The 123,299-nt window shown below is 30.0% G+C and overlaps 9 protein-coding genes across 21 annotated transcripts; 5 read left to right on the forward strand and 4 right to left on the reverse strand.

Annotated features, from left to right (window-relative positions):
* Window positions 1-2,963: 2,963 nt before the first annotated feature.
* Window positions 2,964-6,676, forward strand: LOC109804074 (uncharacterized). Its single transcript, XM_020365839.3, has 2 exons — window positions 2,964-3,489; window positions 6,276-6,676. The coding sequence occupies exons 1-2, from the start codon at window positions 3,217-3,219 to the stop codon at window positions 6,450-6,452; spliced, it is 450 nt and encodes a 149-aa protein (XP_020221428.1). The 5' UTR covers window positions 2,964-3,216; the 3' UTR covers window positions 6,453-6,676.
* A 6,777-nt stretch (window positions 6,677-13,453) lies between these two features.
* On the reverse strand, window positions 13,454-14,889 carry LOC109804191 (uncharacterized). Its single transcript, XM_020365983.3, has one exon. The coding sequence runs from the start codon at window positions 14,611-14,613 to the stop codon at window positions 13,888-13,890; it is 726 nt and encodes a 241-aa protein (XP_020221572.1). The 5' UTR covers window positions 14,614-14,889; the 3' UTR covers window positions 13,454-13,887.
* A 19,764-nt stretch (window positions 14,890-34,653) lies between these two features.
* Window positions 34,654-45,066, forward strand: LOC109803462 (katanin p80 WD40 repeat-containing subunit B1 homolog KTN80.1). 3 transcript variants are annotated; one of them, XM_083066828.1, is made up of 19 exons: window positions 34,654-35,000; window positions 35,581-35,711; window positions 36,135-36,252; window positions 36,581-36,807; window positions 36,916-37,018; window positions 38,434-38,504; window positions 39,402-39,476; window positions 39,568-39,711; window positions 40,184-40,358; window positions 40,913-41,434; window positions 42,060-42,116; window positions 42,198-42,466; window positions 42,789-42,914; window positions 43,168-43,242; window positions 43,355-43,467; window positions 43,671-43,787; window positions 43,881-43,949; window positions 44,062-44,154; window positions 44,467-45,066. In XM_083066828.1, exons 1-18 carry the CDS (start codon window positions 34,976-34,978, stop codon window positions 44,141-44,143), a joined length of 2,499 nt encoding a protein of 832 aa, XP_082922954.1. In that variant the 5' UTR covers window positions 34,654-34,975; the 3' UTR covers window positions 44,144-44,154; window positions 44,467-45,066. The 3 variants fall into 3 exon arrangements, with proteins under 3 accessions (XP_082922954.1, XP_020220636.1, XP_082922964.1); XM_020365047.3 differs by lacking the exon at window positions 44,062-44,154 and having other exon boundaries at window positions 34,656-35,000; XM_083066838.1 differs by lacking the exons at window positions 34,654-35,000; window positions 35,581-35,711 and having other exon boundaries at window positions 36,576-36,807.
* A 5,500-nt stretch (window positions 45,067-50,566) lies between these two features.
* Window positions 50,567-55,549, forward strand: LOC109803972 (uncharacterized). 2 transcript variants are annotated; one of them, XM_083066843.1, is made up of 5 exons: window positions 50,567-51,198; window positions 53,091-53,179; window positions 53,397-53,474; window positions 53,596-54,199; window positions 54,673-55,549. In XM_083066843.1, exons 1-5 carry the CDS (start codon window positions 51,052-51,054, stop codon window positions 55,210-55,212), a joined length of 1,458 nt encoding a protein of 485 aa, XP_082922969.1. In that variant the 5' UTR covers window positions 50,567-51,051; the 3' UTR covers window positions 55,213-55,549. The 2 variants fall into 2 exon arrangements, with proteins under 2 accessions (XP_082922969.1, XP_020221280.1); XM_020365691.3 differs by having other exon boundaries at window positions 53,091-53,140.
* Window positions 55,550-63,898: 8,349 nt separating this feature from the next.
* Window positions 63,899-70,751, forward strand: LOC109803380 (uncharacterized). 6 transcript variants are annotated; one of them, XM_020364922.3, is made up of 17 exons: window positions 63,899-64,192; window positions 64,322-64,341; window positions 65,419-65,514; window positions 65,640-65,747; window positions 66,002-66,037; window positions 66,250-66,360; window positions 66,491-66,574; window positions 66,657-66,775; window positions 67,435-67,536; window positions 67,956-68,072; window positions 68,153-68,218; window positions 68,836-68,902; window positions 69,369-69,422; window positions 69,822-69,917; window positions 70,206-70,232; window positions 70,344-70,379; window positions 70,481-70,751. In XM_020364922.3, the coding sequence occupies exons 3-17, from the start codon at window positions 65,455-65,457 to the stop codon at window positions 70,637-70,639; spliced, it is 1,242 nt and encodes a 413-aa protein (XP_020220511.1). In that variant the 5' UTR covers window positions 63,899-64,192; window positions 64,322-64,341; window positions 65,419-65,454; the 3' UTR covers window positions 70,640-70,751. The 6 variants fall into 6 exon arrangements, with proteins under 6 accessions (XP_020220511.1, XP_020220510.1, XP_020220512.1 ...); XM_020364921.3 differs by lacking the exon at window positions 64,322-64,341; XM_020364923.3 differs by lacking the exon at window positions 64,322-64,341 and having other exon boundaries at window positions 63,899-64,130.
* A 3,935-nt stretch (window positions 70,752-74,686) lies between these two features.
* LOC109803906 (secretory carrier-associated membrane protein) lies at window positions 74,687-83,164 on the forward strand. Its single transcript, XM_020365582.2, has 13 exons — window positions 74,687-75,005; window positions 77,343-77,408; window positions 77,831-77,947; window positions 78,086-78,148; window positions 78,835-78,868; window positions 79,481-79,603; window positions 80,690-80,752; window positions 80,856-80,949; window positions 81,374-81,419; window positions 81,510-81,577; window positions 82,409-82,457; window positions 82,658-82,723; window positions 82,827-83,164. The coding sequence occupies exons 1-13, from the start codon at window positions 74,949-74,951 to the stop codon at window positions 82,911-82,913; spliced, it is 933 nt and encodes a 310-aa protein (XP_020221171.1). The 5' UTR covers window positions 74,687-74,948; the 3' UTR covers window positions 82,914-83,164.
* A 3,877-nt stretch (window positions 83,165-87,041) lies between these two features.
* LOC109804122 (glycine-rich protein) lies at window positions 87,042-87,927 on the reverse strand. The gene has a single exon (XM_020365898.3). It carries the CDS (start codon window positions 87,776-87,778, stop codon window positions 87,311-87,313), a length of 468 nt encoding a protein of 155 aa, XP_020221487.2. The 5' UTR covers window positions 87,779-87,927; the 3' UTR covers window positions 87,042-87,310.
* A 9,521-nt stretch (window positions 87,928-97,448) lies between these two features.
* On the reverse strand, window positions 97,449-101,883 carry LOC109803649 (3',5'-bisphosphate nucleotidase AHL). The gene is made up of 3 exons (XM_020365319.3): window positions 101,341-101,883; window positions 98,413-99,100; window positions 97,449-97,966 (listed from the first exon to the last, which is right to left on the reverse strand). Exons 1-3 carry the CDS (start codon window positions 101,708-101,710, stop codon window positions 97,663-97,665), a joined length of 1,362 nt encoding a protein of 453 aa, XP_020220908.1. The 5' UTR covers window positions 101,711-101,883; the 3' UTR covers window positions 97,449-97,662.
* Window positions 101,884-113,906: 12,023 nt separating this feature from the next.
* On the reverse strand, window positions 113,907-119,213 carry LOC109804387 (Transmembrane amino acid transporter family protein). 5 transcript variants are annotated; one of them, XM_083066882.1, is made up of 6 exons: window positions 118,868-119,213; window positions 117,399-117,792; window positions 116,399-116,532; window positions 115,545-115,969; window positions 115,323-115,454; window positions 113,907-114,878 (listed from the first exon to the last, which is right to left on the reverse strand). In XM_083066882.1, exons 2-6 carry the CDS (start codon window positions 117,770-117,772, stop codon window positions 114,393-114,395), a joined length of 1,551 nt encoding a protein of 516 aa, XP_082923008.1. In that variant the 5' UTR covers window positions 117,773-117,792; window positions 118,868-119,213; the 3' UTR covers window positions 113,907-114,392. The 5 variants fall into 5 exon arrangements, with proteins under 5 accessions (XP_082923008.1, XP_082923005.1, XP_082923003.1 ...); XM_083066879.1 differs by having other exon boundaries at window positions 117,399-117,796; XM_083066877.1 differs by having other exon boundaries at window positions 117,399-117,796; window positions 118,852-119,212.
* Window positions 119,214-123,299: the final 4,086 nt, after the last annotated feature.

A 123,299-nucleotide genomic window follows, 5' to 3' on the forward strand; every position in this document is an offset into this window, starting at 1 on the left:
TAATTGAAAGGTATAATTAGTGATATTATGTGTTGGATATGATTGAGAAATTAGTCACAAAGTTATGTTAAAGTTTGTCCAACTCTAGAGATAATCTTTTAGGGCACGATTGAAACCCTGAATGGAAGCATTTTTCATGGAAAAGCATTTTTTAATCATATTCATATATATTATATAAAACGATTAGAATGGGAAATATTATGTTACAGCATAAAGAGGGAAAGGTCCAAAATCATGATCAAAAGTTAAAAATATCTCATGTCGATGACAAAAAGCCAACTGAATGAATAGATGAACCACAAGATTTCAGTTTTCCTTTTCATTTTTCCAAAATAATGCAACTAAAGAGTTAACGACGGACTGTAAAAGTGATATTTCTAATGGATAGTGTGTTAGCATTGACTTTAATTTTATGGTGAAAAATAATTAATATTTTTATATTAAAGGCAAAATATATAAATGGTTATATTTACTTTTATTTATGATATCAACATAATTTTGAAGGTAGAAATGATTTTTAGGTGTTATTCAAATATACTATGAATATTTGAATTTTTATTGAAAACCTGCGTTTCCTTCAACTTTTGTTAGTTAAATTCACTAAAAATGTGGAAGCTATGACTTAAATATAGATTCAATTCGTCTATGAAGTGGAACTAATAAGAGTAATTAAAGTGAATGTTTAGATATATGTTTAAGAGTTACGTGAGTAGCTTAGGTTCATGTTTAAAGTTGAAGTTAATATTTTATTTGTTGCCAAAGAAAAAAATAAATAAATAAAATAAGAAAGAAACTAATGAAAAAATAGATATGAAATATGATTGATTCTTAGGTGGTTTAGTTTGAATGATTTTTTCAAAAAATAAATAATATTGTGAGATTGTTTCATCTGAATAAAATAAAATGAGTATAAGTAGATTAAAAATAAAAATATTATTTTTACTTTTATTAGTTGATAATGTAAAGTTATATTATTTTATTGTTATCGCATAATTATTAAACTCAGCTATTAAATAACATGTCAAAAAATATAAACAATTAAAGAATAAAAAAAAAACAGTTGTCATTGTTATACAATCGATTATACTACACTCTAGTGTCTAGTGGCACAAAACAATTAATACAATTCATTATTATATGGAGACAATTATTTGTAATTTGTAGCCAACTGATTATTTTGTTTCAAACTAAGTTGAAAGATTTGGCATGGCCTTTAAAGAAAAACCCGTAATCAATGACCAGATTAAAAAATGGACTATCAATACGAAATTATTGGAATCGATTGGTAGCACACACTTGTCAATACACACTAATGACTAAACCCATCATCAATTCAACAAAATCGACTATATAAGCGCACAAAATCACTTATTATTATCAACTAAATGAAAATAGATTATGAACTAAAAAAAGCAGAAAAATTGATATCAGTTGATATTATCAACATCTTTACAGAAGATTGTGTAGGTGGAGCAAATGAAAGGAAGTGATAGCGGAGTGCAGTAATTGGAGAATCACATCACATTGGCATCGTCACTGTCAAGAAGCGCGTCACAGCGGCACCACTGTTACAAGTTTCTTTCACTACTCAACCCATTTTTATATTTCAAAATTAAATAAAGATTATGATTCCCTCACCTTTCTTTCCCTTCGCTTCTTATTTTTTCCTTTTCTCCCTTCTTTTTCTTATTAGTCTTCCCCCATTTAGGTCACATGAACTGCTCAAATATTTAGATTTACATTTTTTAAAAATTATTTCGAGTTAGAACAATTTTAGATTACCTTTTGTTTTAGATAAAAATATTATACTGAATTTCTATAATAAAAACATTAAATATAAATTATATCACTCAATATTATATTTTTTTATTTAAAATCAAATTTGTTAATATCAAATCATCTTTTAATTTTTATTTTTATTCTTATTTTTTTTCCTATAAATACAATAATAAAGTTTTAATTTAAGATTTTTATAACAGCAGACATAATCTGTCAATTTCATACAAAATTAAAGTTAATTACATATTTCTTTAAATATTTTCAATAGAACTACAAATAACCTATTTCATGTCTGGTACAAATTTACATCAAAGTAGGAGAAGTAAAATAGGTCAGTCCGATTCATTTAAGCTTATCCCATCGTTAGCTCATTAAAAATGGACTGAACTACCTTTGCCAAGTGAAATCATACTAGATGTCTTGACCTATCTTGCCTAAGAAAAAATAATTAATTAATTACATATTTATTTTAGATACTTTTTTCAATATATTTCATTTTTAGTATCCCAAGAAGTTACATAAATTAGTAAGTTTAAATAATAAAATAGATATGTAATAATAATAATAATAACTATTTGTTACATAAAAAAATCGTAAATTACATATAATAAAATAAATCAAATACATAATATATTTATTATATAACAAATTACAAATTATTTATATAATAAATAATAAATTACATGTGACTTATTTAAATTTAACATTATAAATATAATAATAATAATAATAATAATAATAATAATAATAATAATAATAATATTATGGTGGATCGACAGATTAACCTATCCTCATTCACTATTTAACAAATAAAATGTGGATTAGAATGCTCAATCTCACTCGAAATTCAGATTAATTATATTATTTTACATAGATGTATATAAAACACACACACAAAAATTAAATTTAAATTTAAATTTTAACTAATAAAAATGAGGAGACATAACCAAATCTTATTCCTCCAATTTAAGATAAGTGCATAGAAGTATAGAACATACTTTTGTACCTCATTGCACCCAAAATAAAAAATAAAAAATACTACTATACTTAAAAAAAAATGTATATATATAGCGAGAGGAAAGTATTTGTTTTTTAAAGCAAAAAGAATAGTGTAAAAGGTAAAGAGCAGAGGAATGTGAAAGGGTTAAATAGGTTTTTAATTTTTTATGATTTTCCCCAGACAGAACCAAAAGACAAGACCTATCTATCCAAATTCCAAAGTTTATACTTTTCTCACACCGCACATGCTTGCTTCTCTCTCCAACCCCAAATTAACAGAGCAATTGAGAACTATAAGACCAAACCTTAACTTCTTGCAACTCTGTTCTTCCCTGGTTTGGTTTTAGTTACCACCTCCATCTCTCTCCCATTCTCTTGTGTAGAGTTCTTCTTCAACTCCAAGAATGGTAAAACGGAGTTGAGCAAAGCAAAGAAAGAATGGTAAGAGAGCATAACAGTGGATGGCCTCCAATAGGGGCCCCACTGAACGTGCAGAGAAACGAATATGATGAGCGTTGGAGCAGCTTCGACAACTCTGTCAACGCTGTTTCTTTTGGCTTTGTTGCCACTGCCATTCTCATCTCCATGTTCTTAGTCATGGCTATCTTCGAGAAGTTCCTCAAACCACACTCCCCGCCCTCCACCGTCTGGACCCGCCCTCGTCACTCTCAGCTCCCCTTCAACGCCAAGCTTTCCCACCCCTCACCCAAAGTGAGTCTTCAAAATCTCATCTTTCACTCAATCTCTCTCTTGGGGTGTGCAGTGTGCGTGTGAGCATTCACTCTTCATTACAGTTTCATCACAATGTGAAAGCCTTCTACTTTTTTTTTTTTTTTTTTTTTGCTTTTGGCTTGGTTCTTCTCTTTTCCCAGTTGCTAATGGTGGACATTTTGAGAAAAAAAAAAGGATTTTCTCTTTCTTCTTCCACTTCAGGATGCTTTTAATTCGGGTAGTTATTTTGGTTTTTGGGTGAGTGATGATTACTTATCTGACATAATGTTTTTTAACCTAATTATTTGTTTGTTTCTAGGTTGCTTTTTTACTTGCTTCTTTTGCTGCTGAATGGTATCCCTCCCATAAATTTGCTTATGCTTTATTATGTTTGTACTGTATGTCTTCTTCTTTTTTTTTTTTTTTTTTTTTATAAATGAATTTCCCTGCCATGTGCATTTGACCAATTCAAGATGTTTCTGTTCTGTCCCTCATCATCTCTACCACTGTTATCATTATCAGAAGCATACCTTCTCGATCTCTTTTTGAGACATTCTCTGCATTTTCTTGCTCCATTGGCTCTCATATCTTCCAACACTGGCGTCTTCCATTAGAAATTTTCCTATTGGCCTAGCACTTAAGGGTGTTCATCTTTCATCCTCAGACAGGCCAAACTATCACGTGTTTTTGTTTTTCTTAACATTAGTAAATAGATAAACTAGTAGTTTACTGTGTGTTTAGCCTTTTATGTCCTCTTTGTGTGATTTATCCCCAAATTCTCTGTAAGCAAGAAAAGGGGTAAATCTTGTCAAACCTGATTTTAGTATCGGACAAACCTTTTTACTCCCTGTATGTTTTTTGGCTATTTGAACTTAGGAACTCTATCATAACCCACCAAGTTTTTTCATTTCATTTTCCTTGCATTTACACGTTCAGTCAAATACCTTAATTATGAGTGGATTGTGTTGTCTTATGCTTTTTACATGGACACGGTCCTCTTGAGAAGTTTTCTATTGAATAATTGGTCCCTAGCCATGAGTTTTTGGACTTATTTATCCATCTTTCTGTATGAGTAGAGACCCACATTGGTGTCTTTGACATTCAACTGCACCATCACCTCCAATCTTTAATGATACCATACATGGCCAATGTTTGTGGCCATTGGCCTATAACTTTTTTATGAATTTGGACTTACTAGTTTTTAATGTACTTTCATATGATGGGCAAGTACCATTCAACATTTGTGTTGTCTACCTTATGCCATTACTTTGAAGAAACACTCCAGGCCCACCTACTTATGCAACCTCGCTGTTCTGTTGGAGGGCACCAACTTGATTGAGACATAGCCTGTAGTGTTGTTTCTCTCAACTTTAACAAAATTATTAATGTGATTCTCTAGTATTAGCCACTAAGGTTAGGAATGCAAAAGTCCACAAATAATATAAAATTTAATAGTGTACTTTATTTGTTTGGCATTTTGATTACATTGGGAATTTTATTGTGGTGTTAATGGAATACAGAATATGGGATTTAAAGAACATGCTTCTGCAATTAGACAGAAGTCAGGGATTCTTTTTATTGTTTATGGTAATGATGCCACTCAAGCACTCAAAGACCACATGAGTAAGATTTTTCTTGTTAATGAAGTTATATGATATGAAAGTCACTTCAACATAATAGTAACAGGTCATGCCCTGTGGGAAAAAAAAAATTAGTGATGAATCGGACGAAAAAGGTAGGAATATTAATATGGACTTTGATTCTTGAATAGCTAATTGTAATACCCAGTGATCCAAAATCCATCTGTGACGAAGAGTATTTGCCTTTGTCAATATCTGGAGGAGGTACTTATTTCAAGGTCACAAACTTATATTCTCAACTCAAGTGTTAAAGACGTAAAGATTTCAGTGATAACTATAAATTAGGAAAGCTCTCAACATTTCTGAGTATGCAAGCATAGACTTTTTTAATCCAAAGGCAACTATCGTGCTTTTATTAATATATTTATTGGATCTATAATGTATTTGTTAATATCTAGGTGGACACGTTTAATCTTATTTGTTTAATAGTACCTAATTGTGTGTGTGTTAAAAGTCAAATAAGTAATACGATGTTGGTGCCTTACATAGCATGTCCAGATTGGAAGTAAAGGGAAATACCAATGTCGGGTTCGATGAATCTGTTGTTTCTGCTGTTTATTTTATTTCATTTTACACGTAAGTGATAAGCAATTAATTGGTTTCTCTTAGCTGAAATTTACTGTTTTCCTTTTTACTAACCGAAAGTCCTAATGAATATGCTTATTGTGTTGAAGTTAAACTAGGAAAACTAATGCAGCTGTGGCTTCATCATATTTATTGACAAATGTGTATGACCAGATATATGATTGCAGGGATTAAATTGCTTGCCCCTAAAAGAAGTCTTGTGGTTATCAACAACACATTTAATGTTATTCCCATGAATTTGTCATGTGATGTTTAAAGTAATGGCTTTAGAAACTTAAAGAAAATACAAAAGCATTTGTTGCGTTCCTCCTAAGTTTGCAGTGGACAATGATATGCCAATCCCTTTCTAGTTTGATTTCTGGTCCACTCCTGGGGTAAAATAATTCTTTCATTCCAACTATGTTGGACATCAAAATTAGATTCATCTATTGTAGAAGATACTAGTAATTTTTTTAGTTGGGTATTTAGAGCCAGAAAGTTTTTCTATGCTAAACTTTTAAACCGATAAAGTTGATGTTTGATCAAATTAAGTGAACTCACCAGGTTTTGTAACTTCTACAGATGAGTTTGTATGCTAGCTGGGTTTCAGTTTTAATGCCTGGAGATGAAGTTCCTTCTTTCATTGCCCACCCTGCCCCCGCACCATGTTGCCCTGAAAGGATATCATGGCCTTCCCATCAACATAGCACATTCCCTTGTTCCACTTACAACACCCTTCCTAATATCAACCAAGCATAAGAGAATTCAACATGACAAGGTTCTGTAATGTGCATATAGCATCAAGGAGTTGATGAATTTTATGTGAAGAATGTTGTGTAGAAGCACTCTTTATAGTTTATAAGATACCATGTATATAGGATTTAATTTAGTGCAAATAGGATTTGGTAATGAAGCTTTGAGGTTTTGAATGCATGGAATGGTTGTGCATGTAATTAGCAATAATTATGTTGCCGATATTTTCAGATTTATGGTAGTAATGGATTTTAATTAGAAGGTAATGATGCAAAATATCACTATAACGCATTACAAACACTAAACGCTATAGTGGAGAGATAATTATTTGTCGTAGAAGCTTTAAAAAAAACTTTTCAAAATCCAAAATCTCAAATGCTCACTTCCAAATGTTTTCTATATTTACAATTTACAATAAGGATTGTTATGTATCTAACTTTGATTACCCTCTTCATATCTCCAACGTGGCACGTGCGGTTGTATTAGATCGATCACGTGGGGATTTCAAATATGATTGCTCTTTATTAATGTCCACAACCTATGTTGATTTTCAGAAACAATGCATTCAATGCCTTACATGTATTAGGCCTATGAAGATACTTTTCAATTGGGCCAGAGTGAAAGTTTTTATTTGGGCCTAGCGAAATAAACTTCCATTTGATTGTTTTTTCCCTTAGCTGTACAAGTCTACATGTTGACTTTAAAAAGCGGATTGATTGACCTGTTGATAGAAAAAGAGTATTGGTGATTGTGATTATCATCTTCTCATTTAATATTCTTTCCATTCCATTCCATTTCTCAAATCACTGATTTTAGGTTAATAAACATGGATTAAAAAACATTTAATAAAGCATTAGCTTTAACTCTTTATTTATACCGATCAGCATATCCATATTCCTCTATTTTCGACTTCATAAAACCGTCTCTGTTGTCTTTTATCCATGTAGATAAAAGTAAGAATTATTCTATTTTCAAACTACAACAATCTTAACAATCATTCCAATTTTGAGATATTATTTTTTAATGTAACATAAGAATAAGAAATGTTATTTTTTTTTTATATGATGGTGAGATAATTAATCAAAATTATTTAAATGTGTCCTTATTTAGTCCCCAATATAGTTATTTTTATAAATATATATATCATTTGGTTCAACTTTAATCTATTGGAATGATTTTATCAAAATTTTATATTATATGGATTATCAAAATAATTTGTGCATCGCACAAGTATCTATCTAGTTTATTTAAAAGCGTTTAAAAATTATCAATATTTATTGGATCAATTGGTATTGTACCTAATTCTCAAATCTCAAGATTTTAGATTTAAGTATTAAGTTTGTAATATTAATTAATTTTAAAATTATTTTTTATTATTTAAAAATTTAAGAATAAAATAATATATACAAAAATAAAGATATAGATAAATATATATTATTTATTTTAATAAATTTTAAACTTATATTTTATTCGTAAATGTACATCATGGACTATAGTTTCTTTTTTACTTGATGCTTAAACTTTACAATTAAACACTTGAACTTTATTTTTATATTTTCATTATAGTTGATCTTTAAAATTACATTTCTACAAATAATTTTTTTTTATAAAATAGAATTAAATTATTTATATTTGATGTTAATATTTTAATAATTTTTTTCTTCTTTTATTAAAAAAGTTTTTCATACAATCGAATTGAAAGGTTGTATGTCAACCATATCACACTATATAACTTAAATAATATTTTTTACTACTCAAATAATTTATTTTTTTTAGATAAGTGAATCTTTTAAATAAATCTTATATTTCAAAAAATTAGTCTTTAATTTTTGTCTGATAAATAAATAAATAAGGGTATTACTACTGAACCCTCTATAAAAGAAGGGTTTTAATACTGTAGGTGATGTGTAACTTATGTGTATTTATGTGTCATTATTTAAAATTCATGTCACTTTTAAGTTTTTATTTATTTAAAATCCACGTCAATTATAAGTATAACTGTATTTTTTTTTCGTGTCTTTCTTGCTTCCTAGTTTTTCCCCTCCGACATCCTGGTTTTTCTCTTCTTCTTTTTTTTTTTTTTCTTCAGTTATCTCTCACACGTTGGATTCAATTCCGGGAGTTGAAGGTTTTTATTTTCCAGGTTTCCCTCTATCTCTTATGGGTTTGATGAGCCATTTTTTTATTTTTAACTTTTCTTTATGTAGTATTCATGGATGATGCTTGATGTTGCTGTGAATGATTTTGCATATATAAATCGGAGCTATGTTTTGTAACAGAATCAACGACTTTGATTTGTCCATGCACTCAATGAAACAGATGGAAAAATGACTAGAAGATCATAAGTTGATTTGTCCATGCACTCAATGAAAAAGATGGAAAAATGACTAGAAGATCATAAGTTTATTAACCCTAATGTCTCATTCTCAAAATCACAAAAATCCTCAAAAACAAATGTGGATATGATGAAATAAATAAAATTTAAATAATTACAAATTAAAAGATTTTTATATATGCAAAATCATTCACAACAACATCAAGCATCATCCATGAATACTACATAAAGAAAAGTTAAAAATAAAAAAATAGCTCATCAAACCCATAAAAAATAGAGGGAAACCTGGAAAATAAAAACCTTCAACTCCCGGAATTGAATCCAACGTGTGAGAGATAATTGAAGAAAAAAAAGTAAGAAAAAGGGAAAAACCAGGAAGCGGAGAGGAAAAACCAGGAAGAGAGGGAAGAACCACAAGAAAGAAGCCACAAAGGTATAGAAAAAAAAATTAAAAAACGTGAATTTTAAATAAATAAAAAGTTAAAACTGACATGAATTTTAAATAATAACACATAAATACACATCAGCAACACATAATCAAAACCTCTCAATAATTAAAGGTATCATAAAAATTCTCAATAAATAAATAAATTGCTGGTTTTTCTCCACGTACTGACTGAGGATTCTGCAGTTGGGAAGGCCATCTTGTATCGCGTAATATATGGCGAAGTCATTACAAATTCTATAAGATTCCAAAAATTAGTTTCTAAAAAGTTAAAACCTACATTTCATTGTTTTTTATTTGTCCTATCATGGTGGACAGTGGACTAATCCTCTAATAATATATATAGATGGTATTCTTTAACATGTGACTTGGAGACATGTGAATAATCAACATCTTGTTTATATGATATCTTTTTTTTTTTCCTAGAAAAACTAAAGTAAAATTTGTTTTTAATATTGATATTTACTCTAATTTATCCCCAATTTTTAAATATCTTTGCTGATGTAACATTTTAAATTCATTTTTGTTTAAAAATAGAATAGAATGAAAATGCACGACTATATAAATGCATTATTCTATTGTTGTTTAATCGCAAATGTCTAATACTTAGTTTATTAACGTTTCGAATAATTATTTTAAAAGTTATAATAAAAATATTTTTTTTTATTGATAGACAAGATAAAATTCTTTGTACATGTCTCTTCATTTATATATTTAATATTCCATAATATACATATAAGTGCTGTATCATAAATTACTGATAGAGCATCGTCACGAGTACTTTCAAAACTTGACCTATTTTCCTTCATGTGTATATTTTAATACAATGGGTACTTTTTGATGATTCAAGCGAAATGAAAACCGTGAGGCTTTTGAATTAGACTGGTGGCATATATGATATATTGACGAATTGATTCACCGAAGTTCTAAAATCTGAATAATGCCAAAGCACTAAAGCAGTCCATTGTTGTCCACAATAAGATCCATACCATAGTGGTCCTGTTTTTGGTTAATTTATAATATAAACTTTGAGCTTTGGACATTCCCTATTTCTCCACGTAATTCGTCATGATTGATGCTCGAAAGGGACGACTTGAAAGAAACATACAAAATGCTTGATATGATACGCATCATGCATGACACCAAAAATATTATTCAAAATGAAACCACCATTAACATGTATTTCCTTTCAATTTCGTCCAACCAAACTCAACACTGCTTATTATCCCCACTTAAAACTAGACAATAAATAAATAAATAAACAGTTTGGGAATATCAAAGTCATTCAAATTCCAAATTCTAAGGCTACAATTGGATAAAAGTTGAAGACCGTACTTCTGAAAATGTTAATGTACAATCCTGAATTTTAAGTCACAAAATAAAGAAAGAAAATTTTTGAACTTCCTCAACATCGGTATCTAAACGTACTTAATGATCACGTATGTAAATAATTTTGCACCATCAATTCATAATAAATCACCAATGATTTGAATTTTAAGATATATAGTTATGATAAATATTAATAAATTTATGATACATGGTGGTTAATAATTAAAAGATACTGAAACTATGTTATAAACATCCAAATATGTTTCATACCATGAGTCCGTGAGTGCATTTTTTTTTCCTTTTAATGTCTTCCATGTCTAAAAGTCACATTAAATTTGGTCGAATAAACCTCTATACATTTTAAATTTTAGAAACTAAAATGTATAATTTATGGTTTTTTCATTATTATTGGAGAAATATTATTTGAACAATAAAATGTTCAACAAATTATACAATAAAGAAAGAAAATAGTGAAAGTATGAGATATAATAAATGATATGAAGAAAAAAGATAGAAAAAAATGATATTGTATAAATTATTGTATGAGTTATTATATTAAATAACACAATTCTATTATTTTTGAGACATAAACAATACTTATGTAATTTTTTAAGATATTAATATATATATATATATATATATATATATATATATATATATATATATATATATATATATATATATATATATATGAGATAAAAGTTATGCATTGATAATATAAAATAATTTTCACTGTTATTTAGCTATAAACTATTACATATAATAAATTTGATAACTTTTATAATAATTATCTCAAAATATTTAGTTATAATATATCGATATAAAAAATTGTAGCAAATAGTTTATTCTTTCAATATGAAATAGTTTTAATTGTAATCTTTTATCGGGGGAGAGAGAGTAAAAGAGAGGAAATTATTATTTTTATTTAAATGAATAATGAAGAAGAAATTATAATATGTTTTATATATAAAAATGATAACTACTTAACCAACACTCAATACCTAATTATAGTGTAATACTCCCCTTTAAGTTGGAATGAAGATGTTATGAATTCCTAGAGTGGATATAATTGATTGAAATTGAGACAAAGGAAGAGCCTTGATAAACATATTAGCTAATTGATGATGTGACTGAACATGAACCCATTTGATGACGCTCAAATTCAGTTTCTCACACACAAAGTGACTATCTATTTCAACATGTTTTATGTGTTCATGAAAAGTGGGATTTGTAGCAATATAAATGGCCACTTGATTATTGCAATAAAGCATGACAGGTTGTGGAGGGACACCCAAATTAACCAGTAAATTGTGGAGCCAAGTTAACTCACTAGCTAATGTTGCCAAGAATCTATACTCTGCTACAACTAAGGATTTTTCTCATGAAATTTTACATCCTTAAAAATGAAGAATTTTCTGGTTTTCAAGTCATATAGTTTGTAGCCTTTGTACTTTATTGGATAGCCAACAAACACTATGAAGTCATTCTTGCAGTAAATTTGTCTCTATGAGATTGGAGAGTAAAAGCATAGTATAAGCACCCAAAAACTTTCATATTAGAATAATCAAAAGCCTTTTTTAATAACAATTCATATGTAGATTGGTATTTCAATACTTTTGACGGAATTTTGTTGATGATAAATGTTGCAATGGCAATCTAATCTCCCAAAAAGGTGATAGGAACTCAAGATTGAAATAATAATGATTTAGTCACAGTATGTGTTGATGTTTCCTTTCAATAACTGAATTTTGTTACGGCCTTTCGCTAGAGAGAGTTCCGATAAATTTTAGCCCTTTTCCACTCCATCTTTCACAAAATAAAAATAAGTTATTTTGGAATTGTTAGTATCATTATTTGTTGTAGAGAAATGATAAAGTGAAATCATAAATAAGGTCATACCTAGTAGCAAGTGAATGTAATAAATCACGTTCAACATATGCAATATGCATTTCTTGGTGTAAGAGATGCTTAAACCAAAAAAGAGGTGATCAATTGGTTAATTTACGGTAAGACCGGATGAAATGTGGCGTGATTTAACAAATTCCAAAAATTACACGTATTTTTTTCACATGTCATTGTTACTTGTAAAAGTGTTCACCATGATTACACGTCTTACATACATTCTATTTATACATTGAAATACATTTCCAATATGTATAAAGGAATGTTGGGAGAGTTGCGCAATGACAATATTGACTGCAATGTAATGAATTACAAATCAACCCCAATCTAGACATGAAAAAAATAAAAAGGGTTGTCAAAAATTCTCATGTATATGCACCAAAATGGATATAAGAAGAGAACATGATCAACCGAAAAGATGTTCCATGTGTTGGAATCCAAGTCATATTAAGAAAAAATGTTCTTTTCGTATCGAGATTTTCAATCAACAATAATAATTTTTATTTCTATTATTATACTTTTTATTTTGTTCTTCATGTTATTTTTATTTATAGTCAATTTTAACAATTTCATGTGTTGTTTGAAATCTTGTTTTTACTAACTATAATATATTAAAAATATTTTTAAAAATAATATTTTACTTTCTTCTAATAAATTATCAAACACATTACAAAATTTATTAATGTTAAAAATAGACTTTTTATTTAAACATACTATAGTTATAAAAATAAAATATTAACTAATTTTTCAAGCTAATAAATCAAATACAAATATATATTATAAAAATAATAATAAAAAAAAACTGCAGTTGAAAAATTGGTTAATGATATATTAATCAATTTCTTAATGTATAAATAAATAAAAAAAATAATGTGAGAAATTGGTTAATAGGAGACTAAATCCTCAACATGAATAATTAAGGTAACACTTTGATAAATATACTTTAGAGTATGAGATTTAGATAAATTTATTTAATTTTGTAATATTTAAAGAAAATAGTCAACAAGAGCATGTATAAAAAATAAAAACAAAAAAAAGACTACTAGAGCATGCAGTGTTTTAAGTGGAATGTACTAATATCATAAACTAGCTGTTGGAAATTTGCCGATTAACGATTTGTCTTGGTACAGAGACGCAATCTTTCCAAACCTGCAAATGGGTGAAGTAGAAGAACAAAATGTACCCGCAGGTCAATTCAATTCTTTTTTCACCATTACCATTTACGTATTCAACTCTCCAAAAGGCCATATGGGATCAACCACCCCTAAAATTGACCATTGACTTCAACTATTTACACGTACCATCATACACTAATTAAAATTAAACAAACTACATAAATTAATACTATGACTTACTAGTAACTAGAGAGCACATCATTAATCTCACCTACTCTATGCTGGCATTGGCATGGCACCACGATTGCCCTTGCCTTAAAGAAATATGAAGCATTCCAACGACACAAGTGGGTTTTCTAACGACTCCATGTTCGAATTCTCAATTTTCCGGCAACTACACTCCGGCGCGGCGGTTCTCGCCCTAGCCGGAGATTGGTTCGCTCTCCTCGCCGACGGACTCCGACCCACTACGGATCTAGTAGCCACGCTGTCTGTGCGGGTGGCCGGCGACCTGGATCGGCGACCGGAATTTTCGCCGGCGTCTCGCCGGCGACCCTGGTTTCCGGCGCCCCCGTTGGCCATTTGAACAATTCTCGCCGACCCAACATTCCTTCTTCCGGGGGACTGCTCCGGGCGCCTCGCCGGAGACTTCCCCGCCGTCCTTTCTCTCCGGGCACCGAACTCGCCGGAAAAAGAGGGTGCTTTGCGCAGCTTGGCCGGAGATCTGTTAATGTTGACCCTTTGACGCGCTTCTTCGTCGGCGAGCGTGGACACGCTCTCGCTGACGCTGCAAACTTCGGAGAGCTCGGAGATCTCTTCAGGTTTGGCGAATGGCTTCTCAACTTGGCTCTCTGTTGGCTTCACGGCTTCGAATTTGGGCTTCCATTTGGGTGTCTCAGACAAGACTTCCTTCACCGTTTCCTCGTCCGGCGGCGGCGCTCTGCTTTCTGAGCCTTTGGTGGTGGAAGATCTTGGTGGGTCGCAAAGCTTGTTTCTTGAGGGTGAAGGATAGGATCTGTTGGTGCTGACGCAGCAACCCATTTTGTTGGCGCGGAGCAGAGTCGTGGGTTGCTTGGTTTGGAGAAAGAGAGGAACGAGGAATTAAGATTGTTGATGTGTTGGCGAGATGTGGCGAAAGAGAAAGAGAAAAAGAAAAGTTTGTTCCATTGGAGTTGCAGTGAGTGTTGTAGTGATAAGTAGTTGTTAAAGAGGTCCAGGACTCAGGACTCAGGACTCAGGAGAGAAGATGCATAAAAAGAGTAAAGGGTAGTTAGAAAAGGAAGAGTGAGGCTTTGCATTGGTCAATGGTTAGCATTTATTGTAAGATCTCTCCGATGCTCATGAAAGCAATTGGACGACAGACTAGGACTGAACATTTCATAAATAATATACCCAATAAAAGAAAACAAAATATCAAATTAAAATATATATATATATATATGAACGCATAGATCAATGATTCAATTCAACAAGGGTAAAATGAAATTTAACTCAATTTTCATAAACAATAATTTATGTCTTGGATTTTTTAATGGTTAGGAGAGAGTAAAGCTTATTAAAAATAGTCGGTCAATTTTTTTCATAAAAATTAATTTTCAAGAAAATTAGTAGATACTTCTCTAAATTATATAAATTAATACAAATTAGTGGATATAAAAAAATTCAAGATTGTTTGAGTAAGTAACTTTGAATTTGACTTTTAGATTTACACTTAGATTGTGTAAAAAATGTTAAGGACACTCTATCTTCCTAACACTTTCTTTATTATTGGATAAAAAATATTATAAATACAAATTTTGCATATTTCACATCTTGTTTCACTCCTGATTTAGTGGTAAAATCTACAAAACATTGTGATTTTTAATCAATAGTAGAAAAAAAGATTATTTAGAGTGTTAGAAGTGTCATTAACATTTTTTATATTAAATATATAGAAAGAGGTTTATCACTTAATAATACTAATTGACTCAAATAACATTGTATCCGAATAATAGATATATAGTTCACTGATAATGTATATATTAAATAAATGATATGATATTATTAAAATATCTGATTGATTATTTGTGTAAAAAAATTTTACACCGATAATATATAAATAATTAATTAAAAGTAAAAATGCAAACAAGAAACCGTCATTTTTGTGGTCAGTCCCATGAACTTGTATACAAAAGTTAGAAAACAAAAGGATCTGCAGGGAATAATTGCGGATCAGGCTCTTATCGTTTTTCTCAGAAAGTGTTAATTGTGAGTGCGGCAGATGCTAAATCTCACAACCGTCCCACGTGAGCTGATCACAATTAACATATATGCCATGTCCAATGAGAATGGAGAGCCACAGTAATGATTGGAGGCAGATTCATAGGACCCTTGATTTCGTGACCTACTCAAATCTTCTCCAACAATTCATGGCATTCCGATATAAGTTTTTCCTACTAGACAGGACAAATAGGATACCCTGCAAATGGAAGATCGATCTAGTACAGTAGTAATTAGGTTGTAATTGTATAACCCTTTCAGATAACAACACTTGCTGGACCCCACAATCGCATGGCTGCTTTTATCACTACTTTAGTTTCAATCCATTTAATTTTCATCGTTGGACCGCGAAAGCCACATGAAGAAACAAATTAATCAGCGTTGGAGAAATTAATAATTTGTTGGCCCATGAAAATGCCACAAATTAATGGGATTAGTGAGCTATGGAAAGTGAACGGTAGTTGATAATTAAAGCGGATCTGAGTTTTGTCACTAGGTAAATTGGTCCACCTTATATTTATAGGGTGACAGTAGAAAACGATGGTGATGAAAACATCTGCATCAGCTAGCTAGCTTATGAAATATGAACCCCACTATAGAGACATGGATAAATTATTGCAGATTAGGCCAAGAACTTAAACCAAGGAGACAAAAATAAATATATATATATATATATGTACACTTAATTTAATTAGAGGTAACATGATGTAATTGTATTTACTATTTAGTGTTTCAACTAATGATTCCCCTTAGATGTAACCATGATTGACGTTTAGTATATTCTATACTAAATTGCTGCCACCCACGTGGTAGACTTTTTTATTTATATATATATAAATTCCCTATATGTTAAAAATGTGAAATAATAGTGAGGTGAAAAACCAACGAATTAGAAGCTAAGCTAAGGTCCATAGTGAATTATAGTCCCCCCTCAAATTGGGAGATAGATACATGATACATGATACATGATACATGATACATGTGAAGAAGCTTTGGGTGTGGGTCAGCAAGTAGTTGATGAGACTTAACATGGGACTGCAACGTTTCATCATAAGTGTTGGGCACGTTACCAAAGTTCAGACATTTTGACAATATTAGAATCCATAATATAGGTATCTGGGGAAAGTAAACTACAAAGATGGAAAGAAAAAATATGTCAAGTTTATAAAAACATTCATAATTATGTATTCTTTTTTCAAAACAATTTAATAACATACAATAAAAAATATTTTTTTATTTTTTAATAGCCCAATATTACAATTGTAATTTGTAATCATCAGTTTCGCGTGTCACCAAGAGTATTTATGAATTATAATAAAAATTTATATTTATATTACCATGAATGTTTCCAATATTTTCTTTATATATGTTATAAAAACATACTAAATCAAAATAATTTTCAATTTTTTTAGTGAATTTTGAATTTTTATAATTTAAGTCAATCAAAATACCTGGAAAAATTATTAAAATTTTTAAAAAAATTAAATTTATTATCCAACAAATTATTTTATTACATATCATTTTAAGTTCATAAAAGATATATTACTTTCTTAAAATTTCTTATAGGAACATACTTTCAATAATTCTTAAAGAATCAATAGAAAATCTAATGCATATCCTAAGTAAATTTTCGAGTTCTCACTGTTTGGCTAATCCTAAAATAAAATGAAAAATTGCAATTCGGTTTACATTGGTTTAAAAATAATGTTAAATTTGAACCATTCCAATATAATATTTTTGTGGTCCGATTGAATTGATTATTTCAATTTTTGACATATTTTAATTTTTTTAAGGGACAAGAGTTTAATTTTTTGTCAACAAACAAACATAATTTCATTAATAAAAATAAGAGCAGAGTCTTGAATTATTAATACAATAATTTTCTCGAGGTTGCTGAATCATTTTTTAAGAAAAAAAACTTATTAAATGAAAATTCAGATATATGTAGAATAGATTCATTAAAAAATATTTTTCAAAGTATTAAATCTCGTCATAAATTACAACTTAATCTAAATTATAAATTACTAGCTAGTCAAAACAATCCCAAATTTTCTAAAAATATATATTTTTTAATAAGTTTAAAATTCAATGGTTTTTAGGACAGGATTCATTTGAGGGTAAATTAGGGAATATCGAGTACTAATTTAATAAAATTTAAAGACTTAAAAAATTCAGAAAAAATAAACTCAAAGGCTACTGGGCCTCTGGACCGGGTGGGGTTGGGGATGTTATGGTTATCTTTTAGGCTTCCAACAGACACTAACCAAACAATTCTTGGTCCATAATAAACTGTCCCAACATTTGGTCCACAGTCCACTAGATCTAAGGCTTTAACAAATCCTAATTTCACATTTAATTTTATTAGGAAATTCTCATTACTTTTGTCTAAAGAAAAACTAGTAGGAAACAGTTTAGAACGTCAGCAACTACAACGAAAATGAATTACCAGAAAAATTATTTTAAAAAAAAAGCGAAAATGAACGGTTCAAAAGGTAAGTAAGACTGAAATTAGTGATTAAGAAATAGAAAACAATTAAAAACGGAGATAAAGAGTTATTCTTTTTACATAATCTCCCAATATAATCTATTATATATGTGACAATTCACACATTGGAAAATTTGGTAACGAAATAAAAGCTGCAGCCTCTTATGTCAATTGGTGTTAGTGTGTTTTTCAAATTGTTTAAAGGGAAATTTGAGTAAACCATAAGATTTTAGGTTCAAATTTTTTTTTTTATGGAAAAAAACTTGTTTGAAAATTAAAAAATAAAGTTGTGCCCTCCTGGGTATGTGCACCATAGATATTGGTTTGGTTCTTATTTTATTGCGATAACTATAATACTTTATGAATTTTGAGGCTCTTTGCAAAACATTTTCATTATTTTCCTTGCTTGAGATGGCTTGGTAGTGTGGAAACTGGGTGCTACTGCTTCCATGGGGTAGAGTCATGAACTGTTTCTTCGATTGGTGTTCGGCATCTCAAATAGCAGCATGCAAATATTGCAAGGCTTGAGTTTGATTACTGTGCTGAGCATAGCCACAGTCTACTTGTGTATGAGTAATTAAGGCAGTTATAGAATTATAGAACCATTACTTTCTTCTGGCTCTACTGGTTAGATATCTCTTTAGCTTTAATTTCTTTTACCGTAAATTTTCAACTTATATCTATTTCAGGTTCATCACAAAACCTCTGCTGCTTTTAGGCTTCTCAATTATGTTTGTAGGGTAATCGAATGTTATGGAGTATATTTTTTTTAGTTCATTATCAAAGAATAGACAATCTCTCTCAGAATTTCACAGACACTATATAAATAAATAGATATTCTTTTGCAATTTAAGTTTTTTACGTTTACGAGTGTAAGAATTTAATCTTTAACTACATGATTAAATGATGTAAATCCTATCATCACTCACGTCAATCTAAATTGATTGAATTTTATGGTATATGATCAAATATTTTGTTAGAAATTAAGGATGATAGTTTTTTCTTAATTTTCAGATGAAGGTCATTAAGTATGAAAGGAGCTACAGTTTATGAAACTACGCAACACAAGGATGATGGTTGCTTGGAAATTTTGATTATAAAAATTATTTTGAACCAAGAACTCAAATGGATCATTGGACTGGTCTGGTTCCATAAAAAATTGTATCATTATCTTTTCCAGCATTAACATCAGCTTAAAAAAAGCCACGTTTCTGGTCAGATGGGCTCTGTTTCTCAACTACATGACATTAATGCATTTGACCCTTGCTTAAGTGGAGCCTATCAAGTCCTTGTCACGTTTTGCAAATATTGTAAATTTCCTCGTTGTACAAGTAATATAAGTTGCATAAATGTGGGTATAAGAGCTTACATAAAAGTATCTAAACATGATTTGAAAGGAGTATGAAATGACAGTTTCACATGGACTCACTTGTACATGAATAATATCAGGTAACCCACTCATCAAATGAATATTGGATACAACAACAATTAGATAGTACCCTCGTTGCATCATATTCATAGCTGGCAATTTTCTGTTACTCTAGTTTGTGCCAAACACTAAAGGACGTGAAAGTAATAATGCTTTTAAGAAAAATGTGATGTTCGAATTGTATGTTGTCTACCGGTTGCATTGCACAAACTATTATTTAATGATCCAACATCAAATTATGCATTGCTTTGTTGTTAGATAGTGGTCTCTTAATTCTTTTGTCTAGTCACTAGCCTTTTAAGGAATATTTTTGTGACTGCAAGACATATTGTCAATCCATACTAAGTAACTTCATGGTTAAGATATTAGACATGAAAAATATTTCATCCTCCGAAAACTTCTTCTGAAAACTTGTTCCGAAACTTCATCCGAATGAATAAAACATTAATTTAAATAATAAAATATTAAATTAAATAATTATTTTATAATAAATTTATTTAAAATATATTAATATTTTATTTATTTGGACGTTGATTCAGAGTTTCATTCTGAATATATAACAATACTCGTTAAACATTAATGTCATTGATGTATTATGTTTTTTTTTTTCGCGCTCAGGGCAAATAATATAAAGAGAGAACGATTGCAAGTTTATATAACTATTTTATTAGAGTTGTATATATGATATCACCATATTGCTTATCTCATTTATTTATCTTTTTTTTTCTTCTTATTATTATTATTTTTAATGTGAACCTAAATTCAAGTCGATAATAATGTATTGAGGATTTTATATCGACTAGTAATTAGGTTAATAAAGTGTATATAAGTACGGACAACTCTTACTTTATAAATTAGTTTTGTAATATTAAATTAAGATTTTAATCCATTTTTTAAGATGATATTAAAGTTTATCTTAACAATTTCTGTTACTGGTCTTATCAAGTCACTTAGAGCACCTCCAGTGGAGGGTGCTTAACGTGTTGCTTATTCTTAAGCAACGAACCTTATAAGAAACTTCCGTTGGACCTATCCTGCATGGCAAGTGAGTTTCTTAAATTTTTGTCTCAGTTGCTTGTACAAGCAACAGTCCTTAGCACTGACAAGAAGAATTTCATTGGTTGAAATTCATCTACGTGGACCACATTTATGAAAAAGAAAAACAGAAAAAACCATGCACCTCCTGTTCGTTCGTCCGGGGAGGTTTGGCAACGCTGGCCCGTGTCGCCAGTGGCCGTTCGCGCGTCACCGGTTGCGCGTCGCCGGTCGCATGTCTCCGGCAAGTCCCGTACGCCCCGCGCGCGCAACTCAACCAGTTCCGACGGCCCGCTGGAGAACAACCCCTTCGCCCCGCGTGCCAGAAGCCACCGGCCAAACCCCTCCGCCCCGCGCGCCAGAAGCCACCGGCCAAACCCCTCCGGCCCCCATGCGCGACCCCGTACACCCCGCGCGGGAACCACCTATGCTCCATATAGCCAGACCCGCGGCCCGCGCGGGCACCACCCCCGCCCTGCGAGCGCCAGAACCCCTCCACCTCGCGTGCGACCACCGTCGCCCGTGACCCCTCCGCGCGCCAGTCGGAGAAGAGAGAGTGAAGAAAGAGTGAAGGGAGAGTGAAGGGAGAGTGAAGGGAGAGGGCAGAATAAACGTTGAAATGGAGAGTGAATGGAGAGTGTAAGAGAGTGCAGGAGAATGGTGAATGCAGAATAAACGTTGAAAGGGAGAAGGCAGAGTGAATGGAGAGTGTAGGAGAATGTAATTTTTTTTATTATTGTAATTTTTGGTATTTCGTTTTATTAATAAATTTATTTTTATTATTGTAATTTTTTTATTTTTTTATTATGTAATTTCTTTTTATTATTAAAATTTTTGTTATATTTTTTATTATGTAATTTTTATTATTATTGAAATATGATTTGTAAAAAAATCGAGGTGTCAAAAAGTGTAATATGAGTTGTAAAAAAGTTGAGGTGCTTATAAGCAATTGCCATCGGAGCAAAAGTTGTAAAAATATAATATGAGTTGCTTATGAGTGACGTGACACAGTGGGGCCCATTTAAAGTGGTTGTGAATGTGAGTTGCTTATAAGCAACTCCCACTGGAGATGCTCTTATTGCATTGTTGTGCATATTAAGTCACTTGTTATCGGATTATTATTGGATCATTCATAAATGTTCAATCCTGATAATTTCACTCTCAAGATATCCAATCTTTGACATCAGGGAATGTGCATTGAGGATCACATATCTACTAGCTAGTGATAAAGCCAACAAAATATATGTGAGTGGGGATCAACCCTCTTCAAACTTGAAATATCTAGCTATCAGTGTAAAAATGTGTTAAAAATTTTACATCAACTAATAATAAAATTAATAAAGTGTTTATAAGTAGAGAAACAATCTCCACCTCATAAATCATTTTTATAAAATTAAATTGAGTTCCTAACCCACTTTCTGTAATTATATCCTTCAAGATTTATTGAGAATGAAGTAAAGGACATGTGGCTATGAAACTATTTGCGAGAACTCAGAAGGATTATAGCAGGATTGTTGTGCCACAATGTATATATGCTTCATTCTACGTCTTTTTTTAATTCATTAAAATATACTATTATCTTGATAGTCAATCATATTATGGACTCGGATTCATGTAATCCATATCTCTATATAACAAAAACAAAAACTGATTCAGGAGATCCATCCTATTCAGCAATGGTGTATGGACACTATAATTTTGGGCTATGTATCATATGTAAATGTAAATTAAGAATCCACAAAAATTGTTTCGCCCTTCAAGAGACATGGCATTGGTGCAATATAGTGATGTTATTCATGATTTTAATATTTTGCTTGGTAGATGTATGAAGTTTTAAACGAAGTTGTCCTAGTTTGGTTACTTAGGAGCAAGATTATTGCAAATATAGAGTTATGTCACCATATGCTTTTAATTTGTGCGTGGACAATATTTTTTTTTGAGTGAAAAATTGAGTTGAAGTACTAAAAAGTTAAACTATACTTTTTTTTTTAAGTTAATAACTTTTATATTATTTTTTGAGTTAATAATTTTTATATATTAAACACAAATCGTTATTTTGTGTAATAGTATTTTGAAGAATTTTTTTTCAATAATTTGTTTATAAAAAAAATTTAACTTCTTATATAATTCAGTTTTTATTTATTATAATTATTTAAGAATCAAATATTAATATATTAAAATAAATTATCAATAAATAAAATAATTTATTACTAAAATAAAATTATTTATCATAAATTAAAAGTATAATTTATATGTTCATAAATAATTGTTTCTATAAATTTTAAATGTAATTTATATATTTAAATATAGTATTTATATACATAATTTATTATAAATTTTAATTATATATACTAAACATATATGTGAATTTAGAAGTATATTATAGAATAAAATACTAATTATTGTGCTTTTGAGAAATAAATCACAAACTTATTTTTTTAAAGATATTTTTGAGAAAAGTTAACATAATTCTTTAAAGAAAATTCAAATTCACCTAAATTTGATCTCAATGCCTTACAGAGTTAAACAAGGATGGGTTGTTTGACTTTGGAAATAAGTCATACTACGATTTTGAAGTATATTTTAAGAAAATACTTTATTTGACTTTTAAGAAACTTATTAAATAAAAAGTCTTTTTAAGCTTTTCTTTTTCTTTTCAACTAATCTAATTATTACAAAAGTTTTTAACTAAATATTTTCGTAAGAAAATAAATACTTATGCATTTATATAGATAAAAAAAACATCAAATTAATTTATTGAGAGTTTGACAATCCTACCCTTTTTAATATTTTTAGCAAAATAGATTATATTGGTTTATCTTTAATAAGTTTAATTAACTACTATAATTATATAATACAATTATAAAAAAAGTTAGTATAATTAAACTTATTAAGTGAATATAATTTTATTTTATTTGTATCTTTTTATATTAAATATTACATCTATTCCTAATCATAAGACTATTTTAACTAAATTACACTCTTTGAGAAAATTAGTTAATTTTTTTTAGGTTCGTTTCTAGAGTATCCACCGTCGACAGCAGTGACTAATCTCCTCGCTACGTTGGAGGCACCTCAAAGGGTGGGATAGCTGGCCCCAAGATTTAACGCGGCTACATACACAAGGCAGGATTCGAACCTCTGACCTTGCTTAAGCGTGAATCAACCCCTACCGCTGAACCACACGCTTGGGGTTAAAAATTAGTTAATTTAGTTAAGAACATTAAATTTATCTATACTTATATTAATTTTTTAAAATTAATATTTTCTATTTTCACTTAATAATTTTTTTTTACCTAATTAATGTATGAAAGATAAAAATATCATGTATTTTTTTTCAATTATTGAGATTATGGAAATCTTACAAAATCAGGATTATTGAGATCTTGCTGAATCTTCTATTTTGTAATTATTGATTTAGTATCTTCCATATTTACTATAATTATCTTGTCATATCTGTTAATATAGGATAGCAATCTGTACAGATTATATTTAGGAATAGTTACCTCCTAATTAGCTAGAATTGAGGCAACAATTCCTGAACACTATGTATACATATATATGTCTGGACAGCAATAAAGAACGCAAGAATTGCATCACGAATTCTTCTTTATATGGTATCAGAGCTCTATCTGGGCTATCACTGCCATCATGGCTGAGGAAGACAACAAGAACGGAGACAACAGAGAAGAAGTAGTAGCAAGGAAGACAATCTCACCCTATGACATCACTGTAAGTGACAATCCAGGAAGCCTTTTGACATTGGGTCAATTGAAAGGAGAGAATTATGATGAGTGGGCTCGCTCCATGAGAACCGCATTGAGAGCAAGAAAAAAGTTTGGGTTCATAGATGGAACAATCAAACGACCAGCAGAAAAATCATCAGATCTTGAAGATTGGTGGACCAATAACTCGTTATTGGTGTCATGGATAATGAACATTATTGAACCGACTCTCCGTTCAACTATATCACATATGGAGGTGGCTCAAGACCTATGGACAGATATCAAGGAACGTTTCTCAATAGCGAATGGGCCACGCATTCAGCAGCTTAAAGCAGAGCTAGCTGAATGTAAACAGAAAGGAATGACTGTTGCTGCTTATTATGGCAAGTTGAAGAAGCTATGGGAGGAGTTAGCAAACCATGAGCAGATACCTACGTGTACGTGCGCTGCGTGTACTTGCAATCTAGCATTCAAGCTGGAAAAGAAACGTGAAGAAGAGAAAATCCATCAATTTCTCATGGGACTTGATGAAACCACTTATGGGACAGTGAGATCGAATTTACTTGCACAGGATCCATTGCCAAGTTTGAATAAAATCTATTCAACCTTGGTGCAGGAAGAACGTATGAGAAGTATCACCCGAGGAAAGGAGGAACGTAATGAGATAATGAGCTTTGCTGTACAGACTGGAGGAAAATCTCGTGGCAAAATTGAAGTGAAGGACAAAAATGTAATATGTGGTAACTGTAATCGTTCAGGGCATGACTTGGAGAGTTGTTTCCAATTAATTGGTTACCCAGAGTGGTGGGGAGAACGACCTCGAGAAATTGGACGAGGAAGTGGTCGTGGCAAAGTTGGACAACAAGGAAAGACCTTTGGCGGTAGAGGACGTGGTGCACTAACTAAGGCTAATGTAGCACAATCTTCAACAGGAGGACCAGAATTTAATGCCATGATAACAGATGCTGATAAGTCTACTGTTAGTGGACTTAATGGTGAGCAATGGCAAACATTGGTGAATCTCTTGAATAATGTCAAATTAGGAGCTGCTGAAAAATTGACTGGTAAGCGAAATTTTGTACAATGGATTATAGATACAGGTGCTTCTCGTCATATGACAGGAACAATAGAATACTTGACTGATGTGGGAAATGTCTTGCAATGCCCAATAGGGCTTCCTGATGGAAAGCAAATTTCTGCTACCAGGGAAGGAACGGTGGTGCTTAGTGATACTCTAAAACTGAACCATGTTCTTTATGTGCCTAGCTTAAAATGCAATTTGATTTCAGTGTCACAACTTATAAATGAATTAAATTGTGAGGTTCAGTTCACTAATAAATTCTGTGTAATACAGGACCGTATCTTGAGGACGGTGATTGGAGCGGGTGAACAAAGAGAGGGGCTCTACTACCTTCAAGGAATGACTGCTATTGCTGCTGCTGTAAAATTTGATGGAAATGTTTTTGACTTATGGCATAAGCGATTGGGACACCCATCTCCTAAGGTTGTGGAGTTAATTCCAAATATTGGTTCTAGTAGAAGTGATGCATTGTGTAATAAGGCTTGTGATGTTTGCCTTTGAGCTAAACAATGTAGAGAAAGTTTTCCCATTAGCATAAATAAAACCATGGTTATTTTTCAGTTAATTCATTGTGATCTTTGGGGACCCTATCGAACTATATCTCATTGTGGTGCTCGATATTTTCTTACCATTGTGGATGATTATTCTCGAGCTGTATGGATTTATTTGTTGGAAGAAAAGAAAGAAGTTTTCACACGTATGTGCCAGTTTTTTGCTATGGTGGAACGCCAATTTGGAAAACAAGTGAAGGTTGTACGTAGCGATAATGGTACAGAATTTGTATGTATGGATAGCTACTTTCAAAAACATGGAATTGTGCATGAAACATCTTGTACAGGAACTCCTCAGCAAAATGGACGAGTAGAGCGGAAGCATAGGCATATTCTTAATGTTGCTCGTGCACTACGCTTTCAAGCGCATCTTCCTATTAAGTTTTGGGGAGAATGTGTTCTAACCGCTGGATACCTAATTAATCGTACACCCTCAATTGTTTTGCATGGGAAAACTCCCTATGAGATGCTCTACAACAAACCACCGTCACTCAATCATCTGCGCATGTTTGGGAGCTTGTGCTATGTCCATAACAGAGATTCTAAGAGGGATAAATTTGCAAGTCGCAGTCGACGATGTGTTTTCTTGGGATATCCCTATGGTAAGAAAGGTTGGAGAGTTTATGATTTGGAATTGGGTGTGTTTCTAACATCCAGAGATGTGGTGTTTTCTGAAAATGAATTTCCTTGTGCTGAATCACAAAACTCAGCACCTAAACACATTGACATAGAAAAGGACAATCTTGCACCTTGGAATAGTGTTGATGATGATGATGAAATGGAGATTGCACAGGCTGATTCTGAAAATAGAAAAGGTGCAAACAATGGGAGTGTAGTTTCTTTGCAAGAGCCAACAGGTCCACGTACTGACTCCAATGATATTGAGACTAGTGTAATAGAAAGGGGGGACTTAAGTGCTGACGTGAGTACACAACCTTTGGGTCGTGGACATCGTGCTAAGATGCCTTCCACTCGGTTAAGAGATTTTGTGACAAACACCATCTGCAGATTAGACCCCTCTCCAAGTTCACTTGCTACTTCTCGCCCCTCAGGTACACCTTATCCTATAACACATTATGTTAATTATAATAACTTCTCTGCACACTATCGACATTTTTTGGCAGCTGTTAGTACAGGAACCGAACCTCAATCTTTTGCTCAAGCTATGAAAGATAAACAATGGCAACAAGCCATGCAGGCTGAAATTCAAGCATTAGAGAATAATGGGACCTGGACTTTGGAACCACTTCCACCTGGGAAGAAAGCTATTGGGTGCAAATGGGTTTATCGAATCAAGTATAACTCTGACGGTTCTATTGAACGATTTAAAGCACGACTCGTGATATTGGGAAATAACCAAGTTGAAGGACTTGATTACAATGAAACCTTTGCCCCGGTCGCGAAGATGGTGACTGTGCGCATGCTTCTCGCTGTTGCAGCTGCTAGAAAATGGGAGCTTCATCAAATGGATGTTCATAATGCGTTCTTACACGGGGATCTTGAAGAGGAGGTGTATATGAAACTTCCTCCAGGATTTCGATCTCAAGCTTCAGGTAAGGTTTGTAGACTTCGCAAGTCATTGTATGGATTAAAACAGGCTCCCCGATGTTGGTTTGCCAAATTGGCTGGTGCTTTGAAACGCTATGGATTTGCACAATCCTCCTCTGATCATTCACTCTTTACTCTCCAACGTGAACGTGTGCAACTTCATGTGTTGGTTTACGTGGATGACTTGGTGATTTCAGGAAATGATAATGCTGCCATTAAAGCCTTCAAACTATACTTGAATGCATGTTTTCACATGAAAGATCTTGGAATGCTGAAATATTTTTTAGGCATTGAGGTGGCTCGTAACTCTACTGGCATTTTCTTGTGTCAACGCAAATATGCGTTGGATATCATATCTGAAGTAGGATTGCTGGGAGCCAAGCCTGCTGGTTTTCCTATGGATCAACATCATCAATTACCTTTGGCTAAAGGTACTCTTCTTCCAGATCCAGAACGTTATTGCAGGTTGGTGGGTAGGTTGATTTACTTGTCTGTTACAAGGCCTGAACTTTCTTATTGTGTCCATACACTTGCTCAATTCATGCAACATCCGCGACAAGAACATTGGGACGCTGCCTTACGTGTTGTACGCTATTTGAAAGGTAATCCTGGACAAGGAATTTTGTTACGTGCTAACTGTGATTTGCAGTTGTATGCTTGGTGTGATTCCGATTGGGCCAGTTGTCCTTTGACTAGGAGATCTCTTACTGGCTGGTTTATTCTTCTTGGTGATTCTCCTATATCTTGGAAAACTAAGAAACAACACACGGTCTCTCGCTCTTCCTCTGAAGCAGAATATCGATCTATGGCTACTACCACTTGTGAATTAAAATGGCTGAAGGAACTCTTATCATGTCTTGGGTGTACTCATTCTGGACCTATGAAGCTTTATTGTGATAATCAGGCTGCTCTACACATCGTTGCTAATCCTGTTTTTCATGAACGCACCAAACACATCGAGGTGGACTGTCACTTTGTACGTGATGAACTTTTGCAAGGAACTATTAGTACACATTATGTGCCATCTCATGCTCAATTGGCAGATATCTTCACCAAAGCTTTAGGAAAGACTCAATTTGATTGCATATTGTCCAAGTTGGGCATCTGTAATCCATCTGCACCAGCTTGAGGGGGGTATTGAGATTATGGAAATCTTACAAAATCAGGATTATTGAGATCTTGCTGAATCTTCTATTTTGTAATTATTGATTTAGTATCTTCCATATTTACTATAATTATCTTGTCATATCTGTTAATATAGGATAACAATCTGTACAGATTATATTTAGGAATAGTTACCTCCTAATTAGCTAGAATTGAGGCAACAATTCCTGAACACTATGTATACATATATATGTCTGGACAACAATAAAGAACGCAAGAATTGCATCACGAATTCTTCTTTATATCAATCCTAATAAAAAAGTTTTTGTCTAATTAATTTCAAATATTTATTATATTTTATTAAAAAAAGTTGTTTATTAAATAAGAGTATTATAGAAATGATATAATAAATACAACTGATATTTAGAAAATGATCTTATAAAAAAACAAAATAGTAAAAATAATCTTTTATATATAGACGGACTATATTTTAAATAACCCTTGCAAATGCAACTAGAATCCTACGCATGCAAAATTGCAATGGAATGCATGTTGGACCTTCCTTCCAAAAGTAGGCCCAAACAATGAAGCCTGTTTGGCAAAAACATTGATCGGGTGAGAGGCGTTCCTAACTTCGAAAGGTGCACATGGTCGTACGTCGATGTCACATTCTAACACCCTTCATGCATTATTTTCCTTGTCGTTTTGTGCTAGTTTAAAAGAAAAGAGAAAAAGGTAAAGCCGTGTACAATGGAGGTGAAAGTTGCTGACATCGAAAACGACGACATCAAATTTTTAAAAAAGAGCCAAACCACGAACCTTGTCTTGCCGTGATGGGTTGTACGACAAGTTTCTCCGATTGTCAGTCAAATACCTTCGTTATTTAATTCTATTAGTTTAAGATACCAAAGAATTAGTAAGAAAATATAATATAACTAGTTCTCTCAGTTTTTTTTTCTTAAAAAAAATACTATCGATAATTAAAGACTCATTTATTTCAAGATATAAAATATAATATTTTTTATCTTTCTTAATGAAAATTTCTTTCATGTACACAATCATATAATAAACAAATAAATAAATTTAATTATTATTTTTGTCTACTTTGGTTTTGAGCCACGACTCCTGAGGAATCTTTGTTCCTGTCTCATGTCTAGGTCCTTAGGTAGGTCACATTTCATAAAATCCTACTTTGGATCTATATTTATGGCATTGGATTCGAAGAAAACAAAATAAAAATGTTAAAAAAAGGAAAAGGAAATGGGTTTCAAATTATATGTTTTCTTACTTCGTTTATCAACACAACGTGGGTGACAGGGTACACGACTACACATGACAAGAATCGTGAAAAACAAGTTCAGAAGCCTAACATCACAAAACAGTACTATGGATACTGCATTTTCCTATGATCCTATCCATGTGCATTTATATTTATATTTTCTAATATTTTTTTGTGTGCTTAGTTTTCTCGCAAATTTTAAGAATTCAAAAAGGTGAGACAAAAAAGTTTTTTATTTTATAAATTAATGTGTTTAATTATTTTAGAAAAATAATTAATGTTTGATCTATTGCAGCAGACATGAACCTGTGGTGGCTACCGTTAGGGAATGATTCATTTCCTTTTTCTTTACTTACATTTATATTTATATAGGTATCGGCTATAATTCTGATGATGCAAGGACATTGATGTTTCAGTGAATGTGGTGTTTGCCAAAACATTCTCTAGCTGTCTTTCACATGAAAAACATTTCACCAATTGATTGAACCCCACCACACTCACATTAGAAGTCATTCAGTCAAGCGTGCTAAACCTTTTTTTTTTTCCTTCTTTTTTCTGTGGGGTGCTTCCTTCTTTTAGAATTAATTCAGAAACTTCTTGTAATGTTTTTCAGCAGGTTCAAAAAACAATGATAGAGGGAGATAATGGAAATCAAGACAACAAGGCTCACACATTGCTTTCGGAAAAATAATTTGAGCGAGACTGATAGAGAAATCAAGTCCAATGAATGTAAATGTAAATAGACTTTGAACAGTGTGTCTATATTTTTAACAAGCTTGTACAGATTTTATATTGTTTCCAAAATCATGAATTTGGTATAAGCTTTTTATTTTTTGCAAATGGAAAATATACGGATAAGAACACTCGATCACGCCTTTCAGCATGTGACTGACAGGCACGGCCGAACTGGTCAGGACGAGTTAACATAACTTACTAAACCTAGTAGTTGACACCCGATCAGCCACCAAATAGTCGAAGTCCTACCAAACCTAGTAGCCGACACCCGATCAACCACCAAATAGTCGAAGTCCCCGGTAAAGTAAATCATGGACTCAAAAATCACCCCTAATCAAGGATTAAGGGTTAATCACACAAATAAGCCGATTAGAGACGTATTACTTAATAGGGTTATCCCGTTACAGGGCCCATGGAGAGCATGACCCATTAATGTCAGTATAAATAGCTCACGTCTCGAGGTAACATCACTGTTCATTAATTGCTATCGATACCTGTGTTTGTTCTGACTTGAGCGTCGGAGTGCCTTTTGCAGGTAACCTCCCTCTCACCGGAATATTTGTTTGGAACTCTCGTTCAGCCTTTAAAATACGAGAAGTTTACTAGTGTGTCATTCAGACAGGTACAAAAAATAATTACATGTATGCTCACAAAATTATTTTCATTGTTTTTTTTTCTCTATGATCTACAAATATCACCACAGACATGTAACTCATATTACTTTAATAATGTATTTATATAAATTTTTTATAATTATACTTATAAAACGCTATTTTTATTAGCATGTCCAAATATTTTACTAAAATTAATAAAAATTAATTTTATAAAGCCAAAATCACCTAAAATTGTATTTGTAAACATTTCATAAGCACACACATTAAAATATTTTTATAATTTGGTGAATGCGCATCGAGTGAGCATCGATGTTGAAACAAACAAATTGTAAATCAACAAAAAATTATTTTCCGTTGCAGAAAGATGATGTGGGTGTTCTTCTTTTGATCTTCCAAACAAACAGTGACCATGGGTCACTTATGAAGATTGTGAAACTAGGAGTTAGGATGACAAACAATATAGAATATTGTGTTACACTTATTAGGTGATAACTTTTGTTTATATATAATGAAGATGTTAGATATAAATTAGAAGTATTTTTGAGAGATTTTTTTTATTTAAAATAAAGAGTATTTTAAAAAAAAATGCTTTTAAACATGTATTCAAACAAATTTTATGTCTTTTTCCCTTTTTCCCATAATTAACTAATATGTGATCATTCTCTTATTAATTTTTGTTGATTATTATTTAGTATTTTAAGAAGTTTGTTACATTGTAAGAAGTTTGTTATTTTGTAAGGTGAGTGTATGGTACAACTTAATTGTTGCATACGTACGTCTTTTGTATAAATAGATCTTTAGAATTATTATATATATATTTTTTATAAAAAATTATATTGATTTTCAAAGTAATCAGATCATTCAAATGTAGATTATTCATAGATACTAATAAAGATAGGAAGATAAAAAAAAAAAAAAAAAAAAACTCTTATGCTTTATTGGGTAGAAGAAATAATTGAAGAGAATAGATGATAATTGACTTTATAAGAAATAATGTGAAATTTGTAATTTGATAAAGTAGAATTATGTGAGAAATAGAGAGAAATTGGTATTTTAAAATTGTATTTTATGTAGTTTAATTTTTATGTAAAAATATATTTTTTAGATAATTACATTTTTACTCTTTACTAACTAACTATTTAAAAAACAATGTAGAGTTAGTTTTATCCAAGTTTATTTTTTTGTGAAAAATTTCACACAATCCACTCATAAGAAAGCAAAATTAAATCCACATGAATTCTATCATAGTTTTCTAAGAAATTCACTTAAATCATCTCTCAAACACACATATTTTTTATTTAAAAATTTCTTAATATTTTTTTCTTTTCTTCTCTATTCTCTACTAAATTACCTTCCCAAACACACCATTAATATATCCTTAACTATCAACATGTGATGAGTATCAAAATGTAAACCCTCAACATTTAACAATTGAGATTTTAATATCACTTAGTTCAAGTTCTCTCTTGAATTTAAATTTCAGCTTGATGTCACTAAATTCAACCTTTTACATGCAATTAAATTTCAGCTAGCGAAAATTGGCCCACGACACTAACTCTAAACAAATTTTGATTGCAACAAATTCGAATTCATTGAAAGAAGCATTTGAACTAAACCCATGAACAGTTAGTTAATGGAAATCCTTACTTTGTTTTGACACATTAGAGAAGAGATGGGAATTGGATGTTGATGAATTAAGGTCAATTAACAATTTTTTTTTTTTGGATATTGAAAACGTCCATTTCCAAGAATAAAAAAAATCTTACTCTAGTTATTGAAAATCACAACTATTTATTACATCAATTCTTAGACGACATCAAACATTTAAGACCTTCAAAATAATAATCAACATAATTAACACACACGTTTTTAAAAAAATCTAATAACTTTTCATACTTTTAAAAGTTAACGCATTTACGGACATTAGAAGAAAGAAAGAAAATTGTTCTAAATTAAAGAGATTACTCATGAGTGAGTTTATTTAAAATTATTTCTTAAAAATATGAAAAATCACTTATAAATAAATAGGAGTATATAATTAATTTATATAGTCTATAGAGCTTGTTCTCTTAAATTAACTGTGTTTAATGCAGTTGATATATGGCCATCCACATTATTGAATGACAATGAAACATAGATATACCGTTCTAAGTTTTCCCCAACATAATGAAAAATTAAAGATGAAGAAAGGAAGATTATGTTATAAGGAATCTCCCGTCGTTCGATAAAAGTCATTTTCGTGCCTTTTATTCTCTTCAAATTGCTTCTTCTTCAATTGTTAGTTAAATTACTCCATAAATTAGGTAGACGTGGAATGAAAAGTAGTAGTATTTGTTAATATACGTAAGGTTTATAGCTAAATTTTATAAACATATATGATTTTAAACATTTTTTTTACCACATTTAAACATTTATTATGCATGCATACAAACGCTTTTAAAAATTATTTTATGCAAACACTAACGTGCAAGACGCAATAAACTAGAATAAAAGCATGGTCACCGAAGCAATTCTTACCTCACATCAAATAATAAAATATATAATATAAAAATAATTAATCCACACCTCAAATATCATATATCCTGAAAAGAAAAAAAACTATGTCAAAAAAAATTACACGTCAGCAACAAATAGACGGACTTTTTGGTAGTAGCCATAAAAGTTATTTATCTTTTAGAATTTTTTAAAATGATTTTGATATCTATAAAATAGTGAAAAAAATTCTTATGCTAAAAAAACCCTTCTAGCGAAATCACACAAAAGTGAGTAAGATTGATCTCTAATTTAATAGATAAAGATATTTATAAGAAAATATAAAAAAAAAAATTTATATATTGCTAATAAAAAATAGTTATTATTATTATTATTATTTAACCACATATCACTATATATAATGAGTTTATATCCTAGTAAAATAAAAAGATTATACTCTTTTAAGTTGAAAGTACGTCATTAAATCCTTTATGAAAAAAAGTCTAAAGAAGTTTCTATTTTCAGAAAATTTTAAGAAACATATTAGAAAAAGAATTAATTGTAGGAAAAACATAATAAAGATTGAAATTTAACTGAAGATCTTGCTGTCCAAACACACTTGAATGTCTTTTTATTCACTGCGACGCAGACGCGTCTTTGCTGGTTGCTCCACACATAATTAAAGTAAGAAAACAAATAAATAATATTTAAAAAAGCAAAAGGAAAGGAAAGTATTTATTGAGAAAAAGAAATTCCAAGGCATAATTTATTAATTTTCATTTCTATTCTCACTGTTGAATCTGAATTCTTCTACTTCTTCCTTTTCTTCTGCTTTTATAATTATTTTGAGACCGTTTCTCATCTGACACATCTAATCCAATTCCTACCTTCCTCTTCGGATTTCCATTCTCCACCCACCGAAGGATCTCTTCTTCTTCTTATTCTGAATCGTGGTGGAGTAGTAGCAGGTAGCAGCAGCAGGGGGAACCATCTTTGGACTAGACCCAAGTTCTGAATTGCTTCTTCACTTAAGAAAGGAATTTCATTTCAGCTTCACAAGCTGGTTTCTGAGGTGCCCAACAAAAAATGGCAAAGCGTGGATATAAAATACGTATCCTTTAAAAAAAAAAAGTGTTCTGCTAGAGAAAATGCTTACCTGGAGCTGCTGATGGTTCTTTTTGTTTTTTGGAAAAAATTAAAATTAGTTACTTGCTGCTGAGTTTCTGTTGAAATCTAGGTTAGGTGTTTCTTTACAGCTTCAAAAGCCCTTAATGTTATTGTTATTTATTTATTATGTTCCTTTTGGGTTTTATGTTTTGGGAGAGGGCAAGGTGGGATGTGCTATTTTCTTTTTCTGGAGAAAAAGTATTGAATTTTTTTGGAAGTTATATTGTCAAGTTTTTTTTTTTTTTTTTTTTTCCGTTTCATTGCCCAGAAATTGTTGCAGAAGTTAATACGAACTTTCAAGGTTTTCTTTGTTATCCGCACTCATTTCCTCTCTCTAATCTCTTTGAAAATGGAAATCAAATATTGAAAGAATAAAGATATAATTTGCCGGTTTAGCTTAAAGGGTGGTTTTTAATTTGTGGGGTATTGATTTATTTATTTACTTCTTCAGTCAGGTTGTGTGTTGTTGACTGGGTTGAGTGTACTTATTTGATAATGTGAATTCCTTAGCCAATAAACTGTAGAGGAATTTGTGGCTCATTCAGCAAGCGTCAATTGTTTAAATATTGGAAAGAAGGCGTGCCGTCTTTTCGTTACAGGGGGGGATGATCACAAGGTCAATCTATGGACAATCGGCAAACCAACTTCTTTAATGGTCAGTGCCATTGCTGCCTTTATTTTTGTGCCATTCTGATAATCTGGTTAGGATATGGCTACTGCTAGATCATTGACCTGGCCACTTTAATGAAGGGTTTATTTCTAATGTGCCCTACATGTTTTGCAATTGTTATTGTATCTAGCTGAAGGATTTGCTTTGAGTTCGTATTAAATGACGAGTTTAGTTGTTTTTCCATACATATCTGTTTCATGCTTTTGGCACCTGCACTATATAAGGAGATACTACAAAACTGGGATTTTCTACCATACTTGAATCATAATAATGTATCATCTATACTTTTTTCCTGATTGGATTCCCCATTATGACTTGTGTAGCAACTTCGTTTTGATGGAGGTAGTGCCAGGTGGAATGTATGTAGTTGTGACCTAACAATGCTTGACTTACTGTAAATATATGCAGAGCCTGTCTGGTCATACTAGTCCAGTTGAATCTGTCGCATTTGACTCAGGAGAAGTGTTGGTTCTTGGCGGAGCATCATCAGGTGTGATCAAGCTTTGGGATTTGGAAGAAGCAAAGAGTAAGTCAATTAGTCCACTGCCACACCTTGATGAACTTATGCTAATATTACAAACTAGAATGGTGTTTATTTGTGGAGCATTAGACTTAAGCTATAGAGAAATGTAAATCGGATGATCATAAATAAATTTTTAATTAAAAAATTATGAGTTTGGCAGTTAGGCTATCTACCTGGATTGCATGTCTTTATAAGGGAATTGATTAGTATTGCTACTAGTTCTGGTTCCAAATCTTGAACATTTTTCAATTGTTGGTCACCATATCTGATCCTGCCTTTGAAAATTTATTGGTAATGCTTCTAATATTTTGTTATTGTTCTTGAAGTATAGTGGTTCGCACTGTTGCTGGACACAGATCCAATTGTACTGCTGTTGAGTTTCATCCTTTCGGTGAATTTTTGGCATCTGGCTCCATGGACACTAATCTAAAGATTTGGGACATCAGAAAAAAAGGATGTATTCATACGTATAAGGGTCATAGCCAGGGAATCAGCACTATCAAATTCACTCCTGATGGCCGCTGGGTTGTTTCTGGTGGATTTGATAATGTTGTGAAGGTAACAATATGGCCATTCTTAGATCCATTATGGTATAAATGCAACAGATTTATCTTACGCAATTTTTGTTCCAACAAAACATGAATCTACCTCCCTACTAATGTACAGGTGTGGGATCTAACTGCTGGGAAGCTCTTGCATGACTTCAAGTTCCATGAAGGACACATTAGGTCATTGGATTTCCATCCGCTTGAGTTTCTTCTGGCTACAGGTGAATTAGTGACTTTTGAACAGTTGGAGCATTTTAGAGTGTTAGATGCTTATGTATTGGAAATATCCATAAAATGCTTCTTTGTTTCATAATACTTGCTGCTTTTATGGGTAGATACATAGAGAAAATCTCTTCTAAATAATATTAATGCAAATTCTAGTTACTCAGGTTGTATAATTGATAAAATTTAATGAAAAGCTTGTGTCACATTAGTTTATACGATATGCTGCATTTATGGGGGATTAAGAGGATGAAAACATCTTAACTAAGGATGTGCGTGAGCATTTTTGGTCCCATTCCTCAACTTAGGGCCATTAAAATCTAAATTACATTAAAAAAGGTAGTAATTATATGGAAAATTATTTTAAACGAGTTTTATTGCAAAATCTATATATAGGCTAGGTGTCACGCTTCAGTATATATAGAATTTTTGTTAGGTCATGGAGGTTCAATCTTCTTTGAGAATTGATGAATTCAAACCTCAAATTATAGTGTTTTATTTTCCAAGTTATCAAATCATGAACTATAGCCCGCCTAGAAATCAGAATTGACATGTGATTACAGAAATAGTGGAATCAAATTAAAAATTTCACTAAAAATTTCACCATATAAAACAATAGTGATTCAAAAGCTAAGGAATAAAATTTCATGATGAATACTAAAATATTCGTGATTCCATCATTGCTTAGCACTAACAAGGCATGCATACTGTAGTGTGCCATGCACAGCTTCCCTTTATGGCCTTCTTTTCATGTCTGTACAAGTTTTATTGAGCCCAAAATAAAATATTGGGCTTTCTCCTAGTATTATGTATTTTTATCCAATCCTTTTTAATGTCCAATCTTTAGAAAACAAGGAAAGTATATTTCTTCCTCCTTCAAGTCTTTTAATTAATGTCAAAGAGAGAAGTCTCATACTAATAGGAGATCAAACTATGAAACTTCCACATCTAAGTTGTAGATATCTAAATAGATCTTATGAAATCCTGCAATTGTCTGTTATTTAATAATTAGTCTCTCTCTCTCTTAACTAATAATAGAAAATGACCATGAAATAGGAAAATTGACTTATATCATGAATTCATGATGTAATAAAGCCAATTTATATACGAAAAACATGTGATGCTAAGATATTATCACACTCTTGTCTTGGGGCTGCAAAATATGGTGTGGTTTTGCAAGGTGTAAATTGTATTGTGTTTTATAGTTGTCTCTTCTGTATCTCCAAAATTTCTACAAACTTATTTTTTGTATGAATAAGATGTTAAGATGTCCCACATTGGATAGGAATATGGCTAAACCATCCTTACAAGGTCTGGGCAATTCTTCCCCCTTGAGCTAACTTTTGGGGGTCGGGTTCATTAGTCCTGGTTTTTTGAGAAACCAGTTATTGAAATTCACAAACTTTGTTTGCAGGTTCTGCTGATAGAACAGTGAAATTCTGGGATTTAGAAACCTTTGAGCTGATTGGATCTGCCAGACGTGAGGTATCTAAACTTCCTGAATCTTATTCTTCCACTTAAAAGGAAACAATTATGTTCATTTATGCCACAATTTGTGCTTGCATTGCTGTCTCCTCTCTCTTACTCTTTCTCTAAACCTCTAGACAAGTTTTGTACTACCACAAGTACTTACTTCCTTGTTAATTCTTTGTCAACTATCATGGTGAATTTATCGCCATTCTTGACACTTCTTTGCGGTTTGTCATCACATTGTTGTTGTTGTTAGTTCCAGATGACTATTTGGTGAAAACTTATTAATATACTTGTGGACAACAACATTTCTACATTTTCTGTATTTATCAAGGTTAAAAATTTTCTATTACCTTCAAATTCTAATATGTATCTTGTCTTCATTTTAAATTTATGGATGCCTAAAATGTTCTGATGTTTAATTTAGTACCATGGTCTCGTTTAGAAGAGTTTATGAACAACTTATTTGTACTTATCTTATTTTATAAGTGCTTATGAAAGTGTTGGACAAACTTATAAAATATCTTATGAGTACTTTTAATTTGTAATATTTTAATTTTTAGAATGAGATAACATCTTATATATAAATGCTTAGATAATGATACATCCAAACACTTTAAAATTGTACAAATACTTGTTAACATGTATATCTAAATGCAACAACTTATTCAATTTTAAGTACTTATAATAACACAAGCTTTTATTATATAAGATCTTAAATAAGTTGTTTGTCCAAACTAGCCCGATTTATGTGTCAAAGTTATTGCCTTTGAAGCATGCCTAACTTTCCACAGCTCTGCCAAATGCAAGAACATTTGTGGCACAGTAAAATATATATTATTTGATAAGTAATAATTGTATAACTTATAGTTTATATTTCTTATCTGAATTATTTCATATTACTTTTCTTAGGCAACTGGGGTACGATCTATAGTTTTTCATCCTGATGGAAGGACCCTATTTACTGGACATGAAGATGGTTTGAAGGTAAAAAATGTTGCGTTCTTTAGATTATACAAATTAATAATGAAGAATGTGGAACAGGTTAATGATGTTATTTGCAATGCTGATATCGTAGGTGTATTCATGGGAACCTGTTATATGTCATGATACTGTTGATATGGGATGGACAACACTTGGTGATCTTTGTATTCACGATGGGAAACTTTTGGGGTGCTCATTCTACCGAAATTCTGTTGGAGTCTGGGTAGCAGATATATCGGTATTATTAATTTAGATTAATTGTATTTAAAACATGATCTATCTGTTACAATTATAGATTTAGCTCTTAGTGTGATGGTGAATTCATACTTATAAGGCAGAGTGATGCCATTGCTTGTGCTCTGCTTACACCAATACTGAATTGAAAAAAAAAAAAGAATTGAAAACAGAATTCCAGCACATATAATGACGAATAGTGCAATAATAATTAAGGTTTGCATGAGAAATTGTTTTTTTTCTTCACTTGCTGGTTTTTATTATCACTTTATCAGTTACTAATCCTAGTAATTGAATTTATATACTTATTTTACTAGAGTAAATAGATGAGATATAACATTTCAAATAATATGGGTGTTAGCTGCAACATGAGTTCATGGCTTCCATTTAGTCTGAATTAGAAATATTTTGAGATGGATGTTTTATTCTTTATTTTCTGTTAACCCTCATTCTGACCAATAGTTTCAATGTTTCAGCTTATTGAGCCATATGGTGCTGGCTTGGATCCCAAGAAAAATGAAGGCACAGAAAAGAATCTTAGTCTTCAGAAAAGTAAACTGGAGAAAGTAGAAGTTAATGTAGGACCAACCTCTGGGTTGCGTAGCATGTCTCCTGATGAGTCTAAAGAGATAAAGAATATATATATCGACTGTAAGCCACTGTTTTTCTTGTCTTTCCTTGGGTATCTTAGGAAATTGAAATTCTGTATTATAAGTTTCACTGTTATTGCCACATTTAATGGCAGAGTTTTGCTGCATTTAATGCTTTGCTAACACGGATATTCCCTATTGGCATTGGTTAATTGATAAACCCAACTTGTACTGTATTATTTGACTGATTTAGCTGAAAGATATATGTGACCTCGTATATAATGTTGATTTAAGTTTGGTTTATAATTGGATTTGTCAAGGTTCTGAACCAATTGAGCTTGCAAGAGTCTGGGCCATGCAGTACACCCTAACAGATTAATAGATAGGATGCTAATATTGTATCAATGGGTTGTTTTAGCAAAGAATGTAATTGCAGTTTTGTTAAAGCGACTTAAACTGGAAATGAATTTTACATGCATGCTAACATGAAACATCTACTAAACTTCTTGACATGATGAAAAAGGATATTTACGTAGTTCTGTTGTATTTGTATTATAACTCCGATCATTTTGCCAATTGTGTATCTAATAAGATGCTATTTCCTTCCATGTAAAGCTTCTGGCGGGAAACCTGTTACTTTACAGAGATCAGGGTCTTTAAGTTCAACAAAAGTAGATCTTCCAGAGGAATTCAAGGAAATTTGCAACTTGGGAACAGCGAAGCAGAGTCCTGCAACAGGAGTTCGTGTAAAATCAAATGAACAAGCAATTAGAAAATCTTTCATTGCGCCTAACATTGTACCTCGGGACATTCCTGACAGTAAGGTCTCAGCAAAATCTGAAAAAGAGACCATCACCTTTTCAAAGACAAAACCTGGAATGTTACTTAGACCAGCTCATGTACGGAGAGCATCCACTGGCAGATTTGATGTTGATAGGTTTCCAGAAGATGTGAATTCTGGAACTTTTTGTGATACTGCAACTAAATTAGACAGCACAAAAGAACCCAAAGTGCAAACGAATCTAGGATCTCTGAATGAAGTCAAAGAATCTTGTGAAGATAAACATCCTATCAAGAGTGTTACAGACAAGTTTGACAAGACTGTATCTCCAAGCAGATTTTCTGACCAAAGAAAATGTAAGTTTTTTGTATTAACCACAGAGCAGATGAATTGCAAGTTATTTTTTTATATTTGCCTGTTTTTTCTTAATCTCCTTTATCTAGTTTACTTTTCCATTGCCACAAACAAATTCTCTCTCCTTAGTTCTAGCATGTGTAGATTGTTAGCTTCATTGGCCTCAACTATTTAACTTCTCATCTATTGAATCTCAGCCTATATTTTTAGTTGATGCCACTAGCTACCTTAACCCTCTCAAAGAAGCTAATTTATAATCATATTTTGTTTCTTGTACTTTCATCATACATGCAAATATTTATGTTTGCCCCTTGCTTTAAATCTGTCAAGATGTTATGAAATTCTCTGTAGTAAAGTATGCTGTTGATTTCCAACTTGTATTTCCTTTTGAAAAATAGTGAATAAACTATTGGCCAGGAATCTTGACAGATAAGTTCATTTTAGGGATGTGAACAAGCAGATATTCTGACAAGTAGCTTGTTAAGATTTTGGTTCTGCTTTAGTACAAGAGCGAACTGCCATGTATAAGGTTATTCAAACAGAGATGTTATGCAGCATACTTTGGCTTATTATTTATGATTGAAGTTGAGTCTTTTGAGTTTATAAGTGATATTCTCATTATTTCAGGTGATGAATCCTCACCTTGCAATGAAGGGATTAGTCCTGTTAAATATGTCAATGGAGGTTTGCAATCCCTTGTTTATGCAATTTTACATTTTATTTAAGTCACCAAAAATTGAATACTTTTATGTTCTATTATGGCAGTTGCTGTTGTACGAGGAAGGACACGGTCATTGGTTGAAAGGTTTGAAAGAAGGGAAAAGATTCAAATTGATGAAGATCAAACTAATGTATTCCTTCCCACAATAAATGAAACAAGAGAAAAAGTTCACAATGAAGATCAAATCGAAGCATCTCCCACACCCACTATGGTATTTGAGAGGAGGGAAAGAATTCCCTTCAATGAAGATCGAAACAATTTGCCCTCTGTTCCCAAGTCAATATCTGAAACTGATAAATCTCCTAACATACTGGTAAAATTCTATCTCAGCTTTACAGAAGTTTTGATACTAGCATCTCCACTGTAGCTTCCATTTTTTTTAGTGAAAATTATGTTTGTTATATTATATGTAGGTTGGTAGGTCCTAGTTTTTATACCTTATAAGCCAGAAGCTATCCAATTGAGATTTTGTCAGGCTTGATAACTTGATATGCATATTTGTGGCTTTTTTGGGGTGTGAAGTTTTGAAATTTTGTAATTTAACTTCATATCAGGAAAACATGTGTTTTATTCTGTAATTGTTACTTTGGTGTAGTTCAACTAAATCATGTTTATTCTGTTATATAATTTTGCAGAAAGTTGAGCCTCAAATTCCTAAAGAGGATTCAAACTCTGCAAATGAAGAAGAAATCATTGAAGGTCTGATGCAAACTCATGATATAACATTAAGTAATCTTCGCTCCCGCTTGACAAAGTTACAGGTAATTTTTGCTAGTCAGTAATATTATTTGTTTTAATGCTTGGTCTTTATTTATTCATTTATTGCTATACTATGTTCCAGTCTGTATTATTCTTGGCCATGGAGCTTATAATTGTTAGGCCATATGCTGTAATGCTGATGTGTAACTATAAACTACTGCTAAACAGGGCTTAAGAAAGAAAATGATGAAAAACTCTAAACATTTTGTAATTAATGTCACTGACTGGTTAGTGGTAATAATGTGTACTTTGTAGGTGGTGCAACATTTTTGGGAACGTAACGATATTAAAGGTGCTACCAATGCTTTGAAAAAGCTTCCTGATCAATCTGTACGTGTTTTATGAAGTACTTGTTTGCCACTTGTTGGCTTATTTTGTGTTGTGTTTAGTGTTTTCTTCTTATTGAAAATATAGTCCTGAAAATAATTTCATTCTGATGCAGGTTCAAGCAGATGTTATCAGTGTCCTTGTGGAAAAGATGGAGATTTTCACCATGGATTTATTTTCTTGCTTACTTCCTGTGCTCACAGGCTTGCTGGACGGCAAGATAGAAAGGTAATTATTTATTAGTATATTAACTTGAAAACTCAAGGTGGCATTTGAACACAGGACCTATGACTTTCCTCATTTTAACATGCTGTAATATGTGGGCCAATATCTTGCAACAGGAGCTTTAAATATCATATTGGTTACCATTATTGTTAGTCCATGCTAAAAAACAACTTTTGAGAGACATTGACTCTGTTCTCACTGTGCAGACATGTAAAGGTTTCACTGGATATGCTGTTAAAGCTTGTAGCAGTTTTTGGTCCAACAATACGTGCAACTGTTTCAGCACCTCCCTCTGTTGGTGTTGATCTACATCAAGAGGAAAGGTGACCTCCATTTTCTCATATTATTCTTTTCACTTTATCATATATTTATTTTATACGTGAATGAAGCTAACTTGTATGCAATCTTGAGGAAAGGCGGGAATGCTGCAACCAGTGCTTTATGGAACTGCAAAAGATCCAAATGATTCTTCCAATACTGATACGGTAATCGTGCAGTCTTTGATGTTGCCTACTGATATGTAAATTGAAAACAATTGTAGATTTTTGGTTTTTAATATAGAAAATAAGGGAAGTTTCGTGCTGGTCTCTATTTCAGATTTTTGAATATTCAATTGCATATTAAAATAATATTCTTATGCTGGGAAAAGACAAGTGTATGCAATGCAACTATATATTGAAATAGTAAAAGGTATATTAAAAATTGCATTTTTTCCCCCTTTTTAGCAGAATATTCATGTTTCTGGTAGTAATTTGCTTATGCTTTATGTTCTTCATCAAGCACTAATCTCTCAGTTTTCCTAAATAATTATTGTTAACTTATAAACACTTTCTTTACATTCCATCTGAGATCTTGTTATTTTTTGGTCTCTTTTCTTTGGGGTGTGGGGACTGGGAGGATCCAATTGAATTGAATAATGTGTAACTATCATTGCCATGTCATTTACATGTAGATTCAGAAACAAGAATCACAACTTCATTTTATTTATCTCTTTTGCTGCAGGAGGGGTGGTTTATTGGCCAAGTCTGCCTTAGAGCTAAATCTTGTTCTTCAACAGTCCTAACTGAAGATGTTTCACGAACTTTAAGCCAAATTGTGAAGTAACATGGGCTCAACATGCATTTAGGCATGAAAGTTTCATGTTGGGTTATTGTGATCATGGCCTACAATTTTGTCTTGATGATTTGCCCTATTAGCTGTCATCATCGGCTTTTGTTGATGGAAAGAGCATATTATAGCTAATGATATATTTGGGAGAAAGCTGAATGAGTTGTTCTACCTCATGTTAAGACACTTGAAGGTGGAAGCAGCCACCTGAGGATCTTGGTCTTCAACAGTTCTGAAGGCTCGTAACTTCAGTTCACTGATCTTGCTATTGCTTTTGTATGTATTTTGTTTTTCTTCAATTTGTTCCTTCTGGTTATTACTGATAGTAGTGATACTGACCCAAAGTGGGGTTTGGTGCACCTTGGTCACTGCTTATAATATAGTGCCTATCAACATACATCTCAGTCAGATGTATGTAGCAGTAGTAGTCATGCATATTTCTATGTATATCTCATGTTCTATGTTTAATGAAATGGATCTTCATTTTTTTTTTCATATTGCTCCACCTACTGTTGTTTTGTAGTGGCTGTCGTTTGTTCTTCCAGGATTATCATGTTAAAGTCACAAACACTGCTTAATTTATCTTGTTCTGTGCAAATCACTTGCTATTATTTTATGAGTTAATCACCTATATACTGTCAGTGTAAAAAAAATTTACACCGACAACCAATTATATCTCTTAATTGTGTCATGTCACTGTTAAAAGTAAATGTGTTTACAGTGACATGACATAATTAAGTGATATAATTGGTTGCCAGTGTAAAAAAAACTTTACACTGATAATGTATAGGTGATTAACTCTTATTTTATTCATTAAAGAAAATGTACAATAGAAAAATTGCATTCGGCAAAACTTAATCTATACACAATTAACTGTCACTTTCCTATGATCATATTTTTTTCTTTATTCTATACAACTTTGTTGGATATGCAAGACTATGTAGTTCCCTGTATAATTTGGGGAGTTGCAGAAGCCTAGAAAATGAGCTTCATTTTACTTGATAGTGATCAGCAATTAAGTTATTTTATTTCTTGGTCAAGAGTCAAGACTATAGATCCCTATCAAAGTACCATTTATCTGAACTACAAGAATTACAAAGTACCATTTATCAGCAAAGATTCTCTTGTTATTCTTGTAGCTGGGTTTTCTTTGCTGTTACTACTGCAGTCTATGACAAAATAAATCAGCAATTTACTAGCTTAAAAAATCTCGGCTACAAAAGAAAAAAAAATGGTCATTTTGATCTTGAAAGTGGTGAACGCCTCACATTTAAGAAAATGTCAAATTAATTTCTAAATTTAATTATTTATTATATTTTAATCTTTAAATATATATCAATATTGTTGTAATTATAGGCACTTTTACTTTTGAATTTTGGACTTATGAGAAGTCTTTCGAATTCAATAACTAAAATAATTATAAACTCAAAAAAAAGTATCACAGAAGAAAGTAATATAATTTAATAATATTTTTTAATGTTTGATTGTGGTTATGACTTTGTTGGTCATGTAACTATTTCTTGAAATGCAAACTACAATGGAACTTGGATAGTTAAACAAGCTGTTTGTTTTTGAATGCTTTGTTGCACTGTCCACTGTCCAGTACATGATGTAATTCAGTAATTGTTTCTGTAAACATGTAATGTTCAAAAATTATATGTAGATATAGCATCTTCAATTGGATTCTTTTGTGTCTTTATTGTCTTTTACTTCAATGAAATGTGAGGAATGATAGTTAGATAACTACGTGGCGAATATTCTGCACATTATTTATGTTTGGTCTGAAATATGATGCAGACCAACCATGGTGGGTTTTGAGGTATAATGTGGATAAGACATCTAGCCTGCTTGCATTTCATTTTTTTTTAATTTTATTTTACCGCAGCTCTTGTAATAAATTATAGTTATCCGATACAGTAGTCGCTAGCAATTGTTACACATCTGTTGTATACTTTGTAATAAATGAATTATTATTTTAATTACACTTTCAAAAGTTAAATTTTAATGTTGTTTATTTAAGTGTTACCACTTAAATGACATAATATATAATATGACGTGTAAAAATAAAAATTAAAAAATATATATAATACAAAAAGTCTTCATTTTATTTATTTTAAAAAATAATTAATATTTATTTTATTAATAAAATTTATTTAAATGGATTTTTTTTGTTTGTTCGCCTCCAAATGTCATATAATTATATATCACAACATTATTTAGATATAAATAAATGTTAAAACTTAAGATCAACTTATTTCAATTTGACAATGACCAAAATTTTGTATTTTTTAAATTGTAGAAATTAAATGTCTCTATTTTAAAATAAAAGAACCAAAATTATAAATTAATGAAAATAAAGAGATTAAAATTATAATTTTATTTTAGTGAGTGATACCACTAATCATGAGAAACTCATCGAATAAAATGTGAGATGTATTAAAATTTATAATTTTCAACAATTTTCAACCAGAATATTAGTAAGAGTATCGTTAATTATTTTCTAGGAAAATTAATAATTAATTTTAATAATTTAAAAATGTATAGTTTTTAATAAATTTCAACTGATAATAAATAATGTTTAGTAACAGTGTCGTTAATATTTCTTTTTTAAATTTTTTTTTAATAATTTCATAAATAATTATAGATATATAACCAAATTTTTATGTTTTTTTCATTTATAAACTATTGTAAGTGCTACAGGGGACGCATGTTGCAAAAATGTGTGTGGTGCCCAAAAGAAAACATGAAAAAAATAAATATAAATTAAAATGTAAAGCTTACAATGTGTAAAATACACGGCAAAAAATAATAATAAATAATACCATCTTAAGATCTTGTGTATATCAAAATGAATGTTTGATATAGATGATAGTTGACTCAAAGGATGGGATATGGGGACATGAGTAGTAATCCCACTGCAGCTACTCGTCCCATAATGTAAATATTTGTTTCATACATACCTATGTAGGTAATTAAGTCAAATATATTTTATAATTAATCAAAATAATTATATTAATCAAGATACTTTATTTTATAAACTAAATTTATATGTTTAGATACTTCAATTCCACATATCTAAACATTTTTCAATATATTAAAATACTTTAATTTCATATAAGTCCAAAACAGAAGTTAATAAGGAACAATACTTTAACCTCACAATTTCAAATAAAAATTAATAAGTTAAAATACTTTATTTTTATATAAATTTAAATAAAAGTACAATAATTTTACTTTAATTAATATTTAATATGTAACTATTTGATATCTGTCTTCAATCCCATTTATTAATGTGTATAGATATGTTTAAATTTTTTTATAATTACTTATTTAATTATATATTTATCTTTTGTGTTTTACAAATTTCATCATATATATATATAAAAGAGGAGAGATTCATTTAACTTACTCTGTTCAGTGACTCATGTTCTACATCAAATTTTAATGATCTAACCATTGAATTTAAAGTTATTGATGCATAGATCAAGTCCACAAATTTTTAGAAAATTTGAAAGTCATTTGATACTTCATTTGATACTTAATGCATTGATTTGAATTAATGAAATGAAGCATCAAATAATTTTTAATTTTTTTTAAATTTTCATATTTGATCTATGCATTAAGAATTTTAAATTTAACGGTTAAATCATTAAAATTTAATGTAGAACATGATTTATTGAACGAAATAAATCTAAGTAGACTTACTTATGGAATAAACGGATCTCTCTTCATATATATATATATATATATAGTGAGAATGATTCAAATGACAATCGTATAACTTTTATTAGTTATTATATCACTCAATAACTTTTAATTAAATGTGATTTTTTTAAGTTATCGTTAGATTGAAAGTTCCTTACTTTTAGAGTATATACAAAATTATATATTAATTAAAAATAATTTAATACCTCATTCTTATAAAATAAAATTGACATAATATATACAATTTAAAATATACTAAAATATCAATATTTTGATTATTATTGTTGTCTAATTTTAATAAAATTTGATATGTGATATGAAATTATAATTTAGCGGTTGGATCAACAAAATTTATATTAATTTAAAATTATTAAACAGTATAATAATTAGTAAAAATTATATTAGTATTGTTTGAATTATATATATATATATATATAAGAGGTCGTATGAAAAGTTGAGATTACTGCCTTGAGTTCAATTTTTTTTCTCTAATTTTTTATTATAAATATATTTACGAGTTATTCCTTATTATGTAAATTGAATTAAGGAGGAATGTTATGACCAAAATAATTTACTAGGTCTTTTAAAGGTAGTTGATTTATATTCCTAAAACCGTCGTCTTGCATTTATGATATTATTAAATTTCAAATTTTCCATTTCATTTTATTTTTTTTACAACTGGCTCATCTGTTATTTTTTTTTTCCTCCTACTTTTTCGTATTCTTTTGAAGGCTCGTAAAAAAATCGTCAAAAGTAGATACTTAAAATCAAATTGTTACACTGGATAATACTATTAAAGTGTAATTATTTTTATTTTCAAGTTTATCATTTCATAATTTTTATTTACTTTACAAAAATAAACTATTGTTGCTTTTTATTAATTATTTATTCTTATACTTTGTAGTAATAGACAAAGACAAATAGAAAGTATGAATATGGTTTAAAAAAATTAATATAAAAACGTTGAATACATAATTCAATCTCCATGTTGTGTTCTTAATAAAAAATTTATTATTCATAAAGAAAATAGAAATGACTTTAATAGGTGAAAAAAAGCATAGAATAATCACTTATAGATGAATGATGATATTAATAACATGACGTTCTAATTTTGATAATGACCAAGATAAAAAATTTAAATGAAGATAAAATATTAGAAGAGAATGTTGAGCATAAAAACACTTCAAGTGAAATTCCTAGCTAAAAATATTTATGATTTAGTGTAAGAAGAAAATGGTGTTGAAAATTTTAGAGATTTAATGATAAAAATAGCGTCACTAGATTAGATATGACAGTATGCAATAGTCAAAAGCTAGAAAAATGAATACGATTTCTCAACTAAAAGAAAACTAAGATTAATATAAAATTTGATAGTTTATACAATATTAAATATCTTTGAAAATTTTGCTTGAGGCAACAAAATTCCTAATTTTTGTCATCCTAAACTTAATCGGCCTTAGGAATTATAATTAGAAAAAAAAATTAAATGAAAATAAAAAAATAAAGACAAAATATCTGATCAAATTCTTTTAATTGAGAGAAGGTTTAATAATTAATTAATTTTTTTTATAGAAATTAATAATTAATAAAAATTGATAAATATTTCTTACATAAAACATGTTGACCAAAAAGTACGAAAGTGTAAATATATACTTTTTTTGCAGATATAATTTTAACTATATGAATTCTAACCTTTAAAAATTGTTTCATTATAAGTTAAATGAAAGATAAAAATTACTTTTGAAAACAATTTAATTGAAATAGGTTGATATCATAAAAAATTATTTTATAATTTAATTAAAAATTATTAGGTAATTGAAATTATTATTTAAAATAATTCAATTTTCTATTTGGTTCTCAATATATATTTATAATGATAATATACAAAATCAAACTCTTTAAAATTACTTGTTAGTGGAGGTTTAGTCCTTAACTACAGGACATTCGAGTTTTATACATAGATTGACTAAAAAACTGGAAAAAGGTTTTTATAATATATTGTTATAATAAAATCCAAGAAGGCAGTTCTTGAGACATTGACCTGGAGAACAAAATTACCCGATCTTAAATCTAAATGTGGCGCTATCATAAGACGTACCAATTGCGAACCACGAGAAAAACATAGCATTAAACAAATAAAACAAAGCAAAATCCAAAAGCATGTGTGATGTGTGAGAGAGTGAAGCCCACAACTTGTTGAAATAAATATACCCAAAGAATATAGAGAAAGTAGTGGAGGGTATAAGCGTAATTTGGGGTAAATTCCCCGTATAAAAGTGGAGAGAGAGAGAAAATAGGGGTAGAGAGAGAAAGAGAGGAGCCGTAATTAGGAAAACAAAATACAATTGTCAATTGTTTCATTTCATTTCATCATCGTCCATTATTTTTTCCCATTTTCTTTTTTCTTATGATGTTTGTCTGTTGAGATCTTCTTCTCACTTCAATCTCCAAACCTTTCTCTGCGCAACAATTACAACCCCTCTTATCTAAATTTACATTCTTTTTCCCAACCCCCAATTCTCGCCGGAAAACCACTACCCCTCCATACCCACATCGCCCAAACCAGTTTTCCGGTACCCAAAAGCCCCTTTTCACGCCCTACACCCATCTTTCGTTCCGTCTTTGCCGCTTTTTCCGCTCGCCGGAGAGCCTCGCCTTTTTTTTTTTAATTTCAAACAAGGGCGGCGTTTGCTAACGTGAGCCGGGTGCGCAGGATATTGTTTTAAAAAAAAAAGGTTGTTGTGGTTTTGATCAGAGGCGTACACGTGGACGGCGATGGGAACGGAGGTGATGGGGAGGTGGGGCACCTGGGAGGAGCTCCTACTCGGCGGGGCCGTTCTCCGCCACGGAACCCGAGATTGGAACGTCGTCGCCGCCGAGCTCCGGGCCCGAACAGTTTCTCCCTACACCATTACTTCTGAGGTAAAAAAAAAAATTAATAATTCAATTAATGAATTTGAATTTTTCTTTCTTTCTTCTCTCTAGTTTTTTTCCCAAAAAAAAAAAATCACTTGCATTTAATCTTTTATACTTAAATGCTCATTTATAATTTTCTCAAGAATGGGACATATCTTTTTGACTATAAAAAATCTTATATTAATATAAAATCGACGCAATTAATATTTTATGAATATGTTTTAATAATAAAAAAAGTTACTAGCAGGATTGATGTTGAAAGATTTAGAATTTATTTCCTTGATGAATTTTGATTATTTATATTTTTGGTAAGAGATGATTTGAGCATTACGACGAATGATTTTGTTATGTGTATAAAAGTGTTTTTTTGTAATAAAAAGGTAAATTGCATTGTATTTGTTAAGTTGCTCCGCATGGTAGCGGAATCTTCTAGGTCATTTTTTATATTATAAAATAACGGTTATCGTCTTCTAGTATTTTGCAAGGAAATGCATTTTATGATGGGGGTATAAATGGAAACCTAGAAAGTAAAGATAAGGTGTAAAACTAAAACCAAAAGCAGGTAGCTTAGGAGTTAGGAAAATGAATATTCATATTCAGCCTTTATTTTATTTTATATTATATTATATTTTTGCGTTTAAATAATTCTATGGCACAATGCAACCATTACGCGGTCGTGACTCGCGCGAGCCATCTCTCTTGACTCGTTAACCTTGCTTTTAATTAATTTCAGTGAATATAATAATAGGTTATTCCTTAAAACAATTTAATGAGATGAATTATTAGTCAACGAATGTTTAGTCCGTTATAAAAAATCATGGAATGTGTTAATCGAAAAAAGAAAAGTGAAAATCAACGATTGTGACGCTAAGCCAATAGCAAGTGTTGGACCTTGCTAAGTAAAGAATATTATTAAGTAGAAGAAATTTTTTGGAATGACGATTCAGTGGATGACACGTGTCTTATGCACAATGGGTGGCATCCACGTGCCAATTGTTCTCTTTCTCTATAAGTGCTGATCACTTGGTCGAAATGCGTAACACATTCTATCTGCATCATGATTTTCACATGGTAACTGAGGTGGCACACAACATCCTTTTTACTTGTTTGTTTTATGATATCATATGATGAATGATTAATAGCCAAATGTTCATTTTATAATTATATATGCTAATCAGCAGCATTGGCACATGCATCATGGCTCATAAAACATCCTACTTAGCATGCCCATTTTGTGTAAAATGTCCAGAGGTTTACTTTTTTTTTTTGCTTTAATTAATAAAAGAATTGTTAATGGCCAAACGATACTCTGTGCGTTCTTGTCTGTTTGACTCAGTTTGCGTAACTGATGCTATGACCTGTATTTGAATAGTTACAGTTTCTTTTTTTAGGGGGCGGTGTTGAAGTTTGCATTACCTATTCTGCGTTCATAATTTTAAATGTTAACCTAATTGTTCTATAGAGTTAGCACAATAACCTTAAATTTAAAATATTTGTTGTTTAGAAAACTTTTAAAGAGTTTCTCTATGGAAAATAAATAATAGAGAAACTGTTAAAAACTCTTTTAAGCTTGTTTTTAAACAAGCTCTTATTATAAAATAAATGAAAATTAAAATGGTACTTTATGCTGTATAATATAATTATCAAGAAAAACCTGTGAACTAAAAATAAAAACAAAAAGTAAATCAAATACCACCATAAGTTTTCTTTAAGTTCAGTTAGTTGGTGAGCATAGGCCAAAGCCTTCGAGATGATTTTCCACGGTTTTTTCTAGTATAGGGACATATTTAGTTTTTCAATTAAATATGAAGTGTTTGATTTGCTTCATACTCTTTAACAAAAAATGAAGGAAAATTATTTGGTGAATGTTAATTGTAGTAGGGCTATTACTTTTGCAGGTCTGTAAAGCTAAATATGAAGACTTGCAAAGACGTTATGCTGGGAGCAAGTATGTAGAATACATTTCTTCAAAAACAAATTCCATGTTGTTAGTGCATTTTTTCAAGCTTTAGATTTAGAGTCTATTTGAATACAAATTTAAAGGAGTTTTTGAATGTTTCTATACTGAAAATAATGAGCTTTTTTAGTAGATAAATTTTTAAAATCTCTTTTAAATTTGCATTTAAAGATGAAATATCCTTTGAAGATTTTCATAGAAGTTGTCTGTTGTATCTCATTGTATTGTGGTAAAATGGCATTCTCAGGGCTTGGTTTGAGGAGCTTAGGAAGACAAGAGTAGCAGAGCTGAAGAGGGCTCTGGAGCTATCTGAAGATTCAATTGGGTCAGTAGCATTTTTTTGTTGACCACGAGTGGTACTCTAAAATTCAGAGTCATGGTGGGGGTAATTGTTGGAAAACTAGTACACTTTTTGGTGTGTAGTTTACAAAATACCTTTGTTTCAGGTCTCTCGAATCTAAGCTTGAAAGCCTCAAGGCTGGGAAGAATGAGAAAAGAGATGATTGTCATGTTGATAAAGGATCAGGTCATCCAAAGTTACATGTAGCATCACAGAAATTGGAGAGAGTTGAATCTTCCACTAAAGAGACATCAAAGGATGGACTATCTGCTGGGAGTTTCACACATGAAACCAGGACAAACTGGTCTCCTGAGTGTCCACTTCCAGCTGAAGATATGGAGGCTAAGCCTGAGGTTTCGCACTCCACTGAGCAGGATAAAGTTTTGAGTGTAGATAAGTTGGCACATACCATATACGAAGGACATGGAGGAAGTTTCAGAAAACGGAGAGGGAAGAGGAAGCGGAAGGATTGCGGCAGGAATATGAAAGAAGCTAGTGTGGGGGAAAGTGATTTGTTGGATTCAGCTGACGTGGTTTCCCGGTGTAAAGAAAGTTCTACCAGCAACTGTGGTGAAGTTGCCAAATCTTGTGGTGCAGATGATCAAAATAGGAACCTGAAAAAGGAACGCGTGGAAAACATTATGGAGATTTTGGATTCTGTTTTTGAAACTAAAGGTGCTTCTGCCTTCCGTCGCAGACTTGATAGTCAGGTATGTGTTATAAAAAAGTCTCATTTTGTTCCATCTATGGCTAGTTTTAGTTTTCTCACCGTAAAGCTTTTGATGATAGGTCTAGTAGTTTCATAGATGCAAATACTCTATAGATATAGCAAACTACTTGTAGATAATGGATTTTGACCTTTACCTAGTGGATTGTGATAGTTGTTAACTGTTCTCTTGTATGTGTGTGCTCGTTATGAGAATTGTACATTTTATTCTCTAGTTTAGCAAGGAATGGGGGGCAATAGGAATGAATACAAATTTCACTATCTTTATCTTTTTCTACAATGTACTTACAAGTGAAATTGGAACTTCTCTTTTCTCCGTTTTCATCAGCACATCATTAAGTATATAGAATTTGCATATCTTTGCATTATATTTTTTTTGAAACTGTTAAGAAGTGGAGATTCAAGGCATTAAGCAGTCACAAATTAAATGACTTATGCACTACTATTTAACAACAGAAGAGAGGAAGGTACAAGAAAATGATCCGGCAGCACATGGACTTTGACACTATAAGGTCAAGAATTAGCAGCCAAACAATTAAGTCAAGTGTAGAACTTTTCCGAGACTTGCTTCTACTCACTAACAATGCCTTAGTCTTCTACTCCAAGAGCACTCGTGAATACAAATCTGCCCTTCTGCTAAGAGACATTGTCACTAAAAAAATGAAAGAAAGTTTGAAGGGTACAAGCACCAAAGCCACCATACAAGCTACTACTAATGAGCCTATTAAATTACCTGTGCAAAATCCTCATGTGAAACCAAGAAGTGTAAGGCCAGGCAACAGAAAAATAGTTGCAAAAGCAGTTGGTGGCAACAATTCTGCATCAGGGGTGTCACATGGAACTAAAAAACCTAGTAAAGTTGATTCTCCATCTTCTGTAGAATCCTTAACTGTGAAGAAGAAAGGTTTTGGTCGACCAAAAAAAGTTGGACGTGGGGCTGCAGGTCAAAGGCCTGCAATACCAACGAAGGGAAAGAAAAGAGTTAGAACAAAGTGATACTGATAGTGCTTTAACCAATAGGTTTCTTTGTACAAAGATTTTTCCATTTTGGTTAGATATTTTTTGTTTGTTTGCTTTAATGAACGACCAAGGCTCAGGCAACATGCAGAAGAAACTTGGATTAGTTGCAGGACTGGAGGGAAACTAACTACAGATATTTGATGGAATAGTTCTAAATTATAGTAACTGATGTAGAGAAGTTTCCGATGGAAGTAGTCACCTTTTTGCTTTTATACAACATTTAAATCTTGTAAATTGTAAGTACAAATTTTGATTGTAGCAAAAGTGTACTAATTTTGATGGATGAGCATGTTAACGCGGGTGATTAACTTGATTTTTGCTGACCTTTTTCTGCATGTTGGTTCTTCATTGATTAAACTTTTATGTTAATGTTACTTAATGAACTAAAATTATGAAACAAAAAATAGGTATGCAGAAATTAAGTAAGTGATCAATTATTTGTTGCTCTATCTGAATATCTTAAGGTGACTAACTATAACTAAAATGATGAAAACTATTTAGGCATTTTCAAAATTAAAATAGATAAATCAATCTACTTGTACACTTTTTTTATAGACCAGAATGTTCATGGTTATACTTTTTTTTTTAAAGTTAAAATTCTCATATTTAGCTTTTTCTCAAGGTATACAAGTGTTTTAGTTCAGAAATACTCTTTAAATGAAATAAGATAATTAGATACACTTCTTTAAAATTTATATTTTAACATTTTTTATTAATAAAATGAGAATTTTTATTATTTAAAACAAAATCTATTATTTTTTAGATAAGACAAATATATAAAAATAATTTCATACTCGACCTTAGTGTTTCCTTACTCCTAAGTTTCCTTTAGTACAATAAGAAAATCAAAGTTACATAATCATTTAGAAAGAAAAAAAATTGTAAGTCGAATAATTTTATTAAAGTGTTATGCAAATACGAATGAAATGTCATCAATTTGACTTTTGAAAAAGTAAAAATTACTAAGTTGTAATTAATTATTAAGCACCCTCAATATAAAGTCCTCACAATAATCAAACAAAAGTTAATTCGAAATATTATCACCAACAACCTATTCTTCATAATTTGGAAAAAGTAAGGATTACGAAATCATCTTCAGATGTTTCTCAAGCACAAGCTTCTTGCAATAGTTAAAAAAAATAATCAAAAATAGTCATTACCAACAACTCATTTTTGAGAAAATAATTGATTCATGACAATTAAATTTAAAAGTAATTGAATTTGATTATTATTAGTTCGGTGTAAATTATTTAAATGGTAATATGTAAATATATAAAGAGAGATAATATCATTTATAAATAATATTTTATGACATTTATGTATATAAAATAAGATAAATTTAAAAATTAATGCAATCAAATTACAAGTTTGGATAATTTTATCGTAAAAATATTTTCCTAAATTTTAAAGTTATAAAATATATGTGACTATTAATAATTTTATTTAACTTTAACATCATAATTTTCTCATTATCTTTACGGCGTACTAAGTTATTTAATGCATTGAGTATTAATAAAATTACAAGTGAAAAAAAGTTGGTGTGAATAAAACTTTTCCTAGATGAATTTGGCATGCTTTAAAAGTTTAAGACTAACCAAACCTATTACATTTTATAGACTAAGGTTATTTTTTAGGTTTGGCCTAACTATTAAAAATTTTGACTTAACTTGTTAATCCACTTAAAGACTTATTTTACATTAAAACTTTTTCATAGGGTTGACATATTTATAAATAAGTTAATTCACTAATAGATTAATGAAAAGAAAAAAAAACTACGAAAATTGAAATCATTCTTATTCAAAGCATTCCACATATGTAAAAATATGAAGGATAGATTTTGTATAAATTGAGCATGATTTGTTTATAAGATATTACTCTACTAACTTTCATCATAACTTATTTAAAAGTCTATTTTGTATTAAAACTTTAAAATATGAATTAAATTTATCTTTTAACAAACTCATATACTCAAATTTTTAATAAATAGGTCAACACACTTAAAACTTCAAAAAAGAAAGAAACAAATAACTATGTGATTTTAATAGGTGATAAAAATTATATAATAATACTAATAATTTTTTATTTATATTTACTTAAATATACTAATTTGTTAGGCTTAAAATACTTTTTAATAGTTTAAATTCTAACTATTTTCACCAAATAAACTATTATAAATAAAAAAAAACTGACATATTTTATTTGTAAAAGTAACTTAACCTAACTTGGATTTGACATAGAAGAGACTATATTAACCTAACTTGACCTTGTAGTTAATAAGCTTGACCTATCCTCGTCTTTAAATACCAGCTAAGACAATAACTTATATTAACTACATTTTTTTTTACTTTTATATTATTTCCTCGCCATATGTATTAATAGTATGAAAATACTAGATAAGATAACAACACATATTGACTATATTTATCCATAGCTTTATGTTATCCTTTCGTTCATATTGTTATTAGAATAGTTTGACTAAAATATATATTTTATTTTATTTTTGGTTAAGGAAATGTTATTTATCCCGTCTTTTTTTTCTCTTCACACTACTCATATTTTTTGTAATTTTTTTTACACAAAATTTCTTTGACTGAAACTCGTTTTTGCTGGGTATAACAACACATCAGGAACTAGTTATCCGTTGTGTATATAAACCAAATATTCAACGAAAACTAACTTCCATTGAATCAACAAGTGGGAAAAAAATGAAATGATGAAGAGAAGGAAAACTCGTCATAGTAAAAGGACACAGAGAAACACGAGGGTGACGTATTTAGGAGCTCTACCAAAGAGAGAGGGGTAAGGAAGAAATGTAACATTGAAGATAAGAAAGAATATAAAACTCAATTAAAGTAAAAAAAAAAAAAAAAAAGTCACATTCAAATATATTTTTTTTATTTTTATATTGAAATATGTATTTTTGTGTTGAATGTGATTTTAAATTGGTATTCAAATATGCATGAAAAGTTTAGGAGGAGGTGGGTGTGAATAGACAGGGATAGAATAGGAATTAAAAAATAGAAAAAGGGTAGGTGGTGTGAAGAGAAAAGGGAGGGCTGTGAATGTTGAGCCCTTTTGATAAGCTGTACATAATTAATAGCGGTCCAGAAAAATTTATAAACGAGCATGGGCCCAAACCTATATTTGGGCCATACATAACTATGAAGCTTGGGCGGAATTTTTTTCCCTGCAGCCATTTAATTTTCAGCCTATGTAACAAGAAAACGAAAACTTAAAAACAAATAGCTTTATTGGCCTGTTTTTTTTGTGTGTCAATTATTGGCCTAATTTAAGCTTAATAAATATAATTAATGATTCTTTAAGTAATAAATGTATGCATAATCATATACACTTATATTTAATAAATATCTACTTTTTTTTTGTCACATTAAATTATAGTTTGAATTTATAATTTGATTCCACCTATCAAAATCTTTTCTCTCTAACCTAATATTCATAACTTCAATACATACCATTAATGATTTACTTAGAGTTTTTTTTTTTAAAATTAAAATACTACTACAAATCAATTAATAAGTTCCTGACTAATGAATCGATGAAATATTACACATGTTACTAGTCTGTGAATAAAAGCTAATTCATTTGATACTAGTTAGCACAAAATTAAATTGTTTTAGCAGATAGTATAATTTTACAAAAAGCATTCAAACATGTATGTATATTGCATGAACAGAAAATAAAATAAATAGTTGATTAAAAGTATAAATTAAGAATTTAAAAAAGAAAGATAAGAGTAGCTTGTATTATTGAGAAAATAATTTACGAAATATAAAAATAAAAAACATATAAATTTAAGAATTTAATAAATAAATATAAGACTGTTATTGATTGAGAATAAATTAATAAATTTAACTATTTTAAAAATAAATTATAATTTAATATATGGAGATGAATTATGTAATAACATAGACGCTTAAAAAAAATTTCAACGAGACACTTTGATCACATGTATCCACATCGCTTAGACGCGTTCATGTTTTTTAAAATAAGAATTTAAAAAAAAAAATCAAAATTTGTGTATTTTGTGTCTGGTTTCATTACGTAACGGGTGAGAAGTCATTGTTTAATAATTTGAAGTAATCCTGGATACCTCCAAATAAAAATAAAAATTGACATAATATTTGGTAAGGTTCACATACATATTTATCAAAACTTCGTCTTATATAAATTTTATCCGTTTTTATTTTTTTTTTTATAATTAAAATGTTAATATAAAGAATCTCTTATCCAATTAATATAGATGGCTAATCGCACTTAATAATAAATTACTCTATATATATATATGAGGAGAGATCCTTTTACTCAAAGAATAAATCTACATAGACTTATTTCATTCAATAACTCATGTTCTACATCAAATTTTAATGATCTAACTGTTCAATTTAAAGTTCTTAATGTATAGATCAAATCTGCAAATTTTTAGAAAATTTAAAAATTATTTAATATTTCGTTTCATTAATTTAAATCAATGTATAAAATAATTTTATGATTATCCATCAATTTGAATTAATGAAATAAAATATCAAATAATTTTCAAATTTTCTAAAAATTTACAGATTTAATCTATGCATTAAAAACTTTAAATTAAACGATTAAATTATTAAAATTTAATATAAAATATAAATTATTAAATAGAGTAAGTCTAAATAGACTTACTCCTAAAATAAAACAATCTTTCTCCTCTCTCACTCAATATATATATATAATTCCAATAGCACGCAACAAGATTAAAAGTAAAACAGTAATAGAAAGTGCGACCTAATTAAATCAACAGTTTTATATCAATAATTATCTTCCATAATGCGTTTTGATATTTTTTTAAAAGAAAATAATAATGTTATGGGTTTTCAGTATCGAAAGCTGTACATTTTTTCTTATATCAATATTTTATAAGAAAAATGGTTCTATTATTACCTTTTCTTGTTGAATTTGATTTGCTTGAAGCTGTAAAGTAACAAAAGTTTTTCTTTTTTTCCATCCAGTGCTGCTCTGATGTTGGGAGGGCAATTTTTATGCTGAGTTTGTTGATAGGATATTTAGATAAATTTTTTTTGAGTAATGTCTATATTTTTAACCTGGTAATTTTATTTTAAAATAGTGTCCAGATCATTAACGAAGTCTTTATTTACCCATCTAATAATTCTATTGATATTTCTGTCATGTTTAAATATAACAAAATCTAAAAAATTAAGTTGAAAATTTTTATGAGGCTCAATTAAATTAAAAGAAGAAGAAGAAGTGTCTCACGTTATTTTAGTTTTTTCTTTTATATATATATATATATATATATATATATATTATATTTTATTAGGGGAATCTCACGTTGTTTTAGTTAAGAGTTAAGAAATAATCATCATTATTATTCATTGCTTAGTATTGCGTGACAAAATTGATTAAGAATATATTTTTAAAGAATTTGAAATTCTAAAAAAAAAAATTTATTTTAATTTTTCATTCAAACATATTCGTTTATTTAACAATTTTTTATCTAATAAAATCTAATTTATCAAAAATCAATATCGTGTTTTAATTAAAAATTATAACTTAATAAATAAATGATTAAAAAATGTAAGGATGTTTCGTGAACCCTCATTTAATAATTTTTTTTGGAGTTATTAAGTTTGAAAAAATAAATTGCTTAGATTAATAGATTATAAAAATTAGATATACGTGATAGATTGCAATGGTATAACTGTTAAGAATCCAAAAATTATGGGGAAAAAAAAACCTTAATTTTCTAAGTGTTACACTTATAACAAATTTCTTTATAAAAACAAGATTTGGTGGAATCCCATCTAAATTTTTGTGGTTTTCTGTCTTGTCATTAAATGGTGTAGTGAGATAAGAAAATTTAGGTCAATACCAATAACTAAGTAATACCTAAAGACTTGAATTGAAATGCACCTACCCAAGTTGTAGCTGTCTAGTTCCTTTCTTCTTGACCACCACCATTGTTTAATTAGGAACCTCATGAATCGTCTTATTTTGTTTTGCATCCTAAGATATTCAGCTTCATTAATTGAATCATCCATAGATTTTTCTTTTTTTGGTAAAAAAAATAATAGAAAGAGTTGCATACTACTGCTACTGTTTGTTGCAAAAAACAATGTCATGTTTCTTGTTTCATTTTCTTTTCCTTCTCCCTTGACAGTGTTTGGCCTTCTAAAATCAATTCTGATTTCTCTTGTTTAATTTTTTTTAGTAAATGAAATAGTTTAGATTATAATAAAACTTTATTTAAAATTAGAGTTAAACTATAAATTTCTTTTATATTTTTTAATGAAATTATAAATCATTTATTCTATTTCAGTACAAATTTGTTTGAAAAGATATAAAATACGAAAAAAAAATCAAATTATTAATAATAAGTGTCGAATAAAAATACATTTTTAATGAACCGTGTTGCACTTTATATAAATTAAAAGTTATATATTTTTAAAACATAAAATCATCTTGCTTTTAATTTTGCATATTATCATTCAAGATGATGTTAAGTAAAAAAGAAAAAAAAATGTTTATATGTTTTTCATATAATCCTCCATTTACTAATAAGTTAACTTATTACATGTCTTTATGTTGACATTCACTTAACATTATTTATGATACACTATCTTCTAAAATAATAGATATAATAGTTTTACATGGTGATATAAAAATGATTTCTACTTAATCTTATCAACATAACATGATATTATCTCTCTTTCATTATGCTTAGGTTATATTTTATTCCGTTCCAAAATTAGAGAGAGAGAAAATAGAAAAGGGTTGCATTCCGTGATGACATTTACTTATTTGTTGGGATTTAGAAATCTTTGTTGCATGCATGTGGGATCATAAACCGTATCACATGATGAGTGTGTTTGAACATGAATCTAATACTTGGATGCGTGTGAATGGTGAGAAAAGGGGTCAATCTGGGTAAACTATTTAATGAACAGAAAAGGTAAATGTTTGAGAGAGAGAGAGGGGATGATGATACACAGGTAGTGAAAGTGAATACCCCAAGTGGAGAAGTTGGGTTGTGTTAGGTCGGGTTGGTTCCCTACCACAACACTTTTTCAGTATATTTCTTAATATCCTTAGTTACAACAAAATTTAAGTGCTGCTCCAAAGCTTCATTTGCAAAATCATTTTGGACCTTATCTTTACCTGCCCCCATAATTCACACAAATTGCCCCCTCTTTTTTCATCTACATTTGGACCATTTTCCAAATAATTTGCACTTCCTCATATGCTAAGATATTTCCAACAAAATATCTACAATAACAAGTTACCTGCCAAATTTGAGTTTTGAGTAAAATTTAATTATACCTAAAACATTTTAAAATTATAATATTTTTTTATTAACATAATTCATGTATTATTTTAAAATTGAGAATCTTTTACTAAATGTATATTATTCTCTTGGTAGTGATCGACAATTTATATTTTTCAATCAAGATATTCAGACTTTAAATTCTGAACTTTTATACAAAATAAATTATATTAAAAAAATAATACTGGGTTTATATGTGATTTTGATTTTTAATAAAGATTAATTATTGTGGTAGATATTTTATATAATAGTTATCCACAATAAGACCATGGTTACCGTGGTCACTGTTAATTGGAAACCGATGTAATGCAGGTGGCATCAACTGAATGGATAACACGTCAAACTCTACAGTAATAAGAGAAGAAAAAAAAAAGTTATTTTCTTTAATTTTGTTGTATGGTCCTGTGATTGAATTTTCTTTAAGAACTCCAGAATTGTAATTTAGGAAAAAGTTATTATGAAACATTTTTTTCTTTTTTTAATAATCTAAACATGATTTTGGGCTCATTTAATCCTATAAAAGAATTAAACACGCACTTATATTTTCGGTGTGGCTAATGATGATGAATTATTTAGTAGTTGTTGAAATATTTTATTGGTTAAATATTCAGGGGAGACAAATGTCAGTAAAGAGACATTGGTTATGTTAAGCAAGTAGGATTTGGCAAAGCAGGGTATTAATTATTATATTATTACAACTTACAAGGGCACATGATTAGCACAACATTTTATTTAAATTTTGAATTTGCGAGGAAAACTGAATTTCACAACCACACCTTACGCACTCATTTAGTCTAGTATTGTACAGACACGGAGTTAGTATACCTATGTGCCCTTTGTTTAAACTAATTATTAGACTTATCAAAGTATATTTCACCCAGTGCTTCCATCTCACCCATCTTAAAAATGATATTGGTTTAATTAAAAAATAAAAAGGAAACAATTCCTACCATGTTTTCAAAAAGTTAATTGAGACATTATTATTATTTATTTTGCACCATGTCTAGACAATTTATACTAACGCAACCAAAGTCAATGTGAGTAAAAAAAAGTTTTCATTTGGAATAGAAATGTAACTTGTATTTACTTGTTTAAAAGATTAAAATATAAAGAAAAGTTTTAAATACAACTAAATTGGTTTTTTTTTTAAAAAGAATTTGTGAATGACAAGTGAAGGTTGAAGCATTTGAAGAAGAATATATCCTCTTTATATTCTTTGTTATAAAGTTTATATATAATGGTATGGAATAGGTATAAATAACATTTGTTAAAAATGATGAGGTAAAAAAATGAAAAAGAAATATGATGATGTGAGGAAGAAGAAAGGTAATAAGATGACAAAAACAAGAATACAATATTCTTCTGAGCGAAAATTCCAAGTCTAGAGGGAGAGAGAAATTAAAAAGAAGAAAAAGAGAAAGTCGAGAGGGAAATGCGATTGTGGTGAAACAGAGAGCGAGAGTGACGGTGTGATTAGCAGAGTAGATTGAAGTGTTGAACTAATAAAGCTAACACTCTGAGTTTGGTTTGGTTTTGGTGGAGGAATTGACACGAGTGAGTAAGAACACTTGTCATCACGCTTTTCATTTCTTCATCTTCAGTCAACACGCATGCATTCAGGTTCTCCTTTAAACCTCTTCATCTCTCTTTCTTGCTTTCTGCATCGATCGTCTTCAATCTCTGACACTCTTCATTCGTGTCAATCCCTTCTCCTTCTTTCTTTTTCTCATGTGGGGTTCGCCGCTCCAGCTCCCACCGTTCATTCCGAGGTATTTCATGTGATGTGATCTTCAAAGTTTGTTGCTTTTCGCTTTTTCACGCTACCCCTTTAAGCTTGTCAGCCTCTTCCCTTGCTTTCTCTCACTCTTCTTTAGTTATCTTGTCTTTCACTGTTCTGGGTTTCCGGGGGAAGATCCGGGTGTAAAAAGGTGGTGGCAAATCTTCAATTTTGTTAACAGTGGAAGCCGTTTTAGTAGTCAGTATTTTAATTTTGTGTTTTTGAAATTTCTGAGTTGTCTTTAGGAGTGAAAGTAAAACTTTACTCTTCTTTAAATGATGAGAAAGAACTTGTTGAGAGGGTTAGATCTGACTGAAACGCCCAGTGAGTTGTAGCTTCCTCTGTTATTATCGGTGGGAGTTATTTTCAGTCCTTTTCTTTTTTGTTTCTGTTTTTTGCTGTGAAGGAGAGATTTTTGGTTCCAGGTGTAGTTCAATGTTTTTGAAAGCTGTGTTTTTTCAAGATTTTCATGCGATCCTTGTAATTGGGGGAAAATCCAATGTTTGGAGTTGTGTTTCCGTGTTACTAGGTGCTTATGTTGTAAGCAATTTGACGACCGTTTCGTAGATTGTTGGGGTAGCTTTATTTAAGTGTCGTTTTTGGTATATTTTATGTACAAGTTTGGTTGGTGTGTGGATTCAGCAACCTGGGGCGTGCTCTTTTTATCATCGCCAATATTCTAACCATTTGTTTCCCTTTAGGTTTCAATTCAGCCCTCTCTTTCTCCATTTCACAAGTATTAGCTCATTTTTGGGTCAGTTATGACATTGCACGTGCATAATATCTCTTTTTGCACAAAATATAGTTGGTGCTGTGACGGTCCGGGTTTGCACATAAGGTGAATTAGTATTATTGAAAGTCATTCAGTTTTGGACTAATGATTTTCAATTTTGGACCTTACCTATATATTTTGTGCTGTTCTTTAGAACTTAGAATTTGATTACTTCAAATTTGTTGTTTTGACTAGTCGGATTTGTTACTGATGCCAAATTATGCAATGCTATTGAGAAGTGAATATATTAAGCATAGGCTTGTAATAGCTTCTAACGGTTTGTGTCTCACCAAGCAGTTTTTGATGAGGACTGAATAAAAGATTGGATTTTCTATGACGTCGATCAAATCATTGAGATGGTTGATGAGAAAAAAGAGTGGCTTGTCTGATGGGGTCTGTCTTCTTTTCCTCTAATTCCATTACTTCGGATTTTGTTAATAGAATTTTTTGTAAAACATTCTTTAGTTCTGAAGATTCATGTGTAGCACCACTTTTTAACAGTAGTGTTTTTGTGGCAGGGGAAATCAAGTTTCAAAATGAAACAGCTGCCTTTTATGGCAGTTTTGTGTACAGTAATGTTGTTCATTGTGTATAGAACTACAAAGTATCAGTATCACCAAGAAGAGGTATGCGATCAGTTGAATTCTTTTGGATAATATCATCTTATTAAGGATAAATTGGTACTGCTTTATCCAGAGAGTCCTATAATCATGTCAATATTCGTTTTTTCAGAAAATTTGACAAGCGTTTTCTAGAAACGTCAAACTACCTTTAACTCTTCCTCTCTCTCATAATGCATTGTTAATGACACACGTATTCTTGTGTCGAGTGTTCTAACTTAATTTTTACCCTTCCTCTGTTTATCATCTGCCACTATCAGATTGACAAAAGATGGAGTTTCTGGGGAGAACCAAAGGTAAAATCTTTGAAGTTAGATTACTAGACCAAGTAGCTTTCTGATTCTCTTTTTTCCAGATTAGATCTTCTATTATTTACAAAGGCTCTTCTCTTTATAGTAAATGATGGCAATGATTGCTTTCAAAATTTGTGATGAACCTGTGTGTTAACAAATTCTTGTCTAAAATGATTTTGTAACTTGGATTCATTTTTTTATACCTGTTGGTACAGGCATATCCTGTAACCTCTTGGAAGTTGAAAGGCTTGCCACGAGGTATAATACACGCTGATTCAGATTTGGAGTTAAGACCATTATGGTCGAGAAGCAGTTCAAGGTCAAAGGTCAGGATTTTTGCATCATTCTTCTGTATTTTAGTTATATTGAAACTGTTAGAAGATAGGTTAAATTTATGAATTTGTTTTGTTAGGTAACAAGTGTAATGATTGCTTGGGGTTGTTTATGAAATTGCAGGCTAATGTTTACTCAAATCGTAACTTACTGGCTGTTCCAGTTGGTATAAAACAAAAGCAGAATGTTGATGCTATGGTCCGAAAGGTATTTTTATTTTTTTTTATCATTGCTTAGACTATCCAAATTATTGGAATCGACATTCTTTATCTAATTTCATTTATTTCAGTTTCTTCCAGAAAACTTTACAATTATTTTATTCCATTATGATGGCAATGTGGATGGATGGTGGAATCTTGACTGGAGTAGCAAGGCCATACACATTGTTGCTCGGAATCAAACAAAGTGGTAAGTATGAGACCGATGAATAAGATGTCTATTTTCCCGTTTGAAATATGTTCATCGTAAGGAGATTGCTTTAATTCTTTTGAGGAAACTATAATAATAAATAAATGGTTCATATTATATCTTAATTAAGTAAATGATTTTGTGAAAATCAAGATGTCTTTGACTAGGATGAGCTGGTTAGGCTATGTAAAAGCCTTGGAAATTCAGTAAAATGTTTGGCTTGTCTCAATGTATTAAAATCAAAGTCTTGATTTATTTTTCCTTTTTCTGTTGGGAACCACCGCTGAAATTGAAAATGTATTTAATATCATTTTAATGGCTTGTCAAAGCTATGGGATTGGGAATCTTCTAGTTATAGATGATGAATGGGCAATGCATCACCGCTTGACATATATATAAAAAAATTATATATATCATTTTTTATATATATATAGAATACATTTTCTTAATTAAAGTAAAAAATGATAAACTGGGCTCTCCTTAATATGGTATCTGTATTCAGTATGTTGTAACTCTGCACATATCACACTGCTGGTTCTCTTACAAAGTTTCCCAAGATGTGTTGTTTTGTTCTTGTGTATGCATACTCACTTATAAATATATGTAGTTGATGGTTTATTTTTCTGAACTTACATATTAATTCACGAGTTCTTTGTCAGGTGGTTTGCAAAAAGGTTTCTACATCCAGATATAGTTTCTATTTATGATTATATCTTTCTTTGGGACGAGGATTTAGGGGTGGAGCATTTTTCACCTTCTAGGTAAGAAGGATGCCTCTTTGGTCTTTGCCTTTCTGTTGCTGCTGATATTTTGATATTGTGTGCAGTCTTCCTCGGATGTGAATGATTATCATTTTATATGGTAGCAGGAACCTGCAATACTGGTGTAAATGTTATGAAAAGAAGAATCCAATTTTATTTGATTGCATGATGATATGTTAATTTTTCCCCTTTTAATGTGATACACTATATGATGGATATTATCCTTATGAAATTTGTTAAGCTTACATTAGGTTGCTAAGAAATCTTTGCTGGTTCTGGGGTGGTAACAGAAAAAGAGGTTATTTATTGGGTTTATATTCTTTAACCTGTTCTGCTTTTGAAGCTAGTCAGTAACCTCTCAACAGACATTTATCTCATCGAATCAACGAAAGAAATAATATAAGCTTCTATTTTTGCAGATATGTTAAAATTATAAAGCAGGAAGGTTTGGAGATATCACAACCAGCTCTTGACCCAAATTCAACAGAGATACATCATAGAATTACAATTAGAGCTAGAACGAAGAAATTTCATAGGTGACTTGTTGTTAGACCATACATATGCACTAGCTAAACAATTTTTATTGTACTTATATTTGAAGTTTTCATCGAAACAGAAGAGTCTATGAACGCAGAGGCAGTACAAGGTGTTCAGATTCAAGTGAGGGACCACCATGCACTGGGTAACTTACTTTCTTTGTGCCTGGTAGAGCTGTGCAATATTTCAGGATATTTGTACTGGATCTTGTTGATGCATGTTATCATCCCTCCATCTACCTTCAAGATAGCAGGATATGTTTAAATTTCTTTTGAAGTTATTTCAAGCCTGGATTTATTTTGTAATTAGGTAAAACTAGCATATTGTCAATTCACAAAGTTTTGATTTAACAACATATCAAAGCAAATCACTTTTAGATGTCTATCTTCTAGATGACTCATGTTTTGAAAATTCTTTTCTTAGATAAGAAGGATATGGGCTATTGTAACATATTACTGGGTCTTTCTGCAAGATGGCTTTTTGAGTGTTGTCTTTGAATTCTTTTGGGTGCACTCATTTTGAAATTGAAATGATGCTTGCACTGGAATTTTCTCTTTAATTATGTAAGAAGATGAAAAATGCTGATGATTTTGTTGTCATTTAGTTTATTACCTTGTAGTATACTATGTTTTCCTTCTCTGAATTTTTGAAAACATCACAAGAAATATGATAAGACAAATTCCTTTGTGGTGACTTATGATAAATCTCGGCATACATATAGTGTAGTTGAATGACAGAAAAACTTCAATACACCTTGTGTAGGTTTGTGGAAGGTATGGCTCCAGTTTTCTCTCGATCTGCCTGGTATTGTACTTGGCATCTTATACAGGTAATAAATATTGTTTCCATGATTTATAGGAATATTAAATTTAAGTTCTAACCAAAGACATGTCAGAAACTCCTTTCAAACTTTTCCAAAAAATTTGTTCCGTCTGGTTGTACATGTACTATGTATTAGTATTACATACTTTTTTTTTATTCACAAAATAGTAAATAGGGGATGACACCCCCATGACTATAATGTCTTACATAATGTGGACAACTTTAAATCTTTTTCCGAAAATTTATTATTGTTGTTTACGGTTGTGTCTGTTTTTTCAAGTTAACCAAAATGCTTGCAAATAGGTTTTCTGAAATTAGGTTTGCCCATATCTGGCTGCTGAAAAGAAAACTTATTTTGATTCACTTGATTTGCTTGCATTTTATTTTGTTATAGATTACTAAATACTAATAGATCAAAATAGTTCACTATGTGTTCAATATCGGCTCATCATTATCATTTGTATTTTCTCCAGAATGACCTTGTCCATGGATGGGGAGTGGATATGAAACTAGGATATTGTGCACAGGTGAGAAATATGCATTTCTGGACACTTTTGGTGCTCATAATTTTCCCCCCTCTTTATTTTCTTTTCAATGATGGCACTTGTCTTTGTGTACGATTCTCATTGCCCTAGGCAGTGATAAACTTAGCCAATAATGCAGTAAACTTTCTTGTGCTAAGTTCAAAACCTTTTGCTCTAGTTTCTAGTATCAACTTATATGATATATTGGGCAATTACTAATGCCTGATAAGAGATAGAGTTGTGGAATACTCTTTTACACATTCTCATGTCACATCATTTGCATGTCAACTTACATTTAATCAATAGATTATCATGTGAATACTAGGCTGTTCTGCCCTTACTCTTTTTGCTACCATTTCTGCATGACCAGTATCATTAGTGAGATCAATGTCATTTTTCCAGGGAGATCGAACTAAAAATGTGGGAGTTGTTGATAGCGAATATGTTTTTCACAAGGGCATACAAACTCTGGGTGGGAGTGGTCATGGAATGACAAAGGTATTTTCCTAATGTTGAAATTCATCATTTTGTATCCGTTTAATTTATGCTTTGTCACTGCGAACCAAAAACTTTCCTAACATTAGCCCTCAGATCAAATTGTGGAATTTTTTTATTGGGAGAAAACGAAGTCATTTATTTTCATCTGTCTCAATAAAAACTTTCAATTTATATCCTTAACAAAACATTTTTGTTATGCATGTTGAGTATTTGATTTTGATCTCAGTATAACAATTAACTGTGTACCACTTTTAGTCACAATAATAATAATTGTTTCCTTTTCTGCAGGTTTCAAAACTACAGAAGACAACTACGGTACAGTTTTAGTAACATTATATATTATAGGGTTCTTGTCTGTAACTCTATTTCATTAACAATCCTAATGTTCACTTTATTGTTGATGATTTTGTATCCTTTCCTAAGCAGAGACAAAGTGGAACGGGAATTGATGTGCGAACTGAGGTGAGGCTTTTAACTTCTAAGCTTACTTTTCAGAAAAGTTGGTGGAAAATAAATGACATTGGTTACACAGTTACACCCTAACATTAACATGGTTTGAGCAGATACGAAGGCAATCAACATGGGAATTTGAAACCTTCAAAGATCGGTGGAATGAAGCTATTGCTGAAGACAAAAATTGGTCTGATCCATTTAAGAGTGACCAAAGACGCATAAGAAGACGGCGTGACAGCCAACAAGAACGTTTTAAGCACTTTATTTAACCATGTTGGATATGTTTCACAGCCATTACCTTTATTTACAGGCATAATTTAGTTTGTGTAGCTGAGTATATTCATTCAATTTTGAAAAAGGAAAAAGAGGGTATTTTCTTTATATTCTTGGCACTCCTTTACTTTTCCTCTCTTACCAACCCTATACCTACTCTTTTTTCTGTGTTTAAATGCAACTTAGTATTATCATTACGGATCAAAAAGAAAAAGCTTGCCATCATGTAGTGCTTTTGTTGGTCTGTGGGCCCATTTTATTTTCAAGGTGGGACTCTTAATTTATGGGTTAAATTTTATGAATTGGAGTTGGTGGCCCTCACTATGGATTAGGTTTTGTTTAGTTGTTGGTTCCTTGTAAACACATGGTCACTTGTGTTTGGTTTTATGTGTTCCTTAGATTGTATTTCCCTGAAGTAGTATTTTAAAATAATTAAGAATAAGTTTCAATTAGTGGTGGGTATTGCTCAATTACAAGTCGATCATATACCAAGAACTTACGTCACAATGTATTAATAACAGATTGAATTGAACATTGTACTCAAGGCATTGACTTTTATTAATGGTATTCGTGTATAATAGGGTTTAGTCATTTTTTCTTCTTTTTATTTTTTAAATAAAAAAAACAGGTAATTTTACTCGCCTTTTTTATTTTTTTATTTTAAATTTAACACAGCTTCAAGCTTCTAGAATGACTTCATAGAGCGTACAGGACACGTTTGCGTAGCGGCCTGTCAGTATCGGTGATTAATCATTCTTATTATTTTGATTTTAAGTATGAACCGAAGACTTGACAACTATACAATTTCAACAACTGAATATGCAACTGGAAAAATTGCTTTTTTTTTTTTTCCCATTTCTTTTTATATTGTTAAATCTAGTGATGCAAGAATTAAAAATATTATTAATCACTTAAATTTTATGAAAATTTTTAACTAATTATTTTAGTTATCTTATAGCAATTAATTTTTCTAAACATACACATCATTTAATTGTTAAGGGTGTAATTGGAAAATAAATAGTTGTTCGTTAAATGATAATTAATTTAATATAAAAAGGTTGCTAAAACGCCAATTGAAAAAGAATGGAGTGTAAGCTATTTTTATTTTTACGCTTATTGTTTTAAAGGAAAAAATATTAAATTTTATCACAATCTGGAACGTGTGTACTATTGCAACATTAAATTATCAGAGGGTACATGAAATATGCTTTAAAAAGTTTCACATGATGGTGCAAATTAGAGTTTGATTTGATAACGCCAAACGAACCAATTGATAAGGAGTTTAATTTGTTAAAACAAAGTCTTGATTTCAAGCTTTTGGAAATTAAAAAAAAAAAAACATAAAAGTAAGAGAGGAGTATTATGATTACATTATATATGTTAAAATATTAATTTTATATAAATTGTAATTCTTAAGGATCTAATAATTAAATTATAACTATATCTATTTTGCTTGTTTATATCCTGCCTTATATATATATATGCATTTTAAAAGCATATATTATATTAATTATGGTTTTATACCGACAGTATTAAATTTTTTTGCATCTGAAATTCATTTGATTAATGATAAATTTGAGATAAAATTATCAAATAAAAAACTATTAAATAATATAATAGTTTGTGTAATTTAATTTTTTTTTCATATTTGATTCAAAATATGTAAATAGGAGATGCCACTCCATAATTATTAGGGACTTTCTCATAATGTGTGTTAAAAAATATATTAGAATTTGGCTTTGAATCAAACTGCTATTTTATTCCTTTTTTTAATCTAGTTTAGTTTTTGGAAAGTCAAATATATATCAATATACTATAACATTTGAACTATTAATTTTATCACTATTTATTGGAACTTAAGGGAAGTATTGAAGTTTAAATATTAGATAGTAAAATGAAGCCAAATATCTTAATTGCTAGATATATAGGTTCAAGTTGCAAGAATGTTATATGTTCGAACATTGCAACGTAGCACGCCTCTTTATTTATTTATTTTTTATCTTTGCATCATTGCATGGAGTCACCTATGATTTTTTTTTCTATTCATAATCCACTTTTGATATATCCTTCCTTGAATTAAAACTAAAAGAAAATTGAATAAATTAAAATGCTTTCGTATTCACGTTCACATGCCTACATACACCCAAACTCCTTCTTCAGATGAGTTTAAAACCGATTTTTTTTTTTATTAATTAAAGTGGAATTTGGTGGGCAGTTAATTCAGTTTGCTTGAAAATAATAATGATTTTTATCAACTTTTTGATAAAATGTAAAACTATTATTTTTCTGAATTTAAGTTTTCTGATCTATTAAGTATTCAATAAGTTAACAAAATCTCTATAAAAGATAGTGGAAAACCCTAAAAAATATACAATCATGAATAACATTACTCAACGATAAGAACGAAAGAATAGTAGTTGAACCGAAATATTATGTTTATTATATGAAGCATGCCTCAAAGGATTTGGTATAGCTACCTAATACTCCTGAATTATTTATTTTTAGATTAATTAACTATTTGGAATATACTGCAGACATTTTGAACTTATTTTCTTATGAAAATACCGTAAGGAAAGAATATTTAATTGAAGAAGAAAAAAAAAAGGTGGCTTCAGCTTCCCTAAGAGTTGCAATGGCAACAACACATACATCAAGATTTAAAGCTCTAAAGATTAGACGGAATCAAGATTTGGAATTTTAGCTTTTACTTTTTACACTGGTAATAATATAAGATACCCTTTTCAATTCATAAATTAACTTGATTCAATCTACCAAATATTTATTTGAGCAATTCATTAGAGTGTGTGACATTGGTTGTGTTTATCCTCCTGACATTGATTTTTTTAATAGATTAATTTTGAGCACATATGTGATTTCATCATGGTCTAATTGATATCCAATTTAATTTAATATTTATGTAAAATATATAAATTTAATTATGTATATAATTATACACTTTTTGAATTAAAATATTTTTGAAATTATTTATTTTAATAATCGTGTAAAAAGTATTTTTTTAGAATTATTTATCATAATTTTTACACTGAAACACATAAGTTTTAAAAGTAATAAATTAGGCTAAAGTTGGATCAAGTAATTTGGGTCTATTATTGCAAAATGAACCAAAAACATGCTCCACCACCTTCATTAGCAACGTCGTGTACTCCTTCAGTACCTCTGTCACGATCTCCATGAGTATCTTCTCTTTCCAACCATTACTGCGATTGATATCAATATCCTTTTTATTTTGTTTTCAATGTTATTTAAATTTAAAAATTTTTAAAATTTGAATATTAAATAATTTGACACGTAAGAAATTAAATAATATATAATTAATGTTTATTTAGCATAAAATTTACATCATTAACGTCTGTTAAATTTTAGATGGTAAATTATTTGTAGAACTAAAATTGCCCATTATTTAAATTTATAGACTAAAATTAAGCAATTCAAATTATGAAGACCAAAATTGCTCCTACACTAGATTAGGAGGACTAAAAGTGCAATTAAACCTTAAATTCTTTTGTTATTTGTCTTGTTTGGAGATAAGCTAATCACCGTATTTATTTGATAGAGCGTGTAAATTTTATGTTAATCATCATATTTTTAATGTGATTTTTATGTATTAATCTTCGTATTATCAATGAAATAATATAGGTATCTCCGGATTAAAAAAATGACAGAACTTAGAGTGCACATAATAAATAAAAATTCAAAATAATATTAAATTAATTTCAATATACTGATATTATTTTTTTCACTTTTTTTAATCATATACGATAAGAATATCAATTTGTGTAGTAACTATTTAAAAATCATATTTAAGATGACTTATAATTGATTAATAATACAAATTTTGACTTAATGATTAAAATTAAAATTATTAAAATAACTGTGAAAATATATAATTATATGATCAAATTTAACTTTTCTCATGTCTTACAAAAAAAATACTCAAAGTCCTATGTTAGGCCAAATATGTATGCATAAGAAGTAGAAGAATGCATGTAGGATTAATAATAACCAATTCACTGTTTTGAAATATTTTTTCCTCAAAACAATTCTATGACAGTAACGTTGAAATTGGTGGCATTATTCTGGAAGCCTGCTAAGCTGACCGAAGACCATTCTCTTGTCTAAATTGTTGCCATTATTTCTCTGTTGTTGTTTTTGTAGCCATTCCCTTGCTTAACAAGTTTCAAAATTTATAATCTCAAGATTTCAAAAACCCCTTCTCTTTTCTTTTTTAATTTTATCCCTTTTGTACCTAGTTCTTTCTGTCTATAGTTTCAGATCTTTGCGCTCATGGCTCATCGCTACGATAGTAACCCTTTTGATGAAGAAGAAGTCAACCCTTTCTCTGTAAGTTCATTTCTCGCTTCCCCAGTGGTGTTGCTTTCTCAAAGTTGATTTTTTGTGAACTGGGTGTGCATATTTTTCTCAATTCGATCTTGTTCAGTGGTGTTTGAGCCTGGAATAATGGATATATTACTATTTTGGAATTTGGGTTGGGAGTTCTAGAGGTTTTTTGTCGGTTGACTTGATTTTTACTATATTTGAATTTGAATTTGATTTGCTTTGATGTCACCGAAGAAACGGGATTTTGGGTAGTCTATGATTTTGTTTTCCATTTAGGATCTTATGTTTTCTGCTAATGTTTTGGCCTTTAAGAAGGTTCCTTTTTAATTGATCTCAAAAGACACCTATGCAAAGCTTGAAATAAAGAAACAACCGAACACTTTGCAAATATTTTCCTCCAGAGAAATCCTAACAACACACTATTTAATATTGGCAGAAATTGAATGTAAATCACAAATTTTTGTGAGTTTCATTTCTTATTTATTGTGTCTCTTCTGATTTTATAGTTTTCAATAATAAAGTGTGTTAATGTCTATTAGAGAGTGTTGCTAAAGAGAAATATCCAGGTTAATACTTGTATCTTTTTAGTCCTTGTCTGTACTCTGTATAGAATATATTGGTGATAAAAGTGTAAGTAATTCATAAGGTAAGGGATATCTTAAGATCAATTGCATAGTAAAATGAATCCTATTATGTGGCTGTAGCTGTAGCTGATAGAATACACAGCAAGTCTTTCATGGAAAACTTTGTTTGGAGCCTAGCTGATATGTAGATGCTTAAACAAATTAATGGAAGAAGCTGCGGATGATATATCATCGACATAGAAGAAACAGCCTAATTACCAGTTTCTAAAACTGGAATGTTCATTCAACTATAAACTTTGATTTACTAGTTTGACGGTGGTTGAACTATAGGCAGTAGGTACATACTTTTTATAGTATTATATAATATATTAAGTAAAAAATTAGACAAGATTATATGTCCTGCAAGATAAAAACCCAATAATAAGAGTCTGAATAATTATCATCAAGCAAATACTGCGTGGAATTAAGTTAAGAAAAGATATTTATGGTATTGCTTAGTGCTTGAATGTCTCATATTGGATAGTGAGTGAAACATCCAAAAACATACAACGGATATAAAAGCTAAGAGGAGGGTATATTTGCAAGTCCCAAGTCCCACATAGGATAGTGAATGTAACATCCAAGCTGTAACATATCTAAAAGCTAAGCTAAGAAAGGATATCCAACCTTTTTTTTTTTTTTTTAACTTTTCTTCCTGCATTCAAATGTTTGTACAGGAAAAATGTGAAAACAATAAAAAGTTTTTTTTTGACTATTTCTTATACAAACTTTTGAAAACAGAAAAAAAATAAAAACAAGGTAGCATTTTTTTAATTACAACTGAAAACAAGAAATATTTTCTTAAAGTAAATGGGCCCTAACTCATGTCTTGCTTATACTATTTCTTGAAGATGGTCATGTAGCAAATTGTATTCGACATCAAGCTAGTGAAGACTCCATCTTAATGAAATAGCACTAAATGAATGCTAGAAGGCTTGATTACTAAGAGTAGGTTTGGTTGTAGCCTACATTGTGCTACCAAGAACATTCTTGCACTAAAAATGTATACATGCTTGAGTTAGAGTAGGTTTGGTTGTAGTCTACATTGTGCTACCAAGAACATTCTTGCACTAAAAATGTATACATGCTTGAGTTAGAATATGTTAGAGAAAAAATAATTCAAGGACCACCTACAACTTAAGCTTTTAGGAGAAATGGTTCTTGACATGGTATTACTTCCTCTACGGCCAAGTGTAAATTCAGTCTTTGTTGTCTCCATTTTTTATGATTAAATTAAATTTTAGCATAAAGTAAAATCGGCTTGTTCATTGTCCATGAAACTTTCAAGCCCAAAGGGCTCTTGGGTGAGGGATGCTTTACAAATAAAAAGCCATTCTTGATTCTCCACCTCATAGATGCTTTTAGGATGAACGATAAAATAACTTAAACTTTAAGGAGAGTTGAACTTTTGAGATAATATATACTACTCATACAGGTGTATATATATTTGCATGGGCCTATTTGCTTGTTTGAATGAGATGATATCGATAATTAGTGTATTAATTTATGATTTATATATAATTTGGAAATTACAGTTTGTCCTTGAGAATTTTATAATTTGGATGCAAAATATCACATCCCCAGTTTGAATAGTTTTATATTTACTTGCATCTAAAGTTTGAATTTATTTTTCTGGGTAAAATTTTCGCGAGTATGTGTGTATTTATTTGCACCACATGCTCTTGCATGATCCTTCAAATTTGGTATACTCTTACAGGAACCAGCTGTGAGGGGAAAAACATCAAGCCAATCAAATTTTAGCGGGGGTGCATTTTACACTACAGTGAGTTTGTTAATTAAGCATCAGTAAATCATAATATTTTGCATTTTTTTTAATGGTGATGACCATAAGTGCATTAGTGAACTATCTCGTTTGTTCAACTTAAGTGGGCTAACTTGTTGTAGTATTGTTTTTTGCAAAGTAGGAGTCAAACTATTTTTTGCTTTAATCTTTGTGCTCGCTGAAATATAATGTCCGGGTCCCTGACCAACTTTATTTTTTATGAAGTACAATCCATGTCAAATGACTCTGGCTCACTTTTTCAGAATAATTAGCCACAAAAAAAATCTTGATAGAATGAAAATAATTCTTAATGTCCCAAAGGGAACCATTTAATCATATCTTTCCCCTAGGTGAAAAACCCAATAAAAAGTTCGCAAATTCTTGTGTAAACCTTATGCATCCTTATGTTTTAAAATTTTCAGAACCCTGGAAGTGTTGCCCCTGCCACAAATTCAAGGCTATCACCTCTTAATCCTGAACCTGTTGATTATAACTATGGCTTTGGTGCAACTGTTGATATACCTCTTGATCCATCAACGGTATGTATAATATAAGTTTAGGTTGTTGAAATCCCCAAACTCCTTTTTTTTTTTTTTTTCATATGTAAATTCATTACATGATGTATTGTTGTGAAAATTGGTTGTGGCTTTTCTAATTATGATATGTTTTAACATTAGGACTTGAAAAAGAAGGAAAAGGAACTCCAAGCCAAGGAGGCTGAATTGAGAAGAAGGGAACAGGTATGTAATGCGATTTGATAACCTCTTTTTGGTTCAGACTTGAGAGTGTTTCCATAGTTGATACCTACAGACTACAGAGGTCGGAACCTGGAACAATTCTGTTTTTTGTTGTCTTGAGATTTCTTTTCTCTTTTCTGCTCTTCCCCCTCTATTGTCCATAATATAATCTTGATACCCTTGCATCAGAATTATTTTATCCTGAAAAGCTAGTATGGACAGTGGAATATATATATTTTATGACAGAGTTACTATCTGTAAATTAATGGAAAAAGTATTTCTAGTCTAGACAAGTGGTAAATGTGTAAACTATATATTGAGTTATTGACTCAACCATCCATCTGGTTAAATGTTCCAAAATTTTATTTAATTTATTTCTAACCTTTTTTAAATGAATAATTGATTCTTTGTTGTTGCTATATTAATTTTTATAGTTCGGACATTATGAAACTATCTGAAATTGTTGTGATTAAATGATGTGTTGATCCTTGAATTATGAATCTTCTTATTTGTTATTTTCTACAAATTATGGTGTTTTCTGTTCTATCTTTAGAATTTGAGTGCCAATATTTGTTTTCAGTTAGCTTTGTATGTGTGAAGGCTTCTCTACTAATTCCTATTTACTACACATACCTGGAAGTTCACCTGTATTTTTATATCTATTAATCTATTATTGTATCTAAATGCAGGAAGTCAGACGGAAAGAAGAAGCTGCTGAACGAGGTAATTTACATTTTATTTATATTTGTACTTGAAGATTGTTAGGGTTTATCCAAGAATCTCAATAGGGTGCAAGAATATAAAAGAATGGATGGTAGAGAGAATAAAAAATGAGTTCTATTATTAGAACAGTGAATGAACAAGGAGAATTTGAATTCTCCTTTAAGAGAGTTGTCCGTTTGCAATTGAGTTCTAGGATGTTCTCTCTCAATATTGTCTGCCTACCTACTTTGCAGTTGATCTCTCCTATTTAACTCCCCAATTAACTAATGAAATGCCTACTGTTTGAGCATCTAACTGCCTTAACTGACCTCATTGGTTTTATTCCTTCTAATGCTCACTTTCCAGGTCCTCCTTATTCTGATGTCTAACAAAGTTTGTAAAAAGTTTGCTTGTTTCCTTGGCTGTTTTTGTTTGTGTTGGCATTCAATTGATTGATGGAAGAGTGCTACTACTTGAGAAATCTATAGATGTTCCATTACATGTAACACTCCACCCATTCTACTTGTGCCAACTGATCTCTTAGAAAAGTTTGAACTCCTGTTTTTTGCTTGGGCAATAAATATCTTTGGTTCTGCTTTTATTCTTCATGTGTGTAATTTCATTATTTTACAGCTGGAATTGTTCTTGAGGAGAAGAATTGGCCACCATTTTTCCCAATTATCCATCATGATATTGCTAATGAAATTCCAATTCATCTTCAAAGACTGCAATACGTTGCATTTACTTCATTATTAGGTAAGTTATCCCACCTTTTGTTCCATTGCAATATGGTTTGCATCATTGCATTGTTTTTAAGACAGCAATTCTTGAGGGTGTCTCATGCACATTGATTATTTCATTCCTTCATTTCTTTCTTAAGTTGATTATATCTGAAGTCTCTTCTTTGATTGTTCTCTATTGATGGTTTTTGTTCTGTGTGTGTGTTTAATTTTTAAACCTAATGGTTGGATTGATATAATTTATTTTTAAATCTAAAAGGGTGCAATTAAGTATCAATTAGTTTTTAAACCTAATGGTTGGATCAATATAGTTTTTTGTTTTAACCTAAGGGTGCAATCAAGTATCAATTAATTTTTAAATTATATAAAATTTTGCAGACTTGATTTACTTTGAGTAGTTTATACCTAATGGTTGGATTAATGTTTTTTTTTTTTTTAAGTTAACGAAGGTGTCATGTTATAAAGTTTGGTACTTGCATATTGTAGCATTGATTTTAATTGGTGTAAATGACTAATACTTTACATCCTGTACTAGTAATTAGCCAAAGCAATCTTTTTGTGAGAAAATACTATTGCTCAAGGACTTGGCTGTTTTTTCTGTCAGACAGTTACAACTGTCTGAGTTAGTTTGCTAGCTGGTATTGTTAGTTGGAGCAGTTCTTTGATCCATATATACTGAATGTACCAGAAATAGTCATCTGTATTGTCCATTTTCTCAAATTCAATACAGAACCATTTTTATATTCTCTGAACTTCAATATTTTTTTATTATTTTGTCCCACCCTCATAAATTATATAAATGAAAGGCCTATGAGAAAACTGAAGACTTGATAGGTAGTGAAATGAATGAGAATAGGTAGCAAAATATTGATAAACTGGTTTTGTCTGATTGATTTAAACCACTGACCTAACGTCCTAGCTGGTTGGAACTAACCTATTTTATTTAGTCAATGACATGTTGATTGCATTATCTGTTAAATTTTTCTTGGCTTGGTGAAGATGCTGTTTTAATTTGATTATGGTTATAATATATTATGTATATTCTGCAAGTTGTATGATGGAATATGGTCCACTGTAAATGATGAAAAATGATATTATGCAGGATTGGTATTGTGCCTCACATGGAATATTATAGCTGTCACTTCAGCTTGGATTAAGGGAGAAGGTCAGTTTAGATATGAAGGAGTCTTTCTGGGTTATTGAACGGTTCAAAATCCAAATCTGATGTCAACAAATTCCATGCATATGGAACTTGTCCTTGTTTGTAGGTGTGAAAATATGGTTTCTTTCTGTTATCTACTTCATAGCAGGAATTCCTGGAGCATATGTCCTGTGGTATCGCCCATTATATCGTGCCTTTAGGTAATTACTTCCCAGACTTAATTGGCATTTGGCTGTTTAAATTTTGCCTACTAATATACAATTGCAAATTTCTCTTAGCTGATCAAAAAAAAAAAAACATTCCTTTTATATAGTTCCACTTGTATGAGATAAAAAATTGTTCTTGGGAGACTGGGGCATTATGGGGGTTTAAAAGAGCAACCTTGAGGCTTTAAGAAAGTGGTAGAATACTGACAAATATTGCACATGAAGGGTTCACCAGAACAATAAGCGTGCGTATTATATCACTTGGCCTATGGTCTAATATGTCTCTTCATTGGGTTTGGGTATTCTCCCTCCTCCCGGTTCAATCCTGCCCAATCTAACAAAATATGTATGCATATTTTGATCATTCTAACGTGGTTTCTCTCTTGATTTTGAATTTGTTCCATTGTTGTTTTTGCAGGACAGATAGTGCTTTGAATTTTGGATGGTTTTTCTTGTTTTACCTGGTAAATTAACGGTTTTGCTTTTATGCATGCAAGTTTTGCTTCACATTTCGAACAAAATTTAATTATTATCGTTTCTTTTCGTGCTTGCAGCTTCATCTAGGATTCTGTATCTTAGCAGCAGTTGCTCCTCCCATAGTTTTCAAAGGAAAATCCCTGACGTATGTTAACGTACACTTCATTAACATGAAAATATTGCATATTCCTCATTGTTTTATATATGGCTTTACCTGTGTAATATGAAATTTGAGAGTTTTTAATGGCCTTTTGAAAAACCGAGTCTTTGGCGGATTACAGTAGCTTTGTTTGATCCATGTAGCCAACGTCACAGTTGGAAATAAATATATATGAAATAAATTACAGAATTTAACATGACTTGAACCTAGGACATGTATGTAATTAATATTATAGATCTAAATTACCCAAGATGAAATCTAAGTGGTCCTAAAATGAATAAGAAAGTCAAACTGGTAGCTGTGTTTGTGACAGTAATAAATTTATGGGATATAATAAATACTTGTCTTAAATGTGGTTTTTAGTCCTTTAAGTTTAGAATAAGTTTGTTTTTGGTTCTACAAATCCAAATTAATCCTTTTAGTCTCTATAATTTCAAAAAAGTCTAATTTAGTCCTTATAGATGCAGTTTGTGAATTTGCCACACAAAGCCCACTTACTAATGAATCTGTCACAAAAAACTCACCCATTAGTTTTCTTGTTGGTGAAAACATCACATGAGACTCAACTGATTTTGTACAATTGACTCAATTTATCCATGTTAATGATGCTACAAGTGTTTCTAAAGGACTAAAATTTTTATTTTTGAAATTACAGTCAGAGACTAAAAAGATTAATTTAATGTTTTTGGATCAAAAATAAACTTACATCAAATTTGAGAGATTAAGAACATATTTAAGTCTAAATACTATCTAGAAGTTTGTGTTATTCTCATTTTTTGGTCTAATACTGGGTGCTGTGTACTCGTTCTTATACAGAGGCATTCTGTCGGCCATAGATGTGGTGGGTGACCATGCAGTGATTGGAGTAAGTATGCCTGTCCTGAAGTATTTATTATTCCTGGATGTTGTTCATTGTTTAACTGTCATTTTTGTCGCATGCCAAGCCAATTTTGGATTTGTCACACTGTTACGGTTTTAAGCAAAACCTTGACCGATGAAAAATCTCTGCTTCTAAATGGTTGATAATTTAATTTACCGAGTTTTTTTCTTTCTATTTACCTGTAGATTTTCTACTTTATTGGATTTGGATTGTTCTGCGTAGAAACATTAATCAGCGTCTGGGTTATTCAGGTTTGAACATACTTCTCAAGTTTTTCTCTGAAAATGGATGCACTTAGCACTCTGACTGAACATAACCAAAGTACTTGTTCACTTTTTGTTTGGTTGCATACAGCAAGTATATATGTACTTCCGTGGCAGTGGTAAGGCTGCTGAGATGAAGCGGGAGGCTGCAAGAGGAGCAATGAGGGCTGCAATATGATAAATTTCCTTGTTTGAATTGCTGTTGTAAAAATGCTACCTGTTCACGCGGTTTGTCAATGTATTCATGTGTATATTATAAGCAGAAAGAGTAGGCATACAGTGGTTGGTAGAAACATGCTACAATTTGTTGAGTTGAGATCCTCTATATAGTTTTGGTTCACTCTTATTCTAAAAGCTAGTTAAATGTATTTTGATGTACTGCATTATGATGCTTATTTCTTTTGATCAACATGGTCTTTTTTTTCCTTCTTTTTTTTGTGTTTGTGGTTGGATTGAGTGATAAGCACTAATCTTCTAATGAAGAAAAAACTGGGTTATGCAATTACCCGAGACAATAACGAGTATTCTTTTAAAAAAATTGCACAAGTAGGGTGTATGTATGTATAATTTGAACTGTTCAGGAACAATTATAATTGGTCTTAAATACTTCTCAAAGAACCAGAGAAAGGTCATCTGATTTAAAGTAGTGGCTGAACTTGAAGTAATGTGCAAAGCCAGCAAAATTACTGCTTTGAGTTTTCATTGAAGATAACGTGTCATTTTTTTATTGCTATCCGTTTCATCATATCACATTAAGTATGTTTACTTTTTGTGGAACAATTCTTACCAACTCACGGGGCGCACTATACTAGTATGACTCGACTGCCTTAAAGAATAAAGATGTAAAAAAAAATGAAAATTAACTCTATTATATCAATAAATTCTCTACTACCTACATTTTCTTCATTGGCAGATTGAGATTGTTTAATTAACGAAATAAATTCATCAAAAAATTTCTATTTTTCAACCTAGATTATGCCAACAGAAAAAGGAAACTGTAGATTTGTTTCACGAAAAGTGAAGGCAAAAGCCAAGTTTATAATAATTTTAGTATGGTTAAATTATATTTTTGTTCTTTTATTTTATTTGTTAGATTTATTTTGGTCTTTTATTTTTTAAAATGTTCATTATGACATCTCTTAAATTTAGATTAATTTGATCCTTTTGAAATGATTGTTTTTAATTTTGAAACATTGAATTATTTTTTAATTGATTTAAAATTTGAAATTTATCTTTTTAAATTCATTTATATAAAAATTGTTAAATGTTATTAAAGTTCAAATAAAAAAAAGTATTATAGACATGATAAAAATGACAAAAAATAACTCTAAAAGACAATTAAAAATTAAAAAAAATATAATTTTATATTATTTTTTTAATTGCTTATGAGATATATTTTTCATATGATTTTCAATATGTTATAACTCTTATGAATTCAAAAGTCAATTGAATTTCATGATTTTTATATAGTTGAATATATTATTACAAATATTACGTTTTTAATTAATTAAAAATTGATTCAAAATTGTATCGTAAAATTACAAATTATTATTATTTTAAAAGGAGTAAATTATTCCAAATTTAAGAGATAAAGGATCATAATGAACATTTTAAAAGATAAAAGATCAAAATAAATCTAACAAATAAGATAAATGATAAAAAAAATATAATTTAACCATTTTAGTATTATAAATTATAAATAAAACATAATGCATGCATCTATAATATTAATAAAGAATATACTCTATTTTGGTGTTCACATTTCATTTGACAAGTGTGTCTCTCAATTATACTATAATTTTCTATCTTCTTTCAATCGATCCTTACATATTAAATACGAATCTGTATTTTGTGCAAGAGTGTTTTTGGAAACTTTTTTTTAGATGAAAGGATTTTTAGAGACTTTTTAAATTTATTTTCTAATTCAGTTTTTATTTACATAATTATTTATTAATTAAATTTAAATATTTAAAGTAATTATTAGTAAATAAAAAATATTGTCTTATAATATAAATTATTTATTCTAAATTTAAAATATAATTTATATATTTATAAGTATCTATTTATATAAATTTTAATTATAATTTATATATTTAGACAATATTTATTTGTATATATAAGATTATAAATTTTTAATTGTATATAATAAATATTTAACTTGTGCTTTGCACAAGTTAATAAGCTAGTTATCTGTGTTTCGCTTAATAGATAAAATAGAAATAAAATGTTGTAAAGACAATGGTTAAACTAAAGGTCAAATTACTACTTCTCTCATTTCAACTTCTACATCCACATAATTAAAATTTTATTTTTTCATTCTTCTTTTTATTTTTTTTAATTTTTTTTTAATACATGGAGGCACATAGTTCCTCTTCCCTCTAGTGCTTAATAAAATAGGTTCTCATCGTGGCGCAAAATAATCAACAGCCGTTCCACGTATTTTGAGTATCGTGCCTATTTAATTTCAACCATTAGATTCATTTAGAAATTGTACCATGCTTTACAAATTGAAATACAAAAAAAGACCCATAATGATATTGTGGAAAATTATTTTATCCTGTTAAGATTAATTTCATAGTGCTGCTTGGATTTAAGAATCCTCGAAATCAATTTAGATTATGCAAAAAAAAAATGGTTACTTTTAAGCTTTAACTATGAGAATTGATCGATTAATATGATGTTGGTACGACCAAAATTTGAACCAAGTGCCCAAGCACTCGAGCAGTGAGTAAATTTGTCCTTAGCAATATTGATCTCAAGTTCTTAACCATGTACAGATTCAGAAATAGAATTGAATAGCTCTGAATTTTTCTGTATATTTTTTTTCTTCTAAAAATCCTCTTAATTGTTTAATAAATAAAAATAAACTACTAGTGTTTCTTATTTTTCATTTATTCAATATTTCTAAAAATATTAACTAATATTAGGATGAAGTTGTAGGAAAACATCAACATTCTACATGTCATAGCTTGTTCCTCGTTACCTCTTTAACATGAAGTCCTTCAAATAAATAACTCTAGATTAATATAGGAGAACAAAAGTAAACAAGGAACAGTTAAATTAATAAATACGGCTTCCGAATTTAAGGTTACATTTATTTTTATTTTTTATTTTAAAAAGAAAAACCTTCACTGCTACATCTTCTAGTAAGGAAGAGAAATACATATGGGTTAAAATGAGACTTTTTTGTCAAGTGAATTCCACTTGAGGAGATTTCTTCATAACTCATACAAAATATGTGTATAGCATGATAGTTTATTAATATAAACAAAATGGTAGCTACTTGCAATGTTAGCTAAAATTTATTAGAATGAAAAGTTTTGACGTGTCCTCTACAAATGGTATGTGTACCGTCAACTTTTCGAATAATAATTATTGAACCCGTGAGAAAAGATAAAAGAGCTGTGACCATTGAAAACGATTCACATGTCTGGTTGGAATTCATTCAGATTCATATTGTTAACTTACTGGGGAGAAAATTCGGATATTGAATACCCAGATTTAGTATTATTGACCTATGCATAATAAAATTGTTCATTACTGTTACACATTGCAGGAGAATATGAGCCGAATATTAACATTTTGAAGTTACAAACACAAAAATAATTGTTCTTATTAAAAAAAACGTAAAAATAATTATAAAAATGTGTGTGTATATATATATAACTTTAATTATTAGTAAATCTCAATTAATTTAGAATTATTAAATAATATTATTTTCAAAATATTTTGAATTTCAATTGAATTTTATTTTTGATTTTTTTTTATTTTTGATATCAAATTGTAATGAATAGTAATTTAAGAAAAAAAAATTAAATAAGTTTGACATAGATGTTAACTATTTTTTTGTAACCAATCTAGATTAGTTTGACATATAAGTTTAAATTTAAATAATTTTAACGTGTATAAAGATTAAACTAAATTATTTTTTATTATCAAAACTATAATGATAGGATCAAAATTCTAACTTTAGACCGTACATTACTCCAATTACTATTTTTTTTTTTAAACACATCGAAGGTGAAGGTTTGTATTTTTTTTTAACAAAGACACCCATAAATAGAACGTAAATTTTTACATTTATTGTTGGGTGAGGGTTGAGATCTAGAGTTTGGGGCAAGAAGGTTCATATCACATCTACGACCTAATATTTGCCTCTCTTCAGTCATGACATCCAATAATATATCAACTTCATGTCGAAACTGCATTTCCACTGTGGGCTACACCCTCGTTAATGCATCCAAAGGAAAACGACCACAGTTCAGAACTAAACCCACATCATTACTTTAAATGGAACTACAGCTAATTAATAAATAATAATAAACTATCTTCATATAATATATAGTAAGCAAAATTACATGAGTCCATAACAACACTCCACTCCTCTCACCCACCAAGCACTGTCTCATAATATATATATATATATATATTTTTTTTTTTCATCCATAGACATAATAATGAAAAGAAACCACCACCTACATAGAGATGTATCTAATTAGCGTTTATTTATCTAATAAGTTTGCATACATAATAATAGTATAGTACTAGCGATAATGATGATAACAAGTGTTACCCTTAACAATAAGCGATACAATTCTTCTTGCAATCAATGGTGCAGCCACCGCCACCGCCACCAGCACCGTAGCCCTTGCCGGAGCGGCTGAAAGAGGAGAAGCACTTGGCGGGACATGTGAGCTTCTTTTGGTAACAAGGGCCTCTATCTTTGCACACAACGGTTGGTCTTATGACACCACCTCTTGAGGACCCTCCACTTGGGCCTCCATACCCGGATCCATATCCTCCTCCTATGATGCCATTTCCAAACCCGTTTCCGTTCCCGAAACCGGGTATGCTGAACCCTCCTCCAGGCCCAAAGAACCCACCTGGATTACCACCTATATCACCACCACCACCACCACCACCACCTTGGTTGTTGTTTTTGTTCTTGGAGTGTTTCACATGATTAGGGGTGGAAGCAAAAGAAGGTGAATGTGATGCTATGAGAAGTAGAGTGAACATGAGAAAAGTGATTGTAAGTTTCATGTTTGTGTTTTCAAGTTGAAATGAAATGAGATTTTTCTTTTTGTTGTAGTGCAGGTTATGTGTGTGATGATGAGAATTGAGAAAGAATATTTAAATGTGTTAGTGGGAAGGAAAAAGCATTTATTGGGAGGGTGTGGAGGACAGATGGGAGTGATTTATGATCTTCTAGTAGGTTGGCTCCATTAATTATACATGCCACTTTCTCTTTCAATGGACAATTCTAACCACTACTATTATGCAAAGCTAATTTCACTACCATGTCAAAGTAAGAAATCACTACGCGCCATGTCCTCATCAGAATGAATCAACTATCTTGTGATAATATCAAACACCAAACCTTAAATGCAATATTACACGTGTATTTCATACTGTTTTTAATTAAAATTAGAGCTATATTTTAACAATTTGAGTCATTATGAAACTTTAATTTTTATTTCCAAATAGTACTATAAACATTTATAGCACCATACCCAAGTTTTATTTAAAATTATTAATTGTAAGGTGTGGTCAACGTGAGTTGACATAAACTATTAAGGACTTGATATGAACTTCCATATTCTCTATTAATGTAAATTTGAACTGACAATGTTTTTTTAGACACACATATATGATAAAAACATTCGAACAATATTCTTAAAAATAATCTTTTCTCTTCAAGCGTATTGCATGAAAAAACATGAGGTAAGAACATAATTAGAATGAAAAAACCGAGAAAGGAAAACATGTGTTGCTTGGGTGTCTTGGAAAAACTGGAGGTCAAATATAGCCCGATTTCATCATATATCATGATGTCATTTTTTTCATTTAGTAAATCAGTTGATAATCTTAAGTGGGTTATCAATGTATTATTAAGAATATAAGAGATTAACTAACAAAAGTTAGTCCAGTTAATAAAAAATAAACTCATCTTAAAAGGATATGTGAATTTAATTTTTGTCAATATGGAAATCTTATTAATAAATAATCTATAAATAGCTTTATAAAAATTCATAGAACCTTAAGGTTTATCTTAAATTTGGTGAATTATCAAGATCTAACTTATCTAAACTTTTATTTCATAAAAAAAAAATACAAAAGATGAATTAAAGAAAAATAAAACTTAGAGAAAAACCACAAATATTGTTGGTAATGTTTTTTTAATATGAATTGAAGTTTTATGTTGATAACTAATATAAGTTGATATTTAATGAAATCATTTATTTTATAAATTATTGAAACGAAACTACAAGTTTGATTAAAAAATAATATTACTAATATCTATAATATTATAATAATATTGAATCTAATTTTTTTTCCTTAAAAGAAAATGAATTATTTTTCAAGTTAAACGTGTGTTTAGGGAATATATATGTATAATTAAAAAGTTCAATTTCCTTAGTCAAATTTGTTGTACAATTCGTTTGAAGACCTTTTGCATAATTGAATGCTATGCGTAGTCCCTATTATACATGGTTAAATTGTAGCTTATAGTCTAACCCTAAAGTTATAAAACGTGGCAAATTAAACTATGGATAGATAAGAGATATGATACTCAACGGTCTAAGAGTTGGTTGCGTGATTCCAATCCAGTGATAGTTGATTCTGATATACACACTTGCATGTCAGTAACTGTAGACGATGGAAATCTCTGGATAAGGGAAATTTCACCACAAAAGTACTAGTTCAGATTCATATATTTGCAAAAGTTGTTAATTTGTTGGGTTTAGGGTTTACTTTCTTTCTTTGACAGGCTGAACAAATATTGCTCATGTTTATATATATATACTGCCAAGTGGTCCATATATAATTTGAATGTTATTGGGATGACACCTGGAGACTATGAAAGAATAGAATTGAAGGTAACCATTGATCCTTCCGACAACTAGTAGCTCGTTGACAACATGATACATATATAAATTTCTTTCACTACCTATTATTTCATGAGTTAATCATCTATATACTCTGTTAGCGTAAAGTTTTTCTACATTAACAATCAATTATATTTTTTAATTGTGTCATGTTACTATAAACATATTTACTTTTAACAGTAATATGACATAATTAAAAGATATAATTGGTTGTCAGTATAAAAAAATTTTACACTAAAAGTGTATAAGTGGCTAACTCTTATTTCATTCCATCCTAGACAATCCCATGCATAAAACATTTGTTTAATTACGTGGTACTCTGATTCCCGTGAAATTAAGAATCTTAACTCCAGTCCTCCCTTTTACTTCCCCTCCACCCCCTTCCTTTAAACTAAAGATACCCTTAATAAAAGTATATATTGTTCATATGATTCGTGATGAGGTTAAATGTTTTTTTTTTTAATTAAAGTTTGTTTGATATACAAACTTATGTTAATAGCTGATAACTTATTTCTTGTAAACTATTTCAACTAGTTTATAACTTATTTTTTATTAGTTCATAAGTTATTAACCTTTAATTTTATTTTTTTATCCTTACTAATTTTTAAAATATGTTTCTATCTGAAGTAACTAAATATATATTTTTTCATATAATTTTATACTTATTAATTAATCTTATTGAATACTTCCACTTCAATAAATAAATTTTTAATTTTCAAATTTTTAACTTAAAACTTATAAATTATAAGCTTTTTTTGTCCGACTAATAAGTTAGTTTTATACACTTCAAAACAAACTTAAAACGCAACCGTGAACACACCCTTAGATGAAACCAGGTCTTTTTCCATGTCATATCACATCTTACTATGATAATTACGGATGTCAAAAATACCTGCACCCGCGAGTATCTGCGGGTAAAATCCGCTACGAATAATAAATGGATAGACTAATTGGATATCCGCGGATAATGGGGACGAATAATTTTTTACCTGTTTATAAATGGGGCGGGGGTGGGTATGAAGGTATGATGATATCCATACCCGCAGGTACCCATTTAATAATATTTTTTAAATATTCTAATTATCCTTGTACCACATAACCCTAAAACTACACTCTCTCGTCTTATTTTCTTACAAAAGTGAGGTTGATGAAGTTACTAACATGTGTTAAGCATGTTATAAAATTATGTTGGATATAATTTGATTAATTTTCTAGCTTTGATTTGACCAATAAAATTTATGTATTTTAAGTTGTTTACTTTCATTTAGAATTATAAGATTGAATTATTATAGCTTTGTGATGAGACTTTAACTTACATGTGAGATTGATGTATTTTAAGTCATTGATTATCTTATATTTTTATTATTATTTCAAAAAAATTAACGTTAAATACAAGTTCAAAATTAACATTAAATTTTTATTTTTAATATTTCAATGACATTAAATATAGACTTAAAATTATTTAAATATAATTTTTTTAATTTTTTAAAAATTTATAAATATTCATGGATATCCGTGGGTATTCAAGAAATTCATGGATACCCGCTCAATGGATACCCGCGCAGATATGGGGTAGGTATGGGGACAACTTTCATCTAGCGGGGCGGGGGCAGATTTACTATTACCCGCCCCCATGGGGCCCCATTGACATCCCTAATGATAATTAATTAATTTTTCTTTAATCAATAGATAAACTTCTTAAATTAATATTAAATATTAAAATATATTTATAAATCAACATTAAATTAAAATACAATCATATTAATTTTTAATATAAAAATTAAATTCTAAATTTTCTATTTTAATATATTTTTCTTGTTATTAAACTATTTTTTTTATCGATTTAATAAAAATATTTTATTACTATTTTAATTCAATATTTTACATTTTATAAAACTACATGTAGAATACACTATACATACTATATGTTGTACATTTTATCTTAATCTATATTTATTTATTTGTAAAATTTCGTAAATTTTAGTTAGGCTATATCTTATTTCATAGAGAGAGAGACTTTCACATAATAACAAAAATCCACATGAGAGATATTTATGAATTTTAAAAGTAATAAAAATATATTATTAATAATAATAAATATAATAATTTCATTTAAAAAGGTATTTTTTTTAAGACACTCGTTGATATTCTACTTTATTTATTACCGACCTGTCCCCTGTTCAAAAGAAATATTTGGATATATATCCACTATAGTCCACTCATAAAGTACTTTGGCTAATGATATTAAATTTTCAAGTTTTTCATCATGCGACTTGTAAGGTTACATCAGTACATTAAATTTGTCAACTTTGGAGGGCTCCTATCTTACAACCATTATGAAAAAATAAATATATTATTTTATAGGACTGGTTCTATAGAAGAACTAATTCTTCAATGTTATTTCTCATAATTATATTATTAAAAAAATACTCGTTCTCATCTATCTTATTTTTCGTACAAATTTTTAATTTTTATCCTTAATATAAAACTCAAAGTAATAGGCACAGAAAAGAAGATTTGGGTTAAAATTAAAATAAATTTTACAAGACACCTGACATATATTTATGTAATAACAAATTTAACATAAATAATGGCGATTTTTACTATTTCAACATAATAACACATAAATAAAATGTGTGTATATAGTTCAAATGAATTTTTTATTCCTACTTGCACGGAAACTGAGGCCATTATCCACGGAAAAATGATAGAAATACATTTTCGAACATATTTTTTTAAATATATTTACTTTGATTAGTTGAATTTTATTAAAAATTATAAATTTTACACTCTATTTATTGAGTCTTTCAAATTATTTTTTTGAAGTTTTAAATAAATTTTAATTAATTAAATAAAATTTATTAAAATGAATGCGTTAAAAAAAATGTGTTGTTAGTATTCTTCATTATGTAAATACTAGTAAATAAAAGTAGAATTTCATCGATCAATCTGGTTTGATGTAAATTATAAAAGCCTAATTGAAAAAAAAAATGAACAAATAAAAGATAAAGATTGCAAAAATAATATTTAACTCCCCTAAAATTTGTCTCCTTTGCAAATAGATCAAAACTTTAATTTTATCTTAATGGTTAAATTCTACTTTTAATTATACAGTCACTACTAGAATTTCTCTTATTATATATGCGATTTTACCTGCGAATTTTTATGAAAAATTCGCAGGAAACATTGTTCTTACAAATTTTTTTACAAAATTTTATCTGCAGGTAATACCTTCATGGATAATATATTTTTTGTGAATTTTAAAATTTGCAGGAAATTTTCCTACGAAATTTCTTGTGAAAAAAATTGCAGGAAAGTTTCCTGCAAAAAAAATCGCAAGAAAATTCGTAGGAAAGTTTCCTATAAATTTTTTCGCAAGAAATTTTGCAGGAATATGTTTTACGAAAAAAAAATTAAATTACTGTAAATTCTATCAATAATTCTTCAACTTTCAAATGCTTACAATGAATTCATCCGAAGCATTTGTTTTCATGCCTCTAACATGTGATAGATAATCTTTTAGATTCTAAGATTGTAGATTATAAGTCTAACACTCAATCATACAAATCAACTTGTAAGGTAATTGTTGTCCCAACTTATATACTCTTTAATTTTTTTATTTTCAATCGATGTGGAACTTGAAGTTTTTTTTTTAAATATTAAACTTATAAATTTAAATTTTTTATTTTATTTTTCCTGCGGATTAAAATTTGCAGAAAAATCTATAGGAAAAGTTACCTGCAAATTTTTTTTACCATTTAGTACACATTACTTGCGAATGTATTTTTACAAGAAAATTTACAAGAAATAAAATAAAATTCTTACAATATTTTCTGCAAATTTTTACCATGGAAAAAAATCTCTATGATCATTAAAATTGTAACAAAATTTGTAAGAAATATCTGTAAATTATTTTTTTAAAATAAATTCACAAAAAATTTCTGCGAATATTTTTTTTGCAGGAAAATTCGCAAAAAAATTGATACTTTTCTAGTAGTGAGTTTTGCTTTTCATTATTTAAATTTATACAATTTATTTAAATGTTAACCGATGATAACGTGGCAATGAAATAAAATCTATATAAAAAAATGATAAAAGATAAATTATGAGGATTAGAGTCCAGAATCGTCATTATAAATCTCATCGTATAAACAACTATACAACTTAACTCTTTAGTTATATTTAAAACACTATATTATATTTAAAACATTACTGCTTCAATTAATTATTTTTACAAATTCTATATATAATATTATTCTATCTTAAAATTAATAAATAATAATTTTATTTATTAAAACTTTTAGTAAATTTATTATTCAACGTATTATTTAATATATTTTATATAATAAATATACACATATAATAATCATTTTTTGTCTATTATTTTCTTTGTAACCGTGTTTTCTCTGTTTTTTTTAATACACAAGTAATGTTATTAGAGTATTATCTACTTTAATATTATAAAATTTATATTATTTATTGTATGAAAAATATATTAATTGATATATTATATAATTTATTTTATGTTTTTCTTTTTTTTCATCCAATAAAAATGAAATTAATGTTTTACTATGTTAACATCATTTTTTTTGTAATTAAAAATGAAATAATGTTACCGACATTTTAGAAAACAAGTAAATGTTCACAGTTACCAGGATTATCTCGCAACAACCCTTTTAATTAATGTCGTGCTTACAAGACATACATGGTTTGAAATATCACCAATTTTATCCTATGTCGTGAACAGATTCATTTTCTGCTTCCCAACTTCAAACTTTTATATTCCTTCCCTTTTCCAAAAATCAAATGCAATTATATAGGAAAGTCCTGAAAATTCCAATTATTATCGTCATTATTTTGTGTATTTCTTTAAAAAAAAAAGTCTCATCACGCGTAAATATAATGTACTTACTTTTTGTTTATCCAGTTTTATATGCATATATAGATTATCCAATTTCAAAGAATACAACTGTGTTAAAATTTAATCAGGAGGTTTTAATTTATTACTTAGAATTAATGATCTTAACCAACTCAAATCATACTGGTAGTTTGATGTCGTGCAATGTGAATTCTGCGTCAGAATACTGAAGTCCTAGATGAAATAAATTGTTTATGCATCTTTTTTATTAAATAACATTAACAGCTTATATATTGCATAATTATATACAAACACAAGGTCTTAGAATAAAAACAAAAAATCTATTAGGAGTTTTTTAATTCAATTTTTTTTCCTTATTATACATTCTCTTCATCAGTTCAAAATTAAATTCATAATTGAGTTTAAAAACGCTGAAAATAATACAATTTTGACTGAAGAAAACGGTGTGTGCTACAAGCTGTTTTTTTTGTTATATTTTTTTAACTAAAAATGTAACTCATCTAATGTAATTGAACTCATAAAGTACTATTTCATTAGGTACAGTTATAAACAGACTGTAACTATATATTAGAGTTAGCTTAATAACAAAGATTGAAATAGTATGTTGAGAACCATAAGTTTAAACTCTGACAGTGTCTTTATAATTTTTATAGATAAAAAAGAAGTGCATGTCAAAAGAAAAACACATGACATTTCTTTCTCATTCTACTTTGGCGTGTCCCTACTCTCCAGTGGCCAGACAGAAAAGAATGCATGCACGTTCATAAGCATCACTGCACATTTTAAAAAATCATCAAGAAGTTTTCCAGTGAGCTTCCCCTTTCATTCTCGTCGCAGAAGAAAAACGTTAATTCTTGAATTTGATACTTGAAACTATGATCATTATTTTTAGTTGATCCTTTAGCAGACATCGAGTAATGGGGGTGAGATTGGTTACCATGTACTTTATAATCGATATTAATAGCTCAAAGTGTAATTGTTCTTCTAATTAAAAATCAGCATTTTACTCCTCTAAGTTGAGTACACTTTAAAAGCAAAAGGGTATGATATTATAACTATTTGTTTTAATAATTGAAAAGGTGATTAGATACATTTAAAAATATAATAAACTAGATAAAATTTAAATTAAATGGTTATAATTACTCACTTTACTTTAAAGTTAATATCTCATTTTAGAGGAGATAAATGCACGATTTATATACAAAAAGTAAACCGATTAACTAACTAAACGAATAACTTCCTAATTATGTCTAACTATATCTCAAACACCTGATAACTATAAATTAAAGATTGTATTTTACATTTCAATCAAAGTTGTGTCAGACTAACCAGCAAGTGAGTAAATTATCCAACAAGGATTGTTCCAATCTTATTTAGTGATATTGAGTTTGAATCTTAAATATGCAGTTAAAATACTTGAAAATAAAGTTTTACTGCTCACAATGATTCTATCATCTATATTTGAAAACCAATTATTATGAACTAGAGAGTTAAACTATTTAATTTCCTAGAACCAGTCCGTTGCATGATGGGAACCAAACATGAGCCACAATGTACGGTGTGATTGCTGAAATGAACTTGCCATATCATCCCCCACTGAACAAGTTGAAGACGGTGGGAGAGTGATATTCAACAAGGCAGGGCCTACCACAGATTATTTTTATGACTTTCAAGTTTGGATATATACTTGTACTTGTACCAATCCATTGTCAGGTTTTTTTTTTAAGCTTGAAATTTAAAAAGAAAAAAGTTGTTTCATTTTACATTAAGCATGTTCAAAGAATTAAACTTGATACTATTTTGGCACAGCTCAATTCTAGCAACATTTTGTGCGTTTGTATTTTACTGATCAAGACAAGGCTGCCTTGTACCATTTCGCCTCTTTTTTCTTATGTAACTCTAAAAAAGTCAAAATTGTACCAAAAACAAGAGAGAAATTCAATGCAATAAATGAAGTTTCTGACTTCTGTAAAACAATTTATGCAGAAGAAAAAGTCCTCAAAAACTGGGTTGCACTTGCAGCCACATTAACTACGTGTGCCCGTCTTACAAACATCTCAATGTGACCAATACACGTTTTCTCTGTAGTCTATCTGTCTCCACTGCCTGTAAATTAATACATGAACCATATCTATATGAAATACTACTATGAAGTAGTAACCGTAATTCAATGATAAAAATTATTTAAATACAAATAGTAATATGTAAAAGATAGTAGGTGAATGCCTTGCTCAATTAATTTAAAAATATCAATTGGTGAATTCCTCTGAAACAGTTGTCAAACTAGCAGTAGGATAAAATTTAGGTAAATGTCATAAATATTGTTGTTGTTTAAGGTTTCACCCGGATAATACTCTTTGTTCTCTATTATAAGTAAAAATAATATTTTGTACATATTAAAAAAATTAGTTAGTTATTGTTCCCATAAAATTCTTTTTAAATTATTCTTGTTATAAATATCAAAAGAAATAGTACAATTGAAAATTTATGTATTAAAAAAGTGATATTTTAAAGAAAATATTATTAAATGATAAAAGATAATTAAATTTGTTTATTTAAAAATATTTTTTTTATACTTATAATAGAGAACAGAAAAAACCCTAATTCTGATTATAGAATAATACCGACAATATTTATTGTATTTAAATTTTACACTTCCAAAGGTACGTATTCAAAATGAATTGCATCATGAAGTAGGACCACTTTAATGTGTTCATGTGCACTTGCAGTCTTGCACGGTGACCAAATGATGTACAACATGAAAATAAGTAAATAATCCATTTATTTTCTTTCTGATTTTTATACATGTGACAAAGTGGTAAAATAAAAAGGAGGACTACAGGGTTAGCCATTTGCCCAGAAGCTGAATGCTACACATAGAAGGTGAACAACTGTATAGAGTTGCAACAGTATTTGGTCCATGAATCCCTCCCAAGAAGAATCATTTTCAATAAATGGCATTCACTATGCTAAGAACTCATGACAACTTCGTGTTATTACAATGCCAAACAATACAATTGTACGCTAACAAGCTCGTATGTTGTTAGCAATACATAAAAAATAACTGAAGGTGAAGATATTATGTAAAACAGAAAATAAAAGGTGAATCATTATTAACATTATTTTCCGTGCATACATTTAAGTTAACAGAAACAGCCTCAAAGGCTAGAAGAGCCCCAACTGGCATCAACGGCTTCAATGATCTTTTCATGTAGTGTGGCTCCAGAACAAGCAACTATACCACGATCAAGGTCTTCCAAATATAAGCCTTTCGAGAAGTCTAGGGGAAGTCCTCCAGCATCTGTTACCATCCCACCAGCTTCTTGTATGATGATAACACCTGCAGCATGATCCCATATTTTCTCCTTGTAACCAGCCCTTGCAAACTTCATGAAAACCTCAGCATCGCCACGAGCTATTGCTGCATATTTCACCATGCTGTATACTCTTAACGGTTGTTTCCTGCATAAAGGATGAAAGAACTATCTTATAAAGCTAAAACTATGATAATAAATTTACTTGTCTTGGTTGCTTTTTCCTAAAGATATTTTTAATTTTTCATCATTTGCACATAGATAAATGGGACTGTCAGAATGTGACTAGTCCTTTAAGTAAGGAATATGCAACTACACATCACAAAATTTCTGCTTTCCATCATATTTAATAAGCCTCTTTATCTCAAGACTACCAAATCAACATAATGATTGGACCTTAATCAAGAATTTTAATCTTTAATATACATGTAGTACTGATTTAATAAGGATATTTAATAAATAACAACAACAGATAGGAATAATGGCATGCTAATATGTCTATAGGTTGACCACCACACAGGCAAAAATCAAGAGCATACAAATAGGGAGGAAGAGGGTAATTGATAGTGAAATGGAATGAAAAAAGAAATGCACCTGAGACCAACACTATGAGCCAGTCCTGCTGTAAAAGAATGGCTTGAATTCGCCTTCTCAACTGGTTCACAAAAAGTGGCTAGCGCAGGATTGTCAACGGGAGAGACAGAAACTTGTTTTGCATGGTTTGGCCACACAAACATCTTATTGACATGGAGCAGCGGTTGCATCCAAGCTTTCCCACTACCCTTTTTAGCATATAGCACACAACCTTTGTTCCAAGTTTCAGAACTTGGGGGAGTCAATTTGGATATTATCCTATGATAGCGGTGATGATAACTTAACCATTCCTTCCTCATTGGGTAGTTAGGACATCCAAGAACACCAAGTTTCACTTCTCCATCTTCTATGAGTGCTAGAGCTACAGCATATTGATCTCCACGTACAAAACCTAATGTGCCATCTACAGGATCCAGTACCCAAAATCTTCCAGTGGGACCCCCAGTTGAGTTACAGCGACTAATGATTTCAAGAACATCTGATGTTTTAAGAGCTGATTTTGGCTCCTGAACTCCAAATCGAGGTGCTTCAGCTAGACTTTTATTCACAGTTTCAACCACGGCTTCTAACAGTTGAGATGCATTAGCCTTGGTTAGAGTTTGAACATCTTCTTCAGCAACAATTGAGATATTTTCACTCCCTAAACATTCTGACAACATCCAGCTGACAACTGCTTGAACACTCCAATCTATTTAAATAGAAAAATGAAGATTGAAATGATTGTGAGTATGAATGTATCAATCAAGCTCAAAATGTTTTATTTACAAAACTCAGCCATAGCCTTATAAGTTTCAATCATCATATGACGAAAGTTACAAGGAAATATATTGAGGGGCACAGCACAAATTTGATGATAGATCTTTACTTAAGTCATTGTAATCTATTTATTATACATACACTGAAACTTCACACGGAGAATATGGTATGTGATAAATTTTGTAATGAAAATCATAAAATCGTGATTAATTAAATATATTCCCAATTTGGATTTACATTATTCAAATCAATGCTAATAGCAACATCTGAAGTTGAAAATGTAAAATGAACACCGAGAAAGGTCTAACTAATCAATTTTCAATAGAGAACAATATGACCAGTTTTTAGTAAAAAACTTCTAATCTTTCTAAAGCAGAATGCTGCTTCCAAACCAAACACATCAAAAGTAATTAATTAACCAAGCCAGGTGTTTATTAGAACAAGGACCTAGAGCCTCTATCTGGTGGCGCAGTATATAGCCTCTCCAATAATCTTCTTAAGCGATTATAGAGGTCTTTTCTGTTAAAAACATCAGGACTCATTTTTCCTCATTTTTTTGGGGTTGGGAGGAGGGACTATTTCAATAGGATACCTATCCTCCTCCTCCTTTGTATTCATTCTTTTGGTCTAAAAGATTTTCTATTTTTTTTTACAAAAGGAAAAAGAGCAAGTTCTAGATATCACTGTCCTTTTCCTGGAGGGCGGGGGGAGCAATGAGCAACATAAAAAAATGTCATATATCCATGAATCTGAATTGATTCAACTAAAATTGAGGAAAAATAATATATTTCCAAGTATCAGGGTAAAAAAATCAATTCAGTCAAAAGAGGTTTTCTTGTAAAACAATATGAGGTCATTGAAGCCAGCATTTAAATATTGCAGAATACAAATCAAAAGTGAATCATATGTCATTCTACCTGGAAGCCACATCCAATATGGTGAAAATTGTGATTTATAACAGGCAATTGAGCTAGGATAATATCTCCAGGAATATATAAAAATTCTATGGCATATTAACCAAATGATGAATACAATATATGGACTCCACAAAGTCATGCTCCTTGTCTCCACTTTGTTGGAAATCACTTTATAAAATAGTAAAGAGTATTACTAAGGTTCTATCCAATTTATACCCTTTTGTTAGCAGTAGTTTATATTTTATAGTACTGTATCAGTATCACCAAAGAGTCCCCAGGAAAAGAGTTTGAAAGGCGCCTTGTTTCACCAACCCTATTATTTCCCTGTATTAGAAACGTAAACTTTTGAAATTCCATGAAGCCTCCAAATTCAAAAGTCACTTTCCACAGCAATGACTATGTCTGGACTTAAACCAGTTTAGAAAATAAGTATTGATTTGGTTATGTCCTCGAGTAGCAGACAAGGTTTGCATTCCTCTCTTTTTGGCCTTTAAGATTCTAAGAAGAAGCCACTTGTCATAATTTGATTTGATATGAACACAACTTAGGCAAAGCCACAAAGGCCATAATGTGAAGTCTCCTCACAAATTTAACACACATAAAACTGTTTTTCAACGACATTTTGACTGAAGTTCAGTATGTTTGCTATGATCCTTGCATTTACATGCTACCACCCCAGTTCCAAAACTACAGATGATTTAATCTTTTCTTTTTATTCAATCACTATATAGATGCTTTACAAATTTTGAATCTCATTAAATGTTTTTTCCACGCATACTCTTATTTAAAATAACCTGATTTGATCTTTATGAAGATACTTATTTTAAAAACACTTCAACAATCAATATATCACATCTACATCTTATGTTAAGTAAGATTATTTTAAACTAAATATCTTTATATTTTACATGTATTAAATATTCTTTCATTTATATATAGAAGTACTAACCTTAAACGTCAACAACTTACATAAATAAAAAAAAAGCGTCCACAATTTTAGAACAGAGGTGATGATTATTAAAAAAACCATCATTACCTCATAGTTGCTACATGCTGCAAGATAACATAGTATCGAATGTACAAAGCCACGTGGCAAATTGGGTTGAACCCATTTGATTTGAAAACAATCTTCAATATTTTTTTGGAAAACACAAGCATACTTAAACTCCCCCCTCCCTCAAACCAAGAAAGAATTGAGAGGAAAAACAGATAATTATGAGAAACAAAAGTTGTACCAAAACAACATAACATTCACCTGCAACGGTAACCGGAGAATTATCATCCTTGGACTGCACCTGATGATGATTAGTCCCAATGTTAGAAATTAAAGTGTCCTGCACTCTCTGGCAGAGGTTACACGCCATCTGCACTGCTCTAACAGCCACCTCCAATTCCGTCCAATATTCCTCTCCTTCTTCAGACAAAAAACCCAACTTTTCCTGCTCCTCCTCCATCACAGAAGAGGTGCAAATTTGGTCGAATTTCGATACAAAACCAATGTGCTGCTTTGAGAGATTGCAGGGCACTTTATAGTGTTTCACTACATGGGTCACTCTGAACACATCATCGTACCCCTTTCCCATACGTGGGATTTTTGTAGCAAAGCTTGAAACATAAGAAGACATGTATGTCGTCAAGTGTACAACAATCTCTCTTACCAATGTGAAAACTGTTTCTTTTATTTACAATGTCGAAAGGGAGAGAAGCAAAAACGGAATGGGATATTGGGATTCGACAGATAAATAGGAACAGTGATGATAATGAATGAGTAATGACCAACCCTATTTGTAACGACCACAAGAGTTCAAACTTCACATTATTGTTAGGGCTGCTTTTTTCTTTTTCTTTTTCTTTTTTTTTAAATTTTTGGGTATCAAATTAAAGTGGGGTGTTTCAATTGGTATCGAATTTCTATTTTAAATAGTCTTTTATAATATTCGATGCTGACTCTTTTGTTGTTTATTAGATAAAGGTAAAGACAGATTTTAGTTGAGGTCTTTATCGTCCTAAAATTAATTCCAACAAAGGGAGAGAACATACCCCTCTCAGAAAATAAATAAAACAGAATTGCATCGTGGCAGTACGGAGAGTCGAAGAGAAAATATTTTTTACTTGTCTTGTCTGCTGCATAATCTACCAATTATACTTTTTTATCATTCAACTAATCAAGTCCTCTAAAATCGCAAAACCGATTTGGTGACATCATGCTCCAATCTAATCTTATACTAAAAACTTTGTTCAAAGTGCTCAACTCTAATTGACTAATACATTTTACCTAGGCACTTATGAAGATACGTTTTCCTCTGCATAAGTTCCAAAAGTTGGCAGTCCGAAATTGAATGCTCAGGAAAGCATTCAGACTACAAATTTTTTCCTTTTAATTTTTAAATAATTTTATAATTATCTGTTAAATTTAATTTAATGAAATAAAGTATTAAATAGTTTTTAATTATTTTAAAATTTACAAAAAAAAATTAAATTTTAAATTTTAAATTTAACGGTTAAATTATTAAAATTTGATGTAAAATATACATTATTAAACAAAATAAGTTTAGATAAATTTATTTCTAAAGTAAACAAATCTTCTGTCTATATATATATATATGTTTGGTGATCTTTTCTAAGAGTGGCATAGAGAGATAGCATGAAAGTGAAGTGCTAAGTGTGAACATGAAAATTTGGAAAAAAGATACGTAGAGAAGAAAGGAAAATAAGTTAAAAAGATCAAAGGGTTTATGAGAAGAGCAAGAGTTGTTCTATTGTAACGACTTAATCTTGTTTTTAGATAGTGCAATCTGCTTTTTCACGTGGATGTAAGCTAAATTTGGTGGAATCTCCTTGGTTAAATGGGGGCGAATTTATCCAAGAGACTCCTTGATCCCACTTTGATCTTCCTTGATGCTTTTCCAATGGATTTCACCAAACAAAAATGGAAGAAGAAGAGCAAATGGCATGCCGATGCTTCTAAAGAAGGAGAAGTGAGCAAAATTAGCACCAATCCACAAGAAAGGTTTCCTTGTTAGAGGTGCTTAAGGAGAAGTGTCTCCTAAGATCCAAACTAAAGAGAAGTATTGAGCTTTAAGTAGTAACCCAATTCAAGAAGAGTTTAGACCCACTAAACTTAACATACGTTCAATTCTAGTGCATCTTCCTAATCATGGTCCTAGTGACGAGTCTTTTGGCTATGTTTCTACCATCAAAAATTGGTTGAACAACATAAATTTGCTGTATTCTTTTCTTTCAATCTTTTTCGTTTTGCTATTATGTTTTTTTTTGCGTTTACATTTTATTTTTTGTTAGATTTTCACGTTTAAACATTTTTTATCTTTTTTAGCATAAAATTTGTTCTTGTTTTATTTATTTTTTCTTCTTGTTTTAGAACCAACAATAACCAATCAATTTAGTCAATAGGGTCAATAATTAAGGCTAATGACAACAACCAGCACCAAAGGAGGAGCAAAAGTAAGTTAAGATGTAATTCCAACTTCAAGATTTTGGTCGGTAATAATGTGACATAGCAAAATGATCTAGTATATTACTTTTTTCTTTTCAATGATTAATGACACCAAATTGGTACCATGGTTGTGAGGTTGATGTTTGTGATTTGAAACACAAAACTGTTTTTCTTGGACGATTTGCGAATCAACACTATAACTTAACTTGAGACCTATTTGGACTTCCACTCTTAAAATGTAACAGATTTTTCCTTACAAATCCAACGGTTGAGATCCATAAATACATATTTTTGTTTAATGTGGCTGAATATGGAAGAAAGATTTTCAGTGATTGTGGTTGAGCAAACTTTAGTTTTGCAGCAATTGCAAATAGACTTTTAACATACTGTTTCATGAGAGTGTGAAAGGCCAAAAAAAAACATAAATCCTAGCCCATTACCGAAATATTAGAATTTAGAACACTGATTATGCTGCTAATGTTGAAAAAAATTGAATAGCTAGGAAGATTGTGGCCATAGTGTTGCCCTTGTTAGGTTGGAACGATAATGATGTAAAACTCTTGTTACTTCTCATATAAGTGATTCTTCCATGACGTGGAGCATATGCAACTATGATCCCATATTTTCATCCATTCCTTTGCATGTAAATTGGATGTTAGTTTTGTATATTTATACACCACGACCATGTTTATAAAGTACAGCAGTTTATCTATTATACATGGTCGTTCAACACAATTTTTTTTAAAGGAATTTTCTTCTTGTAATCAATACTGATTTGCTTGTATAGACGATGGTACCATCCTTGGTTATTCATTATCAAAATCAAAGAAGAGACGATACCAACTGAACTTATTGCTATTATTTTTTGTCCTGGTATTTTAAGTGCATTCAGCTAAAGACTAATTCTATTCACAATATTATAATTGTTTTTATTTAAAATTTGTTTGCATACTGTAATTATACGAATCAGGTCGTCTCCCAAACTCGGATAAGTCGTCTTCTCCACTGAGCCCAACCGAGGTTGTGTGAAGTCGATCAATAGGTCGAGTTCCTTCTCTCTCTGATCTTCTTGCTCGGACGTCTCGGATGTACCTGCAAAAAGGACTCCGACGATCAAGTTAGTTAGGGGTCTCCGTTTCACACATTGGTTACATTATTACCTGTGGTGGTTGTCCGAGTAACCGTGTAACTACTAAGGTGGTTATTGTCAACATGCCGAGGTGTCTTGATGATGTCTCTCATCTGATGTGCCATGTCAGCATTGCATGGTTTTATGTTAGCTTGTTTAAGAGATCGTCTCGGCCAAGTCAACTCGTGAACTCAGATACTCGGCTCGAGAGTCATGTTGGTACACATACGATAAAAATTGTTAAATAAATTATTCTTATAACTATGAGTAGAAAGTACCTAATTATTACAAGTGATAGGATTTAAGAGTACTAGCTATAATAAAAGGGCTGACTAATCTCTATTAGTTGGTCCAAATGATCCTCTTCTATATTCGGCAAATGGATGAGCTTTCACCCATAAATGAGATGTTAATCTTCTTTTCTCTAATTTCACCTTCTTTACGTTATTTGTCAATTTTTTTTAAAAATGAATATATAATTCTGCCCTTGTGATTAGATTAAACATTATAAAAATTAATTTTTGTGAGAGTTAAAATTTTACACACTTCCAAAGCGAATTTATTTACTTTATAATGTATAGTCTCTTCCACACAATTTTGTCAGAGAAATAGTTAACATTGTGGATGGGTTTTGTAATGACCACTTTTTTTAAAAAGGAAATAGGCTCACTATTACTATGCTGGAACCGGGATGGGCTTCTGACTGTTAAGATTTTTCTCCTTCTCTAATGTACTTTTGGTGATTGGTTCCATACTTTTTTTATTTTAAGAAGATAGTGATATTTTTATACTAAAATAACATGCTTGATTGACTTAAGAAGATACTGATATTTTTATGCTAAAATAACATGTTTGATTCACTTATATACATTGTTGTCAGAATTGAAACGGATTGGTCCGTTCGATCAATCAAATTAAAAGTCGTTTAATTTAATCCGTGAAAGAATCATAAAATTTATGTATAAAAGAATCAATAAAAATTGAATGAACCGATTCAAAATTAATAAAAATGGGTTAAAAACTACTCTAAAAAATCGAATTGAATTGGTATTTTTTTCTTTCTAATTCTTTTAAAAAAATATTTCTATGATAAAGAAATAAATAAATTTTAAAAACTTATAAATTAAAATAAATTATGTTAATTTTATTTTTAATAATTTTTTATAAAGATATAATTTAATTATTTATATTAATTTATAATATTTATATCATGATATATTATATATTTTATATTATATTAATTTTAAAAAAATTATTCTAAGTATCAATGTTTTTAAAATTAGATCAATCATCGAATTAGTTAAAGCACTAAATCAAGATTCAATGGTGTAATTTATAGTTAAACCAATATTATTATTATTAAATAATATTACATAAATATAATATCATAATTTTATAAAATTAAAATAAAATATCATTTTATATTTTTTATGTGTTATTTAAATATCACTATTCTTTAAGCTTTGAAAATAAAAAAATAAATATAAACAAATTTTTAAAAAAAAATCAGACGGAGTATAATTTGGTCAAAACAATTCAGAATTTGGTTATAGTCAATGGTTCTATTTCGAACACAATCTAGCATATTTGTAAATCGATCATTGTTTGAATAATTTCTGATGCAATACACTGAGTTTATCATATATAATATTGTTCATAAAAAATATATTTAATATACTTTTAGTAAAAAAAAGTTATAAAAAAAATAAATAAAAAAGAATCTCCTAAAGAACAAAGAATAGCAATACCATCAACCTTTCTAAACTTGCGAGCCAGTGGACAAAAAAAAAAAAGTCTCTAGTCTCGGTACTTACGGGCCACGACCCAAAGACGAGATTCCCGCGTATTGTTTTTGTTTTTAACTTTACGAATTCTTAATTTTTGGCCATGTTGCCCATTGAATCTTATAAAATGTACAACTATCATTACATTTTCATTATAATAATAATTCTTTAATCTCTTAATTATCGCGTGCAAAGTTAAAGCTGTCAGTAGCACTACCACACAAGCTTAATTCCTTAACAATTTTTTCCCTCTTCTTATTAAAGTATACTATTCTTATATTTAATTGAGTTGTGTTATTTTAGGAAATTTTTTTAAATATTTGGTCAACATCTCTTTGATCTCCCCTCTTGAAACATCTTTTGTATTTAGAATGATTTGTTATTTTTTTTATTAAAGACTTATATTATATGTTAAATTTAATTATTAATAATTATAATTGAGTATCAAAATATATTGTCTAATATTATGATGAAATCCTCACAAGATTTCGTGATTTGGAACTATGAAGACATATTAGATAATTAGATATGTATAAAATCTCCTTCTTAAAATAAAGATAAGTATAATATATTTTGAAGACTTTGACATTAGACAAATGACTAGATTCTAATGCATTTTTCAGACTGAAACATATAAGCGTTTATTGTGAGATCCGATAAAATTTATCCTAGACACATAAATCAAGAACATTCACTCTTCCTCTAATATGTTTTATGATTTTCTATCTATTTTTTAATAACACCCAATTAACACTTATTTTAATTTTTTTTCCCTTTTTTAATATCATTTTCTCTACTTTTGCTTGTTGATTTAAAGAATTTATATTGGGGTTATATTATTTTTTACCTAGTCTACTAGTGAGACTTCAAGAGTGTTTTGGAAATCCAATAAAAATGCAAGACTGTGCAGTCTTGAGAGAAAGAAGTTAAATATGTTTAATCAAAGAAAAAAATTTGAATATGAAATTTTTTTATAAAAAAATAATAAATAAAATTTACACATGACAAAACTTAAAGGTATGTTTATTCTGGTAATATGTTACTGTTTATATAACACTTTTATTATAATTATTTGTCTAAAAACCATTATATTTAATATGCTAATTAATAATAAATGTATCATGATTGCTACTAATTAAATGGTATAAAAATGATATATGTATTATTTTGTTTGTCGCATTCAATTCACTTTAAAAAAGTTGTAGTTGTCCAAATTTATTTGTCATCTTGAATAATTTTTTCCTTACTTACTTGTTACCCGATTACTTATTACTTGTTACTCTTTTTTATTGGAAATTGGATAATTGAAATCGTAAAAAAAAAATGGTAAGTTGGTAGAGCAAATTTTGACACAAAATATTTTAGATGAATATTATCAATATCACTTTTCTATTCATTTTATATAAATATTTTATTTCCCGGCCCCATGTAGCTTATTTTTATTTTTAAAAATAAATAAAGAAAGAAAAATTGAAAAATTAAAATCCATTAAAAAAATTGATGATTCAATTCTATTATATGCATTAATTTATTTTTCCCTATTAACATTTGAAATCAATTATAATCATTGAACCATTAAAGTAATTAATGTAATAATAGTTATAATATAATTACAATTATTTTGTTACTCAATTAAATTTGTAATTTTCACCCAATTGGTGTAGTTGAAAAATTAGTTATATAATAAATTTAGACACTAATTACTATCTTTTCAAATGCATACATCAGGAAAAAAATGGAGTCGTATTTAAGTGTAATACCTGGTTTGAGAGGCCAACAAATGGCATATTAGAGAAGAAGCAGTGCAGTGGTTGATACTTGATAGTATCCACTAATAATAGAATCGAATTAATTCAGGTAAGTTAATTACTTTAGCAGCCAGAATGATTTGTGCTATGGATCCTCCCAAGATATACACACTTTGCGTGTCAGATCAAAGACTTTCAAAAGAAGATACTTCTTCAGCCATTAACACGGATAGTGGGGAGTGGGGAGTGGGATCCGCTAGCGTGCCTTTAATTAATTATGTGGTGAGGTTTGTGGACAAAAAAAGCTAGCCTTGGATGCTTTATTAAAACAAAGTAAAAAAATATTGGATTTTATCAAGAACTCAGATCACATCTCTCTATGTTAAAGTATGGGGATGCACTTAAAACCCCACCACGCTTTGCCACCATCACTAACATTACATCACCTTGTCTACGTAATCAATATCGCTAAAAATTACTCCTTATATAGTTCCTCTATTAAATGAGTGTATGGTTTTCTAGTACTAATAATATAAAACATGCAATTATTATTACTATATCATTAAAGTAATAAAAATAAACCATATAAGAGTCTCTCTAGCAGTTGAGGTTATGTGTTTAGATACTAAATTCGAACTCTAAAATTTCAGAATCAAGATGCGAAACTGGCTCCTTTTTTTTTTTTTTTTTTTATTATTGAAATGAAAGTAACTATTTTTTGGCTATGGTAAAGGAAGATATATATACATCAGCATTTAGCAGTGCCTAATCATGCGAAAGGCTTGCATATCTCATAATTGTCAGGTATGGTCAAAAGTCAAGTTGACGCCTTTTCCTTTATAATTATTATTGTTATTGAAAAAAGTGGGAAAATGAAGTTTGTAATTTATAGAATGTGAAAGGAATGAATAGAGGGAAGAAAGTGACGTTATAGCCACCATCCTTGAACAGAAGACTACATCAACGTCCCCAATAACATTTTTCCCTATAATCAGAGGGCACTGCCTTCACTCACAGGAATGATGGGCAAAAATACTCGCACTTGCGAGTATACGCGGGTAAAATTCATTACAAATAGTAAATGAATAGGTTAATTAGGTACTCGTAGATAATGAAGACGAATAATTTTTTATCCGTTTATAAATGAGGCGACAGCGAGTATGATGATATACATACTCGCAGGTATCCGTTTAACAATATTTCTTAAATATCTTAATTATCCTTGTATCATATAACCTTAAAATTACACTCTCTCATATTATTTTCTTACAAAAGTGAGGTGAGGTTGATGAAGTTACTAACATGTGTTAAGCATATGTTATAGAATTATGTTGGATGTAATTTGATTAATTTTCTAACTTTGATTGGACCAATAAAATTTATGTATTTTAAGTTGTTTATTTTCGTTTGAAATTATGAGATTGAATTATTATAGTTTTGTGATAAGACATTAACTTATTTGTGAGATTAGTGTATTTTAAGTTATTAATTATCTTACATTTTTATTATTATTTTAACAAAATTAACGTCAAATACAAGTTTAAAATTAACATTAAATTTTTATTTTTAATATTTCAATGACATTAAATATAAATTTAAAATTATTTGTAATATAAATTTTTTTATTTCTTAAAAAATTTATAAATATTCATGAATATCCGTTAGTATTCAAAAAATTCATAGATACACGTTTAATGGATACCCGCATAAATATGGAGTAGATATGGAACTAATTTTCATTCAATAAGACGAGAATGAATTTACTATTACCCATTTCGTGGGACCCCATCCCTACTCACACGATTTGTGGCCGTCCAATTCCAAAAATACAGGTCAGCTGAAATTTGTAACTTAAAGCTAGATGACAATAATATATCGGTTTCAATGTTTCTCACCTTTCTCATTACACAAAGAAAAAAGTGCTAATACGACAATTCTGTGGATATATCTATCATGTGTTCAATGGCTTTTCTATTTTCATTTTTGCAATTATTTCTTCATTGCTATTTGCTACTACTAATTTGTGGTTGTTTGTTCTATATGTATGTATGGCCTCCACAGTCCAACTTCAGCCATCACAATCACCTTTTTCTTCACAATAACTTAAATTTTGTTTAGTGCATGTGCCCGATTCAATTCGGTTCGCTTTCACAAGACCTAGAGGAGGACTTTCTTCTGCTTTTCACCAGCCACTACAAACATTTTTGTGAAATCATTAATACCATTGCGCTACTTTTCATAATTATCATCCTTCCACTATGGTTTATGCAAAATGCATATTACTTGGTAACATTTGGACCATACATACTAGTTCATACTACTCCCTTTCTCTTTGGAATATAACAATGAAAAATGATGCGAGGCACGTGGCAGGGGTGCAGAGTCATGAATGGTCAAAAAAAGAGTCCAAAGGCAGGGGCATTTTAGTAACATAACATGGACTCTCACACTATAAATATAATAGCCAAACGTGTGTTTGTTAGAACTTAGAAGCAGAAGCATTTGGGGAAAAGAGAGATGAGAGATGGCGAGAGGCATGAACGGTGGAAAAAGGTTTCCTATGGCTGGGCGTCCAATTCCAAAGAGGGGACAAGTGAAGGTTGCAATTGTCTTGGGCTTCGCTAATTCGCTTCTTTCTATCTTCTCTCGCACTACTTCATCTTCATGTCATCTCACACACTAGAACACCAACTTTTCCCCTTTTCTTCTTTTTTAATCGCTACTTATGTCTATATTCTCTATAAACAATCTTGAAACTTTTGTTCCATGGGATGATAGTAGAAGAGGACAAACCAGTGTGAATGCTACTTTAAAGCTCTTGAAAGGAGAAATAATAGAATAAACCTTGAAAGGTCAAGGCTCAAAAGAATAAATGTGCAAGTTGAATAATACTATAACAGAAGGCATTATTGAGAAAGTTGGTTCATAATTGACGTTATGGCTTAAATCATCTTAATTGCATTTCAACTTTCAAGTACAACATTCTTCGATGTTACTTGATGATTTATTTCTTTAAAGTACATCCTCAACCACATGCAAGATTGCAAGTGGTATGCAGAATGTAAAATTAAATTAGTATAATTCAATATTTCAATGTTTAGTGCTTCGTGGTTTCTAGATAGCTTCCTGGTTTGGTGAATCTTTTCAAAAATAAAATTGGTATATCATTCGGAAATATATAGCAACAGTGTTATAAAATTCACTCATGTTATCCACCTTAATTAGGATATTAGGTCAAGTAGAGGATCTCTTGTGTACCAGGGTTCAAACAAAGGATTATGATTTTGTTATATACACATATACATGTATTATCATGTGTTGTGCACATCCAAGAGTTATTATACACACACGTCTTTTTATAATAAGTTAATGTCTATTTTGAATCTAAGTTCTCATAGTTTTGCTTTTAAACATCACCCAAAAGACTTTTAATCTAATGAAGATTTTGTGTGTATATAAACCTATGTTCATTATTTTTTTTGAACAATGTGGGACTTTATTATACCCAAATGATCCTCCTCTCAAACAAAAGATCATGATTTTACCCTCCTCCCTTTGCAATGAAAGTTAATCCAATGGTATTTTATAAAGAACTCAATCACGTTCTAAGTGCTTGCATTGCTGCTTTATCGTTAATTCAAGATAACGAGACAAATCTCCTAATCCTTCATATAATAAAAAAGATTCACCTATATTCTTTATGAAGACTTTTGACATAAAAAATTTATACCTGAATCCAATTGTCAACCATTATACTTGTCTAGTCGGTCACCTAATTAAACCAACGGAGACTTTGGTCATTATATATTGTTATTATTTATTTAATATATATATATATATATATATATATATATATATATATATATATATATTACATCTATTTTAAATTCTACCTCTCCCTATTTTAAAAACAACCATAGAAATTACTATAATATAAATTAGTGAATAAAATTATGATTAAACAAAAATATGTTTTTGGTGAAAAAATTTAATAATAAAATCACATGTTTAATTAAGAAATAAAAAAAAATTAATATAAACTTTTTATTAAGCATTGTAATTTCTAGACACATCCCTCTATACTTTCAAATATTATACATTTCATCATATATTATTTTTTATTTTATCTTTTTTAATTAGATCATATCACTTATAATATTTACATTTTCTTTAAGTGTCAATTTAGCTCTATGGTGGCCAAAGTGAATTGGTCATAGGAAACGTGCTATATATCAAAATGCTCTAATATACAACTATAAGTAACAATTAGCAAAATTTAATATAAAATGCAAGAATTCATACTTCAATTACTCTGCGATTCAGTTCAATATGCTGTTGAATTTATTGTGGTGCTTTCATATAGATTGAATTTGGATGATAAATTTAAACGAAGTAATTTATTTATTTATTTTGAAAGTTTTAAATGCTTTGTTTAAATAATTTTTTTAAAATAATTTAAAATTTAAGTATTTGTGAAATTTTTTAAAATAATAAAATTTTAAATTCTTCCAAAAAAAAAAAGAATTTAAAATTATTTATATATTTTTTCTTTTTTTTATCTCACTTATATATTTTTATCTTTCACTCTCTCTTATCTTTTTTTTTCTTCCTTTTATCTCTCTCTTTTATCACTCATACTATATTCTCTCTTCTCTCCTATTTCCTTTTTCCCTTCATCTCTCCCTCTTTTTGTTTTGTCTTTTCTTCTTTTCTTCTTTTTGTTTTTTCTCCTACCTCTCTCACCTCTCTTTCAAAGTTGACATAAAAAATATTAATAATTTTTTTAATTATTAAATATTCAAAATATTTTTAAAGTATTAAATTTTATTTAATATTGATTTTTTAAACTATTAAATATTTAAAAATTGATTATTTTTTTTTATAAAATTTAATCTTAAAATCTCAAAATATATATATATATAGATAATTAATTTTATCTATGGTAGAAATCAAAATATCATATTTAAACTAAGAATTTAAAGTTTAAGAAATTTAAATTAACTTATCCAAACAAAAAAATTTAAAAGATTATAAAAATTAAAATAAAATAATTCAAATTCGAAAAATTTTAAATTCATTATTTAGATGAATAATTTACGAAGAATTTAAAATCTTAATGTTTGTAAAATTTCTTAAAACAGTAAAATTTTAAAGTTTTCTAAAAAAATAAAAATTTAAAATTTTTCATATTTTTTCTTTCTCATCTTACCTATATATATCTTTTTATCTCTTAATAAATTATTGAACATTAAAAAATATTTTTAAATTATTAAATGTTATCTAATATTAATTTTTAAAAGTTTTAAATATTTAAAAATTAGCTAATATATTCTTTTATAAAATTTAATCTTAAAATCTTAATGTGTGTATATATATTTAAAATTAATTTCATCCATGGTAAAAAATCAAATTATAAATTAATAATTTAAAATTTAAGAAATTTGATTTGATTTATCAAAATAAAATATTTAAAGAATAATAAAAATTAAAATCAAAGTAATTCAAATTTCAAAAATTTAAATTTCTAAAATTCCTCATCCAAACACACCATAAAAAATATTTACTATATATTATCACAAATCTCCACCAAGTTTATCACAAATTTCTTCTCTACTAAATCGAGTAAATTTTTAACTCGAAAATGCTTATTTACCTGTATATTATTTCAGTTTTCGTTAGCGGGATGTATATAGTAGACTACCTAGATTGAAGATTTATCTGCTTCTCTCATTAACCAAAATTAATAGTCATCAGTACAAAGGTAAAGAAGATAGAAAGGATCTAAACATTTTACTTTTGAAACCACACGGGTTACAGCGTACAACTTGAAGACTTGAGGATTTTAGTTGGGGGCAGAGGGTTGTTCTGGATGTCTCTACAAAAATGAATAAGAGCAAACCATTTAATATTCTAAATATAACAAGCTATAGCAGCACTAAGAGATAAGAGAACCACATCAGAGGAATGGTGAAGCCATGGAGAGATATTCTTTAAACTTCACTATCAAGGAAAGGATCATTCTCTTCATTAATAATGCATGGCTTTCCACTAACCATTACTTCTCACAATAGAACCAAACCTTCCACGAAAGATAAGTCATGCACTAAATATGAGACCATTGGAAAAGGCCTAAAGAGCAGCATTTATATAGTGCATGTGCATTTGCATGGCTTATTAGCTGTTATTAAAAAATCAATTGGGCTTGAAGAACTTGAGTTTGAGTCCATCATTCACAATGCTCCAAATACCTCCAATGGAAAAGGCCAAGCTAAAACCAACCCCCAACCAACCCAGAATCCAGTTGAAATACCAATTGAAGCTATATTTTGTTGGTTGTTTTATGAGAACCCACATGAAGCAAGGATATGCAAAGGTGACTGGAAGAGTGAGTCCTCCTAACAAACCAGCAAGACTTGAGAGGAAGGGAAGCGCCACTCCTATGAAGAATGAGACAAATCCATAGAACACTCGAAAACCTGATCTCACCCATATGGAGCAGGGACGGTTTGTCCTACTCGTGTAACCGGCTTCAAAACTGTCAAAAGCAGGCATTGAATATATCTGGAAACTGCTCAAGCAGTTGAACACAACAAGAAGGAAAGCTAAGGCAAGTATTCCTCTAGAGATGTCATGGCTGTGAAATGCATACAAAGCAGTAAGAATCCCCCCGGGAGGCATCTGCAAGAAAATAATGGAAAAATTTGAAGATGCTGCATGATTGAATACAATTATACAAAAGTGTGCTTGTAGAAGCACAATGTAGTAAGATGGAAAAAAAAAAACTTAATTCATATGCAATTACACACGAATCTAATAGAAATATTAGAAATATACCCTTTGGTCTCATTATATTAATGAATATTAACCATTTCGAATACAAGTTAAAATTGTTTTAAGAACTTTTCTACGAGAAGAAACTCTTTATTTTCAATAAAGAAACTCTCAAAAATCCTTCTAAATTTATTTCCAAACTAACTCGAATGATTTGATAAAAAGACTCAAATATGATTAAATATCCGTGTAAAATAGTTTTGCACTAACCAATTGACTATATAGATTAAATTCACATGAAAATCATTTATATTTCTTTATCAATAAGAATCCAGTTTTCAGTTTACTTACTTGGTTGCCATAGGCCCAAAATCCTCCAATAGCAATAGGGAAGAGGCACATTGCAATGAAGAAATAAGCAACCTTGGCTCCTTTCCACATTGGCACACGAGCAGGGTGCTTGAAAGTTGAAGGCATTGTGGCCTGAAGGAAACAAAGTGCATATCTTCACTAACTACATAGAAATAAACTTCAAGGCAAAACTAGAATAATTTATTGGCAACTCATAAGTACCTGAATTTCTAGGGCCAAATTGTGGCCTCTAAAAGAAAAGGCTACAATTCCAAGTGCATTCAAGGCAAGAAACAGAGAAGATGATGATGCCAATGATAGGGGTTCATAGGAGATTGAGGGGGGCCTTTGTTGGCTAACAGAGAGTACCCAGACCATGGTGGAGTAAGTTATGGCTGTCACAGCCCCTATGAGTGAGAGGCCTGCAATTGAATTGAGGTTAGGAAGCTGAGACAGGACAATGGATAGAGAAGTGAAAACCAAGTACCACTCCACTGTGGTTAAAGGGTTTGAGGTACAAGTGGGACCACAAACTATTTGGAAGAACAGTTTCATGGTCTCCCCTCCTATAAGAATCAAAGCTGTTGCAGTTCCTGCTGACAAATAAACAGTTGGGAAGAGAGCAAGCCAGACTCCTAATCTTTCCCCTGCAAAAGAAGGTAGAAACTAAACATTACAGAATAGAGATAGGATGCTATATTCTTTTCAAATGATGCAATGCAAGTTTTACGATAGTTATGTGTCATATTTTTCAATTTAGCTTAAGTGTGTGCTTAGTAATACATCTATTAGCACTTGACGTGGATCTGTCAAAGCAGCTATGAGTTACTTTTCCATCAGAATTGACATGATTCATGCTTAGATGTGGATCTTGGATGCGCAGTCAAACATGCGCTAAGTAAGCAACAAGTTCTTTTGGGGATGCTTTATATACAAAAAAACACAAGTTTTAAGGCCATATATGAATCAATTATATCTGATGTGTCAAAGCATTTGTACATTGTTAATCAAGAAGCTTTTATTAAATATGTTGCATCAAATAGCTAGAAAATAGTATTTACGGAAAAACAACTTACCAAATGCTGCTTGTGCTAGCTCCACGTATCTGTTGTATCTTTTACCTGGAACTGCTTCATGCAGCTGAACCAAAATCCATAACGTGTAAAGTTGCCAACAATATGCTATGGTTAAGGAAAGAATTCCCCAACTCCTGCAAAATATTTTGGATAAAATATCTTTAAAAGTGAGCTGAAATATTTTTCATACGCCATTATTCCATACAAACTTTACTATTCAACTCAATTAGAGAAATTCCGTATTCTCTATACTATCTAGAAATAGAAACATAGTCAAAGGACAGGAAAGTTGCTTCCAAAACAGTATTAGAAGATGGAAATTATGATATAAAAAAAAGGTGTATTAACTAATGACTAATCAATTGAATAACCAACATGAGGGGGCCCTCTTATCAGCGAAAATCGATAATATGGACAAAATTAAAACTGTTCCCTAGACAAGGGTGAGTTGATTGAACATCGGGGAAAGCAAAAAATAAAGGGCCAAATTAGCAAGCATATTGGCTCCGCCCCTCCCCCCCAACACCATCTTTGAAATTCTTTCCATTCAAGCAATGAAATCTATGATGAACTTTGATATTTGTAAAAGGCGTGCCCCGCAATTCAAAATCATCTTTCTTTCATGTCTTGGGCAACGAAAAGGAGACAATATTTATTTTATTTTATTTTTTTCTAGAAAACGAAAGTAAAGTTTCTGCCTACAAATATAAGAGAAAGAAAACAAAGAGAACGCGCATGCACACTACAAAATAAAGCATGGGATATTCCTTCATATCTAATAAAGTTCTATTACAAAGGCGGGTGAAGGTTAAGAAAATAAATTAAATTTCAGTAATACTTGCCCTGGCCCCAAGTCAAAACAAATTTGAGAAAAAAAGATTACAACTTATACTAAAACCATATGTCACAAAAGGAACAGAAATGTTGACCAATTTCGTTGAATTTGAACATATGCAAAATGTAATGTAAGGTGGTGAATAGGTAGGAAAAGATAGCATACCAGCCAAGATACGCAAAAGCAACGGGCAAAACGAGAGCCTGGAAGCCAACACCAGCGTTGAGGTTGTGGAATGCAGCGTAGTGAGCATTTCCATTGCGAGACTCAGTGATGGGAAGCCAAGCATCTTGGGGGTTGAGTTTGGTAAGATGTCCAACCTCCTCCAAGTAACCCTTCATGTTTATCAGCACTCTCTTCATTGGTGTCCCTATTGGACTCAGAAACCTTGGTGATATGAACGAGGTTGGGGTCCATGATTTTCCTTCCTTTGATGCTGCTCTTGGTGACCTCTGCCCCGACGGTGTTAGTATCTCCGGCGTCGACACTCTCGGTGTCGCCGGTATAGATATCAGTTCTGTTTCTCCTCTCTCCTCCATTTTATGTATCACTCCTCCACCTTACTAACAAAACAATTGTTTTTAGATATACAAGGTGGAAGTGTGCTTGCCTATATAACATAAATTGTCGTGTATTGGATCGGAGTAAAAGAAAAGAAAAAACTCATGATGGTAATTTGGACAAACTCATGAAACAGCAGTACTTGCTATCATGAGAATAATACTCAGTTGTCAAAAGTTTTAAACAATCTTGGACAAAAATAGTAGAGTATATTTATTGACCAAAATGTCAAAGAAAACAAATTAATCATGGTTACAGTTATAAAAATGAATCCATAATAACCAGGAAGATTCACAATTATTAACAATAGCTTCTAACACTAATTAAAGGTTCAAACTGTCATGAAACAGAACAATACATGGAAATCAAATTTGCTTACAGAGCTTAGCTTATGCCCTGTAAGCAATTTTGGGTAAAAGTCATATCCAGGCACAGTCAAGTCAGAAATTAAATCTTCTTTAGCTAGGATAACACACTTGGAATAGAATCTGAATTCACTTTGGATTTGTGCAAATTAGGGGCAGAGTTATGTGGAAAAAGAACTAAAATGTCAAGTTTGTTAATTAGGTATGCAAAATCTAAAACAAATCCTTGTATGCAAGGAAGAGAGGTAGATACACAAAAGCCATTCCAAAAATACTCAAATGAAGATTTTACCAATTCCATAACATATGCACACACATGCTTGTATAAAGACTATTATGGATACTAGTTTTGAGATCTCAATCAAACAGTCTTCCAGATCTTGTTTCACTTGGATCTTTTGTCCATTTATTTACCAACCACCAACACACCCACACAAGGCTAAAAACTGTTAACATGTCAAAAGATATAAACAATAACCATTTTCTTCAAAAAAAATTCCAAGCAAATGCAGTCAGTCCAGCTGCCCGGGAGTCCCATGACTCCAAAAACAGAAAGAACCATTATCCTGGGACCATGAAGAAGAAAACCAGACACTAATATAATGAATGCAACACGATATACATTTACTAACCAGCAAGCAGAGTTTTCAGAACAAGTGAATTAAGCAACACCATGAAAGTAAAAAAGATACCTTTATATACACCCACCAAAACAATAAGCTCGGAATGCGAATAAAGGAACTTGGATAACAATAATAAGAAGCTGCAAATGCAAGTGGAAGTCTAAACTTCAAACAAAGGTAGGCGTGGTAGGAGAAAATATCATGAAAGCAGTCTTCTTTATGAGCAACTTAAAGTGATGAGTTGTTCTTCCCTCCCTCCACTAACTAATCTTCTATAACATTTTAAAAGTTTCTTTGGAACTAGGTATAGATGGTGTATCCCATTGTCTGTCTCGAAGTGCGGCTATATAATAAAAAAAAATGAGTTAAATGACGTTGGTACGAGAAACCATGATGTTTTAACACTTTCTTTACTTTGTTTGAGGAAAAAAGAAAATAGTCCTTTCTTCATGTGTCTGTCTCTCACTTTCATTGATTTGAGCATTGCAGGGACAAGTACTGTGGGTGTTGGTGGGTCTCTCGGGGACACAAAGTAGCCGAAAGGAAGGGAATGCAATGCATGAGGAAGCGACGTGGCCGTTGATCATGCACGTGGTGGGCCTCGTGGACCAATCCAACGGCGCTCATTCCATTCTCGCACTGAATCAATGTCATTGTGAATTGAAGGTTGGAATGGTAGCTAGTGCTGTACCAAATGGAATTCAATCATTCATGTTACTTGATAAGTCTAAATCAAAAGCTTAATCAATCAATGTTGTGTTATGAATTAGGGTAACCAATATGATTTTGATTTAGAGCATGTTTTCATCTCATAAATGCATTTCTCTCGTTTTGTTATTTTTTTCACATAATAAATCACCATTCTATAAGATTTGTGAGGAATTTATGATTCTGCTAAGCTAAGTGAATCCAGTCGCTAAATGCATTTCATGTTTTGATATAACACCTTCTTGTAATGATTTTTTTTTCCTGCCAAATTACATATGTAAAAGTTTCAAATCTTTATTTATATGAAATAAAAAGAAAATTTTACAATATTATTTTTCAATCAGAATTAAAAATTATCTTATGTGTTGACATCCAATAAACAAATTTATTACATAAATTATTAAATAAAATCTTATTTAAAAAATTATTAACCGCCATAAGAATACATGATAAAGAATAAAAAAAAATATTAAAATAAAATAATGTGCTTTATTATCGCAAGGGAATTTGTTTTTATTTTTCCATTCTAATTATTAAAAATATAAGGGTAATTGATAGTGAATTTTGTTGACTAAGAAAATAAAATTTGTATAATAATTATTGTGAAGGAAGCATAAGATTCTTTGGGGAGGAGTGAGGAGTGTTTAATGATTAGTATGAATGAAGAATAATGTGTTGGGTAGCAATGAAGAGAGTACTAGTCATACTCCAGTTCCAGACTCGCAGTCTAGGCTGTCAAAGAAAACATAAAAAACAAAAACAAAAACAGTGGAAAGACACTGTCCTGCCTCTCTGAAATTTAAACCTTGGAACAGTGAAAGTAAGACAGTCAATTAGCAACAGTCACCCACCGTTCCGTTCAGCTGGCCTTGGCGTGTGATTCCTGTTGACCAACATCATTTTGTTGCCATCATATGCAACAAAGCATTATTCTGTTGTTACATTGCAAATGATTTCCTTTAAGCATGAAACTTATACCATCATGCTGTTCTATGGTTTATCATTCTCATTTTAAGAGTCTATATATATATATATATTTGGTAAACAGGATGAAAAATAAGAGATGAGAAAATAATAGAAAAGAAGAAAAAGTAAGTAAAAAAATAAAAACAAAACTTATTTAATAGATAAGAAATAGAAGAAAATAAAATAGTGTTGTAGTGTGTAAAAAAGTAAAATATTTCTCACAGTTACTTTTGCACAAATTTGTTCTTCTTAATACGGAAGATTTTTATCATAGGTTTTATTAATATTCTTCATAATTTCACGCTACTTCTACAATACCAAACATGTGTGCATTTTATTTTATACACGTTCTTCCCTTTTTATCACTGTGAATTTTACGCTACAAACATGGTATAATAGTATGTAAAATATTAAATAAAAAATGCACTTAATATTTTAAAAGTGAAATATAAGTAATTAATTTTTAGTTCATAAGATAATAGATATAAAAATTTTGTTTTAATTCATTTATCATTTTATGTAATCTTAGTATTTCTTTTATCTATCATAATTATAATAATGAATTCAAATTTGAGATTATATATATATATATAGAGAGAGAGGAGTTATAATTATACTGATGTAACTTTTACCAAGTCTTACACCGCTTAATAACTTTATATTAAATATAAATTTTGTAAATCTAATTGTTAGATTGAAAGTTCCTATCACTTTATACGTGTATATCAAATTTTGTTCTTACACCGCTTAATAACTTTATATTAAATATAAATTTTGTAAATCTAATTGTTAGATTGAAAGTTCCTATCACTTTATACGTGTATATCAAATTTTGTTAAAATTGAACAACAACTTAAAAGTAATCAAAATGTTCATATTTTAGTGTATTTTGAAATGAATATATTACGTCAATTTTGCTTTATAAAAATAAAGTATTAAATCATCTTGAATTAATATAAAAAATTTTATATATGATCTAAGAGATATGAACTTTCAATTTAACGGTTGAATTTACAAAATTCGTATTTAATATAAAGTTATTGAGCGGTGTAATACTTAGTAAAAGTTACACCGATATTATTAAACTCTCATATATATATATATATATATATATATATATATATATATATATATATATATATATATATATATATATATGTACCTGTATAAGGATACACCAATGATCTTTTTGTATTCTGAAGGCCGAACGAGTGTTCTGAACGAGTATTCCGATCCAACGTGAGTAGACGGGTTTGTACCTGCAAAAGGCACTCCGATGCTCAAGTCAGCACAAGCACGGAAATCTAGAGTAATTAATGAACAGTGACGTTACCTTTTGACCTGAGCTATTTATACTGACAATCGTGAGCCCTGGACCTTATGGGCCCTATAACATACTTACCGTATGAGGTAATACTTCTTAATCAGCTAATTAACCCTTAATCATTTATTAAAGATAATTAATAAAGATAAGCCGATCCAGGTGACCGATTGGCAATCGGTCACCTGGTTCGACCATTCGGCGGCCGATAAGAGGGTGGCTGAACGCCCCTACCCGTACAATATATATATATATATACTATTTCATCTCTTTATTTTTAAACAAAATTTAATAGTTTTGAAGGCTATCATGGAATTACAATAAGTTAAGAGAAGATGGTTATAGAAAAAAAAAATTAAATTAATCAAGATTTAAAAATAGTAATTGTAATAGGTGATTTTTTTTTTAAATGGGGAATAGGTAATTTTTAAAACGAAGACATGTCGTAGGAATTTAAGGGTAAAAGTATCGACTTAAAAATGGAAATTAAAAAAAAAAAAAAAAAGTTACCAAGTGGATATAGATTTTTTTTTTCTTTTTTCATGTTTTCATATATTAAAAGAGGAAAAAAATCGTTCAATTTGTTTTTATTTTTATTTTCATATTTTCATTGGATTCACAAACTCACTCATTTGTCTAAAAATTTTGCTATCCACACACATGTGAAAACATTTTTATTATTTATTTTATCAATTAAACTTATCTGATCCATTAAAAATGTGAGTTATGCATATCAAACCCTCAAAAATAAATATTGAGAACTTATTTGATCAAAGTTAGATACAATGAAAAATATTTAAAAATCACAATTCAACTGAACATAATCATTTAAAATCGACTATTTTTACTTATTTCACCTATAGACTTTTTTTGGTACATAAAAAATGTAGACTGGGACAAGGCCCAATCCCATGTAATGATAGAGTCAATCACTAACATATTTGAAAATTTTTAGTGAGATTATGAATTGTTTATCTTATCCTAATACAAATCTGCATTAAAAAAATATATAACACGAAAAATATTATATTCAATTCCAAGTTTTAATTAATGAAAACAAAAACTTAACTAGTTGTATCACCTGATATCACACATTCCATTGATAAACTAATATTATAACTCAATGATTTAGTTTTTTTTTGTTAGGATTTTTTAACTTGTGATTAAAAAATTATAATATTTATTCTCATTCTTACTTATGATCATTTTCTTTCCATAATCATGACTAAAGTAACTACCTATTATATTATAGATTTTTACAATTTTTCTCCTTAATTTCACTTAAAACCAATAAAAAAGGTCAATATTATTTAATATTTTTTTAAAATCATATTGATTTTTAAATTAATTTAGACACTAGTTCAAGATTTAACAATCAACTGTAGTTAAATTGTAATCAAATTAATATTAATAATAATAATATAACATTGAATAAATATAATCTCATAACTTTTTAAAAGACATTATATACATGTTCTTAACATTTAATGTATACATAAAATTTTAAATTAAATATAATATA

Source organism: Cajanus cajan, chromosome 1 (assembly GCF_000230855.2).
Source record: "Cajanus cajan strain Asha chromosome 1, NIPB_CcT2T_4, whole genome shotgun sequence".
NCBI lineage: Eukaryota > Viridiplantae > Streptophyta > Magnoliopsida > Fabales > Fabaceae > Cajanus > Cajanus cajan.

Coding starts and splice junctions, on each gene's coding strand:
- LOC109804074 (XM_020365839.3), top strand. CDS start 3,217: ATGGTAAGAGAGCATAACAGTGGATGGCCTCCAATAGGGGCCCCACTG. Junction 3,490..6,275: donor TTTCCCACCCCTCACCCAAA/GTGAGTCTTCAA, acceptor TAACTTCTACAG/ATGAGTTTGTATGCTAGCTG.
- LOC109804191 (XM_020365983.3), bottom strand. CDS start 14,613: ATGGGTTGCTGCGTCAGCACCAACAGATCCTATCCTTCACCCTCAAGA.
- LOC109803462 (XM_083066828.1), top strand. CDS start 34,976: ATGGCAAAGCGTGGATATAAAATAC. Junction 36,808..36,915: donor GATTTGATAATGTTGTGAAG/GTAACAATATGG, acceptor ACTAATGTACAG/GTGTGGGATCTAACTGCTGG. Junction 39,477..39,567: donor GACATGAAGATGGTTTGAAG/GTAAAAAATGTT, acceptor CTGATATCGTAG/GTGTATTCATGGGAACCTGT.
- LOC109803972 (XM_083066843.1), top strand. CDS start 51,052: ATGGGAACGGAGGTGATGGGGAGGTGGGGCACCTGGGAGGAGCTCCTA. Junction 53,475..53,595: donor CTATCTGAAGATTCAATTGG/GTCAGTAGCATT, acceptor CCTTTGTTTCAG/GTCTCTCGAATCTAAGCTTG. Junction 54,200..54,672: donor GTCGCAGACTTGATAGTCAG/GTATGTGTTATA, acceptor ATTTAACAACAG/AAGAGAGGAAGGTACAAGAA.
- LOC109803380 (XM_020364922.3), top strand. CDS start 65,455: ATGACGTCGATCAAATCATTGAGATGGTTGATGAGAAAAAAGAGTGGC. Junction 66,038..66,249: donor GTTTCTGGGGAGAACCAAAG/GTAAAATCTTTG, acceptor CTGTTGGTACAG/GCATATCCTGTAACCTCTTG. Junction 70,233..70,343: donor AACTACAGAAGACAACTACG/GTACAGTTTTAG, acceptor TTTCCTAAGCAG/AGACAAAGTGGAACGGGAAT.
- LOC109803906 (XM_020365582.2), top strand. CDS start 74,949: ATGGCTCATCGCTACGATAGTAACCCTTTTGATGAAGAAGAAGTCAAC. Junction 81,420..81,509: donor GGTTTTTCTTGTTTTACCTG/GTAAATTAACGG, acceptor TCGTGCTTGCAG/CTTCATCTAGGATTCTGTAT. Junction 82,458..82,657: donor GTGACCATGCAGTGATTGGA/GTAAGTATGCCT, acceptor ATTTACCTGTAG/ATTTTCTACTTTATTGGATT.
- LOC109804122 (XM_020365898.3), bottom strand. CDS start 87,778: ATGAAACTTACAATCACTTTTCTCATGTTCACTCTACTTCTCATAGCA.
- LOC109803649 (XM_020365319.3), bottom strand. CDS start 101,710: ATGTCTTCTTATGTTTCAAGCTTTGCTACAAAAATCCCACGTATGGGA. Junction 99,101..101,340: donor TTCTCCGGTTACCGTTGCAG/GTGAATGTTATG, acceptor CTATTTAAATAG/ATTGGAGTGTTCAAGCAGTT. Junction 97,967..98,412: donor GCTCATAGTGTTGGTCTCAG/GTGCATTTCTTT, acceptor TCCTTTATGCAG/GAAACAACCGTTAAGAGTAT.
- LOC109804387 (XM_083066882.1), bottom strand. CDS start 117,772: ATGGAGGAGAGAGGAGAAACAGAACTGATATCTATACCGGCGACACCG. Junction 115,970..116,398: donor GCTAGCACAAGCAGCATTTG/GTAAGTTGTTTT, acceptor CTTCTTTTGCAG/GGGAAAGATTAGGAGTCTGG. Junction 115,455..115,544: donor ATTTGGCCCTAGAAATTCAG/GTACTTATGAGT, acceptor TGTTTCCTTCAG/GCCACAATGCCTTCAACTTT.